This window comes from Symphalangus syndactylus, chromosome 10, assembly GCF_028878055.3.
Source record: "Symphalangus syndactylus isolate Jambi chromosome 10, NHGRI_mSymSyn1-v2.1_pri, whole genome shotgun sequence".
Lineage (NCBI taxonomy): Eukaryota > Metazoa > Chordata > Mammalia > Primates > Hylobatidae > Symphalangus > Symphalangus syndactylus.
In genome coordinates, this window is record NC_072432.2 from 106,073,321 (window position 1) to 106,194,340 (window position 121,020).

The 121,020-nt window shown below is 36.5% G+C and overlaps 1 protein-coding gene across 4 annotated transcripts; it reads right to left on the reverse strand.

The window, feature by feature from the left end:
- Positions 1-1,163: 1,163 nt before the first annotated feature.
- DNAJC13 (DnaJ heat shock protein family (Hsp40) member C13) lies at positions 1,164-120,417 on the reverse strand. 4 transcript variants are annotated; one of them, XM_055295426.2, is made up of 57 exons: positions 120,158-120,417; positions 103,354-103,434; positions 91,507-91,582; positions 90,597-90,746; positions 90,132-90,173; positions 87,237-87,437; positions 84,290-84,496; positions 84,100-84,195; positions 83,634-83,725; positions 81,397-81,563; positions 81,215-81,294; positions 80,963-81,132; positions 80,428-80,527; positions 77,437-77,544; positions 76,588-76,743; positions 75,299-75,355; positions 74,024-74,145; positions 71,778-71,853; positions 71,448-71,543; positions 70,530-70,673; positions 67,580-67,594; positions 66,600-66,682; positions 64,756-64,909; positions 61,991-62,094; positions 61,744-61,903; positions 60,606-60,668; positions 59,421-59,522; positions 57,565-57,669; positions 56,291-56,493; positions 55,195-55,279; positions 51,457-51,611; positions 50,895-50,940; positions 48,542-48,696; positions 46,971-47,172; positions 45,328-45,443; positions 44,421-44,499; positions 42,932-43,067; positions 40,331-40,515; positions 39,834-39,908; positions 38,726-38,845; positions 37,158-37,337; positions 36,261-36,428; positions 34,215-34,328; positions 31,943-32,059; positions 28,040-28,217; positions 26,194-26,285; positions 24,618-24,717; positions 22,801-22,875; positions 22,481-22,593; positions 17,021-17,190; positions 16,818-16,860; positions 16,306-16,479; positions 14,246-14,425; positions 13,755-13,895; positions 11,743-11,886; positions 9,027-9,126; positions 1,164-2,018 (listed from the first exon to the last, which is right to left on the reverse strand). In XM_055295426.2, exons 2-57 carry the CDS (start codon positions 103,419-103,421, stop codon positions 1,912-1,914), a joined length of 6,747 nt encoding a protein of 2,248 aa, XP_055151401.1. In that variant the 5' UTR covers positions 103,422-103,434; positions 120,158-120,417; the 3' UTR covers positions 1,164-1,911. The 4 variants fall into 4 exon arrangements, 3 of the variants coding, with proteins under 3 accessions (XP_055151401.1, XP_055151402.1, XP_063466802.1); XR_008660503.2 differs by lacking the exon at positions 67,580-67,594 and adding an exon at positions 2,928-3,036 and having other exon boundaries at positions 1,902-2,018; positions 120,158-120,397; XM_055295427.2 differs by lacking the exon at positions 67,580-67,594.
- Positions 120,418-121,020: the final 603 nt, after the last annotated feature.

Here is a 121,020-nt window from a genome sequence, read left to right on the forward strand (position 1 = left end):
ATACTTTCCTGTTACCCTGCTCAAGCTCACTTTTATATCTCAGGACTGAGGCAAACGACTTCATGCTTAAATCTCAGATAAAGCCTCCACCCTCAAAGATCAAAACTCAGCTTTCCCCATCACAGACACTTGCCTAACATTGCTGTTGTCTTAATATAATGGCTCAGAATACAGACCTCAGCGTCACATAAGAGTTTTGATTTCTTACTCTGTTACTTCCTAAGTTGTGTGACTTTTAGTAAGCTGCTTTACTTATCTGAACCTCATGTTCTTCACCTGGAAGATGGGAATTATATCAGTACCAGGCCCACAGGTTTGTTCTGAGGATTAAATGAGGTTATGCAATACTTGGCACACAGTAAATATTCAATAAAGGTTAACTATTGTTGGCATTTAAACATCAATGATTGTAGACTAGTTTAACGGGCCTTTAACTATTCACGATACTTATATTCTTAGTATTTAAAAGAAAACATTGCTATGTTGATTTACGCTCTCCTAAATACCTAATCCCAATTTAGCTGTTATAATTTCTTTTAGTGAACATATTTTTATGGCCAACTATTGTCCAGAAACTAAAACCCTAGTTACATATTAAAATACTTCCATTAACATATTACTCTATAATCTATGAGAGATGATAAACTTGATGCAGAAGTTTGAATTAGTGATTTGGAATAGGAGTAAGTTTCCATTTTGGCTGTTCTTACACATCAACTGTGGAATAAACTTGGTTCTTGCTTTGAAAGGAAACTTGGAAGTGTGGGTATTTCCCCATTCTTTAAGAACTGTTTGTTTATATTCTCCACATTTATATTTTCTTGTAGTTTGTGGTCACACTAGAAAATCTATGTGCTGAGACTTGTTATTTGAAAAATCTTCTGGCTATTTAATTTTCTCTTCTTAAAAATAGTAGTATTAATGTCACATATTATTAACAGCCTGACCCATTCCTGAATGTTGTATAAAAATAAATGAGATGCTGTGTCTGGAAACTTAGATGTGGCTGAAATATTAAAGTTAGGAATGATTAGATTATGTTAATGCAGCCATCTATATGAAGAGTTACAAATGTAAGATAAAGTCTGTTTAATACTTCATCTGTCTTAGAAATAAAGATATATGAGGTCTTCAAAGGGAAAGATTAAACTAGAACAAATATATCTCATTAACAAAGCAGTCAATTCCCTTTATTTTTAAAATTTTATGTACACATATGAATGATCTGTATAATGTACATTCAATATAGAAAGCTTTATATATTTGATAGTGTATAGAACATTTCACAATTACACTCATCTCTTACATAACATCTTGACATCCATTTTTAAATTTTTTTGCACAAGCTCCTTTTCATTCAATTTGGTAAAGCCAGTTATACATACTAATGTGTACTGTGAGCTTTCAGAAGGTTAATGATTGAGGATGCCAGTGAAGGGTGCAGGGACAAAACCTAATAGTCTTGGATGGTGGGGGGAGGATGGCCACGCAGACTTGATGCAGGAGAGGGAAATATTCTTTCCTGGGGAAAAGTGACTTGGCCCAATTTTTAATGACTGTAGCTCAACCCTACAGTCATGCTAATTCAAAAAAAAAATTACAAAAACCAGGAAGGAAGTTTTGTCTTTTTGATTCACAGTTTTGTAAACAGATAGAAAGGAACAAATGTGCTTACATACACCAAGAAAAAAAAATTCTTGTGTACCCACTTAGGTTGATCCACAGAGTGTTTTCTTATAATGTGATACAATTAGGATCACTGACTTTTTTCCTAAAAATATATTTATAGAAAAAGGAATAACACTGTCATGAAACCAGGAGAAAGGCAGTAAGAGTTTGCTTCAACGTATCAGCTGGAGGAATGTGGACTTGGCACTGGCCTTTCAGCGTTTATTGTCTCTCGTGAATATTTCAAGTCTGATAGCCAAGGTCGCCTGCCTCATGGTCTACGGGAGGTGGCAGGTTAGACATGACTGATGTAGATGTACCTGCAGTAAGGTAGCCAGCAACTCCAGGTCCTGCAAGAGAGAAAGGTAAACACACACCTCTAGAAAGCAGAGTCAAGTGAAAACACTGACCTTTATAAAAAGTCAGAACCTGCTCAGGCACTCCATCACACAAAACTAATCATCTATTGCAATTACCTAAATGTATATCTATGCCTTAATAAACAGCTACAGAGTACCATTTTCATGTTTGCCTATACTATAGACTAGAAATCATTTCAAAATGTATGCTGGACAGTAACACTGGTGGGGAAATATGGATAAAATTTTCTTTCTTACATTTGGGAAATTCAATCTTTCAAAAAATTCCGAGCACTGAAAAGAACTATGTCGAATGGAAAAAATGGAAACAGACAGACAAAAGAAACTCTACACTCAGCCCATCCAAAAGTCATATGTGACAAAATTCAACATAAATACTTCTGTCAACACTCAAACTAACCTATTTTCATTTGGTGCAAAGAAATGCTATCATAACAAGTAACACCAAATGAACAAGGGTTGCTACACCAAGGACTCTGAAAAAGAAAACGCTCTGGACATCCATCTGTCATAGGTTAAAACAAGAATGCTATGTGAAAGGGTATTGATATTTTAGTCTTATATTTCTCCCTTGATTCTAACAGTTTCTGTTGCATGAAAATGCCATATATGCCAGCATTTATCGAGATGTGTCCTATGGGCATATTAATGGCTTTAGCCCTTGAGTTTATTTTAAACATTGCATAAACATTTAATTACATCTCAGAAGCACTGCACAAACTAACAAGTACTTGCAAGGGACACTGTAGCATAATACTGCATACTGAGCAATAGTTTTAGCTGAAATTGTAAGAAACAAGGCAAACAACTAAGGAACATTGAGGGTTAGGACTAGAAAGGCAGTGGGAGCGGCATGCATTTAGCAAAACGTTTCTCTACCTGCTTCAGAGAGCTACACAGAAGTTAGCAAGCTGCCTGGCAGAGCGGATCTAAAGCCCGCTCCTGAGGTGAAGGGGGCTGCTGCCAGTTAGAAGGGAAGGAGAGACACCTGAGGGGAAAAAAGAAATATAAGCAGCAAGGGAAGTTGTGAGGAAGTGCAAACAGCAGAGTAGTTTGATGAAGGTAGAAACAGGGATTGGTGGAGGACAAAAGGCCACCATTCAGATTCATCTTGTTTTTGACCTTAAGAGTATTAGTACTATGGATGTGAAATGGCTTGCACAGATACATGGGCAGAGATGACTCAGCCTGTGTGAGCTGTAACTGAAGCCAACCAGAGTGCCCAGGTACTTGGAACGCTGTACTTATAAAAATCTTGTACTTGTAGAACTTAGAAAAAATATTTCCCCTTTTAAGGTACTGTGGGAGCCTGCATCTATCAACTCCTGCCTTGAGCCAATCAGGATGCCAGGCCTTTCACAGTCTGCTCAGGAAAAAGGCCACCAGGTCAACAAACCCTTCTGACAACACAGTTCAGAGCTACAGCAGCACCCTGTGATCATTTCCCACCACCCTATCATTCTCTGAACTTTAGGCTGCAGCATGATTACTGCAAAACCATCCAGTAGGTGTCATCAAAGATGTAACCCTTAACAGTAAGATCTCAAACACTCCAGACTGTGTAGTTTCTTGTGGGCTCAACTTGGTTCCCATCAAAATAGTAGATTACGAGACCAAACCATGAATGCTACATCTAGAAAGCAGATTAATGACGCAGTTCTCAAACTGTGTGCTGAGGCACCCTGGGGCGTTGCTGGATATTTATTTATTCCTTTCGCCCCTCTGTGTGTGTGTGTGTGTTTAACAGATGGGAGTCTCACTATGTTGCCTTGAACTCCTGGGCTCAAGTGATCTTCCCACCCCAGCCTACTGAGTAGCGGATTCGGCCTGTCCATGTGGACTACAGTTGCCTGCCACATCATCTAGCTAACTGCTGGGTATTTTAAATTTGAAACACAGCGCCATCTGCTGACCACCATACAAACAACTACTTTCAAGTTGTCTTGCAACTGCTTCATAAATTAAATTATTGGGTATTTCTTTTGGCTTGGGGATGGATGAAAAAATTACTGAGCTATTAAGGGCACTGTGAACTGAGAAAATGTGGGAACCTCTGAGCTAAAAACTAAATGGTGAAATGATGGGCTTAGAAGGAAGAAACCAAATTTTAGTACCATCATTTGCCTCTTTAGGAAAGGCAAATCAAAATCAATTCCCAGATAGTTCTACAAATGAAATCCGAGATGCTCTCCCCAGGACCCTGGCCTCTCCTTGAGAATGTGTCTGGTTTCTTGGGGCTAAAAGGTGCTGCCTGGTCATTTGCATGGAATAGAGCAGTTGTGTTCTCCAGAGAAAGATGGGAAGAGCAGGGGGTGCCAGGAATGGGCATGTGGCAAGGTTGCACAAGGCTGCTGGACTTCAGAGAAATGAGAAGATGGAAAATTTACAGAGAATCCCACAAAACTGAATTGGCTACCATGATGAAGTATATATGTGAAAAGTTCATCTCCAATTCTGGCTCCTAGAAGCATCTTCACCCTAGCCTCTGTTCCTTTTCCTGTTGTTCCTTCTTTTGCTAGGTATGATTTTCTAGGTTAGGTAATTTGAGGATTTTCACTGCTGAAATTATTTTTTATGAGGCTCTGAGACCATCCCCACCAAGCTGTTCTAGAACCTAATAAATGGCTAAGTGATCAAGGGCCCTGGATAATGAGTAATCACAATTTATCTGCATCACAGGAAAAATTCCACTGAGGCAACTTTAAATAAGCATTTATCATAAAACAAAATATGCCAGGCTAGAGAACCTATGGAAATAGGCAGTCTCATTTCAATTTATCAACATTGAGTAATCCTACCTAGGACTTTAAAATTTTTACCCCAAATCTTGGGCATGTGACTGAATGACATTTACTCAGCAGCCAGAGAGAAGAAAATGTAGTTTTGGTCATTTTTATCTTACTTTGAAGTAGTAATTAACTCCTTTATCTTTCCCCATGTCCTAAACAAAATCCACCTAACCTGCCAAACTCACCTAAAGATATCAGTTAGAAGAAAGGGTTGGTGATGTGTGTTGTCACAGCAACCTTGATTTCAATGATTACAGAGGGGCTGGGTACAATCTGTATCTTCTGAAGTTTGGGAGTAGCACGGGGCACATTTTAACTAAATGAAATTCCAATTCAACACAACACTATAAATTCCTGGAGCTCCACATCATGGGATTTTATCATTATTAGAACTACATGCCCCTTTTATCAAACACATGATACACAATACATCAATGAAAAGCTCAAACACAAAAAACATTTGGCAACTCAAGCAATGAGCACACATCAATCCAACTGGCAGTAAATTTATCTAATTTATCTCTTAATTTGCCTACATCATCTGTAGTTAGAGGATGTAGGGCTGACATCTTACTACAATTTCAGGCAGACAGCAAGAGTTAGGAGCTCTAATTCTTGAAACAGTTCTTTCATTTTTAATGTAATTTAATTTTTTTGGAGACAAGGTCTTGCTCTATTGCCCAGGCTGGAGTGTGGTGGTGCGAGCTCAGCTCACCTGCGACCTCCGCCTCCTAGGCTCAAGAGAGCCTCCCGAGTAGGTGGGACTACAGGCATGCACCAACATGCCTGGCTAAATTTTTGTATTTTTTTTATAGAGATGGGGTCTTGCCGTGTTGCCCACGCTGGTCTGGAACTCCTGGACTAAAGCAGTCCGCCCACCTTGGCCTCCAAAATTGCTGGGATTACAGACACGAGCCACTGCACCCAGCAAGTTGGTCCTTTCAAATAGGACAGACTAGAGCTGATGAAAAAATCTCAAGCAACTGACATCGCTACAAAAGAGCATCCCAGATTGATAACGTGCTCAGAATTTCACAATTCTGGGGTCAACAATGCTTACAGCTTGTCCAGACTGTTCTACACGGACACGTCGGCAGGCTTCAGTAATGGCCTTCTGGAAGACTCATTATCTCCAAGCCCCTTCCTGGTTGGGTTTTATACCATCTCCCCACTTGGCCAGGCCTGTACAGAACTTGCTGCCCCTTAAGCCGGCTCAGGGACGGGAAGAAATTTGTATACCCCAACTTTTTTTCCCTAACCTTCTTCTAACCCCTTCACAGCCACTTTTCATATCTCATTCAGAAGCCACCCCATGGATCCAAGTAAAAGGCAAGGCATAGACAAGAAGTGTTTTACTGCCTATACCTTTTCCCTATAGTTACTAAAGCATGTGGATGGGGGTGAGGACCAAATGAAGTCCAGGTTTCTGAAGATAAACCCCTATTTCTTCTGGATTCTAACCACAGACCTTTTGGTTCACACTCTGTAAGTCAAGGACACACGTTTTTTATTTCATCAAGTCAAGTCAAAGAATGATAGAGAAGACAGAACAAAAGAATTAGAAGAGGCTTTCCTGTAGAGAAGCTTCTAATATACACATTACTGTTCTTCAGGGCCAATTTACTCTTAGTTAAGAAAAATAAGGCTGACCAGGTGCAGTGGCTCACGCCTGTAATCCCAGGACTTTGGGAGTACGAGGCGGATGGATCATTTCAGGTCAGGAGTCTGAGACCAGCCTGGCCAACATGGCAAAACCCCATCTCTACTAAAAATACAAAAATTAGCCGGGAATGGTGGTGCACACCTGTAATCCCAGCTACTTGGGAGGCTGAGGCAGGAGAATCGTTTGAACCCAGGAGGCAGAGGTTGCAGTGAGCTGAGATCATGCTGTAGCACTCCAGCCCAGGCAACAGACCAAGACTCCATCTCGAAAAAAAAAAAGGCGGGCATGCTGGCTCACGCCTGTAATTCCAACGCTTTGGGAGGCCGAAGTGGGCCTTCCCACTTGAGGTCAGGAGTTTGAGACCGGCCTCTACTAAAAATACAAAAATCAGCCTGGCATGGTGGTGCATGCCTATCATCCCAAGTACTTGGGAAGCTGAGGCAGGAGAATGGCTTGAACCTGGGAGGCAGAGGTTGCAGTGAACCAAGATTGCTCCATTGCACTCCAGCCTGGGTGACAGAGCCAGACTCCGTAGCAAAAAAAAAAAAAAAAAGAGGCCAGGTGTGGTGTGGTGGCTCACGCCTGTAATCCCAGCACTTTGGGAGGCCGAGGTAGGTGGATCACCTGAGGTCAGGAGTTCGAGACCAGCATAGCTAACATGGCAAAATTCCATCTCTAGTAAAAAAAAAAATAATAATAATAATTACAAAAACTAGCTGGGTGTGGTGGTGCAAGCCTGTAATCCCAGCTACTTGGGAAGCTGAGGCAGGAGAATCACTTGAATCCGGGGAACAGAGGTTGCAGTGAGCTGAGGTTGCACCACTGCACTCCAGCCTGAGTGAGTGAGACTGTCTCAAAAAAATAAATAATAAAAATAAGGTAGTTTTTTTTTTTTTTTTCCAATCATACCATCCTTATACACAAAGTAATGAATGTAATGCCATGAAAATGTGGTATGTAAACTTTTGGACATAGGCTAAAGAGGTAAAGTTTTTATAGTGCCTATAAGAACAAACTCCTACTTAGAAGCTATAATTTTAACACCAAATCTGAAGAGAGATATGATAGACTGAGAACACAGTCTAGGTATTTTTCTCCATAGATATGAGGGATAGGGGATGGAAAAGTTAAATAAAAATCTATGACATTGTTCTGAACCTGCAGCCAAAGCACTGCATGTTTATAAATTTTAGGACTCTGCTCCAACTTTAGGAGTGTCAATATTAAAGTGGTTATGGTGAAGAAAAAAAAGTGTCACACCAAGTTTAAAATTAAAACCGGGTAAAATTTCCTCCAAAGCCTCTACTTTTGAATATTCAAGATTGAGTCTTTATGATTTTATAAACTTCTATACTATCAATCAAGATTAAAACAATTACAATGGCTTAGAAACCCTGGGTGATAATTTTTTCTCTTAGTTTATCTCTATCATCTTTGGTTAGGAGAGAATACAGGGCTGACATCTTTTTATATACTACAATTTCAGGCAGACAGCAAGACCGCCTCATATTCCTAAGGTTAATTTCAAATTAAGAACTTTTATACCAGACTAGATATTGCCTCTTTAGCATTCAGCAACAGTCTGACTTTCTTATGTTGAAGGCTTTATGAAAATGACTATTCTAAAATTATGCAATTAGTGTTTCAAACAAATGTTCTGAGTTTTAAACATAACATCTTTTGAAACCAAAGCAGTAAAACATCCTTTCATTCATGATACCTATGTATTCCACCCCCATAAAACGACACACCCTAAATATTTAGCAAAACCATAAACGAATCACTGGAAACTTAGGAGAATATCTTTTTTTTTTTTTTTTTTTTTTTGAGGCGGAGTCTTGCTCTGTCGCCCAGGCTGGAGTGCAGTGGCACGATCTTGGCTCACTGCATGCTCTGCCACCGGGTTCACACCATTCTCCTGCCTCAGCCTCCCGAGTAGCTGGGACTACAGGCACCCACCACCATGCCTGGCTAATTTTTTGTATCTTTAGTAGAGACGGGGTTTCACTGTGTTAGACAGGATGGTCTCAATCTCCTGACCTCGTGATTTGCCCGCCTCGGCTTCCCAAAATGCTGGGATTATAGGCGTGAGCAACCACGCCCAGCCAAGAATATCTTTTACATACAATTATACATATTTGGAGTTTTAATCTGTTATTCTGACAGATATGGAATGATGATATCATGTTTCTGATACTGATATTCCTCAGCAGATACTTATTCATTCTCTTTACAAGATAAATACTTTAATACAGACATGCTCCAAATATATTCTATGACCCAATTAACTGGATCACAACTGAACAAAATACATGCTTTAGTCAGTACCCATTCAACACAACAACAGTTTGCATGCTATCTAAAGCTAAAACCAGAGGTCTACTACATGCTCATAGCACCTCCAAGAAAGGTCAGCTAGTAGCCTAAGAAACACTCTGAACACAATTTTAAGTCTATTTAAGGAAAAAGGAAGGTCCAAGTGGCTTCTGCCAGGTGTCTTACGATAACCAATTAGGTATGGCTTACCTGTGAGGTATCCTGCTGTTTGTGACTCAGAAATGAACAAATCATGTTTCTGATCTTTGAAGGCACTCCAGACTGAAGAACGACACAGGATTTCATTCACCTAGGAAAGTAAAACAAGCCCTTTGAACATAAAATCAAGGACTGGATGTTGGAAGACAAAAAGAAAAACCAACTTCCAAAGCAACAAGGAAGAAGGCCAGTGAGGAAAGACCCAAATATGGAGCAAGAACTAGCATTCATCAACCACTCCATAGCAGGCACTATGCCAGACACATCTCATTAAGGCAGACCCAAAGAAGTCATCAAGTCAGTTGTCCCTCTAAAGCTGGACTCTTATTTGAACCTACAATTACTGACTTATATGTAATTCAAGGAGGAAGATACCTATGCAGAGTATTTTCTTGTGACAGTAACAGATGGCTGACAGTGTATGGGCTGATGAGCTATTCCCGAGGAAGGAGTTTGGGGAGAAGATACTGCCAAATTGAGCTAAAACTTAAAGCAGTCTTTCAAATTATGAGCTGTGACCTAAAGAGGTTTATGAAACAATCAGGAGGGCTGTTGAAAAAACAAAATTGGTCAATATAGAAAGCATCAGAGTATCAGAAGTAAGATGGGTACTTGTATATACTTGAAATACACATATATGAGTATAAATAATACATGTGTGGGAATATGCACTAAACTAAGATGGAAGACATTTCTGAGTGACAAAACATTCAGGAAATACCAACTTAGTGAATATCTTTTGCACATCAATATTCGTATCAAGTATTTACTGAGCACCTCTTATGTGGTAGGCACAGTGAACACAAAGATGAGAAAGACAGACTGTCTCTGAAGTGCTTACAATCTAGTAGGGGAGACAGTGTCAAATAATTTTGGGGTAAGAATTAAAGTAGGGTTATACAAGGGGACCATGTGAGTCCAAGGGAGGGGGGCACCTACTCCAACCCTAGAAAGAAGCAGTAGTGGAAGTGATTAGTTGTAAAGCTGGTAGGGGTGTTCCTATTTAAAAACTACTATACCTCTTTCCTTCCCTCCCTTGGGTGTAGAAAGTGGGTGTCAGGATTACTTTGCTAATTTCATTACCAGGAATCCTGAGGCAAGTCAAAGACAAGACAACTGCTGCAAGTGGTACGCAGGAGAGCCTTTGCTTGGCGTTTAGAACACTCATAGGCAAAAACCAAGAAAATACTTTTAAAAACACATCAGTAAATGACTGCAGCCAAAATACATGCTGCCTCTCTTCTTTAGTATCTTTCTTTTCTTTTTTTTTTTGTTGGAGACAGTCTCTCGCACTTTCACCCGGGCTGGACTGCAGTGGCGCTATCTCGGCTCACTGCAAGCTCCACCTCCCGGGTTCATGCCATTCTCCTGCCTCAGCCTCCTGAGTAGCTGAGACTACAGGTGCCTGCCACCGCGCCTGGCTAATTTTTTGTATTTTTAGTAGAGACGGAGTTTCACCGTGTTAGCCAAGACGGTCTTGATCTCCTGACCTTGTGATCCGCCCGCCTCGGCCTCCCAAAGTGCTGGGATTACAGGCATGAGCCACCACGCCCGGCCTAATATCATTTTAAATCATTTAAATGATCATATCAATAGAATGACAATGGCATGAAAAATGTTTCTTTACTTGAAACATACAAATCCAGTAAATTCACTACAGGAAAGCTGTAGCTGAAGTCAATTAAAACCTACAGAACATTAGTAGGGGAAATAACCCAAATGTCCATCAATAGATTAATGAACAAATTGGAGCATTTACACACAATGACATATTTAGACATAAAAATGAAGCATTGGTAACATGGATGATGCTTAAAAACATGCTAAGTGACAAGATAGACACATGTATGATTATATTTACATGAAATACGCAGAAGAGGTAAATCCAGAGACAGAAAACAGATTGGTGGGTGCCAAAGGTTGGGGGAAGGAAGAAAGGGAGAGTAGCTGCTGAGTGGGTACAGAGGTGATGAAAATGTTTTGGAACTAGATACGGTGGTGTTTGTACAACACTGTTAATGTCCTAAATGCCACTTAACTATTCACCATAAAATGGTTAATTTTATGTTATGTAAATTTCATGTCAATAAAAAAAAATGAGCATTAGTAGATGGGGCTATATAGTAACACTGAATGAGGAACTCCTTAGAGGAAATAATAAAAATAAAACCAATGAGGAAAATTACTCAACAGGCCTGAAGTCAGCAAATACGTGCAGCTGAAATACATTAACACACATAGGAAAAACAAAGTCATGACCAAAGAAAAAAAAACCCAACACTTTTTAAGCACCAGCAAGAAAAGAAATGAAAACAAAAATGATGTTCTACATCTTTTAAAATAGCATTATGGGATGGTTAATGAATTTGGTTATCACTACCCATGAATAACTCCTAGAGCTGAAAGTTAATCTTAAGCAGCACTAAATGCTGCATATTCCATGCTAAAGGTTTCCAGCATTTTTCTTCCTGAAATGACAACATGCCATCACTATCCAGAAGAATTCTCCTGAATACTGAGTATATGGTTTATGCTTTTTCATCAGTTATGAGGCAGGTATGCAAGTCCATCCTTGGGCTCTGGATCTTCTCCAGTTACAGCCAACAGAACCATACCTGTAAGTGGAACTTGAACACAGGTACGTGGACCATCCATGGCCAAGACCCTGGCTTTCAGAATATCAAAAGTTGCCTCTATGCAGACTCACCTGTTCTCCATACTGCAAACTTCGAGTCATTGCCTTGAGAGCTTTAACAATCTGAGCCTTAGTGGCTGCTGGGCTGTCCAGGTTTTCAAGGCCAATGCCTTCGAGTAATTTTAAGAGGTATGGAACCAAATCTGCTTTCAAGGCCTAGAAGAAATATTAAGCATATATAAACACACAGAAAAAATGCAAATCATCCACTGAAGAAATAATTTTACCCCCAGGACCTACCTGGAAGGCAGCCTGTTGCACCGTATTTTAATGCCATACACAGGCTTAAGTATCTAATGACATTTTTATTTAATGAGATTTTATTCTGTCTATTAACCATTCTAAATGCTATACATCAATTATTTTATTCAATTAATGCACAGAGGGTAAAACAATATGTTCATAATCACAGAGCTGGGCAGTACTAAAATATGTATCTGGAGCCAGAAAACATAGAATCTGAGCTTTTAGCCCCTATACTGGGCTGCCTGCCCTACTAACACTATATTAATAGGCAATAATCTCTGAAATACATTAGTATTTTTTCATATTTTCTTCAAACATCAATCTTTGTGGTCATCGTACATTTCATATCAGCCTAATAAAAGCTGAATAATAATCTAATATCACAATTTTCACTATCCATTTTGAAACGCAGAGGGAATAGGAAGAAATAAAAGACATTTAGTGAATGCGCCTCGTTTTTCAGGTACTGTTCTCATAACAAAAAACCTTGTGAGATAGTCATAATCTTATTTTACAGATGAGAAATCTGAGCATTTTAAGGTTAAATATCATGTCTAAGGTCAGAGAGCCAACAAGTGGTAGTACCAGCTCATGTTCTTTCCTACACATCAAACTCCTCAAGCCAATCATAAGTCTGAACCTCAGAGCATCCAATATCTCCAACAGCTCTACTTGCCTCAGTGAGGGTCCAGTGGGTAAGGCTGAGGGGCTAGGAGACTGGGAAGCCCAGATAATAAAGATGCAGGGCCTTGTATTCTGGCTAAGGATTCCAGATGTCACTTAGTCATCTGGCAGGTAATGAGAAACCACTGAATGGTTTTTAAGATGAAGAATGGCTCAGTTATATTTCAGAATTCTATTTACTTTTTTTTATGGGAAGTAAAGTGATGTTATGACACATGCATACAATGCAGAATAATTAAAGCAAGCTAATCAGCATATCTACCATTACAAATACTTATTTTTTTGTGGAAACATTTAAAATTTACTCTTACCAATTTTGAAATATACAATGTATTATTAACTATAGTCAACATAATGCACAATAGATCTTAAAAGCCTTATTCTTCCTAACAGAAACTTTGTACTTTTTGACCAGCATTTTCCCATTCTCCCCAACCCCAGCCTCTAGTAATCACCATTCTACTCTCTGCTTCTATGAGTTTGATTGTTTTAGACTCGATTTACAAGTCAGATAATGTGGTATTTGCTCTTTGAGTTACATTTTAGATCGCTTTTGTAAGTTTTTAAATTTATTGCATCTTTTTTGTTCCTTCAACATCTGTCTACATGGATATTCACCAAGTCCAGTTTTCATTAGGTGGATAGTCTCTTTGAAAAAGGCAGTATCTTGGCATGTTTCTTAAACATGACTTAAGAAACAAAGGAATAAATAAACAGAATGAATTTTTCCAAAGAGGATGAAGCACATTTTACAAATCAAGCTAAGCAAGCTATTAAGCTAATTGTACAATGGATAGCCAAAATTTAAATTTTATACACCATAAAAGTACTCTCAAGTTGGTAAGACTGTTGGCAGCTGGCCCCATTTTTCTGTGTGTACATACACATACATGTACATATACATACACATATACACACGTATTATACACACTACTGTATATGTATATATAAAATATAAAATTGTGTATATACAAACTCACAAGTTAACTCTCACCAACCTTAAGTCAAGGAAACCAAATCAGTACCAAATAGGTAAAAATCTATTTAGTATGTTTGCTTTCCTAAAATAGTGCTAAATCTAGAAAGTCACTTACTTGTGCTACTAATTCACTCTGCTCCTTCTGAAACATTCGATTAATTGCTTCACAGGCTAGACCAACAGTATCTGCTCGCTTTTTCATTCCATTCATCAGTGGGCCAATGGTCTCTAAAGATGCCATGGCTCGAACACACAGCTAAGTGCCCAAAAGAGAAGGTTACTTGTAGACTGGCAATATTTATATAACATGGTAAATACCATAACAAAATAAGTAAATAAGTAAAAAAGAATCCCTTACTTTCAGTTTAACAATGAACTGAACCAAATTTATTCTATTAGTTATATCATCCAAACTGGTATTTATCAAAACTGATTTGATAAATACCAGTTCTGATAAACCCAAAACTAATAAAATACCATGTGGTTTGTATGCAAAAAGACACATGGCAGAAAGGGGATTTATATAATACTACAACTTACATCCGTCAAGAAGGGAGCATAGATAAATTCTGGAGCTTATAAGCTACTAAGTGTATTCATCAATACCTCATTTTCAGACAAGGCATGGATAACCCGAATGGCACTCTTAGGAATGGCATTGTTCCTATGATTCATTGCCTGGATAACTTTGGGAAGATGGCCCAATGGTGGGACCTGATCTGCCAGCTGAGGTTGTGCGCTGAAGAGACACACTGTTGCCATTGTCAATGTTTCCAGAGTTTCTCCCTGCAGGTGTAAAACAAAAATAAATCAACTATAAAATACTCATACAGTCCTAAATATCCAAGGTAATGTATTTGGTGTTCAAAACTAGGGATTCAAAAGTTCCAAGTGCTGATACTTGAAAACAGATTCACGAATCCTAAGAGAACAACGAACTTCCCATTTTCTTTCATAAAAGGCATGAATCTAAAGGACTTTAAGAATGTGCTATTTTAATCTAAGCAGGATTTCACTTGGTTAGGTATACCTAATTTCTATTGCAGGTTTTTTTTGAGATGGAGTTTCGCTCTTGTTGCCCAGGCTGGAGTGCAATGGCACAATCTCGGCTCACCGCAACCTCCGCCTCCCAGGTTCAAGCAATTCTCCTGCCTCAGCCTCCCAAGTAGCTGGGATTACAGGTATGCACCACCACGCCCGGCTAATTTTGTATTTTTTTACTAGAGACGGGGTTTCTCCATGTTGAGGCTGGTCTCGAACTCCTGACCTCAGGTGACCTGCCCACCTTGGCCTCCCAAAGTGCTGGGATTACAGGCATGAGCCACCACGCCCGGCCTCTATTGCAGGTTTAAGAGATCATGTCCCAAATGATATTACTAGAAATTTTTAGACCATGTTGCAGGTATGTTAGTGTCAGAACAATAATCCAGGAGAATGCAGAACTAGTGAAATGTTTTTCCCAGTTTCATTAAAAATCCCACTATTTAACACGTCTGGCTCCCACTAAGCACTTTCTATTGTGGATAACGGATTGGAAAGACCTTCAGCTTATACCACCAGATGCACACATCCAGAACCATAATAAAATGCATCTTAAATTAACATTAAAATTGGAATGTGTCCAAAAAGAAAGGTGATATAGGAGGAAACTGCTATGTGCTTTCCCTAAGTTTTAGCTTTTGAGGACTGCATTTTCCAAGCAACCTATGTATGTAGTAGAAATCCTATTAGAGGAATATGACTATGCAAAGGAGCACTAGTAAATACTCGGCAAGCTAATCATGTTTTACTAAGCTAATGATAGTAACTAATAATTTCTAAGCACTTGAAATGTGCCAGACATTATGTTAAGCATTCTATATATATATATTAACTCATTAGAACCTCTGCCTCAGAGGCAGGTGCTATGACTATTCTATAAATGCAGCAACTGAGGCAGAGTCATGAGGTACTGCCCAAGGTCACAGACCTGGTCAGTGGTATGGCTGGGACCATCAAATAACACCACCCAGGCTCTTAATCACCTTATTCTGTAGCCAGCCTGTTTAAACAACAATCATATAGGTCAGTTGTCTTCAATCTCAACACAATCTTAAAACTTCTGAAAACAAAGACTTTGAAAGACAAAATCTTATATACTATCGGGGTATTTGGGTTGCCAAACCCAAGACCAAAGCTACATTTTCACTCACTCCTGCTTCCCTGGCAGCCTCAGCCACAGAGACAGGATTCAACCACATAGTTACTACTCTTCTGTCAATTTCTTTGACTAGGGTTATCTCTGCCATATACACAAAGTAGAGTGCAGCACATGCCCAAGCAGAACACACTCAGAGGAACACTGAACACACAGGTTTCTCCTTAAAATTACATATTCATTAGAGATGGACAGTAAAAACCTTCTTTTAGGGCTTCTGTAATTGTTAGAAATAACATCCTCTCAATATAGGTATCTCTAACTTTGGTTCATAAACATACTAAAGAGCTTCACTTTTGAACATGGCAAAAAAATGATCGAGGGGCACATGTGAGTTTAAATGTGGCTGCTATATTGAAAGAGCTGGCCAATTCCTAATTCATGGTCTTTGTGAATAAGGTTGTAAGAGAAACACCACCAGTCTAGTTAGCCAAGTCTTTGAAATGTTTTGCTTTTGACTGAAGCTTACATGAGGATTGTTCTTCTCTAGGAGCTCAGTTAATTTTTCTAACAGTGCAATAAGAAATTCTCTAGGCTTTCTTAGAACCCAGGCTGGCTGTGCAATAAAGATCCTCAAGAAGACTCCTCCAACAGCAAGTTCACCCTCTGCTTCTCCAAACACCACAGCAAAATCTTCAGGCAACTTTAAATAGAGAAAGAACCACAGTCAAGTCACTTAATAATCTTGAAGCCAGAAATGCACACCATATTAAAGAATTGTTTATAATGTTAACCAGTCCACAAATAGCCATTAATATAATCAAATTATGAGTTTTATTTTTTCTTAATAAAGTTCAGAAAGGGTGCTCTAACTTCGAAAGTAAGTATTCCAATTTTTATGTTTGAAGCCTTATTTTCCAGGGGAATACCCAAGAGTCTTGATGACAAAGTAGTTATAGGTCAGCATTAAACTGACTCAGTAGAAAGTGAAAACAACTAAAATCAACAGAAAATAAGATGTAAAATAAAAGTATATTTTACCTTCCAGTTTGCCTCAGGGTTGTCCTGCTGATTTTTAAAGTGCCTGGGGAAAAAAAAGGGATGGATACCAAACTTCAGTCACAAAATACATTTTCATTAACCTTTAGCATAAGTTTTAGAGGTGATGGGCATAGAAAGAAATGTTTGCCCTTCCCAGTGATTTTATTTAAAGGCTATAAATTATTACCTTTGTTTTTACTTACTCTAGCATCATTTCCCTAACTGTTGTGGACACTTTATCTCTGGAATTATCATTCCAAATTAACTCAGGATTTTCATGAGTTCCTTCAAAAATATGTACAGCAGCTTCAGGATTGTCTCTCATAGCATCCATGAAAACGCTTGGTAGAAATTTCATTAACGTAATTCGAACCTGTAGGAGGAGGTTTGAGAATGAAAAAGACACCTATTGGAAACACCTCAATATTTTGTTTGTATTTTGCTAATAAGATAGAATATCAGTATAATTTGTGTTATGACTTATGTGGGCCATAACCATTACCTAAAAGTTCTGGAGTGAAAAAGATAATCCTCGGTTTATGCAAAGGTACCTTTAAATAAGACTCAGTACGACCTGATCCTACTTACCTATCAAATTTCATTTTTTCTGTTCTGCCATGGTGACCAAAAAAAGTTTCATTTTCACCCCCTGCCTCACTATCACTAGTATGGTAAAGTTCCCAGAGCACACCTTGTAGGTCTTGCCTTACATATGCAGAATGCCCTTAGCCAGGCCTGTCCCTTCCAACTCTCTCTTACAGCCCCTGCCCGCACAAACTAATTTTTCTCATTCTACCTCTGTCTTACAAGTATTTTCTAGCACATTTATTTTGCTGCATGTTTTATGTTATACTGTGTCTTTTTCCAGAAAGGATTTAAAAAGCAGCTTTTAAAAAATACATCTAGCATATACATACAGACAAAATGAAAATTCATGTGAGGCTTGGGGCAAAGGGAAAAATGAGGGTTGGGAAAGTGTTTTTCCTTCAGATCATCACGTTTATCTCTTCTCCATGTCAAATTCTGGGCTCAAATCTTATCTTACGGAAACCCTCTAGGCCCGATCTTTCTTACTCACTGCTTGTATTCTCAGCCCCTGGCACATAACAGATGCTTAAATACTTGAATAAATGAAGACTAACATGAAGTCAGTACGCGAAAGAAACATAAAAAGCTCCATAACTGCCAGAGATATACTACAAATTTAGCTTTGAATTTCCTAGCAGCCAATGAACTAAATTTCAGTTACATAACAGAACACCCACAAAATAAAATCATGTCAGTTGCTTCAGAGACACCCAACTGTTTCTGGAAGAAAAAAGCAATTTCTCCTGGGGTTCCCATGGAAGGGCATTTGTTATATATTAAGTAATACCATCAAGGTAAACTCAACAAGGTTTCACAGGCTTATTTCTTCCTATATTCCCTAAATATGATGAGAGTATTGTGCTGAAATATAATTAAACTCTACAGAGGACAAGAGAAGGTAGACAAAGTGATTAAGTATGTCCTTCTTCTTGGTCATGAGCTCCCTGAGTATAAGAACAATGCTTGACCTGCTCACTGTGGTATATCTGCCCCTAGTAATTCATTCTCACAAAGACCAGAGAAGTACATGTCAAAGAAGCACCTAAAAGTCAGAGTGGGATTTAAAGGCCATTTATTTCAATTTTTTCACTGTGGAGCTAAAGACAGACAAGTTACTCAGAGTCATTAAGTCAGTGATCTGTGATTCATAAAGCAAGCGTTTTGCTCAGAACGTTATGCTGCCATCTTGCTATATCTGGCCAATTACTTCACCTTTAATACAACTGCTTATTGTTGCTTTTTATCTTTTTTTTTTTTTTTTGGACAGGGTCTCACTCTGTCACCAGGCTGGTGTCCAGTGGTGTGATCATAGCTCACTGCAACCTCGAACACCTGGGCTTAAGTAATCCTCCCTACTTAGCCTCCTGAGTAGCTAAGATGGTTAGTAGCTAACTATGCTTGGCTAACTTCTAAGCTTTTTTTTTTGTTTGTTTGTTTTTAAGAGATGGGGTCTCTCTACCTCACCCAGGTTGGTCTTGAACTCCTGGCCTTAAGCAATCCTCCTGCCTCAGCCTCCTGAATAGCTGGGATTACAGGCATGAGTCACTGTACCTGACTGTTGTGTTTAAGGTTTTTAACAAAATCGTCTTCTGAAATATACTTAGCTGTCTAATAAGAATCACTGTTGTAATCATTCCACATAAATTTTAGGGCAGAAATATCTGATATGTCTTAACAGATTTCATTATAGACCAGTATTTAAAAGAACTTCTAATAACTAACCTATTTTAAAATATTTTGCAGCTTGAAACAAAAATTGAAATTTTTATGGCAAGCAAACTAAATTTGAAGTAATAACCTTCCTAGAAGTGAACTATATGCTTGTAATAAGCTGCATTTGTAAGTGACTGCTACAGAAATCATCTATTGACCAGTTGGGTGAATTTCAAATGTCTTATTTAAGAGCTATATTTATGAGTCTTATAAATTGATATGAAAGCAAACTTTAATTGTATTTAGGATAACTGTCTTGAGTCCTTTCATTTCTAAATTTATTTAATCTAACCTGTCATCTGATACTTTTAAAAAAGGCACATTATTTGACCAGCTGTACAAAATCAAAAGTCTCTTCCTATCGGATTTCTGAGAATGCTTGTTTAGTATTCTAATTTAATTCAATTTAATGAATGACCCAAGTCTATCATCTGTAAAAAGCAGTATTAAAGCAAAGTTTACCAGGATGTTTAAAGCATTTCAAATGCTAAGAACTACTTAAGTTTATTACTCACTGGTGTGTATACTATTAAACATTTGAGCAAAAAACTTACATAAGGCAAATACTGTGACCATAAATCTTCAGTTATGTTCAGGTTACTCAGCTATTCTAGAACAGGGGCTGGTAAACAAGGGGTCACATCTGGCCTGCCATCTATTTTTGATATAAAGTTTTGTTTGAACACAGCCACATCCATTTGTTCATTTACTGTCCATGGCTATTTTCCTGTCACAACAGAAGAACTCAATATTTGTAACAGAGATCACATGCTCCACAAAGGATAGAATATTGACTATATGGTCCTTTGATATGGTTTGGCTGTGTCACCACCCAAATGTCATCTTGAATTTCCACATGTTGTGGGAGGCACGCGGTGAGAGGTAACTGAATCACAGGGGCAGGTCTTTCTCGTGCTGTTCTGTTCTCATGATAGTAAGTCTCAAGGGATCTGATGGTTTTAAAAAGGGAGGTTTCCCTGCACAGTTTCTCCTCTCTCATCTGCTGCCATGTGAGACATGCCTTTCACCTTCCACCATGATTGTGAGGCCTCCCCAGCCACGTGGAGATGTAAGTCCAATAAACCTCTTTCTTTTGTAAATTGCCCAGTGTCGGGTATGTCTTCGTCAGCAGCATGAAGCCCTTTATAGAAAAAGTTTACTGACCCACCCCTATCTCACACCATGGATAAAAATTAACTCAAATGGATCAAAAACATAAACCTAAGAGCTAATACTATAAAACTGAGGAGAAAACATAGCCATAAATCTTTGTAACCTTGGATTAGGCAATGGTTTCTTAGATATGACATCAAAAGAACAAGCCAAACAAAAAATAAACTGGATCTCCTCAAAATTAAAAATTTTTGTGCTTCAAAGGGCACCACCAAGGAAGTGGAGAAACAATCAGGGAAATGTGAAAAAATACTTGAAAATCACATCTATAATAAGGGACTAGTATCTAAAACATAACAATTACAACTCAGTGATAAAAATATAAATAATCTCAATTTAAAAATTAGTGAAGGATGTAAATAAACATTTCTCTTAAAAAGTTGTACAAATGGCCAATAAGCACATGAAAACATTAGCCACCAGGGAAATGCAGATCGAAACCATGATATAACACATCATACCTACTAGGATGGTTGTAATAAAAGATACAACAGGTGTTAGAGAAGAAGATGATAAATACATTGCTAGGGGAATGTAAAATGGTAGAGCCACTTTGGAAGACAATCTGACAATTCCTCAAAAGGTTTAATATAATGTTACCATATGACCCAGAAATTCCACTCCTAATAAAAACACATGTCGGCCGGGCGCAGTGGCTCACGCCTGTAATCCCAGCACTTTGGGAGGCAGAGGCGGGTGGATCATGAGGTCAGGAGATTGAGACTATCCTGGCTAACACGGTGAAACCCCGTCTCTACTAAAAATACAAAAAATTAGCTGGGCATGGTGGCGGGCGCCTGTAGTCCCAGCTACTCGGGAGGCTGAGGCAGGAGAATGGCGTGAACCCGGGAGGCGGAGCTTGCAGTGAGCCGAGATTGTGCCACTGCACTCCAGCCTGGGCGACAGAGCGAGACTCCAAATCAAAAAAATAAATAAATAAATAAAATAACTAATATTAGATATTACAGTTATGTGCTACCTAGCTCTAGCTTTAAGGAAATTCAATATTAACTATTTTATAGACCCTCCTGTAGGCTTCCAAATGTAATCTTGCTTGTCTCATCAACCCTGCTGAAGACTATTAACTTATTACTAAAGTAAAACTGTTTCAGGTCCTATGACAGATTCTCAATACCTAGACTGAGAGATCGAGCAAGAAAACAACTGAATCTAATTTGTTTTATTAATGTAAAAGTGTTTAATTAGCCTTGGACTTCTTTTTTCCAAACTGAACTTTACATGGAGACACAATGTGTACAAAGGAAGCCACCCTGGCTTTAGATAGAGGTAGGGGACCTTAGCCTCCTGCTTACCCAAAGTGCCTTTGTGGACTTGCTTGAATAATGATCCCTAAATATCAGTCCTAATAGGCTTCAAAAGAATCACTTTGGAAGCATGTTAAGAATGGAGACTCCTGGGCCCCACCCTAGATCTAATGAATCAAACTCTGATTCAGTTCTCCCTATGACTGAATGTTTCTTCCTATGTCATGGTTCTCCCTATGACTAAGGTGCTGCTTTGTGGGCAGGCACAGAGGATTCTTCAGTGAGTACTACTTGTGAAACTGACTTAGTAACAAAATAAAGGGATATTGATACCACTTGCACCTGAATGAAATTCTGTTCAGAACTATTGTTTTAACAGGTTCCTGCTCTCCAAACCGGACCATGGATACAGAGATCATCTGGTTATCTCCAGATTTGGAATAAAAGATCTCCCTGCAGAGTTGGAAGCCAGAGGTGGTGTTACACTCACGTCCCTATATATGAATTCACTGCTGAGGGTGGCATGTCCTTAATAATTCAGGTGTGGAATGTAAAAGACACAAACCACCATCTCCTTCACTAGCTATTTCCAAAGGCCAATCCTTGTAGTGTCAAAGTCTAACCTATCTTCTGTCATAGTCTTGATATACTTTTTGTTCTGTCTTCGAGGGAGATGAACAGTTTATCATCATAATCCAAACATTCTCTTAAGACTTTTCAATTCCAGTACAGCCTGCCCTGACTCTAGTGTTTCTCAAACAGTAATATATAGGAACAATTCCCAGAATGTCAATTTTCCAACTTTCACATCACATCATTTCCTTATCCTCACCATCTCAGATTTCAGTAAACTTCTTGAAATCAGTATCAAAGTAACAATGCTTTAATAATTAATTTCCTTTCAAGAACTTATTTTGTGCCTACCTTTGGACCTATTAGTTTATCTGCTGTCATTTTGGCAAAAAGTTCTGCTGTTTGGGCTCGAACCTGTGGATGTGTTGAATTGCAGAACATATCCAGTAAATAGATCAAAGCACCTATGAAGGAAAAAGAGAATTAGTGCTTATAAAGAATTTGACTTTTCTAATCAGAATTCATTTTCAACCATATTTCAACTCAATGTAGTTTTTAAAAACTGTAAACATTCCAAAGCATTCTTCTAGTTTACCAGGCTGTAAAATGCAGCTCAAAATAAGCTTCATTATATTGCGCATGACTAGCTAAGAAAGCACTCTATACATTACCCTTTGCCATTGCTTCTTTGATTATTTTTGTACTCGATGTCAAAGCATAAAGAGTTTCCAGAACAAGCTGACGACCTGCAGAGTAAAAGACATTTCAAGGAATGCATCATCAGGTTAGCTTATATTTACTTGGCACCAGCTCTGTGCCAGGCACTTAACTAGATGTTCTACACAGGATGTCATATTTAATCTTCATAATAACCAGTGAGACAGGTATTTTCATGGCCATGTTATGAGTGAGGAAGCTGACACCCAGTTTAACCTGCCCAAGGTCTCACAGCTAATAAGTGGTATAGTTGAGTTTTGAATGTAGGTCTGACTCCAAAGTCCATACTCATAACCACTATAAAACCCTGTCTTCCTACCTCATTGTGCACTGCCCATCCAAAAATCTTCTAATTTCCTGATACCCAGAGGACACTCTAATCAGGCATCTAAGATTTTTACCTGGTGCCACTGTCTTGAGAGAAAAAGTGGGAAGCAGCAGTTGTAAGACCGGGTTGCATTCTAAGATATAATTCCATCCTTCTGGACAAAGCCTATGTGTCTCTCACCCAGTCACTACCATACTATATGCAAGTATAGGTTACTGGACTTAACTCTTCTAGAGTCAAATGGGAATGACAGGTTGCCAAAGGAATAAAGTGTTGGCAAATAAGGTAGAGGCTGCAAAGTATTAGGCTGAGATGAAAACAAGAACAGTAACAATGTACCTTAGCAAACAGTGTAAGATAATTTAGTCTGAAATCTGAATGATAGAGAGTAGGCTAAAATATCTGAATGCCAGCTATTTTCCCTGTAAGATTAAAATATTGACTGGAGTATATAAGTATAAAGTTATACTTTCAAAAATTATGAGTTCCATAACATCCTTTACTTCACCAACCAGTTTAGTTTTACATTGTTTGAAGTCTCACAAAGCTACTGAAAACCAAGAAAAAAGGAAAACCAACTAAGGTTGCAGGTATGATAAAAAACAATCTGCAAATGACTTTACAAAGCTGCCATTTTAAAGACCTGTTTCAAGCATATCATGTATTGAAGAAAAAAAATTTCCATGGAAATTCAACTCAATTTACCAAACATAAACACCAAACATAAGCAAGCCACTGGTATATAAGATGAATGACATGGTTCCTTCTCTTAAGGAGGTAGACAGACATGAATTCAAGATTAACATGACTTCAAAGGGATTGGCAAAGCCAACTAAGCAATGTATTCTGGTTACTGGTGAGTTTGGAGTTATATTGTAATTGCCTACAAACTCAATATTCCTGCCTTTGAAAAGCAATCTCAGGGTCGGTTTTAGCACAACTACAAACTATTAGACTAGGTAATTGTATAGATTAGGGCAGGCTGTGTTCAGGAAATAAGGTTGGTATATTTTTTAAACCACCTTGGTATTTTATCTTATTAATATCAAATCAGCAAAAGACAAAGTACACAGATTTGAACACTAAGCTGAATACAAGGCCATCTGTATCTTAAGCATGTTTTCTATCATCCAAAATTACTTATGTTTAGTAAACCATGAAATATTAGTTAATTCTCAATTACCCATGTGTAGATCTCAACAAACGGAAAATCCCAGGTTATTTTCCATTGGTTTTGGACCTCTCTCACCCCCAATTTTTAACTTTTGACATGGGAAATGCAAGACAATAACCTATGTAAAACATTATTAGGAAGACAAATCTAGTGTAAAGAACACTTTAAACATAGATGACATTTGTTTGAGGTTTTGTATCAAATATGCAACAAATCCCTTCCATGGGCTAATCTTGCTGTGGTTTCCAAAATTCCATCTGTATACATACTTGATGGCAATGAATGTAGAAGAGCCAATAAACTGGACAAAACCATTGATTCAGCAATATTGTTGACACAGTCTTGGTTAGATGTCACTATATTCACAACCTGAAAATTAATCAACAGGATAGTAAAAGTTTCAGAAATAATTTTGAACCTAACTCAAATTAAGTCATATAGACTGTACAAGTGAGACAAATGTTTGGGGGACGAAACATTTAGTTTTTAGATAAGTGTTTAATTTTAAAAGATTGCCTTTATTAATCTCTTTGGAAATAATATCTTGAGGTTTCTAAGAAGCCTTCAATCCTATACATATACATGCTCCAGAACTAAGGTATATACTACGGTGTTTTCCAATTACAGAGTTTGGGTAGGGGCTGGTGATTAGGAAAATAATGATTCTCACTACTGGGATTTTCTTTTACTTTTAGAGGAAAAAAGCAAATGTCTTCAGTACCCAGCACAACAGACTGGGGTTATTTTTCTATTATAAAGAAATAGGTATGTTTTTCTTTCAGAAAGGATGACCACTCAAATCTTTTAGAGTATACATCTAAACATCATTGGTCAGCATCTCAGTGCAACATATCCTAGATTTAATGACATTTATATAAAAAGTTACAAGATGCTTGAAGGAATTAAGTAGGAAAACATGTTTTTCAATTTAAATAACTTGGCTTGTTAAGCTTTTTGACCAATTTAAAGTTTTTTATTCTGTTAAAAATCTGTTTTAAGCCAAAATGTTATCTAAGAACATGTTACACAAATTATTCATAAACCATCTATATACCTGTTACTGCAGGGTTGCATTTGGTCTTCTTTGCAATAAACTGTGTGTGTTACAAAGAGCAAGATCTCAGAAATAATCCTGGGAAGTGTGGGTTGCCTGGGCAAAGAACTACTTGTGACTAGGGACTTCTTGCTTCTCTCAGAAGAAAAGGCTACATCTAAACAGCATCCTACACAACCAGTGGCTTCAATATCCTGAACAAGGGGACTCCAACTTCTCTTGGACTCTTAATAAGACCCATGGGTTCTGGCAGTTGGCTTTTTTAGGCAACTCCTATAACATCAGCACACCCAGGTGTGTGTCTGTAACTCTCACAGAAAAGGTAGCTTTTGTACTAGATTTGTAAGAAGGGAGTTTCAACTGAGGGGGAGGGACAAGGATCACTCCTCTGGAATGCAAACTCACAGTATGTAGCCAACAGATATGGCCTCAGTATGTCTCCACGGGAACACAGCAATCAGAAACCCTGTATCATCTTGCTGATGTGTGGCTTCTAAGCTTTCCCAGTAAAGCCCATTCCTTAACCCATACTTGACAATGTGCAACACTATCCCAAGCCCTAACGCATAACAGAAAGAGAACCGCTTTGAACGACATTGTGCAATTGTGCAATGTTCACTCTTCAAATTGAGCATGTTAATTCAAATTCCAAAAAATATTGATGTGTCTTAATAGGCAAAATGATGAAACAAAAAAGCACACTTCAACTTCAGACAATGACTGATCAAGACTCAAATTACACATGGTAAGTGGTAGGAAAGGTAACACGGTTTAGTACAAAATGTTTTTACCTCTAAAGCCAACTGCTGCACTTGACCAGCTCCATGAACTCGGAGAAGAGAAAATATCAACTTAAAGTGCCCAATGCATTCACTCTCAGAACCTAGAGAATAAGAATAAAATCGTTTATTTCCAAGAGATGTTTGAAATTAACTTCAGAAAACTGATATACACTGTTGTTTACTGTCAATTTTAAGTCTCTGATAACTGGTTCTAAACATCTGTGACATGAAGTAAGTGGAGGACCTCTAAGGAGCAATAACTCTTAAAAGGCAAAATGTAAGGTATTAGAGCTTTTTAGGTTTACTTTGTTTTTATTCCCATCCCCACCCCTAACCCTCAGGCTAAGACCTTTATCAAATAAACAATCCAAATATAGCTCAAAAATCTAAAGTGTAAGGTAGTAATTTCACTCTTTACCTCTAGACCTTAGGGTTACCCTCCTCAACCTAATTATATTTTGGGAGACTGACATGATTTGGCTTTTAAATAAGACTAGGTTAGAACTCTGCCACTTAACTATAATACGAACAAACTGATATGAATATACAAAGCACTCCTTGTGAAAATACATAAAATGAAATGGTATTTCCATTCCTACCCACCTCAAATCCTAAACCCATATATTTACTACCGTTTTGTTCAGCATATTCTTCCTCTTCTATATGGTAGTAAAACATACAGTGTAATTTCTTATCTTTTGAGGATTCTTAAGATAACTCAGTAAGACTCCTTCAACTTAAAAGAGTCTGAGAATATTCTATAAATATGTTGCTTTTAAATTCATTTTCAAATCACTTCTTGATAGGGAATAACTGTCAAATACATCAATGACACACAAACCACACTTCTAAATTACAAGAGAGAGTTAATTCTAATAAACTTGATGGATATTATCAGAAGGATTTCTGCACAGGCCTTTCTTCAACTTTTTACAAGTTCCAAATCAATAGTCTGCTCTGCTACAATTTCTTTGTACCTAACATACCACTAGTAATATTCTACACTTTGACGACTCCAAATAAAAGGCAAGTTTTCTTCAGATTTTATAACACTGTCTTTAATAACATCCCAATGTACATCTTGTAAATGTGTAATTTTCCCAATATTTAATTACTGTTATTTTATTTAAATAACTTTTTGGCAATAATCCAAAAGTAAGAATTTTAATAGTACTTTAATACATACTAAGAAGAGTAAAAATGTACCTGAAAGGTAATGGTCAATGTTATTTAAAAAGATCAAATAATTTAAATTCAATTTGTATTATTTTAGGTTTATATTCTATATTTATTATCTAAGTTAGCGTTGAGAGAAGCTGTTACATTTTCACTCATCCATCTCCCTGGAGTCAGGCTAATGTTTTTTGGAAATGTCCTCTTAAAGATGATTAAGAATAGGAACTCTCACATCTTTATTTCAATTTTTATACACCAAAAACTTCAGGAAATTTTTCAAAAATATCAGTGCCCATATGCACATGGCACTGGTTAGGGACCAGAAAGGAGGCAAAAATTAGATCACTTCTTATTAAATGAATCTAACTCAAGCACTTAAACTTGATATGTTAACTTACGACATCAATGTGAAATTTTATACTATCAAACTATTCTGCCTTTTCAACTCATTTAGACACATGTTCTCATAAAGACATGAATTTTTCTAAACATAGTGCCTTGACCTCTCTCCCCAGCTTTTTATTGTAAAAATATTACAGGGTCAATTCCCTGTAATGTTATATTAATACATTATAACCAAGTATAATTTTCCCTGAGTTTCCCTGATAAAATTGATTATTGGAATTTTTAGGGCCCCTGTATTATATGGGTCTTATTGATCAAAGGTGTAGTCACATACCTGGATTGTATTTTATGACATTTCTCAGAGCCTCCAAAGCCATTTCTACTCTTGGTAAGCGATCTCCGTGTTGCTCTGACTCCACTTTTGCAGCATGTGTGATGGCCATGAATGTGTGCAAGTACTGGGCCTGGGAGCCTATATAATCCAAGAGACTTGCAGCAAATGCTTTTGGAACCTAATCAATGCAGACAAGTATTTAAAAAACATGGGTGCCCTAAGAAATAACTCCATAGCAAAAGAAAGAACTTTAAGCTATGAAAGTGAATAAAACATGATTAAATTATACATACATATGAATACACCTATGCATTACAGGGGGGATGTAGAGGGCAGGAAACATTATAAAGTATTTCTCAACTTCCAGAGATCTGATATACTCCCATTAGTATCTTAGTGTAACAATTCTGAGATTAGAATACCTCCTCCCTTTATCAATCGAAGTAACAGATAGTATGATATAGAACTTCTAAAATGTGGTTATATTTTTATAGTTAAAAGTTATATAAAATTTAGAACATAAATTCAAAGGACAATTTTCAAAGGGACATCACAAGTCACTTAACTCATTCTGCTTAATAGTTATTTACATATATATATTACTCTGTGATAAGTGATATACGTTATGGCTTAGTACATTTTTCTTCTAAGAGTAAACTCTAAAACAAAGCCTCACTTCTTTCCTTTTTGCAAACAAATCAACCACCAAATCCTCTTTGCCACCTCCTACAAGCCAGGTGCAGCGGCTTGAACCTGTAATCCCAGTTACTTGGGAGGCTGAGACAGGAGGACTGCTTGAGGCCAGGAGTTTGAGACCAGCCTGGGCAAGGTAGTGAGACCCCTGTCTTTAAATAGAAAAAACAAAAAATGGGAGCAAAAACTCCCTATGTGATCCCCAAGCACTCAGAAGAAGCTCCTCAGTTGCTTCTGGAAGTGATTAGGAATCATCACAAAAGATGATCTGATGTGACTCCAGTCATCTTCTAAAAAAAATCTTTATTTTCAACCCATATTTTCTCCTAATATTGGCCAGAGGAAGCCTCGTGTCTGGTGGTCTGATATCCCTTGTGATGAAATGAGCATGTAACTGGCCTTGTACGTCCATGAAGGACTAGTGAGTTAAAGGCATATAAACATGGCCCAGTGGGATAGCAGTAGGCATAAAATATAAGAAAAAGCTGGGCAAGGAACAACGTCTTATGAATAAATGTCACAAAATTCAATTCTTCAACAATCAAGATAAAGAGGCTCATAAGCTGTCAGTGGTCACCCCATCACAAGCATTTGGTAGTATTTCAGTGTAGAGGCACACCTCAGAGATAGTGTGGGTTCAGTTCCGGATCACCAAAATAAAGCAAATTTTTTGGTTTCCCAGTGCATATAAAAGTTATTTTTATATTATACTGTGGTCTATTAAGTGTACAGTAGTATTATGTCTAAAAAAAACGATGTGCATACCTTAACTAAAAAATGCTAACAATCATCTGAGCCTTCAGCAAGTCAATCTTTTTGCTGGTAGGAATGTCACCTTGATGTGGATAGCTGCTGACTAATCAGGGTGGTGGTTGCTGAAGGCTGGGGTGGCTTCCCAAAGTAAAACAATGAAGTCTGCTCTACCAACTGACTCTTCCTTTCATGAAAGATTTCTTTGTAGCATGTGATCTGTTTGACAACATTTTATCCACAGGAGAACTTCTTTCAAAATTGAAGTCAATCTTCCCAAACCCTGCTGCTGCTTTATCAACTCAGTTTATGTAATATACTAAATCTTTTGTCATTTTAACAATGTTCACAGCATCTTCACAAGATTTCATCTCAAGAACCACTTTCTTTGCTTATCCACAAGAAGCAACTCCTTATCTGTTCAAGTTTTATAATGAGATTGCAGCAATTGAGTCACATATTCAGGATCTACTTCTAATTCTAGTTCTCTTGCTAGTTCCGGCCCATCTGCAGTGACTTCCTCCACTGGAATCTTGAACTTCTCAAAGTCATCCATGAGAGCCGGAAACAATTTCTTCCAAGCTCCTGTTAATGTTGATATTTTTACCTCCTCCCATGAATCACAAATGCTCTTATGCATCTAGAAAGGTGAATCCTTTCCAGAAGGTTTTCAATTTGCTTTGCCCACATCCATTAGAGGAATCACTATCTATGGCAGCTATAGCTATTTGAAATGTATGTCTTAAATAACAAGACGTAAAAGTTGAAATCACTGCTTGATCCATGGGCTGCAAAATGGATGCTGTATTAGCAGGCATGAAAACATTAATCTCCTTGTACATCTCCATCAGAGCTCTTGGGTGACCAGGTACATTGTCAATGAGCAGTAGTATTTTGAAAGCTCTTTTTTTCCTGAGCAGCAGGTCTCCAAAGGGGGCTTAAAATATTTGGTAAAACATGCCATAAACAGATGTGTTGTCATACAGGCTTTGTTTTTCCATTGACAGAGCACAGGCAGAGCAGATTTAACATAATTTTTAAAAAATAATTTCAACTTTTGTTTTAGATTCGGGGGTACATGTACAGGCTTATTACCTGGAATATTGAAGTTTGGGGTATGACTGTCACCCAGGTACTGAGTACAGTACCCAATAGTTTTTCAATCTTGACCACCCCCTCTTCCCTGTAATAGTCTCCAGTGTCTATTATAGCCACTTTTATGTCCATAAGTACACACTATTTAGCCTCTACCTATAAGTGAGAACAGATTTATCATTCTTAAAGTTCCTAGGATTTTCAGAAGGGTAAATGAACGCTGGCTTCAACTTAAAAGTCAGCAGCTGCATTAGCCTCTACCAAGACAGTCAACTTGTCCTTCGAAGCTTTGAAGCCAGACATTGCTCCTCTCTAGCTAAATCCTAGATGGCATGCTCTCCCAATAGAAGGCATTAGAAACTTGTTTAGTGTAGTGACCTTCAATCATCTTAGCTAAGTTTCTGGGTAATTTGCTGCAGCTTTTCCATCAGCACTTGCTGCTTCACCTTGCACTTTTATGTTATGGAGACAGCTTTTTTCCTTAAACCTGATAAGCCAACCCCCCTAGTTTCAAACTTTTCTTCTGCAGCTTCCTTACCCTCTATCTCAGCCTTCACAGAATTGAAGAGAGTTACGGCCTTGCTCTCAGTTAGCCTTTGTCTTATGGGAATGTTGTGGCTGGTCTGATCTTCTAATCATTAAAACTTTCCATATATCAGCAATAAGGCTGTTTCAATTTCTTATCATTCATGTATTCATTGGACGAGCACTTTTAATTTCCTTCAAGAACTTTTCCTTTGCATTCACAACTTGGCTGTGCAGCACAAGAGGCATAGCTTTCGGCCTATTTAACCTTCTGACAAGCCTTCCTCAGGAAGCTTAATCATTTCTAGCTTTTAATTTAAAGTGAGAGACCTGTGACTCTCCCTTTCACTTGAAAACCTAGAGGCCACTGTAGGGTTATTAACTGGCCTAATTCCAATATTGTTGACTCAGGGAATAGGGAGGCCAGAGGAGAGGGAGACTGGGGAATGACTGGTTGGTGGAACAACCAGAACACATACATTTATTGATGAAGTTCACTACTGATGAACTTCACGATCTTATGTAAACAATTAGCAAGAGCAACATCACTGATCACAGATCACCATAATAGATGTGATAATGAAAAAGTGTGAAATATTGAGAGAATTACCAAAATGTGACACAGAGACATGAAGTGAACACATGCTATTGGAAAAATGGTGCCAACAGGCTTGCTTGGCACAGGGTTGCCACAAACCTTTGGTTTAAAAAAAAAAAAAAAAAGCACAGTAAAGAAAGTGTAATAAAATGAAGTGTGCCTCTACAAAGTATGAATAAACTAGTAACTTTCAGTAACAAATGATCGAAGGTATCAGGTAAAATTAAAAGCAGAGAGCTTACCTCCAGCTGGAAAGTAGGAACTTCATTATACACCCTAACAAAAATCTCCCCTACAATAAGTTCTTTAGCATGATCACTGTAGACAAATTCTGATCCATAAGTTTTGTCACAATCACCCTTTTTAAAAGATGAAAAAAATAGACTGTTAGATGTAAATCTATCCATGTTCAATCTAATAACTTAACAGATAAATAACTTGAGAAATCTATGCATTTTCTAGAGAAAAAATGTGGTGTGATAACATGTCACAGCACTTAAAATGACTTTGGAATAGGCATACAATTACATTATAATTTTTTATTCCAAATATTACTATTATTAACTCATTTTAAAATTTCAAAGGATCAGAGGTCAGCTAACAAAGGTCTCAGAGCCAGAGTTTATAAAGCAAGTATGATGCTTTATTCTTCTCAATCAACTCAGCAGACATCAGACCTAGTAAGACGTAGGATGACAGAGCTGAGAAATGAGCATATTTGGACTGGGTTTTAAAAAGTAATACACTAGGCCGGGCACGGTGGCTCATGCTTGTAATCCCAGCACTTAGGGAGGCCGAGGCGGGTGGATCATGAGGTCAAGAGATTGAGACCATCCTGGCCAACATAGTGAAACCCTGTTTCTACTAAAAATACAAAAAGTGTCTGGGAGTGGTGATACACGCCTGTAGTCCCAGCTACTTGGGAGGCTGAGGCAGAAGAATCACTTGAACCCGGGAGGCAGAGGCTGCAGTGGGCCGAGATCATGCCACTGCATTCCAGCCTGGCGACAGAGTGAGACTCTGTCTCAAAAAAAAAAAAAAAAGTAATACACTGAACAAAAGTGCTGAAAAATAAAAGAGGAATGGGAGAAAAACAGTTCCAATGAAGATTAAGACTGAAACCAAAAGGAATTTAGATTGGACTAAAATAACATGTAAAAGTATACAATAAATTATAAAATGTTAAACAAAGAGAAGATGTTATTATGTCTATTCTGGTAAAAGACAATGTACAGAAGGCCGGGCGTGGTGACTCACGCCTGTAATCCCAGAACTTTGGGAAGCAGAGGTGGGCAGATCACCTGAGGTCAGGAGTTCGAGACCAGCCTGACCAACATGGAGAAACCCCATCTCTACTAAAAATACAAAATTAGCCAGGCATGGTGGCGCATGCCTGTAATCCCAGCTACTCGGGAGGCTGAGGCAGGAGAATCATTTGAACCCAGGAAGTGGAGATAGGCGAAGAGCTGAGATCGTGCCATTGCACTCCAGCCTGAGCCAACAAGAGCAAAATTCCGTCTCAAAAAAAAAAAACAAAAGAAAGAAAATGTACAGACATGTGAGACCTGTTCTCCCTAGCTCTGCAATTCTCAAAAATTTTATCTATAAAGAGTTCTAGGTGACTAACATGGAATGAGCTCAAAAACACTAAATAACTGAGATGTTACAGTAATAGTTACTCTAATTTCCAAAGCCACACACATAATTATCTTCAAAATCATCAAGACTCAACCATCTAGTGTATGGATTATCCAGGTCTTCTCCTTATTGCCCACCCTACTGCCTTTTTTTTTTTTTTTTCACGGCTTAGTAATAGTTTCTCCACTAAAAGGTGGCAGGGTAGAAAAAATGTTCAGTCTTGATACTGGAAAGCAACTTTCACTTACTAGGGAAAAGAGGCTGAAGTGAACAACTAAAATAAGGTTTCTGGGTTCAAAAACTGGTTAAAATAGAAGACAGCTATATATAAGTGGTAACAATAATAAAAATTCCGGGGCCGGGCCCGGTGGCTCACGCTTGTAATCCCAGCACTTTGGGAGGCCGAGGCGAGCGGATCACGAGGTCAGGAGATCGAGATCACGGTGAAACCCCGTCTCTACTAAAAATACAAAAAATTAGCCGGGCGTGGTGGCAGGCGCCTGTAGTCCCAGCTACTCGGAGAGGCTGAAGCAGGAGAATGGCGTGAACCCGGGAGGCGGAGCTTGCAGTGAGCCGAGATTGCGCCACTGCACTCCAGCCTGGGTGACAGAGCAAGACTCCATCTCAAAAAACAAAAAAAAAAAACAAAAAATATAAAACAAAAACAAAAACAAACAAAAAAACCCAATAAAAATTCCTAATGTATTACTACATACAACACAATGCTGTTCTTAAATGGGCCAAATATCAGGTGGCAGAAAGCCACACTGACACTAAAGTGAGAAATAGTGGATTTCTGTTCTAATCAATACTGCTGTATTTCCAGAGATTCCATCAGAATAAATTACCCAAGAAATTTATAAAACAATAACATACTTTTTTGATCATGTTTTCTTGTTGAGATTCAAGAAATTCAAGTAATTCTGCTCTTGTAGAATTGTTCCATATCAAATACGGACTTTCTGTGTTGCTGTTAAGCATCTTCAAAATCTAGGAGACAATATTACTGTTCAATAACATTTAGTGAAAAAAATTATTGACATTATCACTTATTAAAAATGTCTATTATAGGCCAAACACTATAATAGTTGCCTATAGTATAATGGACCTCAATAATAAGTATCTCAATAATTCTAACAAGTTTATTGATATGATCCATTTTACAGCTGAGAAAAACTAAGGCTGCAAATCATTAAATTATTTGTCCCAGATCTTACAACTAGTAACTGGTGAAACTGGGATTTGAAATTGAGTCTGACTTCAACATTCTCAAAATCTGCTGTGCAATGGTGAAATTCAGTATTTTTAAAGTACTTAATAAACACACTGTGACTATAAGCTTGAAAAGAATCACAACATAATACCTTTATGTACATGTATTTGAAAACAAAACCTAAGTCTTTAAGAAGCATACTTGTATGAAGGAAAATAAAATTTATGGGGAGAAAGTCAGATTTTCTTGACCACACCCTGATATTGAAGGCTGTGCAGTCGTTCTGCATGCATAGATTATGACTGCTTAGGCATCTGGTGTGCTTTCCTATTGTTGAGCTCTCCTCAATTTTAAATGTAAACACAGATACTTCACAATTCCTTAAATGTCTGAATAAAAATCTTTTATTTTTACGGAGGTTACTGCTAATAGGAAAACAGAGGAGTATGACCTCCATCTTATACAAAGTCATGCAAGCCTTGTTTTCAAAAGGCTAACTTCTAGTTAAGCATTTTATTAAATCCAGATGGAGCTCATGCCAACATTTAATTTTGAAATGCTATAAAAAATTTTAGTGGGGGTGGCCATAGAAGTTAATCCCAAACTTGTTGGCATTTCTGGAGAGAATGCTTTCAGTCAGCAAAATGTATCACATTGGTGCGCGAAAAGTCCAGGAAAATAACTAACATCAAGAGTGGTCCCTGGTCGTCTAATGTTTTAGGAAAAATAGTAAAAACAAAAACAAAATTAAAAAAAAAAAAAAACCAGTGGCATCTAGAGCTCTTGCCTTTCACACATGGGAACTGAAAAGCATGGCAAGCACTGAAAACTGGACTCAATCACATTGGATTAAAAACAAATAACCTGTTTAAAAGTTGTAAAAATACTTTGGAAACCTGAGGATTTTTTCACTTACAAAAGTAACAGTTCATCATTAGCGAAAACAAAAGAAAAACTGCCTATAATTATGCCATTCAGGAATAATTACAGTTAACATATAGGTACAAATCTATCAATCCATTTATTTTGTTATACCAAAAATAGGATCTAGTGTCTTCATTTATTTTAATGTCTTTCAGGACTTTTTTTTTTTTTTTTTTTTTTTTTTTACAATTAAAGGATAATAGTAACCTGTTTAACTGATTTCTATAGTTTATCTAATTCTTCAATGCTATATTCTTAGATTATTTCTCAATAATCCTTGCAAAAGAAGTTAAAGAGGTTGGGAGATCTATCATGTCATACTGATTTTTGTAATGCATCTATGTATGTACATAGATACATATACATGTATATATGTGTATGTATGTATTTACTTTCAGGATTTTAACTCTGTGTCTGAATAAGCTATGGCTTACAATAAATAGCTTGAAATAGACTCTGGGTCTCCTGTCTCCCAGTAGTCTGCCATTGTGAAACACCATTCCAACTTCACTCTTTTGTCCTGTCCCTTTGTGACTCAAGGTTGGTAAGAATTATGATGGGCTCCACAGCTGAGAAACAAAGTTAATTTGCCCTTGCAAAAACTGGACTTGTAGAACTGACATCATTACCGTCAATCCATTATAAAGTGAATTTCTTGCTTGAGAGAACAAACATGTGAACGTTCTTAATTTTTAGGTTTTCTAGATCAATATTATTGTATTACTTTACTGCTTAAAGGATCTTGCACTATTGATTAAAACCCAGGCTACCTGTGAAGCACATACCTCAGTCACACTAGCCACAGCAAGTTTTCTAGCAACATAGGGTGTCAGCATGCCAGCTAAGCTTTTTCTTATGGTTGGATTTTCTGGAGTTGCTTGTTCTTCAGCCAAATACCCTCCAAGGCGACTCAGAGCATGGACACTCAGTTTGGCAAGGCTGTTGGCTACCTCCTGTTATAAAAAAAAATTAAGTTGTTAAAGTAGATCTGTTATCTTACATAGGTAATACTATAATTTTACAGAATCACACTATATGGAACATATTTAAGGAGTAAAAAGTCAACCAAACAAAAGGGTACAACAGTACTTACCATTGAGGTAAACATCAGAAAGTTTATGTGTTGGGGCTTGTTTTTTATTTATAAGAAAGACCATGAGAATCTACGTACTAACTTATACCCAATGCAGTACATCTCACAGACAACTGGAAGAAGCACATTTGGTGGTAATGTGCGGAGTAGGGGATAGGTAGGCAGCTCTGCCTGCTAGAAGCACACATTTACAATATAAGCAATAAATGAGAGCACATAGAAGGGACAGAAAAATATCTATAAAAATCAGACAAGTACTCAAGTGTTTAGGGGAGCTAGCCTCAACTGCCTGATGGTAACATTACATTGTCCTGTGTTACATAACCATAATTTTGCAATCATAAAGTTGACTCTGAGTAATTAAGTATTAAATTATGTCCAGTATATGCTATTGCAAATTCCCTTGCCTTGAATCCTTTAAGCATAAGCAATTACAACTAAAATTTGGGGTCTTAAAAAGCAAAAAACCTAATTTTCCTGAAAAACAATTTATCTCTGGGGACTCTGGATAGCAGCTTTGCTTTGCATTAGTTTAACACCAACCTATGGTTTGCGTTCAAATTCAATATTAAAGCAATGTTAAAGTTACCTGCTGGTTTGTTTCTTCACTTTTCTGAATGCCACTCTCTTCTAGTGTGTAGTCATAATTAAACAGAAAACCAAGGAGATACCACAAAATTCCAGCCTGAAATAGGTGTGTCTGTAGCCAGAAATCCACAGCAAAAGAACTGACGCATTCTACCCCAAGAGCAGCTACACGGGGAATACTCTGAGAGAATAAGAATGAGAGAATTAGTTGTTACAGAGTTTAAATAAAAAAAAAAGCTCCCAAGAGGAACTGGTTAGGCATGTATGTCAAGCCAACCACGTTATTTTGTAAAATGTTTACCTCTTCTTCTATTTTCAATTCCAATTTAAATCTGAATCCTATATGCTTGAAAGCCTAGAATTAAAAGTGACCTCATGACGAGATACCAGAATTACTACCTTTAAGGCTAGTGTCAGAAGACTTGGGAATAGTTTCCTGTTTCACTTCTTGTATTTTTAATTTTTAAAAATAGTGACATGGCATCAATAGGAACTTACATGCTAGTGATCTTAAATATAACAATATATTTTGTGCAGTTGTTAAAGATTTATTTATGTCAGTTTCTATTCTGTAATCAAATACTTCTAAGGACATCAAGTAGATATAGTAGAGAAGATATTTTCATCAATTCCCTCACTTCTTGATACTTTAGTACCTGATCAGCCTCTCGATCCTGTTTTATTCAAGACAATTCTCACTCTGCCCAGTTATCTAAGACATCTCTCTCTCCCTCCCAGTCATCTATCACATCTACCCACAGTCAACCTTCCTCAGCAGGTCTGGATTGGGAGGAAATAGTAAGTTCTCAGATCTCTAACGCCTTTCCCACCAAGCAGTGCCTGAACTCTCTAGTTTTCAGGTTTTACATGGCCCTGTTTTTTTTTTTTTTTTGAGACAGAGTCTCACTCTCTTGCCCAGGTTGGAGTGTAGTGGCACAGGCTGCCTCTGAAGCACATACCTCAGTCACACTAGCCACAGCAAGTTTTCACACTAGCCACAGCAACATAGGGTGTCGGCATGCCAGCTAAACGTTTCCTTGTGGTTGAATTTTCTGGAGTTGCTTGTTCTTCAGCCAAACACTCAGCCTCCCGAATACCTGGGATTACAGGCGCATGCCATCATACCCAGCTAATTTTTGTATTTTTTTGTAGACAGGGTTTTGTAGTGTTGGCCAGGCTGGTCTCGAACTCCTGACCTCAAGTGATCTGCCAACCTCGGCCTGCCAAAGTGCTAGGATTACAGACGTGAGCCACCACACTGGCTGGCCTTTTGCTTTTAATAGACTTATTTATTGCAGGCTTCTCTTTTCTCCCTGCCACTCATTCTAATGTTCAGATGGAACCCACTTCCCTTTAGATGTATCACTTTAGTCTTATTCTTTGTAGGCCAGCCTAGAAGCAAAGCCTCCATTTACAGCAAGGCTTCTGTGAAAAATACTTTTAGAAATCCAAATAATTTTACTTACAAATAACTTTGGGAAAACAATGTGCTTATAAATTAGGAACTGGCTAGTTGACAAAAAGACACTTTGCTGTCTGTATCTAGAAAGCATTACAGATTAACTCTACCTTGCCAAAGTATAGTACCCGACAGAGATCCTTGATGATGCTAGGCATTTCCGTGATCTTCTCTCGGCATTCCTCAAACTGAGCAGCCACACTATAGCATTTACTTATGTATCCACACACCTGCAGACAACACAACAAATCAAAAAAACCAGTAGAGTCACATAGGCATTCCTTATTTAACAAATTAGAAATCAAACCAGCAGAGACTTGTGAATAATGCCTAATGGTATATACAATGCTCCAAAATTAAACAGAACGTCTTTACTAGATCACTAGTCTTTCTCATTAAGATTTCCTATAAATGCTGGGGTAGTTGGCAAACCACAGCTACTACAACCCATGGACCAAACTGACCGTGGTCTTTGTACTGCCAAAGAGCTAAGAATGGTTTTTAGATTTTTCAAGGGCTGTAAAAAAGTCACAAAAGAAAATGTAACAGAGACTGTATGAAGCCTGAAAGTCTCATATATTTACTCCCTGGACCTTTATTTTAAAAGTTTGCTGGCCTCTGGATTAAGGTATTTTTGTATAGTTTATTAACATAGCAGAATATCACAATTCTATTTACACAACGGACTTCAAAATAGAGGATGGAACTCAACAGCCAGTACTCGTTTTATATTCTGAATTTTGCTGGCATAAGCAAAAGGCCAAATAGAAAGACACACTCTACAAAGCTCTTAATGAACTCCTGATGAATTTCCTATCTTATAACCTTAAATGTTAAGCCAATTAAAATACTAGAGATAGGAGAGTGAGGGATGGAAGATATGTGAAACAAGAATGGCATTAAGCTGGGTAATGGAAACATACGGGTTCAATAAACTATTCTCTAAGAAAGAAAACGTAAGCCAACAGATCACAAGTGCTTTAGTGCAGTGTTTCTTAAAGTGTGATACACAGACCAGCAGCATCAATGACACTTGGAAACTTGTTATAAAAACATACTCTCAGGCCACCACCCCAGACCCACTGAATCAGAAACTTGGGGTGGGGTGGAGCTCAGCAACCTACAGTTTAATGAGCCCTCCAGTTGATTCTCAGATATGTTAAAGTCTGAACCATTGATCTAGTGCAATTTTCTTGGAAGCACAGGTTTTAGCCTCACCTGTACTGACATGTCAGTTGGTTTACTAGAACAAGTCAAGACAGCCACACAGCGACTAAATGCCTCTTGTAACACCTGCAGGGGAAGAAGTCAGCTATTAACTCTCCATTTTGACTTCAAGTCTGAAAGGCCTTTTCTAGCAGTAATAAAATATAAATAACCCTTTAATGTTAAATATTTGATACAAAAATGTTTGATCAACATTTGTTAAATAAATAGTAAACAAAGGACTCCTAGAAGTTTCTTTTTAAGCATTTCTAATAAGCTACTTTGTAAACAATATTACCATTATCAGTTTTAAACTCAATACTTCCCAACTCACATTATGAAATAAAGCTCCATTTCTACCTTTAATTTGGTATGAGAATATGGAAAGTATTGTTATCTGCTGAAATAAATTAAAGAATCTGCATTTGTACTTGCTAAATTCTTCACTGCCAAGAGTCATATAATGTGTGTAAACTGGCTTAAAAAGCACAAAGGTCACTCCGTATTACCTCTAGTCCATTCTCTCTTCTGAGCTCTTCAGCATTGAGGGCTGAACAGTTGACAGTATGGAAAGCTAGCTCTGTAGCCGCAGGCAACAATGGTGATTCTTTTGAGAAAAGGAGGTCATCTGAAGTTTCCATTGTTATAGTCCGAATAAGCATGGGGTATCCTGCATATTTATAAGGCTGTAAATCTGAAATAACCAATGGTTAGTGTTAGAAAAACAAAACAAAATTGATTATGTTGGGGTTTCAATTTTGATACCATGTTCAATTATGTTGCCTTAAAAAAATAAAAATGGGGCCAGGCATGGTGGCTCATGCCTGTAATCCCACACTTTGGGAGGCCGAGGTGGGTGGATCATGAGGTCAGGAGATTGAGACCATCCTGGCTAACACAGTGAAACTCTTTCTCTACTAAAAATACATAAAAGTTAGCCGGGTGTGGTGGCGGGCACCTGTAGTCCCAGCTACTTGGGAGGCTGAGGCGGAGAAAGGCGTGAACCCGGGAGGCAGAGCTTGCAGTGAGTGGAGATTGCACCACTGCACTCCAGCCTGGGTGATAGGGCAAGCCTCTGTCTCAATAAATAAATAAATAAATAAAATAAAAAATAAAAATAAAAGATAAAATATTTTATCTTAACATCTTAAATGCCTCCTAATTCCAGTTGATAAAAAAGAAATTAAACCTACTATAAAATCCCTTGGATCCTTCCTTTCTAGTAAACTTGGTTGATTTTTCTAAAATGTTTCCACTAGAAAAATAACATTTTCTGGTAAATTAACTGCACTTGGTGTATAGTTTTGATCCTTTGCAGAATACCTACTTTCTATGCTGATCTTTGTAACTTTTCACCTCATTATGGCCTGCAAGGTACAGCAAATGCACCAGAAATTCTATTAATATCAATTATATGCACATCTTTATAAAGAAAAAAGACTGAGAAGACATTTACATGACAGTGAATATTTTATATTAAGTTTTCTGGATAACAAGTGCCCTTTTCTATTTTACCAGTTATCTTAAAGTTTTACCAGTATTTTCTTAAATTTGAAAATACTGAATACAATTTCTTACTAGAAGTACAAAACAGAAAGTTAACTTTTAAACTACATTTAGTTAATTCCATGTTTTAATAACCAAATTCAAAAGTGAAAGCTAGTAAAAACCTACATGCCTAATTACTCTGTTCTTTCCATCTTCTTTTTTCAATCTAACCTATTAGGCAAAGAGATGCAAATTAATTGGCTGTGACTTTAATTGGCTGTGACTTTAAAAATATCTCCGTAATTCCAATTGAAATCAGCATAAATCTTTTTGACTTTTGAGGCTGACCAATAATCTGCCTTAAAACTCATTTCTAAACTGGCTTTTAAAAAAAGGTCCCCTGGAACAGGTCCTAATTTTCCTTTAAAAAAAAAGTGACACATACATGGTAAGAAAGAACAGTGAATAACTAAGTCCTGTCAGATCAGGACCTCCACCTCAGAGCTTCTTGGGTATAAACCCCCCTTGGGAAAAGTTAAAGATGACCTCGATAACAGAGAAACCAGGATGGGCCATAACTGTATCTTGTGGCTAATAATTTAGTTATCAGCATTAAGACAACCAAGGGTTTTGAAAAAGGTTTCCAAACTCATTCTGATTAGTAAATGCCATATAACTAAAATGTATTATAAACGTCTTCTGTTAAACTCATGTAAATCAACTAATCACTGCACTCTTTAATAATCCAACTGCTAGATCCTCAGGCTGTCCCCTCCAATATTTAAACTGCAACCCCATCTCTTGTCTTTAGTTACCCAACACTCTCCATGCTTATCTCAAATCTCGAAAGTCCTCTTCCTTCTCTCCCAACATACCATAGCAAATGGCTCTCCCACTTTGTGCTGTAAGTCAAGTACAGTTCCCAAGCCAATGGGCATCTGCCATATTAAACCTAACCCCTCATCCCCAACAAAGGGGGACGTTTTGAACATACTCCTGGCTTTCTGACTGCTGCTGTTAGGGCTACTGCAAATGGCCCCACAAACACTGGATAATCCTGTAATCTGAAATTATACCTATTTCATCTATACCAGTGTTCTTCAAACTGTCCCACAGGACTAGAGGGTCCTGAGAGCTACATTAGGAAATAGAACGTATGAGAAGTATATCATCATTTGAAAAGTTTCTACTGCTTTTAAAAAATCTGAATGCTCTTGGTGTTTTTAACCTTCAGAGGCTTTTAAAGTTATGATAGGCTTTCATATGCCATTTAAGAAAACATGAAATGATCTTTAAATTCCAGATTCCATTCTATGTCTCATTTAACACGTTTGTTGCTAAATGGCTAAACACAAAAACTAACCAAGTAACTCCACAGAGCAAAGATGTCAAAAATGCAAAATACTGAAAAACATAGGTATGAAGGGAAAAATATAAAACAAATATTTGGGCCTTTCTTTAGAAAACTACATTTTCCTTTATTTAAAACATAATTCCAAGAGTCTTTTGCAACAATAATTCTAAATCTATTAAAATACTGTAGAAACAGGTAATATGGTATAGGGTTAGCTGTGATAAGGTTAGCTGGATGATAAATTAAAACCTGAGAACAGACGTCTTACCTTCTTTATGACGGTTGAAGAGGATGCTCTGTGTTTTCAGAATTAAAATTATATTCTCTGGATCTGGTCCATCCACTATTTTTGCTGATTTGGTACATAAAAATTCATATGCTTTATTTACTTTTTCAAACATGTCCTGTATGTAACAGAAGATAATTTAATGTTAATTTGGAATGTCACAAAATTCAACTTAAACAAGACATATGGTTTGCATTTTATCAATAACTTTAGCTATTATTTTATTATTTATATTAAGGAATTCATTCCAACTGTAATCTAGCTGGTACATTGTTAAGGTGAAATTTTTTTTCAAATAGTTTTCTGATGATCTCAATACCATTTACTAAAAAATTCTTCAAATAAGAATATTATATGTATCCTTAAATACATCATGTTAAACTCATACATACTAGAGGGTTTGCGTCTATATAACAAAAATTATGAGCTACTATTTATTAAGCACTGTGCTAAATGCCATAATCTTATTTAATCCTCAAACAGCCATGTAAAGTGTGTACCATTATCATCATTTTTTACATGAGGATGCTGCAACTTAGAGATACTAACTTGGTTAAGCACACAAAATCAATTGGTGGCAGAGCTAAGAGGTACTCCTAACTCCATGCTCTTAAACTGTTACACTGTATGTTCGGTTGATCTATATGTAGATTCTTGTGTCAGTATCATATTGTTTTACTATTGTAGCTTTATGAAGTGTTTTAATATCTGATAAGTCTAGCAATTTAAAAGATTTCAAAATTTCTTCCTTATTTTTTCTCCTAGATGAATTTGAATTAATATCAAGTTCTCAAAAAGCCCCCTAGGGTTTTTATTAAAAATACCTTAAACATATAAAAGTCAGATCTTTTCAATGTCACGTCTTCTCATTCAGGAATACTGTCTCTGTTCTGTTTCCAGTGAAAACAGAAATCAGTGGAAATTATTCCAAGTTTCTAGCAATAGACTATAAGTCCTGGTTTTGGTGGTTCTTACGTGATTTCATCTTTTATGAAACATCATTGGATGAGGCGGCATCAGGGAATGATGATTTAAAATCTGAACCAAATTTTCTGTTTCTTCAGTTACAGTGACATGAAATTGGATGTCATTGGAAAAAATTACATAAATTGCCCAAAGCAATCTGAATAGCAATGGTATCACCTGCAACCTACAAATGAATTAAGCTCCCCTGAATTCCTTATTTTCAATTATTCTTATGATTGCCCATTAGAGTTAATTCTCAAACAGACATGCATAAGGAGACACGATAAAACCTGTAAGTTACTAGTCATAAAGGCCACTCGTCTGGTAAACTGAGGGAGCATCATCCATGCAGAAACTATGGGCATGTGGCTACAAGTTTATTAAACATACACTGAGTATATATTATGAGGCAGATACTGGCACAGAAGGTAATATACTTTTCTCCCACTACATAATAAAAGAGCAAGAGGAAGCCCAATGCCTGAATTCCAACAGCAGTACATACCCTCCCTTCTGGATTCTTATCAGGGTGGTACTTTTGTGCAAGTCTGAAGTAAGCTTTCCTAATCTTGCTCTCATCATGCCTGTTAAACAGGAAAATTGTTTTATGAGTATAGTAAGGCACAAGAAAAAATAATTTACAAAACCATCTAAGATGATATTTTAAGAATCTTACTAACCTCAAGAATTGTATATGATTATATATTAGGCTTCAAATTAAACCCAGGAAGAATTAAGCTTTTTTTTTTTTTTTTTTTTTAACATGTTACCTTTACGGGTGAAAGATAAAACCTAAAAGTTCCCTACGCATTCACTTTAAATTATAAAATTATATTTGAGTTGGAAGAACTACAAAATATATTTTTAAAACTAACTTGTCAAAATGTCCAAAATGCCAATTTTAAATTCTATAATTCTATGTTATTATATCAGTCTTGCCAAAATAGTTTTAATCTATACTTAAGTTTTCAAACCATTTTTCCATAACATAGTCCACTATGAAACTTCACTGATAAACAAGATAAATCTGCTTTCATAATCTGTCATTTGGTGTCCTAGGCATATTGCTATCAAATCTCTTCCACATGCATAACACAAATTACAAAAGGAAGGGGAAAAATGAATATGTGAATGGCTACCATGTGTCAGATATGGTGCCAGATACTCTGCATACATTTTTCCAATTAATAGAGAAATGAATGTACCAGCAAGAAGAGGGGGATACAATTTGGCTAATAAGTTCACAATAAATGAAAGTCATACAGATATAGTTCCATATGGTTATTCCCAAGGTGTATATATCAAAGTATAGGCAAAAGATTTTAAAATGATTGATTTAAATATAACTTAGTCTTTGATACTGATACTTTACGGTGGGACAGACATTTGCTATTGTACTGAAAACAACTCACGGTCCCTGTCCTTGAGGCAGATTAAGCACTTCATAAGCATCATCTATTGACATCATAGGTGGCTTCTTTTCTACTTCTTTCTTCCAGGCATCAAGGGTATCTTTTAGAAGCTTAACCTTAAAGACAAAAGATTAAAATTTATATCAAAGTAAAACTATTTCAGAGTATAATTTTTAAGTTATAGAATTATTGTGCTGTATTTATTTAAACGGATACTTTTAGCTGTCCAATTAACAGCTTTCTGAAATACAAATAACCAAAATCACCTGAGCATTGCTGTATAGTTGGGCAGAGCAAGGTATTTGTTACAAGGCAATATTCCTCTATTTAAAAAATTTTTTAAATCCTCTGCCAATTTGTGTTATATATTAAGCTTCAAATTAAACCCAGGAAGAATTAAGATTTATTTAATTTGTTTACATGTTATCTTTACGCATGAAAGATAAAACCTAAAAGTTTTAATTTTTAAAATGTCCAGAAATCATGAAAGATGTCAAAATTAGATGATACACTGTAGTAAGAAAGCAAGCAGTATATTGTGGTGTGCTTCTCCAGGTGATATAATTATGGGTATGCTAGCATTCAAACAAATGTAAAGGATAGAGAACACAAGGGAATCTGGTTAGCAAGTGGGAAAAAAAGCTCTAATATTTATTGCCTGCCTATGTGCCAAGGAGCTAGGTACTTTACAGACTACCAAATTTAATTCTTGTCTAAAATTTCATCAATAAATAAAAACACTGAGATTCTAAGAGCTAGCTGCATGTTTCCCAGTTTAGTGGTAGAGCTGGATTAAAACCTAGGTCTGACTAAAAAGCCTGTATCTAGTATCTCATGTTGAATCCTGAGTAAGTACCAGAGTCTACCTGCTTTTTTTTGGTCACTGCATTGTAAAGAGGCAGTGACTTGCAGTACAAATGGCAATTATTCTGAAATCTTTTAGATGGTAATAATAGTATAAGTTCCACCACAGTAACAGAACAACATGGGCACAGGTGCCCACAGACAAACAAAGACTCAGGTGAGGGGGGTCCCAAGGGCACTCTGGACAGGCCAACAGCGTATACTGTTTTACAACTGAGCAGGTCGCACTCATTGCCTCTTAGGCGTGTCGGGAATTACGCTTACGTGAATTCTTAATAATCTTCACAAACACCACCAGATGGCTGCTATTAGTACCAATATTTTAGCGATGAGAACTGAAGTTTAGACAAATCAAGCAATGTACTGAATATTAAATAGAGTTGTTAAATATTAATGGCCCAGCTGAAACTCAATCCCACACTGGCTAACTCCAACATCTGTGAGCCTAATTAACCTGCTATAAAGACAAACTTCCACCAAGCTATTATAGTATATAATACTATATACATATAATTATATTATCTGCATGAAGTTTGTTTTGTCTTTACCACAAAAGATCAAGATTGCAATATTCTTAATACTCCCTTAAAAAATTATCTTTCAGTGTGAGATCTACCCAAATATAATGAACTATACTCAGAGTTGCACAGTGCGTAGTGCTTAAGAAGGAATACTTAAGAAAGCTATTATCTGTCTTACTGCAGGAGAACAAAATACCCAGAAGTGTTTAGAGGCTATTTTTATGGCTTAAGGCGGCACAAATTAAACTGCTGACTTACCGGGTCTTTAATTGGCCAATCTGGAAACCGGAGTGTATCACACAGTTGTTTGAGGTAATAAATATTACAAAATAGTTCATTTTCTAGTTGTGGATAGTTGATTACAGGAATGGGACAATACTGATAAAGTGCTCTTGTGTTACTCTGAAGACGAGGTGTGAAATCAGCGAGATGGGCAGCAATCTTCTCTATCATGAGGCGCCTACAATCATAAAAACCTCCATTCAAGCTTTATGAAGGTATTATTTTAAAGAGAAGGTTGAGATACGTAATCATGCGAGACAGTTACATGAATCATCTATAGAATAACTCAATTATTATCCTAAAATGAGAGCTTTTAAATATGGTACTTTGGGCATTTTATTGTATAAACATGGAAAAAAAACTTATCTATGATACTTATCTGTAAAGAAGATCATAGAGAAAAGGGCTGATACTCCCAGTCCTTCCTATTAAAAAATCAGCCATTAGAAGGGCAAACGGTATAGCATCTGAATGCATGAGGGTGTAGCTAGGAAACTCAAACTTGCTATTATCCAAAGAAGCTCACTAGATGGTATTTATTTCAATTAACTTACTGTAGTCTAGGATCTGGCCTCAGCTAAGCAGAAACTTATCAGCACATAGAGCAATCCGTCTTTCAGATGGGGCCTTATATTAGCCAATCTCAGGAGAAAAGTATTACACAGAAGAACTGTGTTGCTAATTTATTAATATTCTTATATATTTTTTCCCAATGAAAAATATGACTGCCATACAGAATGTATTCAAATTGGTGGCTAACACATGCCAAGCCCATGGGTCAAGAAGTCAAACGATAACAAGCAGGTGGCATGGAGTGTGTGCAGTCTGACGAGGATCAGTAATTGACATAGAAGATCTAATGCTATCTAGCTAAGGGAACTGAGGGGTTCTCCAAAAAGAGACAGCCTTGACACTGGAACTATGAAGTGTCAAGTCTTTTCTGAACAGAAACTGGCTGGGCATTGTTATCTGCTTCTGAGCCTTTCCTTTTTCTGTGTTTCCACAGGTTTCTCCTATGGCATTCCCCACCCCCCAACAAAGACATACCTTAGGAATGCTAACCTCCAGATTAAGGACAAAAGGTGTTGGTAAGGGAACCCACATTCTAGAATAATTTTGGGTATCTCTGTTCTGATCCATTGATCCAAATTATGTGGGAATAGTTTTTAATTAGTGGGAGTATAGTCCTACTTCCAAATACCCAGAGGTATGTCTTGATTTTATCCCAATTCCCTACATATATATTATCAGTTCATTACCTAAAACCTTACGAGTTCTATAAACTGATCTAAGAAATACCAGTGGTTGGTAGGCCCTACCATGATATAAAGCTCTATTAAGGTAATAGCAATTTTGTCAAATCTTATTAGAATAGAGAAAACCTTAAGGCCTTATCAAAATCCATCATTTGATTTGGCATCAATGATTACTGTCATTTTAGATTATAAACCTAGTAAAAACATTTCTTTTAACAGAAGTCAAAGCAGATGGTGAGCAGCAAAGACTTAATTATAAAATACAAATCAATCAATCAACTGGTTATTTACCTCATTTCACTGCTCCAGATTGCTTCTGGAGTATCAAATTCTCCTAGAAAAATCTCAGAAAACTTTTCAGGTTCATAATTTTCTAAGTAACAAACCATTGCTTCAGGTAGAATGTGCCCAAGTATACTTCTCTGAAAAATATCTTGTCCTTTTGTCTTCAAAACAAAACAAAACAAAAGGTAGTCAAAAACACTAAAGTTAACTTTCAATTTTCTAATAAATGATTTATGAGAGCCCTTTAAGAACACAACTGGAACAAATTGCTTTTATGCTTTGGGAATGTAGACGGAAACATAGCAAAATGTGAAGTGGAGGGTATCTGGTTACAAACTGGCTTGGCATGAGCTCTAAGGCAGAACCAACAGCCTCTGGCCCTGCAACAGTCTTAGCTTTAAGTGTCACAAGCTGCCAATATTATTTAGGATGACTGGCCTTTGACCATGTGTAACAGTAATGGATAACAGAAGGAATATCCCAAGAAGATTTACATCAATTATCCTGCATTATAGTGTTGGCTGTAGGTCCCATCTGTACTTGCTTCTGTTTTCAAAAATAAGTTCAGAAGATCATTAAGAGCCTGTCTTCATGAAATGTAGCTAGGATTTAGATGGAGAATTTCTAGTTAAAGTAATTATAATTAACTGCTTTGCGAAGTCCATATCCTCTGGCAGGCCAAATGGAGTCAGGATAATGATCATACTAAATTTTAAACTCATTTCTTTACTCAATGGAAATAAAATCCCAAAGGCTAGCTAGGATTTATACAAATAAATGCTTTTCTTATTTCCTTCTAGGCAAATTTAAGACATTTTACTTCTCTAGGATAAAACAAAGAGACAAGGGAAAAAACCCAAACATGGTTTTATTGTGTGGTGCAAAGACAAATTAGAAGATGAATATTTTCAGGCTTTCTAATAAGAGTAACAAATTCACTGTCTGTTAAACTTTTGGGTAAAGAATTGCTAGTTGTGGCCCGGCGCGGTGGCTCATGCCTGTAATCCCAGCACTTTGGGAGGCAGAGGCGGGAGGATCACGAGGTCAGGAGATCAAGACCATCCTGGCTAACACAGTGAAACCCCATCTCTACTAAAAATACAAAAAATTAGCCGCATGTGGTGGCAGGCGCCTGTAGTCCCAGCTACTTGGGAGGTTGAGGCAGGAGAATGGCGTGAACCCGGGAGGTGGAGCTTGCAGTGAGCTGAGATTGTGCCACTGCACCCCAGCCTGGGGGACAGAGCGAGACTCCGTCTCAAAAAAAAAAAAAAAAAAAAAAGAACTGCTAGTTGTATTCTTGAACATTATTATTTGGTAATTCACACATCCAGACTTGTGCTATAAACACTGTTTTGCTATAATTATTCAAAATACTGTTAGCTGACATAAGTCATTTCTAATAAATTTGGAAAAAATTACATTATGCATAATGGCACAGAAATAAAGAAAAAAAAAGAATGCCCAAATGTCTATACTACATTAAGGTACTATCATTAGAGACTTTTTTAACTTGTTTATATTCTCATTTTCTATTTGTATAAAGCTGTGGAAATTATGCTGCCACGGGCATCTTTAATATTAGACAAATGGGTCACTTCCTAGGGCTTCACTGGCTGCTCTATAAAACATACAATTTAGGGTATATTGTCAAGGTGGTGCAACATTCCTTGGTTAGTCTTCTAAACAGTGGTCTGGTTTTGGTTTCTTATTCTGCTTGATATGATCCAAAAAAAAGTCCATGCTCCATGAAAAGCTGAACATATTTCAAAACACCCTTCAGTTTCATTTTAACAATAAATATCTCTTTGTAAAATGTAGGCATTAAGTTTAGATTGTCCAAACTATCTAAATAAGTCTCTCTTTTTTTTTTTTTTTTTTGAATTCCCAGCTTAACCCCTCAGTAAAATGACAAGAACACTTGAGAGCATGTGAAACATTGAGCAGCTTCAAAAAAGAAACCTAGTACTTCTGCCACTTTGGGATCTGAACAAAAAGGCTGAAGTCTTCCTGAATCTTAGCTGACGATGTAAGACTCATGGAATATAATGAATTATTTACGAAAATCACTAATCTAAACTTTATACAAAGATAAAGTTATATTCATGGACATGTCAGGCTATAATGCATAGCTGCAATTTCAATATTAAGTCTAATGAGTCAGCAACATTTATTTTCCTTTAAAAAATATTAGCTTAGACTTTATATGTGCAAGGTATCACAAACAATTTAAGAACAGAATAAAACAATACCTGCCCTCAAGTACTTATAATCTAGTAAACATAATACACAGCTCAGGAGACTTTACGGTGCCAAAACAGCTTACCCAGGGTTAAGTGTTCAGAGGATTAACCTGGCTTACCTCTTCTGACTTGAAAGCCTGTTTGGTATGTGTGTATTTCAAAAATCTAGAAAGAAAAATGAATTATCTATCAGATATAGAAACCGATTTAGTTTTTGTAATCTTAGTTTTCTAAAGACTAGATCTTTTATAGCTAAATAAAACTCACAAATGGCAACTCACATAAATCCATATTCCCAAATTATTTAATTTCTGAATAAGGCAAGAACTTAAATGAACTAGATTTTTAAAGTGTAGTCATATTAACGCTATGTGACAATATAAAAAAATTAAACTTTAAGAAAGCAAAATGTGAAACTGCACGTACAATATGAATATAGTTATATTAAATACATACTTAAATACTAGATAATACATTCTTATGCTAGATGTGGTATAGTGGTACAATTCTGACTAATTTTTGGGGGAAATTCTACTTTCCAAGTCTTTAGACATGTACTTAAATAGCCTTTACAATGATAATTTTAATAAAAGCAATAATGTACTCACAAAAAATTCAATTAAATCAGTCCATATAAAATTCAAATAATACTTTTAAATAGATTACCCTTAAAGTTCTTACCGAGCAACTGGAAGCACATTGGAACCTGTGTACATCATGATAAAGAAAAATACTCCACTCAGATAAAGGCGGGGTAACTGTGGGTTATCTTGCATGATATGGTGTAACAAAATAGCAACCTTCTCAACAAGGATAGGGTCAAAGGTCAGTAGTAGCTGGAAAAAAAATTGTTTTTATTGGGTTGTAAAAAAACCTGCATCATCACTTTACGTTTTTTATTTCATATGCTGAGGTTACAGCTCCTTATGTAAATTATAAAATAAAAACCCATGGGAGTCAGTAAGCTCATCTAACAGACCCACAACAGATTTGAAAAATAATTCATTCTACGACATTTAATGCAGAAAATCAATGAGAATTGATCAAAATGTATTCAGAAAAGCCCAAACATGCCTGAAGCTAGTTTTGTCATAATGTTACAGGTAACATTGCTTCTTGTGCAAGAATCTTCCTAAAAAGACTCTCGGTTTGTTTCAATTCAGCTGAGCTGACACAAGAATCCCCTGAAGGCTTCTTGAGAACTCATGGAGCACAGCAGAAAGTAACGATGAATGAAACAGCCTAAAAGGTAGATCCAGAAGTGCAGGTAAAAGGCAAGAGGGTAAACAAGTATCAGGTAGTACATCTGCTACCAGAAAGTACCAAAAGATGTGGCCTCTAGAAATTTGAGCTAGAAATTCTGAAGGGAATTTCTGGGATTACTTTAATAAATCTGGGCTAATTAAAAACCACACAGAATTGCTATGAATAAACTTTTGATAAACATTTAATAAGTTTTATCTATGAAACTTAATAAAGGTGTTGTTCCAATTTTCTATAACACTTGCTTCCAGTGAATCCTCAATTCGGGGTCAAATGCTCCCAGTAAAAAAAAAAAAAAAAAAAAAGAAAAAAATTACAGCCAGGCATGGTGGCTCACGCCTGTAATCCCAGCACTTTGGGGGCCTGAGGTGGGTGGATCACGAGGTCAGGAGTTCAAGACCAGCCTGGCCAACATGGTGAAACCCCGTCTCTACTAAAAGTACAAAAAATTAGCCGGGCATGGTGGCAGGTGCCTGTAATCCCAGCTACTCAGAAGGCTGAGGCAGGAGAGTTGCTTAAACCCGGGAGGTGGAGGTTGCAGTGAGCAGAGATTGAGCCACTGCACTCCAACCTGGGTGACAGAGTAAAACTCCGTCTCAAAAAATAAATAAAATTAATTAATTATTAATTTACAATAAAGACAGTAAGTAGCTCAGATTAGGAGGCCAAAGTTCTATACTCATATGTGAGACTAAACAGCTATGTGTCTTTTTAACTTAAATTTCTCTGTACTTTGGTGTCTTATCTATTCCACAAGGAATTTAGATTAAGCGTTTCATACTATTACATATTTTAAAAAGGAAACATACAGTCATATAGAATTTTCCCTAGTGTTAATGGCAGTAGTTCAAGACTTGACATTATGGGAATTAGTGGCAAACACACACACAAGCACGCACACACACCCAACCACCCAATTTCAATTTGTCACTATGCTAGAAAACCTAGAACATTTATTCAGCACACACACAGACACACACCTAGAGTATTTCACACTATCACTATACTAGAAAACCTAGAACGTTTACTCACTGTATCTCGGACCACTCTAAAAATTCTGAAGCTCTATCAGATGGTAAAAATGATGACTGCTCTTAAAGTCAAATGAAGTACAGATATCCCTTTCCAACCAATGAAGGTAACGTTCCCAGAAACTACTATAGCCATCTAACTGTGCTTTGGCAAGATTCAGGTCTCCCAGAATAGAAAAAATTGAGAAAAACAAAAATAACTTCTTAAAAATAATTTTTGAACTCAATATAAAAAAATAGGAGTCACACACTGTTCAAAGAAGCTGGATTTATCAATACAAGTATCTTTAATCACTTTGTTCAGATATTACTGAAAATTTTTGGTTAATTGAAAGAAAGCCTCCCTCCCCCAAGCTTCATGTTATGCTGAGCACATTTCTTAAAAGTTTTTTAATCATCCCTTCCTAGACTGAAATTTAATGCCATTTGTATTTACTTTTTCCTTTCAGTTTCGTAAGACTTAGAAAAATGGGAGAGGTTGATCTTCTGGACGTGGTGTTTTATCCACATGTTGGGAGGTTCCATCAGGGTGAAAAAATTCCTCTCTTTGCATCACCTCACATATGCAGCCACATGGCCCCAAAGGGAAGGGGACGTGGTAATAGTTTAGAGCCCTCAATAATTGCAGTGCTTTTTCACTGAAGGATATGAATGGACATGTCCACGAGAGAAAAGCACAGAAATGTTAAAATGTGAGTATGCTTAAATAACAGAAGTTGGCAAAAAAAAAAAAAAAGGATAGGGCATTACTGTATTTAGAAGTCTTTTTCAGCATCAATAACTTACATAGGCATTTAGGTAGTAAATAAGTGAATGTAAAAATATATAAACTGAGTTAACTCTTCTCTCCCATTGCAGACCAATGTACAACTGAAAGGTACAAATGGCACAAGTTACTGGCATAGAACTTAATAGAAACATTTGCCTGAAATCTCTAGGACCTGACTTATTTGGGTTTAATGTTAATCTGAAGTTTAAATACCTGAATTCCAAAAAAGCAGAATAACGCAAAAGAAAAAGATACTTTGGTGTATCCTAGATTAATTCCAACTCAATGCTTTGAATCATTGGTATCAATGAAAACATAACTAAGAATAGTCAAAATCTAAGGCAGAAGCTAGTGAGACTGCTGTGATTACTTCTTAAGATATGAACCACCAAGTCCACCCCTGTGGCCTGCTGGTGTACCTCCCAGTAGTCTTAACATCAACATACACCACAAACTGGAGTACATCACTTTTCAGATATTGAAGTGGTGTGATTTTAAAAATAGGTAATAAATAAAACTCTTTTAGCACAATTCTGGAATCTAGAAACTTCTCATGTTTAGGCTCAATCTTCCACAGCATATTCAGCAACTCAAGAGTAAGTGAAATAGCCAGGTGCAGTGGCTCACGCCTGTAATCCCAGCACTTTAGGAGGCCAAGGCGGATGGATCATTTGAGGCCAGGAGTTTGAGAACAGCCTGGTCAACATGAGGAAACCCCTGCTCTACTAAAAATACAAAGTAGCTGGGTGTGGTGGCACATGCCTGTAATCTCAGCTACTCGGGAGGCTGAGCCAAGAGAATCATCTGAACATGGGAGGCAAAGGTTGGATTGAGTCAAGATCCTGCCACTGCACTTCAGCCTGGGCAACAGAGCGAGACTGTCTCAAAAAAATAAAAAATTAAGTGAAATGAATGTAATTCAAAGTTCAGGCTTTTTTCTTTTCTGAGACAAGGTCTTGCTCTGTTGCCCAGGCTGGAGTGCAGTGGCATGATCACAGCTCACTGCAGCCTCAAACTCCTGGGATCAAACAATCCTCCCACCTCAGCCTCCCGAGGGGCAGGGACTACAGACATGTGCCATCATGCCTGGTGGCCATTTACTTTATTTATTTATTTATTTTTTGTAGAGATGGGGTCTTCCTATGTTGACCAAAGTGGTCTCGAACTCCTTGACTCAAGCAACCCTCCCGCCTCAGCCTCCCAAAGTGCTGGGATTGGAGGTGTGAGACTCCACACCTGGCCTGTTTAGGCTTTTTGAAAATGGAATAGACTGCAACAAAACAAAGACTGGTACTGATAATAAAATTAAGAGAAAATGATTCTTAAAATTGCTCCTAGTTTGATTATATAACTCACCTGAATGATATGGGGAAGGCAAGTGCTATCTGATAGCAGTCTTTTCACTTTGGGTAGAGGCCGAATGATGGCATTGTCTTGATCCCTAGAAAACAGTTTCTCACGTCAACATTTAATATATTTATTAAAATTTGCATGTTCAGAGCATATGACATTCTACTAGGCATGAAGCAGGTTACCTTACTTTTTTGTTAATGAAGACTAAGCTCTCATACAGCTGGGAACATGATTAGGTATTTTGGTTTAAATCTATTTGGCTGCTTAATATGACTTCATTTCCTTCCATAAGATTTCCTTGAAAAACAGTACCCTAGAAGAGCCAAAGACTCTTATTTATTATTTAATTGATTAAACTTGGTGTTGTCCAACACACTGTCAGTGGATATTTTCCCCCAAAGGGCGTATCAAACTTTGTTACATAAATTTAAACCTTGATTTAACTATGTTTGGTATTTTCCAAGTATAGCTTTAATTTTAATGCTACCTTATTTCTAAATACTAACTGTATAATTTTGAGTCCAACTGGAACCATGAAAACTTCAAGTATTTTAAAATGTTACACTTTCTCAGTAATTTCCATCACAAGATATCTTTAGTACAGTAATGAATCAAAATGATTTATATGTAAGTATTTCATAAAGATTAAAAAGTTACATGCAAGTGTTATACTTATGACTTGGAGAACAAATTCTCACCTTCACTGGTCAAGTGGGGCAAGATGTGGGCCTACACTTGCCTTCTATAGCAGAAATAGCTAGCCTGTCAGATCAACAGCTGGCATTTACCATTGTCTATGGACTGCAGTACGTGTAATTCAAAACATTCACACCAATTCACATAAATTATAAAATTGTTACTATTGTAAGTCTCAGTTTTGTAACATTATTTGAAACCTCCAGAGAAAGGTGCTTTTTTAGCTACTTTATTAATATAATTTGCAAATTCTTTATATCTGTTTCAAAAAATTCCAAACGTCAAAGCAGCATTCCTCCAAGGCCATAAATAGGACATCTTTGTTTTAAAACACCAGACCGATTCTATGATGTTACTAAGGAAGCATATCAATTATCCATGGAAACATTCAATTACATTTTACCTGCTTGGAAAATATCCACACATTGTGATCAACATGTTCAATATAAGGGTAGCAAGGTCAGTTTCATTCAGGACAGCCTGTCCACTGGCTAAGAGACACCACTTAAGCTGGGGTATGGACTGAAGTGGTCGCCATCCATCCATGCCTTGAGCCCAGCATCTGGTTTTTGCATTTAACATTCCTTTGGTCCACAATTCTTGCATCTTAATGGATGGAAGGCATTATTACAAACAGACAAAATAAAATGAAAAACCTCACTAATGTTTTCTACTTTATAGTAAATACATACTAAATTATGAAACAAACATGCAAGTACACTATTTTAGAAAAAACAAGTTTGTTGACGGGCCTTTGGGAACCCAAATTTGGTATACACACACACACACACACACACACACACACACACACACACACACACCCACCACCACTTGGCCAACCTGCAGAGTATAAAGAATACTGGAAAGAGTAAAAATGACAGGTGGAGTGCTAAATAATCAAATTATACTAGAGCAGAACGGTTGGTCCTCCATAAAACTATCTTTGCCCAATTCGAAATGAGCCTGGGAGGCTGAAGATCAGAGGCAGGATCAAGTATTAAGATAAAGAGGAAAACTGTCCTTAGTTCTTGGACTGAATAATTTTCAATGAATTTTAGACTACACATTAAAACTTATTTACTCATACCATATAGAAACATTATAGTTTGACATAAGTACTAAGATAGCTTTTTTTTTTTTTCTTTTTTGGAGATAGGGTCTTGCTATTCATTGCCCAGGCTGGAGCGCAGTGGTGTGATCATGGCTTACTGCAGTCTCAACCTCCTGGGCTCAAGCGATCCTCCCACCTCAGTCTCTCAAGTAGCTGAGACTATAGGCATGCACCACCATGCTTAGCTAATTATTTTTTATTTTAATAGATAGTCTCTTGCTATGTTGCCCAGGCTGGTCTTGAACTCCTGGCTTCAAGCGATCCTCCCACAGTGATGGAATTACAGGTGTGAGCCACTACACCCAGCCAGAAATTATTACATAAAAATCACTAAAAATCTGAGTGCTACCTCCATAACAACAGCTTTTAAACAAGGTTTAAAGGCATAGTTTTATATGTATGTTTGGTTCTCCATTTTTCATGTGGAAACTGAGTTGCAGGGCCCTTGGAGCTAATAACAGGAATTTAAATGACAGCTTTAAAATATTCCACACCTCTGTAAGTGCTAAGCAGGAGGGCATAAGAAATGCTGAGACCTTCACAAAAAGTATCTCCAAGATACATACCTCATGAAATCCATACGGGCCACTCCTTTCTTTGTCTGCGTTGCCAAAATACCATTCCTTTTCACTCTCTCTTTTCATATCTGGAGCAGCTTCAATTACATTGCTCTAAGTTTGAAAAAGATTTAAATTATTTTCCAAGGCAGAAATCTAAAAGACCAGTTGTCAAAGTTGCACAGCAGTACTTTGGAGGGGTTTATATCCCTTTAAAAGTTAACCTGAAATTTTAAGTGACCTTATTTTAAGATTTAAGAGTTTAGGACAAAATGCCTAACCTAACAGTCCAAAAAAACTATTTCCTTATTAATATATATTTGAAGTAAATGGTTTCCTAAGTTCACACTCAGCAATCTAAGCTAAATTCAGTGACATCTACATTCCCCATGGTCATTGATAAATACCCAGGACACTAACATTTTAGTAGCAAAGAATATTGCAAATAGTTACGTAAATAGATACGTATCATTAATCTTAAGCCACAACGCTCAAAATATTAAAGTTCTTTTGGGGGAAAAACTCACTCCAACTAAGAGTTCCAATAAGTATCTGAGATCAAAGCATTAAAATGCTAACAGCAAAGTTAGTTTTCAGTGGTTTTATATACTTAGTCTCAATTTAGTATCTATTACCCTTACTACAAATAATTCTTACAATGTTCTCTATCAATGTTTTACAAGAATCTAGGTTAAAATTTTTACGTAGTTGGGTTATTTTATCACAACATGGTTATGTTCTTTGTCTTTCTTTTTTGAGACAGGGTCTTACTTTGTTACCCAGCCTGGAGTGCAATGGCACAAAAATGCCTCACTGCAGCCCTGACTTCCCAGGCTCATGCAATCCTCCTGCCTTAGCTCCTCAAGTAGCTGGGACTACAGGTGTGTGCCACATCTGGCTTTTTGTTTTTGTCAAGACAGGTTTTGCTAATTTGCTTAGGCTGGTCTTGAACTCCTGAGTTCAAGCGATCCTCCCGCCTCAGCCTCCCAAAGTGCTGGGATTACCGGTGTGAGCCACCGTGTCCGGCCTGTTCTTTTTCTTATAATCACCGTCCTTGAGAATGAAATAACATGTTTTTAAATACTGCCATAATTATCAGCTTTCAGTTAGACTCATATAGAGAGATACAGCAAAGTTGTTATGAGCATATAGACCTCTGGGTCTTAATTCTAGCTCTGCCACTTATCAGGTGACCTTGGGCAAGATAGCCTCTGTGTTCCTTAGTTTCCTCATCTGTAAAATGTGGATAGTAACCACCTCAAAGGGCTGTTGGGGGATTCAAAAAGTTAATATATTGTATGTGTACCAGAACAGTACCTGTTGTAATGGTATATAACAGAATACGCCATATACTAAATACTCGAATAGCACTTTCGGTCACAATTCACATGAAATCTAACATAACACATCTCCTTACATCAGGAAATTAACACACCAAAAAAATCAAATGAGCTAAGGATAGATTCTTCTATAAGTTAAGTATCAGTCCTCTTGGCTGGTATCAATAAGGTGTCCAGACTCCTTTAAGGCAAAGCATATTCTTACTGCTTGCCAATGTTAAAAGTACTAGTTACATATCTAATGAATTCAGTTTATATCCTAAAAGTCACATTGCCTCAAGATAAGCCATATTAGAGATACAGTTACTTTAATTGACAAAATAAAACTCAATCGTTACTGTCCATTTTGGATTGTTCTTACAGTGGTTTCACATCTTCTGTGTGAAATCTCTGAGAACTAGTACTACTGTAATTACTGGAGAAATAAGTGTGTGACCACATATTTTCAGATTTCTATGATTCTTTTGACTCTAAAATTATACTCAAAGAATGTTAAGTTCGTAAAACATAAACAAGGATACATACTTGCAGTGGTACTGTAGCTCGGCTTACATGGAGATGTGCAAGGGTAAGCAAGTCCACAAGGATTCTTATTCCATTTGAATCCATGAGATCCTTAACATTTTTCTGGAAGAGGAAAACATTTTTTTCGTAATCTAAACATTTTTCATAATCTAAAACCTATCCCAATAGTACCTTTCCCAATAGGTACTACCACCTACAAGGTCCTCGAAGAAGAGAATGTTTGGAATCTTTGGAAATAATTGATAAGACTGGTATTACTTGGTCTTTTCAGCATTTTGTGTTCAAGGAAACTGAATTCCAATTGATTAAAAGGGCAAAACTATATTACAAAGAGATCACTTAAGAATTTTTACTTAAATATATTCTGCGGAAAAAACAACCTCTGGTTTTACAATTATTCTGTCAAGGTCTTTTTAATAAACAGATTATTCTATATCAGAAATAAAGTCTGCTATATTAAAAAATCTTTTAATGTTCCAGTTTGTTTTCATAAACTTAAAATAACTGGTAATTTCTTAGAAGAGACTATAACTTCAATTAAAATTTCTTTGTACGTATAATTACACTTCAGTTTAAAACATTTGCATTACTTACTATAACAATAAAACTACGCAAATTGGTATTAGTATCAAAGTTTTAAGAAATGAAAATCCGCTTACACTTCAACATAAATTGTGAATTAATGTTATATATTACAACTATGAATTCCTCTTGTTTGAAATGAGCAAGAATCTATTAAAATGTCTTTAAAAAGAAAATAGAGTAAAATGACTAATCTTCTAACTTCCAATTTCTTTTTATCAACAAAATGTATACTGATAAAGACTTTCCATTTTATGTCAAGCATATATTTTACTTAAAATTTAACCCCAAAGAGTCCCTAAAGAAAAATAAGCTAATTTTTATTATTAAAAATCATTTTAATGTATTAAAAGTCATCCATTATTTGTCATTCAGAATTTTATTATCATTAATTCATTCTGCACCCATAATATTAAGACAGACTATACAGGGAATACTGACAAAAACCTTTCCCTCCAGGAGATTACAGCACACAGAACTTTCTGTCTAAAAAGGAGAAGACAGAAAGGAACACTCCCTGGATAATCAACTCAAACTGTGAGTTTATCTTACATACTTATATGACTTGGAAATAACAATGTATGTAATGTGAAACTACTGTACCTTATTAAGGATCAACTTGTTAAGGAAGAGAATCAACCTATCTCGTTCAAGTTTATCTGTGCACTATTGAAATAAAAGAGAATCTGGTCAGAAGTGAATAGAAACAAAAATTAAGGTATTACTATTACTAGACAAAATCAACCAACAGCCCATAAGAAGTAATGCCATCTTATAAACATTAAGGAGAAAAATCATAGAAATCTGTCAATTATTGCAATTCCTTAATGAATTCTGAAAATTACATTCTTTATGTAACTTCTCTAATCTCCCTAGAAAGGCAGACATTTTAAAGTCAAACAAATTAATATATAGCTTTAAGGAGATATGTAAAAATTGAAGTAAGTGAAATAATTGGTCCAAATGATACTTGAAGTAAAAGGAATGTAAACGCAAAATAAAGTATAAAATATATACACTGCAACAAACAGGCAGCAATCAAATGAGCTGCATGATGAATTGATTAATTTGTCCCCTCCACCATGTTCAAGTGTTAAATGACAAATTCTTAAAAGAAAAAAATTTTTTTTTGAGACAAGGTCTTGCTCTGTCATCCAGGCTGGAGTGTGATCACAGCTCACTGCAGCCTCAACTTCCTTGGCTCAAGTGATCCTCCCACTTCCAGGTGAACCACCAGGTACATGCCACCATGTCCACTAATTTTTTTATTTGACAAACTGTATAAAATTTTTTGTAAAGTGCTAACTCAAGGTTTCTTTTTTGGAGGGGTAGCATTTTACTTTTGAAAGGTTTTTACTATCTTCACACTTCTAAATTTAGTATGCTAGCATCAATTAAGATTTTTCCAAAATGGAAAATCAAAGGTACATACAACTCTACAAGTCACCATTTCTTTTATACACCTGTCCAACTCATCCATACTTGAAGACTGACAAGTAGGTCAACTAAAGTCATTTGAAAACAGTAACTGAAACACATAAAGTGACATGGACAAATTCTAACCCATTATTCATTTTCCTATTCATCTAACTCAGATTTAAATAAGTATAAATTACAGAAAAATGAATGCAGAAAGTTACAGTAATAATGTGATCAAACAGAATTTAAATTTAGTTTTTAAAATTTAACACATAACCTAGTGACACTATCAAATAGTAATTTCCTTAAATGATATCCTTACCCTCTCTAACATTCCAATGATATATCTGGTATCTGTAAAAGGTCCTATTTCTTCGTGACATCTGCCATAAACAATAGCAAGGGCTTGTAAACATAAACACTTCATGTTTACTTTTGGGGTGAGCAAGAAGCGATGATAAAGCTCATTGAAAAATTCATACCTAGATTAAAAAAAAAAAGTTCACAATAGAAATAACCATGAAACCAACACTGAAAACAAATGCAACAGGATATACAGAGTAGCTCACGATCTCTTAATTGATCCACTTTCTTCATTCTCATCTTCCTCCAATAGTAATCTCAGGTAATAGTCTCCTATTTTAATTTCCTCTGCCAGGCACTCATATTTAACCTTCACAAACAAAAGCAAATTACACTATTTTAGTTTACAATAGATTCTGGCAATTTCTAATAATCGTTTCTTATAATTCTTTCTGTTCAGAACTTATTTCTTAAAATACCTGTTAATTCAATATTGTTAACATGACTATTTTAGCTAAATGCTGAGAATTACATACCAATTTTATAAATGTAAGACTTGCTGATAAAAACTATCACAGCACTATGTGGTGTCAATTAAAAAACGAGGAATAAAATCTGCTTTATTCCCTACTGGGTTTGCTATAAAAAAGCAAGGAGTAGATGGTCCTGCATCACACATAATTTGCTCAACACACATACACTACTTCAGGTCTTCCCTCTATCCCGCATCTCTATCCCTGGCGATGTGCCAAGACTTAAAACCAACACATCAACTACCTTTTACATTTTCGTAAAGAATTCCTTCTATGTCAAATCACCCCATGCTACTAAATTGAGGTGATAAATGAGGGCAAAGTCAAAAATCAGGAGTTGGGGCAGCACCACTATGCTTGCACTCAGGCTGTGTGTCTCAAGGAAAGATTTCAGGCAATTATAAAAAGGAATTCCCAGATTAAAATTCTTTTTCTGAACTCTAGATTTCTAAAAATATAAATTATATAAAATCAAATATATATCTTCATTTCACTTTCTATATAAAGTCTAAGCATTCAATTCATTCAATTTCTATTAAGCATATACTGTGTGCCACGTACTATTCCAGGCGCTGGAGACGCAGCAGTTGAACAAAGGTTTCTGTGCTCACAGGTGAAGCCCATAAAAAAGTGAAATGTTTGATAGTTGGGTGACAGTAAGTACTACAGAGTAAAACAAAGCAGGAAACAGAGATAGGGAGAGAGAATGTATATGTAAATATGTGTGTATGTATAAAAGGGGCTGCATTTTTAAAAAGGTATCCAGGGAAGACCCACTCAGATAACGACATTCAAAAGATCTGCAGATGAGAAAACAGGTTATGAGGCTATCCAGGGAAAACGCTTATTCTAAGCAGAGGAAACACCAAATAAGACGACCTTGAGGCAAGAACGTGAATTTGGTATTTTCTAAGGAGCCTGTTTGGCTGGAACAGAGTGTGAGAGAAGGAGAGGAGCATGAGATGAGATAAAAGAAACAATGCTTAGCATTGGGGGTTACACAGATGCTGGCTTGTAAGTCATTTTAAGGACTCAGATTTTAACTGAGATGGGAAACCACAAGAGCACCAAGGGTTTGAGCACAGAAATAATGTGCTTGCTATTTAACAAGGTAACTCTGCTATGTTGATAACAGATTCCAGGGAGGCAAGAGTAGAAGCAGTTATATTGTTGCAATCTAGGTCTGAATAAATTTTGAAGGTGCACTGTATGGAATTTGCTAAAAAACTTGATATAAAAGATAATGTCAAGGGTTTTCACTAGAAAATAAGGAGTAGTTATTATCTAAGATCATAAAGACTGTAAGAGAAGTAGGCTCAGAGGAAGAACAAGGGTACAATTTTGGAGAAAAGTTCTAGATACTTATCAGATATCCAATGATGAGACAGAAGTATGAAGTCTCGGGCTAAAAGTCTAAGCAAGAGATAAAAATCTGGAAGCCATCAGCAAATAAAAAGCTGGACTGGGCAACATGGTGAAACCTCGTCTCTATAAAAAACACAAAAATTAGCTAGGCATGGTGGTGCAAGCCTCTGGTCCCACCTACTAGGGAGGCTAAGGTGGAAGGATTGCTTAAGCCAATGAGGCAGAGGCTGCAGTGAGCCAAGATGGCACCACTGCAGTCTAGCCTACGCAATAAAGCAAGGTCATATCTCAGAAAAATAAAAAATAAAATAAAATAAAACATTTAAAGTCATGAAACTTAATGATTTCAGTGAGGCAACGAATAAAAATGAACGAGGTCAAAGAACTGAAACTTTGGGAGCCAGCCAACATTTAGTGGTCAGCGAGATGAAGCAAAATGAGTAAAGACGACTTGAGAAGTAGACAGTGAAAAAGGAGAAAATCTAGCAGAATACAGACTCCCAAAACAAAGTAAAGACAAGTTTTTCATTTTGCTAAGAAAAGAATGAGCATATCCAAATGGAATATGGAAATGCAACTGGGTTAAAGATCAAAGCCCGCAGGATCACTCACATGTTCAAATTTAAAGCTATAATAGTTTAAATTGTATATGTTTATAATATACTTCAATTATATATACACCCACACATATAAAATTACCTACTACCACCATCTTTCTTGTTTTTCCTGCTCGTCACATCAGTATTTTAATAGAACAGCAAAATATGGTCACATTCAAAATCAATTAACACAAAAAAAAAATCAAACAAGTTACAAGGAACAAGGCAAACAGGGTATGTTTCAATGAAAAAAGAACTCGAAGGTCCCAGAAATGGAAAAAAAAGAAAAAAGGAAAGAATAGATTTGGAATGCATAGAATCAAATTTATTAAAATTCTTACATGATTCTCAGGTACAAAGCTAATTATTTTTGTCTGATACAAAGATTAAAGTTTTCTAGTATTGCCTACATAACATTAAAGGGGGAAAGGTAAAGACAAGATATGTAAGTACAAATTTTTTTTAAAAAATCACTCCCCAAATAGTACATGCTTTATTTTTTAAGATTAACATACTGGAAAAATCAAACTTTACCTCAAACTCATGGTGGTTCCAGGAGATCACATTAGCACTTCCAAGTTCTCTGTCAATGTTAAATGCTCTCATTTCAGATTCAAGAGTATCTTTCAGTTCTTCTCGTGTTTTGAAATTCCAAATAAGGTTTGACCTGGCATGGTCTTGACCAAACCTAGACATACATATAATCAGGAAATAGCAGGATGCACTAAGCATTTTAAAAAATCTATAAATATCCCTTACTGACCTTATAATAAGCAAAAAAAAAAAAAAAAAGGGAATAGACTTTAGCAAATGTAAGTAAAGAAAATAAAATCTGTGTAAAGGAAGTAGAGTAAAACATTAATGACAGAATCTTGGTGGTACGTATACAGATACTCACTGCAAAGTTCTTTTACCTTTTGTATGTTTGAAAGTTTTCGTAATAAAAAGTTGAGAAAAAAAGGAACCTAAACTATGAAACAAATCTGTGTGAATTAAAAAAAAAAACCTGATATTTCAACTTCAATGTTTACTGCTAATACAAACTCCAGTTAGAAAACAATTCTATTGGCCAGGCACGGTGGCTCCCACCTGTAATCTCAGCACTTTGGGAGGCCGAGGCAGGCAGATCATGAAGTTAGGAGTTCGAGATCACCCTGGCCAAAATGGTGAAATCCTGTCTCTACTAAAAATACAAAAAATTAGCTGGGTGTGGTGGCACACGCCTGTAATCCCAGCTACTTGTGAGGCTGAGGCTGCAGAGTCGCTTGAACTCGGGAGGCAGAGGTTGCAGTGAGCCAAGATCGCGCCATTGCACTCCAGCCTGGGCGACAGGGTGAGACTCCATCTCAAAAAAAAAAAATTCTCTTGTCAGATACAAAACTTTAGGTTGGGGAGATAAGAATTGCTGGACTTCTGGGTAAAGGGTCAGGTGGAATCTGGGTAAAGAGTAAGGTGGAATCAGCAACAATCTATATATGTTAGGACTTTACAGACTACCCAAGAAAGAGTACTGCAAACTGCCAAGCTATGACTGAGCATTTTCAAAGTATCTTCCTCATATGCTTGGAGTAACTGTTGTAAAACATTTGGGCACAAGTCTAACTGGGGATGAATGGGCTTCACATATGCTTACTTTCAAGTCTGCAATCCTCCTAGAAAGTCTCATTTCAGAGTTCCAAGGAAGTTCTATGGGGCGCAACACAACTGAGAGAGAAATCCAAGGCATATACTTAAGGATATACTATATACATACTGTATACTTTAAAAGCAGTGTGAGGGAGTTTTCAAAGACATATTTTTCTTTATTGGCCAAGGTGTAATTGATATGTCAGTTTCCAGAGTGAGTACTGTGAGTTATCTTAAACAAGCTTTGCAAACTCCCCAAAATGATTGTTTCCCTGTCGTGTGTGTGTGTGTGTGTGATCGGGAAGGGGGTGCAGGGTAAAGGTGAGATTAGTAGATAAGAAGAGGGAAGAGGTTACCACATTTGACAGGAGGGAAGGTCCTCCTATCAGCTAACTTGGACACTCATTTCTCACAAGTCTTATGTTATCATCTGCCTCTTTTAAGACTCCATTTCCAACTAGGACGTATGCAATTATTTCTAAACGTGTAATAAAGTATTTTTAAAGTAATCATCTCTAAGCCTTAATAAAGTCTTTAATGTAATTTTAGTTCCTCAGACTATCACTCTATGAAAAGCCTTAATTTTAGAAGCATCTCTAGTCATCCCAATCTTAACAGTTATAGTTCCTGAACTTGATGGCATAAAAATACATGTGGCATAAAGCAACAGTTTCAGGGAAGAAAAACGTGTCATGATGCCCTCATGGCAATATTAAATTTAATCTTTATTGGAAAAGAGACCTAAAGTTTACCTATAATAGAAGAGATCCCAATTTGCTTCTATTTTTATTCTTTGTCTTCTCTTTCGAAGAACTACCGGCTTCTGATTTATATTCTGGAATAGAAAAAAACTTCATAGTGCTCAATCTGGGGCTACCAAATAGGCTTAGTCAGAAGATCATCAATTTATAAGTGATGAGAAACATTTCTTTTTTTTTTTTTTTTTTTTTTTAATTATACTTTAGAGTTTTAGGGTACATGTGCACAATGTGCAGGTTCGTTACATATGTATCCATGTGCCATGTTGATTTCCTGCACCCATTAACTCGTCATTTAGCATTAGGTGTATCTCCTAATGCTGTCCCTCCCCCCTCCCCCCACCCCACAACAGTCCCCGGAGTGTGATGTTCCCCTTCCTGTGTCCATGAGTTCTCATTGTTCAATTCCCACCTATGAGTGAGAACATGCAGTGTTTGGTTTTTTGTCCTTGCGATAGTTTACTGAGAATGATGTTTTCCAGGAGAAACATTTCTTTCATCAAATTTTGACAGAAACAAAAGTTAACGGAATAAATAAAATCTCTAAAACATGAATATAAATACAGGATATTAAATTATAGCACATATAATTTGACAGCATATATTTCTATAGTGTTACTCAAGTATTTTCCATGTAGTCTAAAGCTGTTTCAACACCAAATGTTGTTAAAGTTTACAGTGATTAATAAAATTTATAATAGTCAAAAACAGTGACTTGTTTCAAACATTTACATGCAGTTAACACAAAAGCCTTGGGACAACAATAAATGCAAAAGATTACAGGTTGTTAAAGTGCGGACCAACCAAAGCCAAGAGGAGCAAGTACAAATTGAAATAGCTAATGGAGAAGAAATGTGTCTACACATTCAAACACATGTGAAGTAAGACTTGAATTAAACAGAGAATATCGAAGATGACTCCACATGCCAGGCAGCTTAATGCATTTCACACACGTAGCAGGAACTTACACTCACCATATTGTTTTTGTCCTGAATTTAATCGTAAAAAGGAAAAAAAAATTAAAGAAAATAAAAAGAGAATGAGCCTAGATCTGCTAAATTGTATCTATTACACATCAGTATAAAATTATCTTCACTTTAAGACTAAAACAGGTGCACCTGCCTCTCTAAGCCTATGACTCAAATTTTAGGCAGTCATAAACCCTTTGAGAATTCAAAGAAAACTATGGTCCCTCTTTCAGAGATAGGCATATACTTAAGGTTGCAACTGGAAGAGAAAATCTGTACATGGACCAGAAGTTAAGAATCTCTGTTCCGACTGAAACCCATATATATATATATATATATATATATCAGATATGAAAACTCTAATCCTCATTGTGATAGAAACAAAAAGTAGAAAGTGGTATAGATTAAAACATGGAAGTCTATAATTTCATTAAAGTGCAAAAAACCCACAGACTAAATGACATAGGAAGAAAAAAGGTAAAATAAATTTTAAAAAATATTATTTGAAATATAAACCCTATAAGTTATATAAGAAAATGTTTCCTACAAATTTTAATTCTGTGCACTATCATGAAAACTAATGCAAAGTGGCTTGAATAAAGTATATAAATAATTCAAAATTTGGTTTAATGACAAATCTTTTCTTCAACTTTCTAATTAAGAAGTACTTTCTTCAATCCCTCCTCCCCGCCAGGACAAAAGGCTGGCAGTCTAGAGTAATAAAAATGTAAATGCTATATAGAAAAAGGACAAAAAACTCTCCATAAACTAAGTGACTGAATTGGAGACTCAGGCTAACAGCTCTAACTAGCTAAACAAATCCCTAAACTGAAAATAACAAAGAAAAAGCAACCTTATACATTAGCCAAAGGTTACTACTAATCCAGCACAGAGCATCAGCTGCAAATGGAACTGACTTCATAAACATTGATTATATAAGAAATGCAGATTGTTTCAAGAATCGCCAGTTAATCTTGACAATGATTAGTTTTCAGACTCTAACTATAGCATAAGATCATTCCAAACTTTGATGTTAGTGTTTCTATCAATAAAATAGTCATAAAGATTATTTGCTGTTCCCTAAAGAAATTAATGTTAAAAATAGTACCCACGCAGAAAGGGGATAAGCCGTTGACGCTAACCAAAAGATCTTCTTGAGCAACATTTATCTGGCACCATTATTTGCTCAAAACTTTAGTAATACCCCATGTAAATGATACCAACAAACCAGTAAAACATTTTTTATATTAAAAATATTCTTTTCCCTCTCAATTGTTTTAAAATAGCAGATTATTATCCATAGTTTTAGCTAAGACTAGAGCTTTGTGTTCATGCTTATGCTGGATAAATGTAACATATGAAGTCTGATGCCAAAAACTTACCTACAGTATGATAATTATATTCAACAACTTGAAACAACTGTTATTTTAGAAATCGGTTTAACTACCTGAAGCCAGGAGCTTGTAATTTTTAATAACTGTGAAAATCATTCGTATCTGTAGATTTTTCAACTGTTCAAATGCTATACCAATATTATCCTGACCAGATATGTATATAGTGCCTTTACTATTATCTTGCTTGTATATAAAAAAAAAACCCTATAAGATAGAGAAGGGAGGTATCGTTATTCTGATTTATGAAAGAGGAAAGTAAGGTTCTAAAAACCGTAACTTGGATTAACAAGTGATGAAACTAGGCTCAGAAGTTAACCAACTCAAAGCTCAGCATTCTCTTTACTACATAGTCACTTGAAAGCCTGTCTAATGATTCTTTATATTGAATATATCACTTATATAAATTAGCAGTAATCTATTATTCTGGAGCTCTAAAGAATTTAACATTGATCCCAATTTCAGATAGATACACAAGACTATAATATTTGTTCTGCTATGCTTACGTATTCTGGTAATCCATAAGAAACCCACTTGTTTTAGAAAGATATTAAAATTATTTTCCTTGAATAAGGCAATAGCTACCATAAATAACAAGGTTAAAGAGAAAGAATGTATGTGTGATCAACAAAAACTGAGATCAAGACTGCTTCTACAGGACATCTTAATTCATACTCAACCACTGCCAAACCTATTATAGATAGAAGAATGCATTACTTTATCAGGTTCTGTAGAACATACTGCATGCTGAAGAATGCGACTAAAACTGTTCTAGATCTAACCTTGATTTGAGAAACAAATATTACAAAATTTAAGTACACACAATACATTTAATTTAAAATGTGAATCTTAATCTTCAAAACACTTGTCTGGCTAGTTCTGAATAAAAAGGCTAACAGGAAGAGCATCTTTATTTTTATAGGTACAAAACAAAGTCCAGAGAAGAAGGGAAGAAAATAAATACATATGAATAAAGAAGAACAAAAACTGGAGGAAAAATTAAGAGTGGAATTCTAATATTAAATACCAAAATAAAAACCTAATCATCAACTCATAAAACTATGAACTAAGGAAAATGTATATAAAAATATGAATTAGAAATTAGGTACCATTCAGCCGGGTGCGGTTGCTCACGCCTGTAATCCCAGCACTTTGGGAGGCCAAGGCAGGCGGATCACAAGATCAGGAGATCGAGACCATCCTGGCTAACACGGTGAAACCCCATCTCTACTAAAAATACAAAAAATTAGCCGGGCATGGTGGCGGGCGCCTGTAGTCCCAGCTACTCGGGAGGCTGAGGCAGGAGAATGGCGTGAACCCGGGAGGCGGAGCTTGCAGTGAGCCGAGATTGCGCCAACTGCACTCCAGCCTGGGGGACCGAGCAAGACTCCGTCTCAAAAAAAAAAAAAAAAAAAAAAAGGAAGACATTAGGATTAGGTACCATTCATTTTTAAGCTTCAGGTATTCAGCAAGAAACATCAATACCATCTCTGTGAACAGCAGGAACTAAAGTAGACTAGGACACACAGAAGTGCTAGGAATTTGGAAGCAAATTTTATTTTTACCTCTTTTTGAGCAATGCCCATCCTATCCCTCCAGTGCATCAATACAAGATCCACTTTTTCTTTGGCAAATTTTTCAACTTCTTTAGCGGCTTTTCCAGCTAGTCTTTGCCACTCTGGAACTTTATTAAATTTTCCATACTGATCCTGTAAAATAATGTTGAAATCCATTACATGCCTGTTTGCAAATTTATTTTAAAACTCTATGTAAAGCTGAGTCATTCTATCTATTTTATAAGGTAAATGCTGGATGTTATGGTTCAGTGAAGAAACAAACTGAAAACTTCTACAATTATACTTTTTATCCAAGAAACTTTAACTTTTCTACTTAGGTTTCAAGATGATTCTTTTATGAGGGGTGGCAAGATGCAAGTGGGAGCTGGGTGCAGACAGAGAAGGAGTGATGACAGAAAAAGAATACACGTAAGAAATTATTATAGTAGTGTATCATAAAGATGTTTAATTTTTCCATGGATGGCCCAACCCTTATAATTAACAAAGATCTTGTAAGGAAAAAAACCCTACCTATAACTTTTTTCATGGTTGGTCGTTTTTACCAACAACATTTATCAATCTCATATGTGCAAAATACCACACTTACACACTTACTGTTACTCCAGAACGTACCAATAAGTTGAAGTAGAGAAACAAAACATAGAATAAAATGACCACTATTCATAACATTAATTTGTGGTGATAGTTGCAAAACTCTGTAAATATACCATAAATTATTTAATTGTATACCTTAAAAAGATATTATGGGGTGTAAATTTTACCTCAAGAAAGATATCAATAGTTAAGTATTACTATTCAATGCAATGAATTCTTTGTTTCTAAAAATTTTAGCATGTTTCAAAAAAGACATATATATATAAGTACACTTACTCCTAAAGAAGACACACTTGGGATAATCATATTTACCATTGCTATTTTCACATTGTCTCTAACATGCATCCGATCAGCATCCTTCTCAGGTACGAGATCTGAGCTGTCCAAGTATGCCAGCAAGCCTGGCGGCTAAAAACAAAACACAAAATCCATTTTCAAAACAATGTGAAAAAGAAAATTTAGCCTTAAAACCCCAAATACATTAATACTGTGGCTTAGCTACTGAGGGTAAAACTTTACAGTAACTCCTATGATAAATACCTTTTCAATAAAAAACAAACCATCCCCTTTTAACAGTACAGATAACTTGTTCAATTAAATTTTATTAGGCAGTATATAAACCTAATTTCTCAACTGACTTACCAAAATGCGTTTCAACAAGTTTGTTGCGGTTGCATTATCAGCTGTCCAGAGTCCCACTAAATGTCTACTTAGCTGTCTGAAAAAAGCAGACGTTGAGAAAGGTTTGCTGCTTTATCTCAGCTAGAACAGAAAGGAATTTTTAAAAACAAAATATCACATAATTATAAAAAATATGGCTACAGTAAAAAAATCATTCTGATGTTAAAAATAGTTATTAAAAAATTTAATGTGGGGTTATAATTCAAATATTACTAATATTTTGGAATTTTCTAAAAATTAAAATGTTTTCCTAATATACACTCATTTTCAATAAACCTGAACATGAAAAAAGTAGGTTTTTATCCCACTTAAAGGAAGAAAAAAATAACAAAAACAATTAGACTTGATGACACAATTAATTTGTATAACGAGTCCTACTAATATAGTGACAATGGCATCCTGGCATTTTTTGGAATTCTGAACAAGCAGAAGTCAACAACTATGTTCTAATATAACCGTTTTGGCAAGATCAGAGAGAAAATTATTTTCACTTCTAGAGTTTGGGCAAAGACCTAACCACTTATAGCAAGTTATTTGACTCATCTCACTTAAAAGCTATACAAGTGTATTTTAATTCAAAGTAAAAATCTAAGATCCAAGTTCAATCTATGGTTTAGTCATTTACTAACTTTAATCCCCATTCAACACCTGTCTCCTTAACTGAAAGCTCCTCATAAGTAGAAACCCTATTTTACCTACCAGTGACCCTTCTGTGCTTTGGTGGGGATTCAATTACCATAGCTATAAGAATGGTCATGAAACCTATGAGGGAAATAACCAAATAACCACCTACAAACATATGTTTTATATATGTTACATTACCGAAGAACAAAATTTAACTGCAAAACCCAAAATATACTTTGTCACCAGAAAGTGAACGCCACTGAAACTGTTCATTCCTGTGCCAATTTGAAAGCTAACATATTGAAGTAATTAAACTTGTAATTTCCTTCACTGGCATTTGGTACGTTATCATATCAGTGACTCCTAAAAAGGCTTTAGTTAGGGACAAAAGAGATAACATTTTATAACAGCAATTTGTAAAAGATAAAGCAATGCAAATAGAGTGATATTTCTATTATACATTGACAGATCTTTAACAGTGTAATTCAAATATTACTAACCTTTTGGAATTTTCTCCAAATTAAAATGCTTCCCTAATACACTAATTGATCACAGTAGGGAATTTAACTGGTTAACTATACTGAAGAGAAACACAACAAGCAAGCATTTAACATGGGGGGGTTAATGGAATAAGCTATCAATAGTCTCTACTTTAATGAAAGATGGTGTCTAGCGCTGCTAACAAGACAATACTAGGAAAACATCCTTCTTATCTGTATCCTCTAAGACTACTTTTGTTCTTAACACACGTGAGGGAGGTAGTTTCTTCTAATAGTATAAACAGTAAAAAAAAAAATCCCTGACAAGGCAGCATATACCATGATGTATAACAACTGCACATAGATGACAAAGAAAATGTACAGTATGGTAACAAACTAAACGTTTAACTCAGCAACTTATTATTTAAAAAGTCAAAAAATAAAAATATTTATGATACTCACTGTTTTTACTAATATGAGTCATAATATAGTATGCTTAACATAGCTGAAAGGGTCACATGTTAGAAACCACAGAGGGTTAAAAGGGCTGGAATTCATGTAGTGTGGAATAAATGAATAAATTCATGTGTTTATATTTGAATGACTACTAGGAAAAAGGGAATCATTTAATTATAAAAGATTTAGGTTAAGTCTAGCTTAGGCTGGATATGTAAGGTTTTCTGTGGTTTTTAAAGTAGAGTATTTGACCAAAGATATTTAAAAATCAACTATGTGAGGTTTTCCCATGGGGTCATGTGCATGAAAGATGGTCACAGGAATATAAGGAGAAAAGGCCTGAGCATGTGGTTCTAGTTCCATAAGCTTTTAAGTACCCTTTTCCATATTGGCCCCATGACTATGGTGTCAAAGCCTGATAATAGGTTAGTGGGGGAAAAAAGTAAACAGTGTTTCCCTCCAGGTTTTCCACAGGCAGGGACAGTAATCATTTGGGCAAAATCCTTCTGTAAGGAAAGGAAAAGAACTAGGTGGATCAAAAGAAAATGTAATATTTGTGTAATACAAACACATTTAGTTTTATGTAACATCTGAATCAATTCTCTAGACAGGAAGTTAATTTACAGCAAATTGAATTAAATCACCTACCTATTTGTAAGCATCCTTTGATCTGAGCTTATTGTAAACATCGCAGTATGCAAGTGTCGAGGTAAGGCACCTTCACTTAGAGCAAGCTCCTGCATTTTTGTAGCAATTTCTTTATCACCTTCCTTTGGAAAAAGGGTAAGATGATCCCTAAGGTGGCAATCCAGGACAAGCTATCCAAACTTTAAAAAACTAATTTTACATCTTTAAATGAAAAAACCATTCAGTATGTAATAAAAGTTTAAAATGCATCTTCTAATCACCCAAAAAAAACATAGGTGAGTAGTAGCACAGGTAATTTTTAAACCTTTGGAATAAGGTTGAGATGTTTCCAGACAAATTTACCTCATAAACTATGCTTTGCTAAACTTAATATTAAAACTAGGTTCACTCCCTCTGTGTATAGCTGCTAACAAAAAGGAAAGGCTTGGCTATCGCAAGCTCTGTAAAAGATGGGTACTTTGGAAGCTAGTATTGGGCAAAGAACGCATTAGCTAAAGGGAGAAAATTAGCCTTTTGGCTGTATATGCACACTAAAAATGCAAATAAACTTTGATGTTCCATTCAGTTCAACGCCTATATATATTTACAGCTACTTAAGGGCATACTAATTCTGTGATTGTGTGCTATACTTATGCACAATAAATGAATTTTTTGGTAAAAGGAGACTCCTTCAATTGTATTCAAATTGCTTCTATGACAACAAAAGAATACAAGAATTCAAAAGCCATTTAGACTGATGTCATTGTAAACATCATAGTATGCAACAGACATTCATAGCCACAATCTTTTAAAAAATATAGAAGCATAAAGCAACTGTCTTAAAGAAGCAGTATTTCGACAAGATCATGCTCCAATCTCTAGAGCTCAAGAACTTTTTGTTGCCTTTCTTACTTGATATCATTTTGCTATGAACTAACTCCATCAATAGATTTCTATACAATCTCAGTATCTCAAGACTTCAACACTGTCAACATTATCCTTCCAAAAAAGAGCAACTGATAGAATGCTAGCTTTTAATTAAGTAAAATGAACAAATAATGCAGTAACAGATTTATTTGCTCTACAACTTCACTTACTATGAAATTAAAACTTTTATTATTGAGGATTGTTTCTGTAACAAGTTTAAAACTAATTTATAATAAAGATTTAAAATTACTTTTTTTACCCAGAGAAATGTTTATTTCCCAAAAAGACTGAAAGGCAATATTGTCAACTTCAATTAAAACAGCCTATCAACAATCAAGTAAGGCTAAAATTTCAAAGTTGTTCTCTCACCTCTATTATTGCCTTCATAACCAACCCAGCTCCTTTTATTATTGCCATGGAAGGATGCTTTAAAGTGAGGGGAAAAAAGTGTCAAAAAATAAAAAAGAATTTTATTCCAACACATTTAGCTGTTACTCTTAAGAAGGATATACATTTTTACACAAGGTATAAGCCATAAAATTAGTAAAGGATACATCTCAAAGTCAGTTTGGTTAAATATTTATTTTCACAACATAGCCTTAGAGATAGACACATAAACAAAGAATTTACATTAGTAGGAAACAGAAGGCATTTATTTGAATAATTATAATTATTTGAATGATACATATCAATGATACTAATAATATATAAATATCATATATACATACATGTATCTAATAAGTACCATAGTGCTGTATAAAATAACAAATTTTCCAGTGTTTATGAAGAGCCCTGCTAAAGCTCATTTTATTTGGGAATTTGTAAAGAAAAGGGAACTTTGGGCCTACCAGAGAAAAATGAGCTTTTCATTACTAACGTGGAGGCCAGATGTGGTGGGTCATGTTTGTAATCCCAGCACTTTGGGAGGCTGAGGCAGGAGGATCGCTTAAGCTCAGGGGCATGAGAACAGCCTGGGCAACAAAGGGAGACCCCGTCTCTACAAAACAAATAAATAAATAAATAAATTAGCCGGGTTTGGCAGCATGTGCCTGTGGTCCCAGCTACTCAGCAACTGAGGTGGGAAGATCACTTGAGCCTGGGAGGCTGAGGCTGCAGTGAGCTGTGATTCCATCACCGCACTCCAGTCTGAGCAACAGAACAAGACCTTCACCTCGAAAAATAAGTAAAATAAAATAAAAAAGCAAGATATAGAAAATGGGCAGAGTGTCAAAACAGCAGTCAACACCCATCAACGGGACTCTACATGAAACACCAAGAAATCTGTACGCTCAAAATGTACCAATATGATAATGTACTAGGTGCATTTGTCAATATTATAGATCAAGCTTGTCCAACCCGCAGCCTACATGGATGCTTATATTTATTCAAAGCTAACCCAGGATGGCTTTGAGTATAGCCCAACACAAATCTTAAACTTTCTTAAAACATTTTTGCGATTTTTTTTTTCTTTTAGGTCATCAGGTATTGTTAGTGTTAGTGGATTTTATGTGTGGCCCAAAACAACTCTTCTTCCAGTGTGGCCCAGGAAAGCCAACAGACTGGACACCTCTGCTATAGAAGTATGTTTTGAAACAGTGACCCTAAAAGTGGTTCCCTTAAATTCACTGTTATCTGACAAGAAAAATAAAAGCTCTCACCTGAAAAAGTTTAAAAAGGGTTCTTCCATTGGATGCTACCATCTCTAAGAGCATATCAAACTGCTGCCCTTCAGTTGTCTCACTATATGGAGCACAGAGGGCAAAGGTAAGGAAGTCCAAGAGCGAACTAATAACTAGGGCACCAGTCCCATGATCCTGAAACAAAGCAACAGATTCTCTTAAAGACTTAGAGATGGGGACCTTCAGTTAAATTGTAATAATAATGTGTTCCTTTCTGTTATTCTATATGTCAGACATAAACATCGACTTTAATTTCTCAACATGAGGTTCGAAGTTGGATGACTCTTTAGTACTTGCTTTGCTCATATAGTGAAACCATTATCCATCATACCTCAAAAGGAACAAGTAAAATTCAAATTTCAAGAGTATAACCAAGACTTCTCAAATGTGTGTAACAAGGGTTAATGTTTATTTGCAAAAAAGAATCTTTGACAATATTTGCAAAACTCTGGCAATCTGCTTATGTCCCTTCAAGATGCTATAGAATGCCCATCTCCAAAATTGTTATCAGGGACTGAGGAACAAAGATTTGGTTTAATTTTTTTTTTTAGAGCAGTTTATTTCATAATGACATTTTTAAAGAAAGAAAAAATAAAAATTTGGAGTATCACTGTGAAAATCTAAAGGCTTTGACATCTATCCTTCCCAGATGAATGGATATAGTCCTAAGACAAAATATTTTATTATCAGTGACCAAGCTGAACTGTGACCAGTACTGACCAAAGCTGGGGGCTACAATAAAAATAAAACCATCCACGTGGCACTTCTAGAATATCTTTCAATAATGGTATGGTATCTACCATGAAGACAAATTTAATTATAACTTACCACATGGGAATTAAATTTCTCCAGTAAGTTTTCCAGAAACTTCTTTGACGAGAGAAGAGAAGCTTTGTTCAACTGTTCTTGTCTTAAGTCATAGTCATCATGCATGGGCTATTGATAAAAAAAAAAAAAAAACAGTGATAATTCATAAGCAGTCCCACGTGCTAGCACCACGCAAAAGTCATTTATAAAGAGTATTCGTTACACATTGAAAGAATTAAAAACCATTGCCTTTAAAGTGTAAGGCAAAAATGAAACTCGTGATAAGCAGGCAGAAGTGATGATTTACCATGATTTTGATCAGACTTCACAGATAATTTGCCCAACAATTAACTCAACATATACACAAGGTACTCTCTCAAAAGTCACAGATCTTATTAAAAGGCAAACATTTGCCCACCCAGAATTTTGTAACTAAAATTTGAAATAAAATTTAGCATTTAAAAGTATGTACTAAAATTAACAACAAATACTGGTCTCAGGGTGATTTTCTTTTGAGTGTATAAAACATTCCAGCATGATGGTTAGGAGTAGAGCTCCAATCCTAATTTTACTACTGACAATAACTGGGAGACATTACGCAAGGTAAGTTACTTTACATAACTCTCCAAGTTTCATTTTCCTCAGCTGTAAAGTAGGAGTAATAGTATTTATGTAACATTAGTATGATGCTTAGATGAGATAATTCATGTAAGATACAAAGCCAACACCTAATATGTAATGAGGGCCCAATATTTGTTTCATAGCATTGTTTTTTACTTTTTTTATTGTGGTAAACTACATATAACAAAAGTTACCATCTTAACCATTTTAAATTACACTGTTCAGTGGCACTAAGCATTCACATTGTTGGGCAACCATCACCACCACCCATTGCTAGAACTTTTTTCATTTTCCCAAACTGAAACTCTGTAATCATTAAACAATAATTCCCCATTCTGCCTTCCTCCCAGCCCCTGGCAACCACCATTCTACTTTCTGTCTGTGAATTTGACCTCATATAAATAAAATCATACAGTATTTATCCTTTTGTGACTGACTTCTTTCACTAGCATCACGTTCTCAAGGTTCATCCATGTTGCAACACGTGTCAGAATTTCCTTCCTTTTGGTTTCTGCTCATTTAGCGAATACCGTATGTTACTATGGTTAATTGTATAAACTTTGGAGCCAGAAAGTGGGCTTGAAGCCTCTGCCATTTACTAGCTACATGACCTTGAACAAATTGGGCCTTAAGTCCTTCTCTACAAAATAGATATAACAGTAGTAACTTCTAAAGTTCATTGGAAGACTGAATAACATATGAAAAATTCATAGAATAGTACCTGAAACACAGAAAAAATTAATTATTATTTATTAAACAGCTTGACAAGGCCTGTTAAGGATAAAAATTAAAATTAAACATGAATATTATCCTCAGGAAGCTGACAGATTGAGAAAAATACGTCATGTTTAGAAATAGCAATAATTCAAAGAAGAAATTGCTAAGAAAGGTAAGTGTAATATTTATGAAAGGTAATCTCACTTCAGGGAGGGATAAATCACTACCACCTTCAGGAATAGGAAAGCTCCATTTATTTTTAAAATTTTATTTTAACTGCTGTGGGTACATAGTAGGTGTGTATATTTGGTAAGCCTCATTTAAAAGCTGACTTGAGCTCTTAATGAATAAGCAGGGAAAGAATTCTAAGCAGAGAGAATATATGAAATATTAAAATATATATATATTGGTCTCCATCCTTGGCTCCTGACATAGAGCACCTAAAACCCTTGCAGACAGGGACACTAGCAGAATCTTTTGTTGCAATAGTCTTTTACCCTGGTTCCTGACACAGAGCTCCTAAGGCCTTTGCAATTTCCTGATAGGGGAGCCTGACACAAAGCTCTCTACCCTTAGAATTTCCTGGGTGATAGGAACGTCTTTTGTTCTAATAAAGCAACTCTCCGTATCATTGTTAAGTTCTAGTTATCTCACTACTTGTTTGGAACAGTAAATAAAATTAATTCACTTTTGGGAATGCAAGGTTTTATAGAAGTGTTTACTTATGTTTATGTACGACTAAGCTTGCCTAAAACACTTTATATAAGGAAAAGTCCCAGGTACTACACACAAAACTGAGATAATCAGAAACTTCAAAACTATACTAAACAATTGTTTCTCCCTCTGTACAAGCTGCCACTAAGTTAGATCTTTACTGCGCAAACAGCTTTCAGGTGTGCTTCTTCTTTAGCCCTGTGACTATCCTAGCTCAGCAACTTATCTCTTACATGACAATTTGGTCTACCTGCCTCTAAAATTTTACTTCTATTCTCCACATACTACCAGTGTGGGTTTTTAAAAACTCAAACCTGATCACATTACTGCTCTCTTGCTAAAAAAAAAATCCTTCAGGTGTTCCTTACAAAAAGATACAAATCTAGCTCCTCCCTCCTGATACGGAAGGTTTTTTATTACTGTCTGCATACATCTCTAGCTGCAACTCCTAATAAACCCCCATCCATACTTTATAACCCAACCATATTTAATTATTTGTTGCTTTCCAAACATGCCTTTTTATATGCTATTCCCCACCCAGGAAGGCCTTTCCAGAGCTAGAAAATTCCTGCCTGTCCTTCAAGATTCAGATCAAATGTAACATCTTCCAGAAAGACTGGGTGAGAATCTTTCATCTTCCCCTCATCGCCAAAAATAAAGTGCTGCTTTTCAAGATCCTATGGCCCCTACTACCTTACCTTGTACAGATATGCCTACCTTACCAGACTGTCAACAAAGTGAAGGAAGAAAAGAACTTCTGTCTTAAGATCTTTGAATTTCTGGCACACAGCACATTGCCTGGTATTTAGGATATGCTAAACAAAGGTTTGAGTAACTATGAGAACAATTTAAGAAACAGAAACAAGAACTTATTGGTACAATGAAAATCTGGGATTGTGGAAATCAAAACCACCAGTCAACTTAAGAAAAACCAGTTTCCTTAAGAAAACTACTACTTACACACATAAGGGCACAAAGCATATCAACTGCTGCATGGATTACTCCGTTGTTGCTCCTTTTGAGTGCTTTTACTACCTTCACCCCTAGACGCTCGCGAAACCTTTTGGAACAAAAAACAAGCATATACTAGCAATACCAGAACATTTTAAATTGTTATATTATTGAAATAGGTCATATTAACTTTCCATTGCATTACTGGAACAATGATGTATTTTAAATTCCACCTCTGAAATTTATGTCTTCATAATAGTTTTTTCTTTGAGAGGGAAAATATTTTTTAGGGTTAACTAAAACTAAAAGGCAAGTAATTTCCCATTCAAATTCAAGAGACAGTAATATTACTGGTGAGTATGGGACCAATATTCCGCTTCTGCTGCCCTCACCTTCCTTTTTCATTTCTCATGAATAAAGTACCATATCACCCTATAAAAGGTATAGTGGTTTAGTTAAGGAAAAGGAGGTGAATCGTTCATTATTTGCCATTTTGAGTAGTTCAAATTCTCTAAGAGAAGTTAAGTTTCAGAAGACAACTCACTTTGGAAGCTGAGTGAAAGCTAGGAAACCAGCTTTGGATGCCACAAGCCTCCTCACGGCCTGGAACTGACTCTCAAGTTCCGCATTTGAAGCAACGACATCCCCTTCTTGGGACAATAATGCTGTTATGGCATTATTGATCAGTTTTTCTTTGTTTTCTGAGAAGAGACCCTAGGTGAAGAAAGAGTATTTCAAAAAAGTTTCCATACCAAAAGTTAGTAACAATGAACAATTACGATAAAACTTAGCTTACATCTTGTGTTACTGCATGCAAGACTCCACTGTATGAAATATTAGCATTGAACCTGAATACAGAATCTGCAAAGTTGCCATCTGTAAAGAGATTAAGAGGTTCAAAAAGAAGATACGAATTCCTAATTCTTAAATTATTAAGTAGATGAGTGGAAATGTAATTACATTTAAATCAATACTTACTTGGAGGCGTAGCTAAGAACCTGAGGTGAAGGCTCTCTACTTCCTCATCAACAGGCATGCTGAGTAACCCCCATCGCTGACCTTTATGGGTTGGTGTCATTTTTACACAAACATCTCTATTACCAGAGGCTCTTACTCCATCCAGCAAACTTGCTAATAAGGAATCTCTAAATAAGATTAAAAGTAAAAAAAGGTTTTAGCATTGATGATTTAGGGGAATTTTGATCTAGCATGAAGCATAGGCCCTTTAGCAGGTAATCTGCTCAGGGACACACTACAGTTACAATGGGAAACACAAACAGTGGGGCTTTAGGAAGAGCTCTAATACTAGCCCTTCACCATGCTGCTACACGACCTTGTACAAGTTACTTAAACACTAACTTTAACGTCTTTCTCTCCCTTTAAAATTATTTTTAACAGCTTTACTCAGTTCTAACTGACAAATCACAAGTTATCCAATTAAAACATAGTTTGATAATTTTTAATTTATACAATTGTATAATCATCATCATCCAGTTCTGATATATTTTCATCACTCCAAAAAATTTCCTTGTGCTGATTTGCAAAAGAACACTCCCCAGCCCCAGGAAACCACCGATCTATCTCTATAGTTTTGCTTTTTAAAGAAACTTCATAAAAACAGAATTACAGAATATGTAGTCTTAGGTGTCTTGCTTATCTTATCATACATAGGCTTTTGAGATTTATCCAAGTTGTTGCATGTATTAGGTCAGTCCTTTTTTATTGCTGAGTAGTATTCCATTGTGTGAACAGACAACATTTTGTCTGTTCATTCACTGGCTGATGTAGATATGGATTGCTTCTGTTTTTGGCTATGAGTAATGATATTATGAACATCCATGTGCAAGTCTCTCTGTGGGCATCTTTTCATCTCTCTTGGATAGATACCTAAAAGCGGAACTGCTGGACCATATAAGTAAGTGTTTAATCTTTTAAGGAATTAACAAACTGTTTTTCAAACTGGTTTTATCATTTTACCTTCTTACCAGCAATGTATGAGAGTTCTTTTCTCCATATCCTCACCAACACCTGGCACTGGCAGTCTTTTTGATGTTAGTCATGTTAGTGAATATACAGTAGTTTGCATTTTCATTTCCTAAAGATTCATGATCTTTTCATGTATTAACATTCATAAATCTCCCGTGAGGTGTCTATTTGAATCTTTTGCTCATTTACTATTGGGTCACTTGGTTTTCTTCAGTATTGAGTTGTAAGAGTTCTTTATATATTCTGGATAGAAATCCTTTATTAGCTATATGCTTTGCAAAGATTTTCTCCCTGTGATCTGTCTTTCCTTTTTCTAAATGGTGTCAAAGTTCTAAATTTTAATGAAGTCTAACTAACAACCTTTTTTTCTTCTTTTCTAGATTGCGTTTTTCGTATTACATCTGAGAAATCTTTTCCTAACCCCAAGTCACAAAGAAGTTGCTTTACTTTCTGCATATAAGTGTTATTGGGAATAAGAGGACCTTCTTCCTACAGCTACTGTCAGGACTAAGCAAGATAATGTACATAAAGCATCTGACAAACAGAGTGTTAAGATCCTTCCTCTGATTAGAACATCCATACTTTTTTTTTTTTAAGGTGTTCTTTTTCCTTGAATTCAGGACAGGAAAAAAACATAACCATTGCTTAACATTTCAGTCTTGTTGACCTTAGACTGAAAGCTTTGTGAGGCAAGAAACCGCTATTGGTCATACTATACTACTGGAAATACTACAAAACACTACTTACAGGCCGGGTGTGGTGGCTCATGCCTATAATCCCAGCATTTTGGGAGGTCAAGGCAGGCGGATCACTTGAGGTCCGGAGTTCGAGACCAGCCTGGCCAAGATGGCGAAACCCCATCTCTACTAAAAATACCAAAAAAAGAAAAAAAAAATTAGCTGGGCGTGGTGGCGCACACCTGTAATCCCAGCTACTTGTGAGGTTGTGGCAGGAGAATCGCTTGAACCTGGTAGATGGAGGTTGCAGTGAGCCAAGATCACGCCATAGCACTCCAGCCTGAGTGACAGAGTGAGACTCTGTCTCAAAAAAAAAAAAAAAAAAAAAAAAAAAAAATTTTGAAAATGGGATGGTCATTTTAAATATGCAAGAAAATGTCTTTTCCCAAATTAAATAATTTTAAATTTCTAGACTACAAATCTTTGGTTTTCCTTGTTGACCAAGCACTTTGCCTTGCACATACTAGGATTTCAAAAACTTAAAAAAAATACCTTTCTGTTGAAGAATATTTCCGTACTTGCCCTTTTATAAATTCAATGGCAAAAAGTTGTGGATTTTCTGAGTCACAGACCAATGCAAACACCTAATGAAAAAACAAAAAATAGCTTCAACAAAACAAAGTTTATAGTTTTATAGTATTTCATTATAAAATGCATCACTTAGCTTACAAAAGTCAGTATTTTAAGATGTGACTTGTTTACAATTTAAGCGTTTAAAACTTTGAAATCTCAAATTTTCAGTTATTGAGTAATAAGTTCCATTCTTTATATACTTGGAAAATAACTTTTGTAATAATCATTGTTCTATGATCAATTAATATAAATATGTTAAGAGTTAAATACAGATTCTGTCCATTTCATATTCTTTAGCCATGAGTAAACATTAAAATAGAAAGAAAATTATCCTAATTTATCAATAGAAAGAAATCTCATTTAAGCTAACAATGCTGAAACTTACTTCTCCTAAAGGCTTCAATGTTGCAATATTATAGGTTGCTGGATCACGTTCTACTAAACATGTTTCTGTAAGTGCTAGAACTCTTTTAACAGGCTCCTTCAAAAAATAAAATTGAGACATATTAAAAAGTTATTTTTTAAAATGTCAAAATCAGATAAACAAATTTTCATTTTTAACATATGGGTCTTACCGAATGTCTAGGTGATATTTTTTGGACTACAAACTCTGCTAAAGATGTGATGGATTCATCAGTGCTGTATTTTCCAAAGCGAAGATTCAAATATTGCTCGAATTCTAAAGGCTCTTTCCTGATCCGCAATGAAATACCTATGTAGTTACCAGCATGGTCTATTGCACTTTTAATAATCTCTTCTCTTTGCTCTGATGCAAATAAATGCTGCACAAATTTAGAAATTTAAAAAGTCAGAGTTGAAACAACTGAAATGTGTCTATAGCTAATCAACTCATAGGAAAGGTATTAAAGTAGCAATTCTAGAGAAAAAAGAGGTAGGTATCAGAGGCAAATAAGCAGTTGTTTCAATGAAAAGACTATTACTAAATTAAAATAATAAAGTCTCGGATACAGAGCTTTGCAACTAACTCACTGAATGGCAATTATCTCAAAATTTCTCAGGTTCTGGTTCTCATCACCTTGTGCAAAACAGCATGCTGGGTCTTCCGAGAAGGGCCTCCAAGGAACCCCAGCCAAGCCACTGGGGGTGATGGGTACTGTGTGGGCAGGATTCCCAGTTTCAAGCAACGCAGCTCTGATTTAGTCTGTTTTACACAGTAGGCTTCTTTGCAAGATGATGCTGAAGAATGTTTAAATGTTTACAAGTCATTGGCCTACTGATGTTACAAACCAACTTCCTGGGCTCTATTTACAAAGGTAAGGAAACAGGCTACAGGATGAGTATCTGTTATTTGAAATGCTTGGGATCAGAAGTATTTCAGACTTCAGAGTTTTTCAGCATTTGGAATATTTTCATTACACTTACTAGTTGAGCATCCCAAATCTGAAATGCCCCAATAAGCATTTCCTTTAAGCATCATGTTGGCACTCAAAAAATTCCCAATTTTGGAACATTTTGAACTTCCAGATTTGGTATGCTCAACCTGAACGTGCATTTGGTGCCTAGAGGCCAGAAATGCTAAATGTCCTGTAAAGGGCAGAGTAGGAGTGTCCCACACAAGAAAGAATTGTCCTCCTCAGAATGTCAACAGCTCCCCTGCTGAGAAACACTGGATCACATCGTGTTTAAGAACCTGGTTTTATTCCTAGCAGCTTTTTATAGTCACCATAGCTGCAAAAGGTATTAGATAAAGGTTTGTTGAATAAATCTGGTATAGTACCATATTTATAGTGAATTGATTCATTTTAGCTAGTGTCTTACAGTGAGAAAGTGGATTAATTCAAATGAAAACTTCTTGCAGCCACCAAGTAATACAAAATGTTGGCAATAAGAAGAGTATTAAAAAATTTTCATCCTTAATGTTTACCTTATTATTCCATTTTGTGGCTTGGTTGAATTACTGTGATACAGTTATCCTATTAAGGCCTGACAGGCCATATTCTTGTAATCAGGTGCATACCAACAAGATGTTAAGCATTCCAAATTACCACTGACCAGCAAAGAGACAGTCTATGGATAGCACTAAGACAGCACGCTTTGGGCTGGGAGAAGGGCCTTCATCTTTTGCTCAGAGGTAACCCACAGAGGTTTACCTGTATGTTCCTAGATGAGGGAAACTAGGATGGTACCCATCAAGTGGGGAAAGAGTAAAATCTAAGATGGAAAAAGGCCTGTAACTCTGAAGAACAAACTATATTTCTACATCAGATTATCTAGCCCCCATCATTGTTTATTTCCCTTTTGCGAACATCTACTATCTTATATATGTAAAAGTTCAACGCTTGCTTTGGCTCTGCTACCAACAGAAGGATATTTTATCTACAAAACACTAAAAATTGAAGCAGCATTCCCGGAACACTAAGGTAGCTACAAGAATTAAAATTTTCAAGAGAAAGGAATTTTGCAATTAAGTTCAAATGAGTTTCTCCATTTGGAGACTTTCTCTACTGCACATCTTTGAGACAGAAAGGCAGGATATATCTTAAAAAAAAAAGTTATCTATACTTCAGCTTCCATTATTGATTAACAGGGTCTCAGCATCTTAAGTAGCTTCTGTTATACCCCATAATTTACTTATATATAATTCTGAATTTCAGAACGAAAACATGCAATGAATTCCAAATTGAAGTTTCAATGCATACTCAGATTTCAGATTATAAACAGCTAGGCAAAGGGTGAAAGACTCAAAAAGTAAGTGGTTTTAAATTACTTTTTCCATTTCTTTTTTCCTTTTTGTGCAGAACAAGATCTCACTATGTTGCCCAGGCAGGTCTCAAACTCCTGGGCTCAAGCTATCCTCCTAACTCTGCCTCCCTAAGTGCTGGGATTACAGGTGTGAGCTGCCATGCCAGGCTTAAATAACTTTTTCTTTTTTTTATTTTATTTTTATTTTTATTTTTTTGAGATGGAGTCTCACTCTGTCACCCAGGCTGGAGTGCAGTGGTGCAATCTCAGTTCACTGCAAGCTCCGCCTCCCGGGTTCACGCCATTCTCCTGCCTCAGCCTCTCCGAGTAGCTGGGACTACAGGCGTCCGCCACCACGCCAGGCTAATTTTTTGTATTTTTAGTAGAGATGGGGTTTCACCGTGGTCTCGATCTCCTGACCTCGTGATCTGCCCGCCTCGGCCTCCCAAAGTGCTGGGATTACAAGCGTGAGCCACTGCGCCCGGCCTAAATTACTTTTTCAAAGAAAGCTTAGAAACTTTTTGGTATGACAGTAATACCAATGAAAATAACAACTGTAGTCACTGTTTACCGTACTAAGCCATCCATTGTGTGTAAAGCATTTTACATAAATTATCTCACCAGATCCTCACTCTCCTCATTCTGGAAAGCAGCAAATTGGGATTCAAGCTCAGGTATCTTTGATACTAAAACCTGCACTCTTATACTTCCTTCCTGAGGACTCACGTGAAATTTCAAAATGAAGTATAAAAAGCTTTGCTTTCCTTCAAATGGTCACGTCCCTTTTAAAGTGTTTTTCCTTTTTTAAATAGTACTTACCAATCTACTAAATCCTCCATAAAGTATACAAAATCCTCCTTGATAATCTGAGAGATCTACAAATCCTTCAATATTTCTATAGTCATAGGAACAGAGTACTCTGTTGGTTGCAGGATTAATTTGGTCAAAGCCTCCTGGAGTTACTTCCAAAATTACAGGTTTTCTTGAGTCACTCCAGTGATGCTTATAGCAGTTGTATCTCTAGAGACAGAATCAGTATTACTTTTAGGTTCATAAAATAAAATTATATAAAATAAAATTTAATGTATCAGTCACTATTGAAACAACCAAAAATCTAATTGTCATCATAAATATTTAGAGCTACTATCCAAAGTGTTAAAAATATGATTAATTTTAGCTATTTGGAGGTGTTTAAGAATGTTCACATTAACTGAAGACAGTACATTCTTTTTTAATTAGCAACAGGTTTGGGTTACAATATTTTGTGAAACTATTTTAAGCCACTCTATGTAAATTTGTAAAAAGAAAAAAGAGGCCATCCTACATAGAAATGTATTCTGAAAGAGTTTTACTGGAAAAAAAGATCTACTTTCTTTGATGGATTCTTTTAATCCAAGTTCAATACCGAAAAGAGCTAAGTCACATTTCAGGGAAGTTGCAATATTCAATTTAAACAACCTGAACCAGCTCAGTATATTAATGTATATTTTATTTCCACATACAAAAAAAAAAGCTGAGGGCTACATTTGACCTTAGGCTTTTCTAATCACACAATTGGAAAGTTATCTTCAAGATGTTTGATCATATTAGCAAGTAAAATTCCATTTAGATAATATTCCTTCACAAATTAAAGTAGCTGAGTGTCAGAAATTATTGGAATAATCAATATCCATTTACTATCCAGTTTTAGTCTTTAAAAAGAAAAAAGGTTTAATCAAGGCTGCTAAGCAAAATGATGCGATACAGAAGAAGAAAATAAATTTAAAATAAAAGAAAATTGAAAGAGAGAGAAAATAAGGATAACAAAGTTTCAGATGTGAAATGAGTATCCTCTCCCCCACCCAAACACCGCAAAGTTTTCTACCCATCAATATAAAGTGGGATACATGGTCAATTACAATTTTTAACGTAAAAATCAATTGGTTGCTCTAGAGTACAACTATTTCTGATACTGAAATAAGAAATTATCTTCTAGGTTTTCAGAAAAGAGAGTTAAGCACTAAGTAATGAACACCTCCACTAATATCCCAACACTGAAGTCAGCAATGACCTTCACAGGACATCGAGTCTCCTCAATATTACTGAACTATGCATCAAACACACACGTAGTTCCATAAAAGTAATTATGCAGACAGACAAAGGGCCTGCACTAATCCAAGAATACAGAACCTTGATTCTGAACTAAAAGATCAATCAATGCCACACCTCTCCTGCAGGAATGGGAGTAGAAGGCAGGGCACAAAAATCGTGGAGCTTTCCAAACTATACTTGTTTATATGTCTCAAGACCACTATATAGGATATTCTCCATTCCTCCCAGCTCATAAACAACTGCCATTAATGAGATGTGCTGATGGAAACATCATTATCCCTCAGGACTGCAGGGGCCAACCAAGAAGGACTTTGAGAAACCCTGACTCAGAAGTATATCTAGGGCAAACGGAGGTCTTAAGAGCCAAATTCAGCTTAGGCAAGAAGAGTGCCTTTTAGCCAGCACAGCATTTGGAGTGGAATGTAAACTTGTTTTTAGGACGATACAGGTGTCACTTTGAGCCCCTTACTCCTGATGTAAAATCAGGTAAACTATCCTTTGGGCAATCTTCTAGAGGTACTGTTTCTACCACAAGATTTTGAAAAGTATTAAGTGGCTGAAGTTAACTGGTACAAAAGACAGCTTATATAAAAACTCTAAGAATGCTTTTGAAAGCAGTTGTTTCCCAAACAGATGAGGTACGTCACCTGCCAATACAGAATAATTAAAATAAGCACATCAAGTTATGATTTATAAAAATTTGACCATGGCTCATCAGGAACAAGAAATAAGCAGCTCGCCAGTTGCCATTAAACTATTTTAAAAGGCTGCTGGGCAACCAGCCAATTGCTAGAGTTGAAATTAGTGAGGTTTCTGGGATGCTAAAACAAGCAGCAGAATATTCATAGAAAGGATGAGGGCTTAAGACAGACAGGAGAATGGTGCTGCCCGCATATCAGAATTTAGTTCCTGCCTTTTGCCAGAAGCTAGGGTTCTGAACAGTTCTATAAATTTAAGCATTATTTTTCTCCATTATAAAAGTAATACCTGCTAATGGGAAGAAATTTAATATTTCAAGAGAGTGAAAAAAGGTTACACTCTTGTTCCTCTTTCCCAGAAGTCTCTGATTTAGTTTAAATGCTGCTGTTACGTTACTGGAAAAGGCCTGGGACAGTTAAGACGACTCTGATATGCTACCACAGCTTCCTCCAAAGCTGTCAGTGCACCATGCCAAGCTTCAGTACAGGCCAGATCCAGTCTAAGAACATGTAAGAAGACAGTTTCAGTATGCTCAAATCTTAAAACTTGAATACTTCTGAAATAAGAAACTCCTACACCAAACAACGAATGAATGTTCCAACAAGCACTATCAGCAGTATGACGTTCTCTGGTATTACTGTTTGGAATACTGTATAAGGACTACCTGAATGCTTACAGTGTTGCTTTTAATGCTCCAAAGGATTTTTTGCCTTTTTTCCCCCATCTACCAGTATCAACATTCTTAAATCTAACTGTTCATATTTGAGTTTCCTGTTAAACTACATCATATGATATCAGGAGACATTACAATTTTGTTTCTTTTCCCTTTAGCTTTGCTACAAATGGAACACACAGATTATGAAATGATTTCTACAATGAAGGGCAACATTTGAACAAAATACATAATAAATGTTAAATATTTACCCTTCCTGTGATTTTTCCCTCTGAAAAATCAGTTCTAAATCTCTGAAAGAGAAAACATAACCACAGTTTATGACAACAGACTGGTAAGGAAAACTTGGCTCAGTCCCTTCTACTCAAAGCAAGTAAAATCCTGACTTGGTAACCTGGACACTAAAAACTGTTATTCAAGTTACAGTTTAATAATATTCAATAAAAAGAGTATGAAATCTTATTGAAGAACAAGATAAACATATAATGCTTTCTCCTGCATATGCAATAAAAAAAAAACTAATAAACTTCCAAATATAAAAGATTTTCCAGCCTGTTAGAGAAAAGTGAACGTTTCACAGTGTCAAGTTAAAGGTAAGAAAAAATAATCATAGTGGGTACAGGGGCAGAGAACATTAATTTCTCTACTTCTATGTAACTACTTCGTTTTAAAAAGAGAAGAAAGAAATTTCGTTTATGAACATGGAATCTTCTTACCAGTGCTTCTGTAAGAAGTTCTGTTCTGTGCTCTGTAGAAAATTTTAAAGTTTCTGACTTTTTTCCACTGCCTTTACGAAATGTGAGGTTGAACTCCGTTCCTTGTCCTTTTCCAACAGGGCTGATGCTGCAAATGTCTCCATAAGGCCACTTAAAAAAAAAAATTTTGACTGGTGCTACTATAATACACTAAAATGTAATGCTTATTTTTGTCACTTTAGTTTCATAATCACTGATTAAATCAGCAAAATTTTACAAAATAGAGTCTAGAAATTGTGTCTTACAGTAATTCTGTAAAAGAAATTCTTTTAAAGGCTTTTAAGTCAGAAAAATCCAATATGTATTCCTATTTTAATGATGACATTAATCCAAAGAAATTAAAATTAAAAAGTGACAAGAACTGGGAAGTGAAATTTTATGATTACTTAAAAATTTGTTTAAAAGTTTGTGAAACACGCCTAATTTGGAATTAAAATAGGCCAGAATATCTTTGAATATGTTTACTTATAAATGTTCAGGTTACTCTTGCCTTTATAAACACATAATCCTACTCCCATGACAAGTATTTTATACTAACTGGACTCATGACTTATATATGCTTTTATTACAGAAAAAAGTGTAAGCCTTTATAAATTACAGAGAACTAAATTACTAATTTTACATAAAGGAGGTGGCCACAACTAATAGTAACATCAAGTTATACCCTTGAGAGCCTAGAAATAAGCGTATTCTCCCCCTCCCCTTTATTTATTATTTATTTTTGGTCCCCAAATCAGAGTATTACGTAAGGACATCAATCTCTTTCAGATTTGACATTTCTATCTTCAAGTACTGATTTAAGGGAGGGTAATGGTCACAGCCTGGCTTTTAAAATTCAAAGGGAGTTCATACAAACACCTAACAGGATTACCTGATTTGTTACTTCTAAGGTATTGGGATTATATGTAGTAATCGCATGAGTTCCAACTGAAAAGACACGCTTATACCTACAAAGGAAAACAAGTGCTTAAATTTAGTTTTAAACAAACAAAAAGATATTTTATAAGAAAATATATATAACACAAAACAAACATTTCAATACATAGAAATGTGTTAATTGATTAATGGTGACTAAATATAGCTTAGTTATATATTCTCACCTTTTTAAATGTTCGAAAGTGTTATTTTTATTAAAACCCACCCACTCATTTTACTGTGAACTATTAAGATATCTAAGTAGAAAAGTATGACTTATATGCAATTAAGTTGGCAAAGCATCAGCTGAGGATGCTGAAAGATCCTAAATGGGAAAGTTTTATTAAAAAAAAAACAAAAACAAAAAAACACTGCATACCAATGCTTTCAAAATACCCTTACAACAAGCCATATGGAAAGGAAGGAAAAGCTATGGCCTGGGGCAACTGGTCAGTCACAGCCATATCCTGGAATCTTAATAGTTTCTACTTAAGCAACTACCTATTACATCTCAGTGTTGCAATTTTATAGAAGTAGGAAGCCTACACCACAAACAAGCAGTTTTCACTTCTCACTTCATTTCCTTTCAAGTAACATATCTGAAGGAGAAAAAACATTTGAGTATCAGTAATCCTTCAGAAGAGTGAGGAATTCATAATCATAAAAGGAAATTGAATTAGAAAAACTTATTTAAAGCAAAATAATTAGTTCTTTGGAAATAAAATATTAAAATGGATTAAACATTAGTATATATAAAACAAAATTAAGGAAAACAAAGAATTCACACAGCCAAAAGTTTTTTTAAAATGCTGTATATAACTCTATGCTGACAAATTTGAAAATTAAGAATAAATCAACCCTTATATGGAAGAACTTAAGAAAGCTGCGAAGAATTACATCCTCCAAAAGCACCAGGCTCAAATGATTTCAAGACAGAAGAAACCTAAGAGGACCAAGTAACTCCCATGCTCCTTAAATTGTTGCCGAAAACTGAGTAAAAACAGCTTCTCAATTTTTTTACTACTACTAAAATCTGAAAAGACAATACAATAAGAAAAAAACCCACCAATCTATTTTCAAAGCTAATATTAGCAGTAACAATCAAGTCGCATTTTAAAATAGTAATACACCGTGACCAATTAGGTAAAACTTCAATATTAGAAAAATCTATTAACATCATTTGTTATATTTATTGAAATATCTATTTGTATTTTAATATGAGATTTTTTTAATTTTCAAAAATGCTTGTTAAATCAAATGCCTTTTTGACATCTACGGAGAGAATCATGTTTTCTTCCTTTGAACTATTAATATGCTAAAAAGACATAAATAACTTAAACGAACAGCCATGATCAGACTCAAAGGTAATACAATAAAAGTATTCCCATTAAGATCAAGAGAGATCTTTCACATTTTCATTTTTCTCTTATTTTTTAAAATCAGTATATTATAAATATGAGAAAGTATTTCCATTTAGGTAAAAAGGAAATGATAGATTTTATTAATCTTTACCACATACCCATATAGAAAAGTATTGCTACATTGTAAGTGCTTTTTTTCCTAACTCTACATGTCTAAAGTGGAGTGAGAAACTAAAGAATTATAGCACTTCCCTCTAACAAAAAAGCAGTCATTTGCTTCTTTTTAAAGTGGAGTGAGGGTTAGGGGACTGGTGAAGTAAACAAGCTATCTAAAGAGCTTAAAAGTCTCAAAACTTCAAAGGCTTAATCAATTAATAGGAACAAAGAAATAAGATTTTGCTCAGTCTTTGACTTAAAAGCTGCACAGTGAAATCAAATGTGCAATAAGAGATGTGAATTCACAAACTATTTTTCAGAATCACCTTGAAAGTCAAACATGAAAATCCTTATAATCCTGAAATAAAACTACAGAATTTGTTTATTTTTTTCTGTGAGCAAAAAGTGAAAGAATGCCTGAAATGTTCCAAATGTAACTGCTGGTGTCATGTACAGTCTTAGAGGACTGGCTAAGAAAACATCCTTTTCAATCCTACACCAATCTTCTCCACCGCACCTAAGCCTCTTCTAATATCTTTCTCATATAATTCTGTCATCTAGAGCATACTGTCAAAAGAACTTTGAGATGACAATATTTTAGACCTACATTGTCCAATAAGAAAGACTTTCTGATATGGCAAATTTCTACGGTCCAATAAGGAAGTAGTCCCCAACCTTTTTAGCACCAGGGACTGGCTTTGTGGAAGACAATTTTTCCATGGACAGGGCAGGGGGATGGTTTCAGGATAAAACTGTTCCACCTCAGATCGTCAGGCATGAGTTAGATTCTCATAAGGAGCACACAACCTAGATCCCTCTCATGTGCAGGAGGTGGATGCAGCTCAGGCAGTAATGCTTGCTCGCTTGCCCACTGCCTACCTCCTGCTGTGGGGCCCAGTTCTTAAAGAGGCCAAAAACCTGGGCTTGGGGGCCCCTGCAGTAAGGTAGCAATGAGCCAAGTGTACCTATTGAGCACTTGAAATGTGGCTAAGGGAACTGAATTTTACATTTTATTTAAAGTTAAATAAATAGCCACACGTAGTTAGCGGCTACCATATTGGAGAGATCACATTCTGGATCCTTCAGCAAAAGGATCCTGGAGTTGTATGCACGCTAGACCCAGCAGAGTACTGTCACAACTAGTAAACACGGAGCTATCTTTCAGATAAATATTGAGCTCTAAAGCCATCCTAAGAAAGCTATTAATAAAAAAAATTCCTAAGAGAATTCCCTTCCCCTCCGCATTCCCTTCCTGAAGTACTCCCCATGCTGCTCCTCCTTTTAGAGTGGCTGTTGAACTTCCGCTTAAGGATGGGGCAAATATTTCTATGTCATTTAAGACATCTTTATAAGCAAGCTTGAACTTCCAAACATTACCAAAAAAGCCTCCCTGGATAACAAAACTAAACTTTCAATGATTTTCTAAAAAGCCCCCTTAGATAACAGATTTACAGATGAAAATCTCTAAAATGTCTCGCATGTATAGAATATTAGTCAACATTTACAGCTAAAAGATTTTTATCAGCAAAGCACAATGACTCACACCTGTAATCCCAGTACTTTGGGAGGCCGAGGCAGGAGAATCACTTGAGGTCAGGAATTTGAGACCAGCCTGGCCAACATAGTGAAAACCTATCTCTACTAAAAATACAAAAATTAGCCAGGCATGATGGTGGGTGCCTGTAATCCCAGCTACTCAGGAGGCTGAGGCAGGAGAATCACTCGAACCCGGGAGGTGGAGGCTGCAGTGAGCCAAGATCATACCACTGTATTCCAGCCTAGATGAGACTGCGTCTCAAAAAAAATAAATAAAAAATTTTTATCTTTTACTAAGTCAACAGTGTCCCAAGTTAAAGAAGAGACAAAGACTCCACGGATTCAGGGAGGCACAAATCTTCATCTTTGAGGCTAACTCCTATCATAGTACCCAGCATTGACTACAGTAGATACTCCAATAAATGCTTAATAGCTAAATAAAACAATCTATCCAAAAATATGTCAACATACAAATCTATGACCTATTAGCCTGCTCTTGCCTTTAAAGCAGAACGTCAGACAGCAAGTAATTTTACACCAATTTTTAAATTCATAGTATAACATCAGAAAAAAGACCTTGCCCCCTAACTGAAAAATTAATATTCATATTGACTTTACCTACTGCACCTGTTTTTATTCAGGCACTAAACTTACATCATTAAATGCCTACAAGAAGTAGGTATTTCTTAAGTTATCACAACTCACAAGCTTATTGTAATACAACAGCTTATTAAGAAACATAATTTATGTTACCATTAGGTATGTTATTTAGAATCAGGAAACAAATGCTGCTTAAAGAAATATAAGTGTTTGAGGCAACTGCTTTATCTATGGGGCATTTTACTCCCCCTGAAATTGGTGATAAAGAATAAGAAAAAAAAATGTAGTGCTAATGATAGTATTGGTGGAGATAAGATCATCTGAACAGGAAAACCACTCAGGCAAAAGCTGGGGATGTAATCAAGTTTTGGATTTGATAAGGTGATGCTTATATTTTTTAACAGACAGATTAGACTTATATTAATTTATATTAAAACACTTCTAAATTATTTTAATTCCTGAAAATAAAAATGTTACAGCATTCTTAAGTTTTCTAGTTCTTATGAATACTGCTTTCCTCTTTTAAACAATTTTTTTGGCCGGGTGCAGTGGCTCACGCCGGTAATCTCAGCACATTGAGAGGCCAAGGCGGGAGGATCACTTGAGCCCTGAGACCAGCCTGGGCAAGATGGTAGACCCCATCTTGAAAAAGACACACACAAAAAAAAACCAACAAATTTTTATAACTTTTTTTTTTTTTTTACATATGGTATTTTATAGCATGATTTTTTTTTTTACATAAGGTATTTTATAACATGATTTTTTTACATGTTTTCTTTAGGCAAAATAAAAAAAAAACAATGTGTTAGGTCAGATGCTGTATTAGGTACTATAATGGATTAAATGAGTATCTGACACTGTGCTGGGTTCAATAATATGACAGTGAATAAGAGCCCTTTAAAGACTCAGTTTCCTCCCAACATTTTATTAGTTACCTAATTCAAACATCTGAAATAAACTTCAAAGTAATAAGAGCTAAGATTCTTGTCATTGTCTCAAAGTTAATTTCTGACTCGAATATTTAACTAGCTTGTATCAATCAGGCATGTAAAATAGTGTCAACAGAGATACTACAAAAATACTGGTCACCATCATAACATCTATTATATTCTTCTGCACAGAAAATCCATGTAATTCAGTATTATCATAATAGAGAAAATTCAACATTTTTGTAAACTGAGAAAGTTTATGTTTACTATAAAATAATGGTTCTCAAATTCTTGACATCGGAAAATTTTTGTGTACATGTATTACTTTTAAAGTTCAAGATCCTCAATCCCTTCGGTGGAGAATCTACACCAACAGGCTTCAAAGAAGCCAAACAGAGCTAATCAAAGTTAGAAGACAGCTTTTATGTTACACACTCTAGATCTCATAACACACAGCATAAACCTTTATAATACCGTAGGCAAGGTTGGCTAGTTATAATTGTTCACTGGCTGATGCAAGGGAACTAACATATCTTAACTGACAGCAATTCTATTCATGTCCCAGTATTGTAGATATTGACAACTGTTCCCTAGAAGTAAGCCAACATCTACTTCCCCACAAATTTCACCTGCTGGCCCAAGTTCTGTCTTTCAGGTGCACACAGAGCATACCTAATTCTTCTGCCAGTCAGACCTTCCATCTGAATTCTTTTTCCTAGGCTGAATATCCTAGTTCCCTTGGCCATTTTAAAACAAGTTTTGGCCACCAATTTCTTGAAGCCTTTAGGATACTCATGGAACCCAGGATTTTTCCTTTTATCATTAAAAGCTTGAGAATCCAGTAACTTGAACTAAAATTTGAGTCCATCTAATAATGAAATTAAGGATAACTGACCTACAACATTTCTTAGGAGATTAATGGTCAGCATTGGTAAAGGAGGCACTACAGCTTAATGGTTAAAGCACACCAGCCACATTGCCTGGACTCCTCACTAGCTGTGTTTTATCTGATAACTTCCTTAACTTTTCTAAGCTTTGGTTTCCCCGACTGAAAGATATGGATAATACATACAGTCATGCGTTGCTTAACAATGGGAATAGATTCTGATAATGCATCATTAGGTGACTTCATCATTATGTGACTATCACAGATTTCTTCCCAAAATTCTGTACGTAAATTACTAGTTTTGTACTTACACAAACCTAGACAGTATAGCCTACTAAACTCCTAGGCTACATGGTATAGCTTATTGCTCCTAGTACACAACATTACTGTACTTAATGCTGTAAGCAGCTGTAACACAATGGTAAATATCTGTGTATCTAAACATATGGGATCATCATATATGCAGTCCATCATTGACGGAAATGTTATGTAGTACATGACTGTATATCTACTTCATAATGTGAGAAAAGAAATAATCCATGTAAAGTACTTGGCATTTATGTGCCTGGCTAATAAGTGTAACAGTCAATATATGTTAGCTATTCCTATTGTTATTATTCCACTAGTTGACTAAGAGAGTGAGGAATCCCAAAACTCCAGTAGAATAACTGAACAAATTATAATTAGTATATTTATGTTTTAAAGTAGCCATAACTGCTTTTTTTGAGATGGAATCTAGCTCCGTTGCCCAGGATGGAGTGTAGTGGCGTAATCTCAGCTCACTGCAACCTCCGCCTCCTGGGTTCAAGCGATTCTCCCATCTCAGCCTCCTGAGTAGCTGGGACTACAGGCGTGCGCCACCACACCAGATAATTTTTGTGTTTTTAGTAGAGATGGGATTTCACAATGTTGGCCAGGCTGATTTTGAACTCCTGACCTCAAGTGATCCTCCAGCCTTGGCCTCCCAAAGTGCTGGGATTACAGTCGTGAGCCACTGCGCCCGGCCCATGACTGCTTTAGTGTATTCATATTCAAAACAAAGAACAAAATTAATGGGCAAACTGATCATTCATCTGGTTGTATTGCCAGGATACTCTGTAGTGAAAAGTTCACTTGAAACATCAGTTTCACCAAGGAGGGCTCATTCAGATACAAAGTTGTACTCCTCAGAAAAGAAAAAGAAGAAATGGATAGGACATACTCCACAAATTTCTGTCCTAAAAGCTCAGTAAGAGCTTTAGAAGAAATAAAAGGGCATCCCATGAAATGTAGTATTTTAAGGCCTTAAATTCCATGATGCAATGTCCATATCTTTTCCAGCTCAGATGGAGCTAGCTTTGAACACAACATTATGTGTAAAACATAAGATTCTGATGAAGGAGATATGATCCAATTTGCAATTCTAGGTAAGAGACGTTCAAGTCCCAGGTTGCCTGATAGTCACAAAAATTAGACAAAGAAAACACAAAAGAATTAAGGACAGCTCATCTGAGTTTTAAAGACTGGCAGGGTCAAGAGCAAAGGGAAAAAACAAAAAACAAAAAACCCCTCAGGATTCCTGGAGGTTATGAAGATTGGTGAGGTGTGTAAATGCCAGGCAGCAAAAGATATCTTTTCTCTTGTAGAACTCCATTCCTACATAGAAGAAAGGTATTAGAAATTCACTAGCTTCCCTTTGTCTCAGCACTTCTCTCAATTTCTTGTATCCAGTTATTACAGAGACTATGAATGTAGTGAGCTTCTGTTATTGAATTTCATAGACTGATCATTATATATCCTAATGCATTGAGGTGAAAATCCTGTTTAGATACCAAAATGATACTCTAAATTCAGAGCATTTGCTACAATTAATGTATGCAATATTAAGGTGATCCACAGGTAGATTTTACTTATAAATTTTTATCCAGAAAAAATTGAGAACCTGTACCTTGAATATCACTCTGAAGTTTTTCCATAGTGAATCTGCACTTCTGCTTTAACTGAAACATCTGAACTTTCCTTCCTCTCTGAAATGGCTTACTTAGGCCAAAACAGAAATTTTTCTCCTTCATGAAAGAAAAGTGCCTTTTCCCCCCTGAATCTACTCTCCTTTTCTTGCTCCTCCCAGAATAAACGTATAATTAAATTATGTCTATACAAGTTGGAAAAATGAAAAGCACAGAAGCTACTTTGCTAGCTAAGGCATCCATAGCGATGATGCACAGACCCTAAATAAAGGCATTCAGCAGCTATAAAGTGAGGTATAATGAAAACTACTACAAAGGTAACAGAAATGGGTCACACAAATATCTTCAAGGGGAATACCTGGACAGGTTATCTTTAATTTTGGCATATGAAGAGAAGAAAAAATATTTATTCATCTTTACTTCCACAATCAATAACATCTTTCTGAAATGCTGGGGCTAGGTTAGCAACACGGAAATAGGCATGGAGTCTCTTAAAACTGAGGCCCTAAATCCCAAAAATCACAAAAAATTTGTTGTACGTAGACATGTTTCTAGAGACAAGGTTCAATTAACTATTCTGAAACAACAGAAAATTTTAATGTTGGCCATTTATTTTTTACATTAACACTGCTGAGGAGTACTTTAAACCTAGATTAGAACTGGCCATATAAAATAGGTAAGTATAATAAAAAGTCTCAGTGCCATTTAATAATGTATATAACCCAATGAAATGATAACTATCACCATCTGGAAAATGTAAACTCTTTCAGGGAGAAGTTAAGATTCAAGGTGTATACACTGAAATCAACAGAACACTGTTGAAAGAAATTTAAAAAGATGTAAATAAATGAAAACACCACATGTTCATGAATCAGAAGACAATGCTGTTAAGATGGCAATACTCCACTAATGGATCTACAGATTCAATGTAATGCCTACCAAACTGTCAGCTGCCTTTTTTTTTTTTTTTTTGAGAGAGGGTCTCACTCTGTCGCCCAGGCTGGAGTACAGTGGCATGATCTCTGTTCACTGCAGTCTCCGCCTCCAGGTTTCAAGCAATTCTCCCACCGCAGCTTCCCAAGTAGGTAGGACTAAAGGGGAGCGCTGCCATGCCCAGCTAATTTTTGTACTTTTTGGTAGAGACAGGATTTCATCATGTTGGTCACACCGGGCAGCTGTCTTTTTAAAAAAATTAACAACTGACTCTAAAATTCATATGGAAATGCAAGAGACCAGGAATACCCAAAATAATACTGAAAAATAAAATTCAGAGACTCGTATTTCTAAGTTTCAAAACAGCACGAAGCTATAATAATCAAGACAATATGATACTGGCATAAGGTTAGGCATACAGGATCAACGGAACAGAATTATGAGTCCAGGAATAAACTAAACAGTCATGGTAAATTGATTTTTGACAAGGGTGTCGAAACAATTCAAGTGGAAAGAATAGTTTTTTCAACAAATGATGCTGGCACAACTGGATATTCACATGCAAAGGAATGAATTTAGAACCCTACTTCACACCAAATACAAAAATTAACGCAATTAAAGCTATACAGCTCTTAGAATAAAACAAAGAAGTAAATCTTTGTTAGTTTGGGTTAGGTAATGGCTTTTTAGATTACCAAAAGCACAAATGGCAGAAGAAACAATTGATAAATTGGATTTCATCAAATTAAAAGCTTTGTGCTCCAAACAATACCATCAAGAAAGTAAAAAAAATCTGAAGAATTGGAGAAAATATTTGCAAATCATATACACGGAACTTTTATTCAGAATATATAAAGAACTCTCACAATTCAGTAATAAGACAACCTAATTTAAAAGTGAATAAATGACTTGGCTGGGCGCAGTGGCTCACACCTGCAATCACAGCACTTTGGGAGGCTGAGGCAGGCGGATTACTTGAGGTCAGGAGTTTGAGACCAGCCTGGCCAACACGGTGAAACCCTGTCTGTACTAAAAATACAAAAATTAGCTAGGCGTGGTGGCATGTGCCTGTAATCCCAGCTACTCGGAAGACTGAGGCAGGAGAATTGCTTGAACCCATGAGGCAGAGGTTGCAGTGAGCCGAGATCAGCACTCCAGACTGGGTAAGAGTGAGACTGTCTCAAAAAGAAAAAAAAAAAAAAAGTAAAATAAAAATTTTTTTAGTTACAGTGAATAAATGATTTCAATAGATTATTTCATCAAAGAAGATACACAAATGACCTACAAATACAAGAAGATATCCAACATCATGAATCACTAGGGAAATGAAATCAAAACTACAATGAGAAGCTACTTCGTACCTGCACTAGGATGGCTAAAATAAAAAAGACAGTTAAGTGTTGATAAGGATGTGGAGCATTTGGGACTCAGACATTGAAGGTGGAAATGTAAAATGCTGCAGCTACTTTGGAAAACAGTTTGGCTGTTCATCAAAAAGTTAAACAGAGTTACCACATAACCCACCAATTCCACTCTTAGGTATATACACAAAAGAACTGGAAATATGGAAACATTCACAGTGGCATTATTCATAATAGTAAAAGTAAGAACAACACAAATGTCCATCAGTTGATGAATGAACAAAATGTAGTATATCCATACAACAGATTATATGACATTAATGAAATGAAGTACTGACATGCTATAATATAGACGACCTTGAAAACATTATGCTTAATGGAAGAAGTCAGTCAGAAAATACAGCATTTTGTATCATTCTATTTATATAAGATGTTCCAAATAGACAAATCCAGAGACAGGAAGTAGATTAACACCTGCCAAAAGAGGGGGAAAAAGGGAGTTAACTGGTGATTTCTAACGCAGTGTTTAGAGGAAGTTTTTTCCAGGGAAGTTGAGGTGATGAAAAGTGTTCTCAAAACAGTGATGATGGTTTACAACTTTATGAATACACTAAAATCTGCTGAATTGTATACTTTAAAAGGGTGAATTTTATGGTATATAAGTTATGCCTTAAAGCTGTTATAAAAACAAAACCAAGTCTCAAGGCCTAAAAGAATTACGCTAAGAGCACACAAACAGTTGTACTCCGAATTATTACAAGGAGGAAAAAAGAGGATTGTTAAGTCTTAGTCACTACTCTAAGAACATTAACAAAAATTTTGATGATCACAGTTACTTACAAGCTCACAAAGCAAAAAGCATTGCAGTTAAGTTTGTTCTGAATGTATCAGTATGTTATAATCATATTAAAAACGGAAGTTATATTATGATAACCAAAGTAATCTACCACTTGAGGAAAAAATAAGGATTATTTAAAGATATACTTTTCTAAGGCTGATTCAAAGAACTAAAATGACTCATACTACCCTGGATATGCCACTTTTCTCCCTGACTTCACTCATTGAAACTAACTAGGGGGTAAAAAAAAAAAAGAGAGACAAGTATTCTAAAGGGTAACAATTGTTCCAATTTAGGAGTTCATACAATTGCGCTATTAGACAACAAAATCAAATACTCAAATCTTCCAAAATTATAGTCAGTTTGCTAATGCAAACCAGAAATACCAGACAGCTCAGATGTATACCACATCCTAAGAAGTTACCACTCCAGTAACTAAAAAACGAAAAGTTGAGAGAAGAAACACTGGCTTTGTGCATGTGTCACATTTTACCTTGTGGCACGATTCAGAATAATGTGGTCACTGATTTGTTAAAGTGTGACACACTCATTTTACTCAATACTGATCAAAGGGACCAGAGACTAAACTTTTGTAATGGTCAACAGATGTCATTCACTGAATATTCAATATATTTAAGGCATAATTTTAAAACTTTCATACATGCCATATCACTTCATTTAATCCTTACAAAAATCTGAAGGGTAGGAATTACCATCCATCTTACAGACAGGAAACAGAAGCACTTACATTTTAGTCTGACTAGGAAGCTACTAAAAAATGCCATCACTCCCTCCCAAAGAAAATATATTAAACCCAATTTTTAAATTTCATTACAGGCCTAAAAAAAGGTTAGACTTCACTAGAACGGCATATTTTCTCTGAGAGTCAAACGGATATGAAAATGTTGGCTACAGACAGGTTAGTCTCTGGGTAACAAAGATGTAGGGTTAACACTCTGCTACTACTATATAACCTCATTAATTGATAGCATACAAGAGGGTGGATTAACTGGTTTACTTTCCTTTCAACTGTCACTTTTAATTCTTACCAAACTCCCTCCCAAGAAAGATACTGAAAACTGGAAATGTCAAAAGAAAAAAAAATAAATGTAGCGTTTACATTTATAATATGCATGTTTTTCAGAAGAGAAGGGCTGTATAGCCTGAGTTGTGCAGTATTATTCAAGATTATGAAAGAGTAATGTTTAAAATGTTTTATAGAAGCACAGAAAAAAAAAAACCAACAGGAATACTTACTTCCCCCTCCATGAATGTTTTGTTGTGTAGAAACATGCCAGATCCTTATTTTCCCTAATTATGTTCATTTTGTGCTCAAACCTGGAAGATAAAAATATGAGGGCACTTAGTACATGTTATATATCTTAAACCTTCCCAAGATTCCCCTAAGAAAGGTAGTATGATCTCTCACTTTCACAGCCTGCCGTATATCCTTTACAAGACCATAGGTTTTTTTTTGTTTTTTTTTTTTGAGATGGAGTCTCGCTCTGTCGCCCAGGCTGGAGTGCAGTGGCATGAGCTCTGCTCACTGCAAGCTCCGCCTCCTGGGTTCACGCCATTCTCCTGCCTCAGCCTCCCAAGTAGCTGGGACTACAGGCACTCGCCACCACCCCTGGCTAATTTTTTTTTTTTTTTGAGATGGAGTCTTGCACTGTTGCCCAGGCTGGAGTGCAGTGGCGCGATCTCGGCTCACTGCAAGCTCCGCCTCCCGGGTTCACGCCATTCTCCTTCCTCAACCTCCAGAATAGCTGGGACTACAGACGCCTGCCACCACGCCCAGCTAATTGTTTGTATTTTTAGTAGAGACGGGGTCTCACCGTAGCGAGGATGGTCTCGATCTCCTGACCTCATGATCCTCCCGCCGTGGCCTCCCAAAGTGCTGGGATTACAGGCATGAGCCACAGCGCCTGGTCAAGACCATAAGGTTTTTAAAGACAGGGACTGGTCTATTCAACTCTTTAGCATAACCTTTAGCATCATATTGTGATTGTCTAACTCTCTCCCACACTGGACTGTGTTTCTTGAGGACCAGAAATGACCTCTATCAACATCCCCAGTGTATAGAATTTTTAAAATGTCAAATAAAGCTTTAAATCTGACATTGCCAAATAATGCCATGGCACACAATGGATACCTAAACACATTTTCCAAGAGTCAAACCAATTCCAAAAGGTTTTTGGTGAGCTACTAAGTGCTGGCCATTTTGCTGACACTACCACTTCAAAGGGGACCTACTATAAATAAGGCAATTTAAAAATAATTTTCTTGCTGGCAGAGTGGTTCATTCCTATAACCCCAGCCATTCTGAGGCTGAGGTGGGAGGATCGCTTGAGACCAGGAGTTTGAGACCAGCCTAGACAACATAGTGAGACGTTATCTCTCAAAAAATAAAAGTTAACAGGGCATGGTAGCATATGCCTACACTCCTACACTTTTCAGAAGAGAAAGGCTGAATAGCACTATTGAGTAGTGTGGTATTATTCTGAGGCTGAGGTGAGAGGATCACTTGAACCCAGGAGTGTGAGGCTACACTGAGCTATGATTGTGCCACTGTACTCCAGCCTGAGTGACAGAGTGAGATTCTATTTCTAAAAATAAAACAATTTTCTCATTATAAAAGTGATATAGGTCCATAGTAAGAAATCTAAAATGTTCAGAAAGCAAATCATCATTCGTCCTTGCATCTGAAGATAATCATTTTAGCCTTCCTTTTTATATTTAGAAAAATTCTTTTTTAAACAAGATTGCCATTTGTACTGCTTAACCTGTTTTCAAAGAATGTTAACCTTTCCCCATGTAATTATTCTATAAGAAAATTATTTTTAAGGCTATATGGTATTCCACTTTATGAATATTCCAGAACAGTGCTACTCAAAGCGTAGTTGCAAATGGTTTGTTTCCAAGCCACATCGAGGAAAGTAAAGAAATTGAGATTAAGTGTTTAGAAACTTCTATGGCGGTTTGATTAATGGACTCCTCTGGTTGAACAGGATATAGAACAGATCAAGATTGTTGAATCTATGTGATGACTCACACGTGGAATCAGCCTAACAGTCACATGCAATGAAACCACATTATGTACAATATTCATTGACTATAACTCAGTATATAAAATCCAGAATCCATTTATTTCATTTAAAAAAGGTAAACTTAGCTAATTTTACAGGATAAATTGTTGGAACTGGCTGCTAATGAAAGACTGATAGGTTTTGAAAATACTGTATCACTTACTTCCCCTTGAATAAAAGTTAAATATGGTTATTTCTTTTGTGACTTAGCTATTTCTCCCTTGCCTTAATAGTTCGAAACGCACTCTAAAAAATACTGTAGAGGCCGGGAGCGGTGGCTCATGCCTGTAATCCTAGCATTTTGGGAGGCTGAGGCGGGTGTATCACCTGAGGTCAGGAGTTAGAGACCAGCCTGCTCAACATGGTGAAACCCCATTTCTACTAAAAATACTCAAAAATCAGCCAGGCGTGGTGGCAGACGCCTGTAATCCCAGCTACGTGGGGGGCTGAGGCAGGGGAATCTCTTGAACCCGGGAGGTGGAGGTTGCAGTGAGCCGAGATCACACCACCGGGCTCCAGCCTGGGTGACAGAGCAAGACTCTGTCCCCCCCAACCAAAAAAAAAAAAAAACAAAAACAAAAAAATTGTAGAAAATACACCAAAGTGCTAATAATACAAACTGAATAGTTGGGATTCTTTATTTAAGCTTGCTTTATACCTTTTTATACTGTGCATACTAAGTCAGCAAGTATTTTTTACATGATTAGAAAAAACTTTTCAGAAAAAAACATTTTTATAACGGCTTGAGACATAATTCACATACCACAAATTCACTCTTTTAAAAAGTGTACAATTTGGTGATTTTTAGTAAATTTAGAGTTCTGCAACCATCACCACTATTTTCGGAACACTTTCATCACCCCAATAAGAAACTCTGTTAGCGGTCACCCCCCATTATACCTCAGCCTCAGCACCTAGCAGCCACTAATCTACTTTGTCACTATGGGTTTGCTTATGCTGGTCCATACTGCCAAATAATATTCTGGTATATGGATATACCTATTTTATCCATTCATCAACTGATGGACACGGGTGTTGTTTCTACCTTTTGGCTATTATGAATAACTATGAACAAGCATATACGAGTTTTTGTGTGAACATACATATTCATTTCTCTTAGGTATATACCTGAGTGGTAAAAACATTTTTTTAAAGATACGCTTATTTTGAAATTGCTGTCTTCATTCGTCCTGCTTGTTTTTGTATTACCAATTATCGAGAGCCTTTGTACTCTACATAGAACGCTCGCCCCCTGGGTATTTATATGGCTTATACCTCTATCTCCTTCACATCTGTGTTCAAATGTCACTTTTCCAAGGATACCGACACTAAACATCTTGTTTTCCGACACTAAACATCTTGTTTTAAATTGTAACTACCCTCCTCCTCATTCTACTTAAATTGTAACCACCCTCCTCCTCATTCTACCCTATTCCCTCTTACTCCTGTTTTTCCCTCATAGCACTTTTCACATTCTAATGTGCAATTTATTATTCACCTAATTCTACTGGAATATCCAGAGAGAGGCAGTTTTGTCTGTTCAGCTCACTATTGTTTCTACAGAGGCCACAAGAGTGCCCGATACAAAACAGGTGCTCAAAAATAAGTATTTGAGTGAAGGAATAAAATTCAGCAAATACATGGGCAATTCTGATATCTACTTCAAACATGATGCTCTAACAGGGACTCCCAAATAGGGTTTTGTCAAACCTTCTGGAAGGGCATCAGCAATTCATGCTTTGAAAAATAACAAAAGGAACCACAAGTAACACCAAGTTTAAAGAAGCTTTTATTGTTACCAGAAAGAAGAAATTTCTTACGGTCAACTAACATCTGGACAGCTAAATATAGTCCTGACAGTTGGTGTGATGTTTTGTTTGTCTGTTTCTGGATTTCATACCTGGGATGACAAAGGCACCCAATAAGATTTATTAAACCCAGTAAGCATTATCCCTGCCTTCTGAATCTTTTGCAGTAAATGATATTGCTGAAAAGAAACCTGGGCAGTATCTCTGAAGACTCACCAAAAAAGGGAGATATATATATATATATATATATATAGGTGTACAGATATTTTTCCCCTATATAACTGAAGAGTAGAACAATGGAAGAGAAAGGCAGATAGAAAAGGTGAATGGCTGATACTGAAGAATGGGGTTTGTATTCCTAGTCTATAACTTAAGATATTGGAATAACTGACTCTGTACCAAGGGCCTATCTTGGGAAAACTGAGAAACAAGAAAATGTGTTGAGTGGAGATTGGTTGATAAAATTAAGGATCTAAAAATTAAAATGAAAGGCAGAGAAAAATAAAGATTTTAAAATGACAACCATAAAAAACACAGGGCATGACCCAGAAGGAATAAAGATCCCTAATAAACCTATAGGGGGGAATAAGAACAAAATAATCTCACAATAACAAAAGAAATATAAGAATTATTAAATAAAATTTTTAAATAATTTAAAAAATAAACACCTAAAGAATGACCTCATAGGTATCACTGATTCGGGGTTATAGAACTCCAACAGAACTTTTGGGACGTGAATAACTTTACATCAAGAAGGTTTTGAAGGTCTATAAACCTGGAGATGATGAAAGCACCAGACTCCAGAGAGTCCTTAGATTGGGATAGATAAAAGGAGCATGAGAAGATATAACACATTAAGATAAAAGTAAACTACCAACGACCTGTCCTATTAGAATAAATATTGTATTCCTGATGCAGATTAGAATGCTGACAGAAAACTAGTGTAGGAGGAAAGAAGTAGTACTTCAATTCTCTGGAAGTTCGTATCATCAGTACAAGTTCCTATGTCCAATATTTGCACACCTGATAATTTTCTGTCTCTAATATTTAAGAAAGCAAGAAGTGATGTTTTACTCTGCATCCAATAAAAGGCTAGTAAAATGGGCTTTTTATGGAAGAAAATTGGTCCTTTATTTGAAAAGCTTGCCGTCAACTACGTTATATTCATGTAAGGGTATATCTGAGAGGTAAGGGAGGGAAGAGACACCCCACTAACTAGCCAAGTCAACCCCAGAAATAATGGAATAATTCAACGCTATATTACCGTCTGCCTAACCTCAAAATGGAAATCAGGATAATGCTTTTCCATTTTAAAACTCCATTGAAGACTGCCTTTAATAAAGTTGGGGAAGCAAGGTGACTCTAATCTGAAAACTGATGACATGTCCTGAAATGATTAAACAACTTATATCGAATACTCATCACATACTAGTGATCAGCCTATGCATTTACCATGCATTTATTTCATTTTGTCCCCATAATAACACTGCAGTACAGGTATGACTCTCATTTTATTGACAAGAAAACTGATAAATAGATCACTTTTCTAAGGTAACACAGCTGGTAAGTGATTGGGCCAGACTTTAGACCAACCTCCTTAACTTCCACACCCTAGGTTCTTAATCTAAACTTTAATACCTTCCCTCAACTTTAAGGAAAAAAAAAAAACTTCACCCTGACCATGTAATTACAGATGTATCATTTGACTGTAAATTCTTGGAATAATTCAGAACTAGTTTCAGTTATTATCTTCATCTGGATAGATGACACTTGTTAGAAATAACTTTGAAATCTACAATTTTAAGCAGTAAAATAAATTACCATATTCAACATAGGTCAAAAGAAAAAAGTCTCCAAAGCTGAAATATTCTATCATCTATAAATAAACTTTCAAAATATTTCCTTTATATAAGCTTAAAAAACATTTTTTTGGCTGGGCGCTGTAGCTCACGCCTGTAATCCTGGCACTTTGGGAGGCCGAGGTGGACAGATTACAAGGTCAGGAGTTCGAGACCAGCCTGGCTAACATGGTGAAACCCTGTCTCTACTAAAAATACAAAAATTAGCCAGGCGTGGTGGAGAATGCCTGTAATCCCAGCTACTTGGGAGGCTGAGCCAGGAGAATTGTTTGAATCCAGGAGGCAGAGGTTGCAGTGAGCCGAGATGGCGCCACTGCACTCCATCCAGGCTGACAGAGCAGGACTCCGTCTTGAGGGGGCGGGTAGGACATTTTTTAACAAAGTGTTCAAAACAAACATACAATGACAAAAATTTGTTACCAATATATGATCTCAGGATACTCTTTAAAGAGAGTTCAATTACTCTAACCAACATCGAGCTTTTAAAATAACCAGACTGGCTAGGCACTGTGTCTCATGCCTGTAATCCTAGCACTTTGGGAGGCTACTGTGGGAGGATCACTTGAGTCCAGGAGTTTGAGACCAGCCTGGGCAACATGGCAGGACCCCCATCTCTATTTAAATATAAATTTTAGGTGAAAAAAAAAGATAACCAGATAAATGAGACCTGAGGCTGAGATCTATTTCCTAGCAGTGTAATATTAGCCCATCCACATTTTCCGGTAAATCTATTTTACATTCTCAGTAAAATCTTAACTACTCTTTGATAAAGTCATTTCATCCAATGAATGGCAAGTGGTCTGGAAACTGCATTAACTCTTTTAGACCATAAAGATACTTTTAGACACGCAGGTTAATTCACTAATGAAGGTAATGGCAATGCACAAAGATCAGAAAATGTACCAACTATGTATCATTCAAAGTGAAAGGTAGAATAATTTCAAGATAATAATTGGCAAATGAGTGAAGACAAGTCTAGAGATCCTCCAAGTACAGTAGTCAGGTATCATTCAATCTGGGAAGACCCTGGAATACCTCACTAAGGCACTGATCACAGAGCTCCCATTCCACATGCTATACGTTAACTAGAGACTAGCACAACAAGCTACATTAACATTGCGTTAAAGTGATGTTAATAATCTATATATTACCAAGGATGGAGAATTTTTATAAGTGCCATTTACTGGCTGCGTAACTTTGAACAAAAGTTTCTGAATTTATCTGAATTACAGTACGCCTATAAAATCGGAATAACTGTCCTGAAGGGCTATGGTGAGGACTAAATGAGATAATCCAAAAGAAAAGTTATTTTGAGTATTTCTATTATATCTTATTTTCAAGAACTTACCAGCTCTTGTACCTAATACAACATTTTGGAGGGAAATTCTATTAAATTACTTGATTTTCTCTAAATCTTTTATTAATTTCAATCCTTCTAGTACGCAATAGGTATCACCTAGAATGTTCACCTTCAAAAGTACAGTGTTCTATTGATTTAATCAGCATTCAGTTTTACTTAACCATTCAAAAATAACTATAACAATATATATTTCTTAAACTGAATGATGTACATGAGGGTGCCATTTATTATTGTTACTGTCATTATTATTTTATTGTTACAATTTATGTTTCCCATAAAACGTTTTTAAAAAGAAAAAAATATTGCTGGATGCAGTGGCTCATGCCTGTAGTCCCAGCACTTTGGGAGGCCAATGCAGGCAGATCGCTTGAGTCCAGGAGTTCAAGACCAGCCCAGGCAACGTGGCAAAACCCTGTCTCTACTAAAATACAAAAAATTAGCTGGGTGTCATGGCACACGCCTACAGTCCCAGCTACCTGGGGCGCTGAGGTGGGAGGACCGCTTGAGGCTGAGGCTGCGGTGAGCGAGCCCTCATCTTGCCACTGCACTCCAGCCTGGGTGACAAGAGTCAGACCTTGTCTCAAAAAATATATATATATACACACACACACACACACACACACACACACACACATACATATATATGTATATATAAACACCAAGATAATCAGGATAGATGAAATTTTTAAAAATCATTTTGTCAACTATAACCCAACACTTAAGCTTGTCTTTATTTCAACTTTATTCGTACAAAATACTATTACAAGTCAATCTTATTTACTACATTTTTAATATTCCCCACTCAGGTATTTGAAATTTCAATTGTTAGAATTTTTCCCTTACATGTATCCAACCTAATATTTTTAAATTTATGTTTGATGGCTACAAATTAACTATGGCTTGAGAAACTTTCAAGAAAAAAAAAACTTCACAAAATAAATTTAATCTCCAGTCAATATTTCCTCTGTACATTAATAAGCTCTAAAAGTGATTCGAAAAAATCATCACTTATAGGCAAAAACTCTTAAGCAACCATTGACTTCCACTATTTATGATGAAAAAAATCTGTAAAATTTCTAGTATCAGAAGCTCAAGTATCAAGCAGGTAATATCAGTAACAGTCATGTATAAGCACATGCTATAAACAACCATAAACTGTCCATCTAAAAAATGTAAACAGTTAAATGGGATCTTGAATGACATCTTGGTAGCAGCTGTATCACTAGCATTTGCCATTCTGCCAGTTGTTTAGAGACTATTCAAAATAGCAAGAATTTATCTGCTCAAACTAACGTCACTTAAATTTCATCTCCTTCATTCCTGCAATTGTGTTCCGTATTTCAAATTCTCAAAGACCCATAATTCTTTCTGATGAGGAAAAATCAAATTTACATGCCTTTTGTAATTAAATTGCATTGAAAGCATCTCCAATTTTTGCAAGTCAGCTTCACTTGTTTTCATGCTATATCCTAAATTACACCACCAAAGAAACTTCTGTTTGTTCTTTTTATAGAACTGTCCTATGGGTTAAAAAGTCAAATTCAGGGCAACACAGGCATTTTGGCTAGATTCACCTCTCTCAATGAATACTACTGCATCATGCTTTCGAACAACACAATATTCTTGCATTCTCTAATTTATGACTGGCAGTAATACTGGCAAACCATTTAAGATCATTTATGGTTAAAATGAGAATGATCTTTTAGAAGATACATAATTTTGACAGAAAACCACAGGATTTGGGAGTCCAGTGAGAAGAAGCCTACATCAAGTTGACACTAAGAACAAAAGCAGGATGAAGGGACTCAACATCACAGATACTCAAGCCAATCACGGTCAAGCTATAAGCAAAAGAATTTACACACACAGCAAAATTAAGTATATACACATGGCTTGTGTTAAGCAAAAACGCAAACGAACACTCATTTAACTAGGGATGAATGAATACACTTAGAAAAAAATACACTAGTGAAAGAAAGATTGGCATTAATCAGGCTAGTCACCTGTTTAAAGCATGTATTTGGCATGATCAACTGGAAGTAATTTTTACACAAATATGACAACTTGCAGAGAACAGGTAAGCTACTAATTTTCCCATTTTGAGTCTGTAAAATGCAAGAACAGAACTTACTTTCATCATTAGCTCTGCCCTCAAGTAATTAATTAAAAATGTGAATTTGTTTTGAAATGCATAAAAAATAAGATGGATTGATGGAAAGATGGACAGATCTGTGATAAAGCAGGTACAGTAAAATGTTAACGTAAAAACCTTTAGGTGGGCATGTGGGTATCTAATGTAAAGTTCTTTCAGCCTGGCTGTAGGTGAAAATGTTTACAATATGTTGGATGAAAATTATGGAGTTTGCCTTCTCTGATCAAACTCTCCTACAACAGAAACAATGCTACATTCCAAAACCACACTTAAAATGTAGTAGACATTCACATCATAGGAACTAATTTATGAACATAATACTTCCTACAGCTATATCTTACCAAAAAGGGAGGGGTAGTAAGGAGAATCATGGAAAGACTAACCCTTTGAAAAAATAATGAGAGTAATAGAGAGAATGTCTTATATTGGCTTCTTGAGGATCTAGTTTTGTTTGTAACTGGATTCAAAATCTGAGTAAATCATAGCACTAGATTAGTTTGGTTTCAAACAAATGGTAAAAAATATAAATGGCTAACAGAATGTTAATTTTTACCCAGATTAGATAGCTACAACTAAACTGTTTAGATAGAATGTGCTGTGTATGGGGGAAACTGCCATATGAACTTTAACCCTATTTTTAAATTTTAGCTTCATTTTAATATATAACTCAAGTACAGGTAAAAGCATTTTCTTCTAATGAACAACAAATCAGTATGTGTAATATGTATGATACCAACAGGAATCTTAAACCATAAATACATCACAAAGTAAGATTTTAGTACCTACCATCTTAGCCTTCCTTAACTTATTGAAGAACCCGATACCTCCAGAGATAGATGTTGTTAAAGAATAAAAAAGCCAGTGGTAATATTAAATTTCATCTGATAATCGTATCTTCAAATAATTGCCCAGATATTTTAAAGTGAAGTGATTGTACTGTCACATCATAATCAACTTTTAACTAGTTTAACTACCATAGGGTAGCTTAAATAATATGAGATCTCCTCCATTGTTTTTAAAAACTTGATTCCTTTTAATTACAAACTGAGTATATATCAATGAAATACAGGGCAAGAAAAATTCAAAAGCAATCCCTAAATCTGAAGAAACACTTGATGGGAGGAGGGGACAAGCATACCTACCATAGCAGTTAATTTTTTTGACCTCTTCTATTCAACAGTATAAATCAAGTATTGAAAAGAGATCTGTCTCTTCTATTTCTATCACACATATGCTCATTTCATCTGAGGGGAATAATTTGTATTTCTGACAAAACAGAAGTTTATCTGTTGTAAAAAAATTCAAATTTTCTGTGAAAGATGTATTACTATGACCCTTCCCTTTCCAAAGCTTAAAAATGCCTTAAAATAGTCACCTGAAAGCTTTTTTTCCAGAAACATGTTCACTTAAGCAATGCTTTGAAATCATTGCTATTGATCATTTACATATGTTTAGTTAATACACATTATTGTAACTTTATAGACCAAATTTCTATTTCATTGTATCTTTGAAGCATAACCTGGCTTATGCAAGAACAAAGTATACTATTTCTGTAAGCTCTTCAGCTTATCAACTTATTAAGCTTATCAGCTTATTAAGGCACTTAATAATCATGCTCTACTATGGTAAACCGGCCCTGAAATGGGCAAAAGAAATTTTTAGCAGCCATATTTTAACTTGTTGCTCTTTTTCCTATCATTACAGTAAATGCATAATGTGGGACTAAATTTCCTAAGCTTTTAACAAATACAACTTGAAGACAGTTTTACAGAAAGCATCCCGAAAACCCAAACACTGTTCTTTTTATACTATTAAAAGACAAAAGTTTAATTTGCTACAATTTCCCCCTCACTCAACACAAAATAGCAATAACATACATTTCTAGTTTAGTTCTGAAATATCCCTATTATTCCTACCCCTTCTGTAGTGCTTTACAGTTTATAGAACTGTAAACAAATTATCTTAAAAAAGCAAAGTTTCACTTTTAAAATTAAGCCCATTAGCTCTAAGGTTTGGGGGGGAAAATGGCTTATCTGTTCTAAGATTTGATAAACATTCAAAATACATTCTGTAGCTTGACTAGAAGTTTGAGGAGAGAAACCCCATAGCCTTAGATGACTAAGGAATACAATAAAAGTGAGAACTCCATGTATAAGCGTTTAAATGTATTATAGAATACATGAAATATTGGAGAACGCCTCCTCCATTCATAACCGTACCAATCCTTCCATTAAGTTGTGGCAACTAGAGCTGGCAAAAATCAAAGCATCAAAATAATTTTAAGAGACAGGGTCTTCTTTTGTCACCCAGGCTGAAGCGCAGCAGCACAATCACAGCTCACTGTAATCTCGGTCTCCTGGGCTCAAGCAATCCTCCTGCCTCAGCCTCCCAAGCACATGTCACCACAGCCAGTTAGTTATTTCATTTTTTGGTGAGACAGGATTGCTCAAGCTAGGTTGGAACTCCTGGCCTCAAGTGATCCTCCCGCCTCAGCCTTCCAAGTGCTGGGATTACACGTGTGATTATTGTGCACCCAGCTAAAATAATTCTGGATTGCTTTAGGGGTTTCGTTTTCTATCTGATAATCAAAATATCAAACTCTTATTAATCTATTGCAAAGAGATATTACCACTGGGCATGTGCTAAATATGTGACTAGGCAGTGTTCTTCTAACGACAACTTGAGTGCTTAAACTGAAAAATTCCACTGACTTTAAAGCTCACTCTTTTTCACAAGTAGTCCATAAAAGTACAAGTAAAACTCCTATATATCGACTATTGAATAAAGACCATCTGAAAAGAATTACTAGCAAGTTATATGGTTTTATTGACTGAACCACACCTAAATGTACCTTTGCACAGGTAACTATCTTAAATTAGCAAAGATGATCATAACCATGTTGGCTTAAACTATTTGTTACAAAGAAATCTAACTCAGTTACTCTCAAAGGAGTTCCTATGATTAAGAATCACTCCACATAACAAGAAGTGTTACAAATTGGCATGTGCTGGGTATGTGAACACTGCTGAAACAGAAAAAAATATGTTGAAAACCACTGATTAAAATTTTGAACTAAAGTAATGGTTGGGCTAGGATGCCATCCCATCTGAGGCACTATGACTGGGAGCACTACTAGCATTTAGTGGATGAGACTAGATATTCAACATATATTACAGTCCCAAAGATAAGTACCGTCCATACCATACGACTTTCAAGTGTCCAACTGAGCCAAGTGTGGTGGCTCACACCTGTAATCCCAGCATTCTGAGAGGCTGAGGTGGGAGGATTGCTTGAGCTCAGGAGTTCGAGACTAGCCTGGGCAACACAGTGAGACCTCGTCTCTACGAAAAATAATAATAAAAAGTTAGCTGGGCATGGCGTGCCTATGGCTCGAGATACTAAGGAGGCTAAGGTGGGAGGATCGCTTGAGCCCAGGAGATCGAGGCTACAGTGAGCTATGATCAGGTCACTGCACTGCAGCCTGGGCAACAGAGTGAGGTCTTAAAAAAAAAAAAAAAAAAAAGAAAGTCCAAAAGTCCAAATGGTTAGTCATGTAGGCAAAAACCTATTTATAATGAATGAATCCCAGAATCTAATTGTTTTATATATAACTCACCAAGTACATTTTGCAGGGTTTAATATACAGAGGTTTTTCCAGGAATGTGGCTACAATGTAAATTAAGAGATTATACTTTATTAACCCTGTTCTTTTCTGACACTGCTAATAATCCCAGTTGTGGTATTTGAGTCACCAATGTCACAAATCTGTAGCCATCAACATTTCTGTCAAAAATCAAAATGGGCCAGGCACGGTGGCTCACACCTGTAATCCCGGCACTTCGGGAGGCCTGGGAGGGCGGATCACTTGAGGTCAGGAGTTCGAGACCAGGCTGGGCAACATGGTGAAACCCTGTCTCTACTAAAAATACAGAAAAAAAAAATATATATATATATATCAGCCCGGCGTGGTGGCAAGCGCCTGTAGTCCCAGCTACTCAGGAGGCTGAGGGAGAGGTTGCAGTGAGCCGAGATTGCGCCACTGCACTCCAGCCTGGGTGACAGAACGAGATTGTCTCACAAAAAAAAAAAAATCTCAAAATGATTCCATGTAAAGGTACAAGCCTCTGACACGTCCTTTGTGTATTTTGGTATAATCATACTAACTATTTACATATTGAAATGCATACAGTCAATTCTGCTATAATGCTTTTTTGATCATGTGAATTTTAATAGGATTGGTGTATTACTGAACAATTTGAGCATGATGCAAATGTCACATTTGCTTATAGTGATTCTGTCCCAACACTAAGTGAATGCAGAAAATTGTACCCAACTCAACTGAGCCATGCAGGAATTCACAAAATACACACACACACACACACACACACTTCAGGTGGTCAATGAACCACACACATTCACATATATGTTACTAATTTTCCACTCCATCTTATAACTTTTTTTCCTTCTACTACTTCACAGTAATTCAGAAACTGTAACTCCATCCAATGCTCACTGCATTGTTTGCTCAAACTTTTTCAAGGCAAAATGTCATGATTATTATAGAATTTAACATGTACAAAACAGTTTTTAAGCTATCTTTTTAAAAAATGTATAATGATGACTGTCTTTCTCTTGGGAGTTTTTGCTTTTTCACGGGCCTCATAATTTTTGGTTAAAAGCTGGACATGTTGTGTAGGAGTAGAGACTGAGGTAATTTTTATGACTGGAAATGAGCATGCCTGTTCTTTGTGAGGCCTTTGGTGAAGGGTTTGTGTTAATCTGGTTAGGAGTTGGACTTAGTTTATGATTTGTTTTTGCCATAGTTATCCTCAGTATATTACAGCCTTCATGAATATGCAGAACAGTTTGTCACTCTGGTGGGCGATGGTTTACTAGAGCAATGCCTGTTTGATTCTTTGTGTTGTGCCTCTCTGCATAATCTTGTTCCTTTCCTAGTAGTATTTTGTGGGTTACTTGTTACTGAAAGCTTCTTAGCTTGGTTGCAGGGGTGGGGGGTGGGGGATACAGTCTGGTGTTCTGATTAAGTCTAAGTCAGACACTGTGTCCCTGAATCTCAGGAAGGCAGCATTCTTGGTTCTGTTGACCACTCCCGGCTGCAGTTTTGGCCTCAGGGCCCCTCCTCCAGGCATAAGATTCTCTCCCACTTCTCATCTACTCCCTGAATGTTCACCAATGGGGCCAACAGAGATGCCCTTCTCCCCAGAGATTAAAGCTTTTTTCCATTGAAGAGGCAGAGGGGAAGAATCACAGCAGTTTCTTGACCCTCTTAGAAGTTCTGTTGCTGTTCCTCTCCCTCTCAACCTGCACAACAGACTCACCCAGGGTTCTTTCCAATCTTTTCTAGCAGACCCAGGGAGGTTTGTGGATAAGAGTTTGCAAGACTGTGCATTCAGCTTTCATCATGCTTTTTGTCCAGTTGTGTCTGAAAACGGTAAATAGAAATTGACATCTACTCTCTGTAAGCACTGTCTCTCAAATTTTCAACCACTGGTTTTGCTCTGTGGACTCAGCTCTTTAATAGATTTCAAAAAAGTCATGAATTTGTAGTGTAGGTCTTTTTTTGTTGCAGAAGTGAGACCAAAGCTTCTTTTTAGTCTTAGGGCCAAAGCCAGAGGTAGTTACATTATTTATAAACTAAAGATAGCAAAGAAGGTGTTACTAATTATTTTTTATAAAAAGGGAGCCTTTATTGGGTCTAATAAAGTTGAGACAAGGAACTCTTTCAAAATATTAATAACTCCCCTTTAACTACTGCCAAACATTACAGTGAACATTTAGGCCAAAACCTATTTGTAGCAACCAAATTTGTGCTGCAGTTTATCTGCACAGCCTTGTTTCAATTACTAATTTAAAGCACCTTAATCAGAAGCAGGGGAAAGGTATGTGTAGCAGAAACCTCAAATTCACCTGTGTCAACAGAACTGGTTGAGGAATGAAGCCAAATTAGTTAAAACACATCTTTTCAATTTCAACCCTAATTTAGGACCTATTGAGAACCAGACTCCACTATCAACCTTTTAACAAATTTAATAAACCCAGTATGGTTACAGTCCACCTGGGCAAGGCAACCATCTTCTATTTATTTGTGGATAAAGTTAAATTATTCCAAATAATTCATTTATTGATAATATTTTATTTTTTAGCTTAAGTATTTTGTTTACAACTAAGCTTGTTAACAATATATGCCATTAATACATTTTAGACTATTTATTACTACCACTTTAGAAAAAGAGGAATATTCATTGCCTCTCAGTGGAATACAAATGCTGATATTTTCCATGAAGTGAACTCTAGCCTTAAGGTTATTTACATTCTTATTTCTTAATAATCCTCTGACTCCTCTTTTCCTCCCTTAATATGTTCTACTTCCTGTTTTCAAACAAGGAGTATAATGTAATAATTTCTACACAAGGACGTTTGTTGCCTGAATGCATTGTGATACTAATAGCACAAGCCAAGTTTGAGATATAGTAGCTTAAAAAGCGTTTCACATTACACAAAATGTGAACAAGGTTTTATGTTATATGATAGATAAATCACTAAAGCACTTTCCAAAAATCAAAGAATTGTGTTCTGGATACCGAATTTCTGACAAGTGGTTTCTATAAGTTTATTTTTTTAAGGCAAATTCTGTTTCATACTCCCATAAACTCAAAGTAGCGGTAATATATTACAAAACCTGATCACTGTAATTTTCCCTGCAGGCAGTAGTTTCAAACCTAGAAACCTATCAAGTCCATAAACCGAGAAAGAAAATATAGTAAGAAAGAATTACTGGGGGCAGGTCCTGAAATTCTACTTTTTTCTCAAGACACTATATTACAAAAGGTTCAACATAACTGTACACTATAAAGCCCTTCGTAGAGGACGCAACAGCATCAGGTTGAGAACGTCCTTTTTGAGGGAAATCAGAATAACGTAAAAGGGAAAAGCACAGGGAAAATGAGAAATAATTACTTTGGGAGACCACCGCCACTTTAGGGTGAAATCTTTACTTTTTTCCCCCCTCTAAGCAACGGACACAGGAAATAATCTCAAGACAAAAGTGGTTAACGGAACACTCTACAAAAGGAGAAAATTTAAGGGAAGGCACTCTTAAGTATAGTTAAGTATCAAATAAGCGATTAACAGACACTTGACTAAGCGTCTAAGTCCTACTTCACCCACTCCATAGGCCACATTCAAAGGTAAAATCACAGCAGCGGAGGAAAGGCCACGTGAATAAGCTGCCTTGCACGAAGGAAAAGCCTTGGGGGAGAAAATGATTTTAGAAAAAGTACTGGAGAACAGACGACGCGGATGCTCATTTCCTAACAAAACGAAACAAAGCAAAGAAAGTCAGTCTGCAGGACTTGTGCGGAAGGAGGGTCGCTGACCCAAGGAGAGTTGCCGGCATCCAGCAGGAAGGGTGCTCAGACTAGGAGACTGGAAGGGAATCCCGAGGGCGGAGCCCACAAGGGAATGAACAGCCTGTGGGGTAAGGATATGTTAAGGCGAGCGGAGGAGCGTACTAGGTATAAAACAGGCAAAAAGAGGGGTGGGGCTGGACAGGGCAGCGCCCTGAGCTAATGTCACTCAAAGCCGGGGAGGGGGGGGGTCCAACGGAAGGAACGAGACCAGCAGCCTGGGGGAGGGGTAATCTGCTTCCTTAGCAGCTGCAGGCTGCAGCAGCTAAGACCACCCCGTTTTCCCTGCCCTGAGCCCCAGAAAGTCCCCACGGCGTGGGAAGGGAGTAAGGCAGAGCCCCAGAGTCCAGTGCCCGGAGTCGGCTTTACCTTCGCGGGAGGCTGGAGAGGCTCCAGCCCTAGCTCCTCCCGCCGCCGGCTCAGCTTCCAGAGTGGGATGAGGCGCCCTCCGGCCTCCTCACCCTCACCACTTCCCCTTTCCCCCGCCGGGGCCCTGCAGCTCCGCTGCCGCGGGTTCCTGGTGCCGCCGCGGCGCTGCCTCCCCGCCCCCTCCGCCTCCTCCCTCTGCCTCTCAGAGTTTCACTCTGGAGGCCGCCATCTTCGCTCAGGCTTTCAGCGACCGCGCTCTAATACGCCTGCGTCGCCACCGCCCAGGCTGTCACGAGACCCAGTCAGCTGATTTCAACTCTTCCGTCTTCTGCCCCGCCCTCCCCGTCCGGATCGCTCTTTCCCTGAAATTCTGCGTTCCCCCGGCCAGCCACCTAGCAGCTACACATGCGCAGAGTAACGACGCCGGCCGTGGGATTTGGATTCCACGCAGCGCGTGAGGGGGCCGGCGCCTCGGTGGGTGCTGAAAAGGACACGCGCCTGGGCGCGCGCGCGTGCCCATGTTCACGCCCCGCCGGCGTGTGCCTTAGGGCCGCGCCCCTCCGCTTGTGTCCTGCGAAGAGTAGGGTCGCAACCCGGTACTTAAGCTTTAAGCCCTAGGAAATCTTGTTTTAAATCACCTGTTTTTAGCTCTTGCCGTCAAGTGCCATGGAGCATCTGCGAGGCAGTCTGAAGCCTCAGCCTATCTCCTGGTTTGGCTGGATTGGGAGCCAGCAGGTTCATTTACTATTGAGACGCCCTGAACGACAGCAGAGCGGGGTTTAAGTTATAAATGCTCTGGAAGGTCTCGGAGACCAAATTCTCAGAGACGCCTAAGGCATTTGCAGGTGGGAATGCTGGAAAGA

Bases quoted from the DNA above. Each gene is read 5' to 3' on its own strand.
- DNAJC13 (XM_055295426.2), bottom strand. From the start codon at position 103,421: ATGAACATAATTAGGGAAAATAAGGATCTGGCATGTTTCTACACAACA. The intron at 81,564-83,633 runs GTATTTTTTTTA...AATCTTATTTAG, and splicing joins AAATATTCTTCAACAGAAAG to AGATTCCTTATTAGCAAGTT. The intron at 47,173-48,541 runs GTAAATAACCAG...TTATGATTGTAG, and splicing joins ATCTGGAGCAGTGAAATGAG to GCGCCTCATGATAGAGAAGA.